This window comes from Vicia villosa, linkage group LG1 (genome assembly GCF_029867415.1).
Source record: "Vicia villosa cultivar HV-30 ecotype Madison, WI linkage group LG1, Vvil1.0, whole genome shotgun sequence".
NCBI lineage: Eukaryota > Viridiplantae > Streptophyta > Magnoliopsida > Fabales > Fabaceae > Vicia > Vicia villosa.
The window spans coordinates 160,210,553-160,354,731 of NC_081180.1; the positions used below are offsets into that span (position 1 = coordinate 160,210,553).

The 144,179-nt window shown below is 36.5% G+C and overlaps 1 protein-coding gene, 2 non-coding genes and 1 pseudogene across 4 annotated transcripts; 3 read left to right on the plus strand and 1 right to left on the minus strand.

Moving 5' to 3' along the window:
- The first annotated feature begins 31,433 nt into the window (after positions 1–31,433).
- On the plus strand, positions 31,434–95,046 carry LOC131658380 (uncharacterized; annotated as a pseudogene).
- On the plus strand, positions 67,280–67,386 carry LOC131645427 (small nucleolar RNA R71). The gene has a single exon (XR_009297049.1). It is a non-coding gene; the product is annotated as a small nucleolar RNA R71 (small nucleolar RNA).
- On the minus strand, positions 91,652–91,758 carry LOC131645331 (small nucleolar RNA R71). The gene has a single exon (XR_009296960.1). It is a non-coding gene; the product is annotated as a small nucleolar RNA R71 (small nucleolar RNA).
- Positions 95,047–115,087: 20,041 nt separating the features above from the next.
- Positions 115,088–120,985, plus strand: LOC131644537 (uncharacterized). Of its 2 annotated transcripts, none has more exons than XM_058915062.1 (5): positions 115,088–115,530; positions 116,223–116,311; positions 116,499–118,427; positions 119,154–119,337; positions 120,043–120,985. In XM_058915062.1, the coding sequence occupies exons 1-5, from the start codon at positions 115,473–115,475 to the stop codon at positions 120,654–120,656; spliced, it is 2,874 nt and encodes a 957-aa protein (XP_058771045.1). In that variant the 5' UTR covers positions 115,088–115,472; the 3' UTR covers positions 120,657–120,985. The 2 variants fall into 2 exon arrangements, with proteins under 2 accessions (XP_058771045.1, XP_058771046.1); XM_058915063.1 differs by lacking the exon at positions 115,088–115,530 and adding an exon at positions 115,593–116,115 and having other exon boundaries at positions 120,043–120,984.
- The last annotated feature ends 23,194 nt before the right edge of the window (positions 120,986–144,179 follow it).

A 144,179-nucleotide genomic window follows, 5' to 3' on the forward strand; every position in this document is an offset into this window, starting at 1 on the left:
AAATTAAAGAATAGAATTAATTTAAGTCAAGGATAATTGTATCGGTATGTAATAGTCGGACTTCGGGGATCTAGTAAACTATCGATGCGGATCGTAATCTAAAAGTACTTTTCTGTAGAAATCATTAGTTTAAAAACCTTCCGCTCACACTCTCGTGTTTATTGATTATGATTTCACTATTAAAACTAAGTGAGCGCTCTCGCTGTATCAATTAAAGCTTAAAGTGATTTTTGAAAACAAATGAAAACTAATTACTGTAACACCCTTCTAAACCCCCGCGGAAAATACAATAATAATCAGAGTAAACATGAAATACAAGGATGTCACAACTTCTTTAACATAAAATACCATAGTCATTTGTCATGCCACACGAGGAACCATTTAACATAAATACAATTCATGTTCAACACAGCGGATTATAATTCATAACATTGCATATTCATCATCATTCATGCAAGTTACTCTAATACAATTATAAAACAACAAAGCCAACAGAGTCATTCGTCTCTAAACTAGCGTTCCCCAGTGTTACAATCAGAGCATGACTCGACACGAACTACGGGCTAGCCTACAAGCTATCTTCACCCAATCAAGACGCCGCTACATCCTTAATCTGAAATCATCAAAGTAAGGGTGAGTTTCATTCGAATTAATAAGCATTATGCAATCATAAGCAATAAAATCTCATAGTAATTATCATCCACTCAATCATACACATAATCGGAATTATTACAACAAGAAAGCATCAATCCAACAATATTGGCCATCGGCCCACAACTCATCAATTTCATCAATGATCAAGTTATATTAACAACATCTTCTCAATACATCAATCATGTAAACACACCAAGGCATAACACTGGATCTCATCCAATCATGTTATAACCAATGCATATGATGCAACTGACACTATGCATGTGGTACCAAAATTCGTGAATCACATTCACAGGACTTCTCTCTTTGATACTGCCCTCTAGTCGCTCACACCCCACATGGGCACACGACTACTGCCTCATCGCTCACACCCCACATGGGCACACGATGACTTCCCGCTAATCTCCGCACAATGGGAATTAGCCTTCCAATGCAAATGATTTATGAATAATGCACACATGACACATACTTACATCTTCATACATCATCATCATTCCGATGCTTAACATCGCTTAACACCTCTTACCAATAAGGTCACAACAAGTATGTACATGTTTAAGCATCATTCAATCATTCACATACATACACCACATCATCACAATAACATACACATCATAGTAATGTTAATTGCCACCATAACCAACATATTAATATTAACAACATATTAATATTCACAATCATCAATCATCACCATCATCATACATCGTTACATCTATCATCATTACACACCATGTAATAAATTGATAAAACAACTCAACAACATAATCACAAAACATGTATTCATTTACGACATGTTATAAACCAACATCACCCAATGAATATCATGATCCCATCACCAATACAAAACATGTATCAATAATCATATATAAATAAGCACATATACATATACTATATTCCAATTCATCAATGATCAAATCGAATTAAAGTAAAGTTGGCCACTGCCCATTTCATCACTTTATCAAATAAAGCATCTCATTAGCTTCGCAACGCCCAAAACGGCACATAAAACAGATACACAGATCAAAAGTTACGGGTTTTTAAAGATAAAACATTTTTAGAAAATATGCTGCAGAACCCGGGTTGTCCCTACGTGGGAACCGGTTCCTGGCAGCTTCAAAGTCTCGTCTCTGGTTTTTACTATGGGGAACCGGGTTGTCCCTACATGGGAACCGGTTCCCAGCTACCCAGAATCCATATTTCTCTGTTTTTACAAGGGGGAACCGGTTCATCCCACATGGGAACCGGTTCCTACGTACCTGCACAGCAAAAATCACCATTTTGACAGCATTTACCATATCCCATTTCCCCAATTTCAGGTACATACGAACATACACACAATTATCATTGATTTTCACACAATTACACATTTCAAACAAGTTATTGACATGTATTAACATCATATATCACAAGTATCAACAGAATCATGTCAATTCATACAAGATTATCAAAACCTAACAAAATTCCCAACCCGACACGTACGATTGAACTAGACCACAATCCTAATCAATCATACTACCTACAATCACATAAGGAATACTAACCCGAAGAATCCCCCCTTACCTCAGAGTCGAATCTTCGAAGATCTTCTTCCCCTTTGGCTCTTCTCACTTCACGTGTTCTCCCTTTCTCAGAGTCTGTCTCCTTTTCTCTCCTCTTTTCCCAATTCCTTTATTTTATGAAAAATAAAATAAAATATTATAATGGGCTTGCTTAGTCAACACCCCCTCTTCTGCTAATCACCACTCTAGGCCCAATGCCAATAACTCATCATTTTCCAAATAATTCCAAATAAAAATACTAAAATTCCAATTATTTAATTTAAATCCAAATTAAATTAATAAACTGAAATTATGGGGTGTTACAACTCTCCCCCACTAAAAGAGTTTTCGTCCTCGAAAACATACTTCAAGTAAAAGTCCCAGATAAGAGTACTTCATTTGACTCTCCCATTCTTCGTTAACACCTTCTTGGTCGAGTCTCAAAATTCATCTGACATAACCAACACAAGCATATCTCATGCATTCAATTCAGTTCTTACGTTGCATTTGACCATTCCCAGGTGTACCACTCGCTATAACTCCAACGGTTAACAACAATGAAACTTCGAGGTGCGTCCCATACAATACGCTCAACAACTGAATAATACAATTACACGATCCATGGTATGATCGCAACTGATCAACACTGTATTAATAGATTCCATTTACCCACGTACCAACCTTAGGTACACTCTTCCAATTGAGCGATAAAGTAATACTTACACTTACTCAGAGCAAATTCCCGAGTTACTTCATCTATTAAAAACATTCCCACTATCGGATCAAGCACACATCAGTAGTTATAATTACATAGCCCATCATCCTCAATATACCATTGCTTACAAGATAGCTCAACTGAGTCCCACTCTCCACTAAGAATCAAATCAACTTCGTCCTTCGTAGAGTATAATCCCTCATTATATTTAGAAATTTACATAACACCTTACAACAGTACAAAATTATTATGGCATTACATAGTATCAACTCGTTGTCTTAACTTCTCCGAACACATACTCATTAACTACATTCAACCATAATAGGATATCCATCATCTCGGCAATTATTCAAAAGGGTTCTAATCCTTTGGCACGACATCCTTATGTCAACGAGATTCCAAATCCAACCTATAGATCAACATATATTCTCCATGTAGAACCCCGACATATTAATTCTCACTGCTCACGAGTAGCACTCATAACACCACTTTACATCATACTTTCTCTGTACGACTACGACTACTCGTCTTAAGTCACCGTCCAATGCTTTGCACCCCTTCATAATCACTTCCTCATAAGTTCCCACAATATGGCGAGTGGTCATTCTCACATCTCAGCATTCATCACATCTTATACCATTAAGGTAACAAGCAATCTTATACTATCTTTATAATTCCGCCTATTATCAACAAGAGATTAAGGGTGATCAAGTCCTCAATTTGTCAATAGATAGCCGACAATCATATTTAAGCATAGACCGTTGTTACTACATAATAGCGTCTTTTCCGAGTTTGCACCCAAACTCATTAACATTTCCATAGTCTAATAATTCTCTATGGTGTCCTTCTTCTAGAATATTCTTTCTCAACTCGGTAACACGCGGAACACAACAGCGACCACCAACCTCATTATACCATCCTCTCCGATTCTGAACCCGTCATCTTTACTTTGGTAATCCAAAGTAGACTTATCGATCAACTCAACATCAGCTTTCTGATTTCCTCTAATCTCGTCAGGAATACCATTAGTCAGTTTCAGTATACCCAATCTAACATTATTAGGAGCACCTTCACATACCAAACTTAATTCTCTGAATTGTTCAATTAAATCCAACTCTTTCACCGTCAGCATCGACATTTATAGAGGCAACCTCGAACCATACAAATAATGACACTGCAACATCAAAACAAAACCATGGCTGCCAATTCTAAATCATGAGTCAGATAATTCCTTTCATGCGCTTTCAATCGTCCCGACGCATAGTTACTACTTACTGATTTTACATCAATACACTACCCATCAACGACGCATCACAATATACCACAAATGGTTCCAAAGTCCATTTCACTTTTTCTACTGATTTACTCATCACTCAAATCCATCGATACTTAAATCATCTTTATCATCTTATTCATCAACGACACATTCTACTCGACTTCGTTCCGAACAATCGCGGTAATAGGCATTCCTATTCAACACTTGTTCGTGCTTATTTAACCGACATCATCATATCTCCTCATAGGACCAGTCTATGGTATTTATAACTCTCCCATAAGGTAGAACATAATTTCGCCTCTTCGTAGTCTCAAACGACACTCTAATCTGATACTTAGAGCTCAAGATATGAATGTTTCTAATTGTTATCCAAAATACAATACCGACACCATGCAGCGACACCTTAAATGATATTACCCAAACTCCGCAAATGGTACACTTAATTCCTAAAATTGCTTCTCAACAAGCCTCCTCATTATTCCTTTATTCTGTTCAACTCTGACACTGACATCCCATGTCGCACCAACGAACAATCTAGTTCTAAGGACAAGTGTAACCGTAACTTCACCTCTTTCTAACATCATCCTGACACAATTAAACATGTTACAGCTGCTGCAACCATTTTTATAACAAAGTTCATCTCGTTAGCTTTCCGACGCTTCAAACGGAACTCAAATCGGATGTCCAGAACTCCAGTTATGAATTTTCGAAATTTCATAACAATTCAGCAATCTTCCTGCGATTTGCTTACGGAAATTCTACTCCAAAACTCATTCTTTTCAAATTAATCTCATTATTAACATCATCTTATCACATCTCTTTGCTTCCAAACTTCTTATAACTTAAACAACACATTTCATCGCTGAAGTTCGATTTCTGCAACATCCTGAAACCAAATTCATGTATGCCATCATCAACCTTCTTATCCTTGAGATCATACTCGTGCCTTTGCATTACTCACACTTCGAAACTTTCTCAACAACATCGATAACCTTTACTATCATCTCCATTACTTACTGGTAATCCTACGACAAGGTCTACGACAATACTTCCTTTAATCACTGCTTCAACAGCGACCTTTCACATAAGGCTACTCACACAACAACATCACAGTCCATCAGTAGCACTTGAAGCATCACAACTTCGAAATTCCATTTTCCAGAAATAACCATCATCTATTTCGAGACACATCCAACTGAAATAACAACCACATTCTTCAGCCCATGTCACCTTTACTTCAGGAAACAATAACTCTACACTCTTGTACTGCTGCTCTGCGCATCACTCTATCATCTTGCATCTGAGACATATCCGAGAAGCATAGCTTCTCCCCCACTAGTTTCAATCCCACTTCTGCAGACAAACAGTTAGAACACACTGAGTACCAACAGTGTTTCACACACATGTCGCGTACCGAAAGGAAATTAACAACAAGACTCTAGTCACAACGACCGACAATGCTCTGATACCACTATTGTAACACCCTTCTAAACCCCCGCGGAAAATACAATAATAATCAGAGTAAACATGAAATACAAGGATGTCACAACTTCTTTAACATAAAATACCATAGTCATTTGTCATGCCACACGAGGAACCATTTAACATAAATACAATTCATGTTCAACACAGCGGATTATAATTCATAACATTGCATATTCATCATCATTCATGCAAGTTACTCTAATACAATTATAAAACAACAAAGCCAACAGAGTCATTCGTCTCTAAACTAGCGTTCCCCAGTGTTACAATCAGAGCATGACTCGACACGAACTACGGGCTAGCCTACAAGCTATCTTCACCCAATCAAGACGCCGCTACATCCTTAATCTGAAATCATCAAAGTAAGGGTGAGTTTCATTCGAATTAATAAGCATTATGCAATCATAAGCAATAAAATCTCATAGTAATTATCATCCACTCAATCATACACATAATCGGAATTATTACAACAAGAAAGCATCAATCCAACAATATTGGCCATCGGCCCACAACTCATCAATTTCATCAATGATCAAGTTATATTAACAACATCTTCTCAATACATCAATCATGTAAACACACCAAGGCATAACACTGGATCTCATCCAATCATGTTATAACCAATGCATATGATGCAACTGACACTATGCATGTGGTACCAAAATTCGTGAATCACATTCACAGGACTTCTCTCTTTGATACTGCCCTCTAGTCGCTCACACCCCACATGGGCACACGACTACTGCCTCATCGCTCACACCCCACATGGGCACACGATGACTTCCCGCTAATCTCCGCACAATGGGAATTAGCCTTCCAATGCAAATGATTTATGAATAATGCACACATGACACATACTTACATCTTCATACATCATCATCATTCCGATGCTTAACATCGCTTAACACCTCTTACCAATAAGGTCACAACAAGTATGTACATGTTTAAGCATCATTCAATCATTCACATACATACACCACATCATCACAATAACATACACATCATAGTAATGTTAATTGCCACCATAACCAACATATTAATATTAACAACATATTAATATTCACAATCATCAATCATCACCATCATCATACATCGTTACATCTATCATCATTACACACCATGTAATAAATTGATAAAACAACTCAACAACATAATCACAAAACATGTATTCATTTACGACATGTTATAAACCAACATCACCCAATGAATATCATGATCCCATCACCAATACAAAACATGTATCAATAATCATATATAAATAAGCACATATACATATACTATATTCCAATTCATCAATGATCAAATCGAATTAAAGTAAAGTTGGCCACTGCCCATTTCATCACTTTATCAAATAAAGCATCTCATTAGCTTCGCAACGCCCAAAACGGCACATAAAACAGATACACGGATCAAAAGTTACGGGTTTTTAAAGATAAAACATTTTTAGAAAATATGCTGCAGAACCCGGGTTGTCCCTACGTGGGAACCGGTTCCTGGCAGCTTCAAAGTCTCGTCTCTGGTTTTTACTATGGGGAACCGGGTTGTCCCTACATGGGAACCGGTTCCCAGCTACCCAGAATCCATATTTCTCTGTTTTTACAAGGGGGAACCGGTTCATCCCACATGGGAACCGGTTCCTACGTACCTGCACAGCAAAAATCACCATTTTGACAGCATTTACCATATCCCATTTCCCCAATTTCAGGTACATACGAACATACACACAATTATCATTGATTTTCACACAATTACACATTTCAAACAAGTTATTGACATGTATTAACATCATATATCACAAGTATCAACAGAATCATGTCAATTCATACAAGATTATCAAAACCTAACAAAATTCCCAACCCGACACGTACGATTGAACTAGACCACAATCCTAATCAATCATACTACCTACAATCACATAAGGAATACTAACCCGAAGAATCCCCCCTTACCTCAGAGTCGAATCTTCGAAGATCTTCTTCCCCTTTGGCTCTTCTCACTTCACGTGTTCTCCCTTTCTCAGAGTCTGTCTCCTTTTCTCTCCTCTTTTCCCAATTCCTTTATTTTATGAAAAATAAAATAAAATATTATAATGGGCTTGCTTAGTCAACACCCCCTCTTCTGCTAATCACCACTCTAGGCCCAATGCCAATAACTCATCATTTTCCAAATAATTCCAAATAAAAATACTAAAATTCCAATTATTTAATTTAAATCCAAATTAAATTAATAAACTGAAATTATGGGGTGTTACAACTCTCCCCCACTAAAAGAGTTTTCGTCCTCGAAAACATACTTCAAGTAAAAGTCCCAGATAAGAGTACTTCATTTGACTCTCCCATTCTTCGTTAACACCTTCTTGGTCGAGTCTCAAAATTCATCTGACATAACCAACACAAGCATATCTCATGCATTCAATTCAGTTCTTACGTTGCATTTGACCATTCCCAGGTGTACCACTCGCTATAACTCCAACGGTTAACAACAATGAAACTTCGAGGTGCGTCCCATACAATACGCTCAACAACTGAATAATACAATTACACGATCCATGGTATGATCGCAACTGATCAACACTGTATTAATAGATTCCATTTACCCACGTACCAACCTTAGGTACACTCTTCCAATTGAGCGATAAAGTAATACTTACACTTACTCAGAGCAAATTCCCGAGTTACTTCATCTATTAAAAACATTCCCACTATCGGATCAAGCACACATCAGTAGTTATAATTACATAGCCCATCATCCTCAATATACCATTGCTTACAAGATAGCTCAACTGAGTCCCACTCTCCACTAAGAATCAAATCAACTTCGTCCTTCGTAGAGTATAATCCCTCATTATATTTAGAAATTTACATAACACCTTACAACAGTACAAAATTATTATGGCATTACATAGTATCAACTCGTTGTCTTAACTTCTCCGAACACATACTCATTAACTACATTCAACCATAATAGGATATCCATCATCTCGGCAATTATTCAAAAGGGTTCTAATCCTTTGGCACGACATCCTTATGTCAACGAGATTCCAAATCCAACCTATAGATCAACATATATTCTCCATGTAGAACCCCGACATATTAATTCTCACTGCTCACGAGTAGCACTCATAACACCACTTTACATCATACTTTCGCTGTACGACTACGACTACTCGTCTTAAGTCACCGTCCAATGCTTTGCACCCCTTCATAATCACTTCCTCATAAGTTCCCACAATATGGCGAGTGGTCATTCTCACATCTCAGCATTCATCACATCTTATACCATTAAGGTAACAAGCAATCTTATACTATCTTTATAATTCCGCCTATTATCAACAAGAGATTAAGGGTGATCAAGTCCTCAATTTGTCAATAGATAGCCGACAATCATATTTAAACATAGACCGTTGTTACTACATAATAGCGTCTTTTCCGAGTTTGCACCCAAACTCATTAACATTTCCATAGTCTAATAATTCTCTATGGTGTCCTTCTTCTAGAATATTCTTTCTCAACTCGGTAACACGCGGAACACAACAGCGACCACCAACCTCATTATACCATCCTCTCCGATTCTGAACCCGTCATCTTTACTTTGGTAATCCAAAGTAGACTTATCGATCAACTCAACATCAGCTTTCTGATTTCCTCTAATCTCGTCAGGAATACCATTAGTCAGTTTCAGTATACCCAATCTAACATTATTAGGAGCACCTTCACATACCAAACTTAATTCTCTGAATTGTTCAATTAAATCCAACTCTTTCACCGTCAGCATCGACATTTTTAGAGGCAACCTCGAACCATACAAATAATGACACTGCAACATCAAAACAAAACCATGGCTGCCAATTCTAAATCATGAGTCAGATAATTCCTTTCATGCGCTTTCAATCGTCCCGACGCATAGTTACTACTTACTGATTTTACATCAATACACTACCCATCAACGACGCATCACAATATACCACAAATGGTTCCAAAGTCCATTTCACTTTTTCTACTGATTTACTCATCACTCAAATCCATCGATACTTAAATCATCTTTATCATCTTATTCATCAACGACACATTCTACTCGACTTCGTTCCGAACAATCGCGGTAATAGGCATTCCTATTCAACACTTGTTCGTGCTTATTTAACCGACATCATCATATCTCCTCATAGGACCAGTCTATGGTATTTATAACTCTCCCATAAGGTAGAACATAATTTCACCTCTTCGTAGTCTCAAACGACACTCTAATCTGATACTTAGAGCTCAAGATATGAATGTTTCTAATTGTTATCCAAAATACAATACCGACACCATGCAGCGACACCTTAAATGATATTTCCAAAACTCCGCAAATGGTACACTTAATTCCTAAAATTGCTTCTCAACAAGCCTCCTCATTATTCCTTTATTCTGTTCAACTCTGACACTGACATCCCATGTCGCACCAACGAACAATCTAGTTCTAAGGACAAGTGTAACCGTAACTTCACCTCTTTCTAACATCATCCTGACACAATTAAACATGTTACAGCTGCTGCAACCATTTTTATAACAAAGTTCATCTCGTTAGCTTTCCGACGCTTCAAACGGAACTCAAATCGGATGTCCAGAACTCCAGTTATGAATTTTCGAAATTTCATAACAATTCAGCAATCTTCCTGCGATTTGCTTACGGAAATTCTACTCCAAAACTCATTCTTTTCAAATTAATCTCATTATTAACATCATCTTATCACATCTCTTCGCTTCCAAACTTCTTATAACTTAAACAACACATTTCATCGCTGAAGTTCGATTTCTGCAACATCCTGAAACCAAATTCATGTATGCCATCATCAACCTTCTTATCCTTGAGATCATACTCGTGCCTTTGCATTACTCACACTTCTATTGTTTTTAACTCTCGTTATAAAACAGTTTAATTAAGCGTTTAGAAATTTCATCCAGATAAATAAATTTAGTTAATAAAATACATCGATAGCGTCACTAGATTCCCTCGATTATATGACTTTACATACTGATAAGAGATATTTAGCCAGACATTATTTTAATAGATAGAACATAACAGATATAACAGGTATAAAATAATCCGGACATAATTAGATAAACTAACATAAACAGTAATTAATAACAAATGCTAATAAATAAACCTGAATTAAATTTGTAGACTGAATATTGAAATAGAGCAGCACTGGTTCTTGAATCCGGTACTGGAATTAAGTTCTGAAAATAAATCTGATGCTAAAAACTAAAACTAAATATGAAGCTAACAATGAAAACTTAATCTCAATAGTATTCCGGTGTGGAAATCTATTGCAGGAAGTGGGTAGGGAAGAAGTAGCAGAACTTGTTGCAGAAGAAAATAATATGACGGCAGTAGGTTAAAGTTCGCCCCCCTTTCAATTAATCTTGACGTGGATTCATAGAGCTGCCAATTCTTGGGTTTGATCTTGTTTCGTAGCAGCAGCAGTTCTTTCGGAGGAGAAAATGACGGAGAAAAAACTAGGAACGCTTCTTCTGGGCTTGAGTGTGTGACTAACGTCACACACTAGTAAATTGAAGGGTGCCGACCGGTAGGACGGGGGTGTCGTTTGTCAGGGCCTCCTGATGACGTGCATCTCCTTCTTCATCCTGGGCTTTTGGTTCATGGGCCTTGGTTCCTCTTATTTCCGCACCTCATCAATTAAGGCACCTCTTTTGGTCTTTTTCTCTTCATTTTGGCTCATGTTTTTATTATTTTCTTTTGCGAGCTCCGATTCAATAAATTCCTGAAACAAAAACAAAATACCGGCATAACACGAAATAAAATAATAAAATCGAAATAAAATAAGATAATAATACATGTAAATTAAGCTAAATATACGATATGTTTTGCTTGCCCTCAAGCAAACAATCAAAGAAAAAGGTTTTACACATGCATGACAATCATCTCGATTCGTACGCGGTTGGGGCGATACTTTGCTAGAGATACAGAAGCTCAATATAAACACTAAAGACACAGTGGCGACACTAGACAACTCCAACTTATGTAGACCAATTCAAATCATGCTATTACAACTCATCTAGACCCTTTTGCTAGATTTTGCTTGTTTTCATTCGAGCGTAACCACATTAAGCCCTTTATCTTCACACGCACGTAGTAGAGTAACCGGTTAGTGACTCTGATCCTTATTAGCACGGGGCTCTGGCACATTTCTGTGGTACCCACTTCTTTAACCAATTGTAAGTTGCGGGGGATCGAACCGTAATCCGCCCTACCAAGTTCAATACCAGATACTTTTGAACCAACTGACAATATGTTTCTTTATTGATCGCGAGATATACATCTTTTGGGTTAAATGACCGGGTGAGGGCCACCTAGCTTAGTCAGTGCAATCTTTTAAATTCTTTACTGAAAAGTTTTAGGATCATTCACTTATATTCATCGGCTCTCTACATGGTTTGTGTTTAAGACGGTACCGACTGCTGAATAAATTACTCGAAGCTACTTTAAAGCTAGAGGTTAAAGACTTTGAAATAATAGGTACTTAAATTGAATCTTGCATAAATCGGGGTTCTAGAGTGTCAAGACTGTAGCGATTTTGTTTAATAGTGCTTCGGTTCTAACATATCTTTTAAATTGTGTATCCTTGTACTTTTCGAGCGTGTCAAGCTATGCGTATGATAAAAAAAATTTATGGTTCAAGTAGATGGAGAATTCGACAACTGAAAGATACTCGCATATATTAAGCTTAGAGTACATGGATTATAATGACGGGAAATTAAAAATTTTTTTAGGGGAATGACAAGAAATACTGGAAATTAAATACTAAGAATTGAAATCTACTAACAATAAATAGAAAAGCAGCAAGCTTCCTCCCCCACACTTAACCGTTGCATTGTCCTCAATGCGACTTTGTGTGGTAGAAACGGTGAAAACTCACTACTCGTTTCCTCTTCCTCGTGCTCTACCTCGGGTTCGTGCTCTTTCTCCTCTTCGACCTTCATCGCCGTCCCTAGGCGGAACTATCCCAGCATGGTACACATACTCATGTAAGCCCTCAATACGATATGTCAAGCAATGCATTTCTTCAGTGAGGTCTGCAATGCTTCGATCATTCCAATATGCATAGTCGTGTTGATCTCTTTGCATTTGACGCATCAGTGTCATCATTTCGTTCTGCCCCGCCTCAATCCTCTGATGACACTGAGTTTCTTCCTCGTGGTTGCGTATCATCTCTCTATACACATCATCCAGTGTGACTGGTTGATTCCTTCTCCGAGGTTGATGTCCAGATGGTCTAGCAACATTTTCAGGATTGGGTTGGGGGTTTTCATCAGGCTGGGGCTCTCCTTGATCCATTTCGTGTTCGACCTCATCCACATTATCTGCATTATTTTGATTATCCTGTATGTTCTCACCAGGAGCAGGTGCGTCGAGATCATAGATCCAGTTGTCTCTGCGGTCTATCCTAGTGATCTCGCTGTTTGGCATTATAACACTGCGGATTTCCCTGTTTCGCACCATGAGGTTGTACCTTCCATCTTGTCTCGCCTTGATGAGGCGACCAGCTCTGCAGTTGTTGATATCCATAAAAACGGGTGGTAGAGAAGGTAGATTTTCAAGCCTATCATTCATATCGAGGGATCGAGCTATACCAATGATAAGCCATCCCACACAGAATGGTGCGTTTCCTTCTCTTGACACAAGAGCTTGAATGTGAGACATAAGGAAAGTGCTGGCATTGATCCGATGATTGGAAAAAGCACAATAAAAGAAGTATAACTCCTTACCATTGACTTTGTTGTTGTTAGTCCTTCCGAAAATAGTATTAGCTAAAATGTGGTGGAAGTAACGCATGACCGGATTATGAATTTGCGAAGAGAAACGCATGTCTGGAGCGATGTTTTTCGTTACCGGATATTCGACGCCAAATATCATTTGAGGTTCTTTGCCAGTCAAGCTCGGGAAGAATTCTATAGTTGAATCCCTCAACACGAGTGACTCCAAAAATCGCGCTTAAGTTGTCTTGGTTCATGGTGTACTCTCGGTTGAATAGTCGGAAGGTAGCGGTTCCGATGAGGTTGTGATAAGCGTTGGTGGGTGTGTTGTAAATATACGATCTTAGGAACTCCAAGGTTAACACCTCGTATGTGGGGAAGTCTAGTGTGCTTACGAATGATAAACCCGTTTTATTAAGCAATATTCGCACACCGTTTTCGAACAACCACAAACTTCGCAAACTTTCGATATGGGCGAATCTAAATGACACCACCCCTCTTTGAGAGAAACTTCGGTATCGGTTACGTAGAATTTCTCCCGCTTCTCCGTTTCGGAAAATGACACCAGGAAACTCGTCTTCGTTTTGGTTGTTGAGGTTGGCCATAGTGATTGTTCTGCAGGAAGTGTGAAAGAAAATTGTAGGAGAAATAGCAGAAAAATGCTTGTGGTTCTGTTTGTAGCAGTGGGATAATATAGTGGTGTAAAGGTTGAAAATATATTGACTGAGTATTGAATGGAAATTAAAGTGAGGTTTGAATTGAAGATGAAAATGGGAATTGAATAAGCACTGAGAAGTTTGAACAGAGGAAAATTTAGTTTCTTCTGGTCTGGGAACGAAGCAAACGTTTCTCTCCATTTAAAGAAGGAGTGACGAACGTTACAAGGGGGTTGGGACGGTCGGCATAGGCTTCACTCTGACGGACGGCAGCATGTTCATGCATGTGCGTCTGTTTTGCGTGTGTGCAGCATGTGTTCAATGTGTTGTTTGTTTGTGTGCAGAGAATCCTTGACTAACGGCATGCTATGCCATTGGACCAACATAATTCACATAAATACTTTTGACTAATAGTCAAAGTATTATTATGAGGTGCATATAGTTTTAGCAGAGTAAATAAATAGCCTATATCAGTGCAAAATTTTCATAACAGTATCACAATAAAGCATAGGTAGCAGACTGATAGTTTGCTGTGTTCAACATATACATTAGCAACAATATTTATTTATTAACTATAGTAGTGGATATTATAATGAACACAGACATTAGCATATAGCAGAAACAAAATTTGTGATGCACACACACAGACTTAGCAGATGAAATAAAGCAGAAAAATAAAAACAGAATAAAGAAACTACTAAATTTTATTAAAATCAAAAACTGAAAATTTAAAATATGTCTTAAAATAGAATACTAGCTAATTAAAATACTGAAATTTGAAAAACTGAAAATTAAAACTACTAAAGCGGTAAATCCTAACTAACATTTCCTTCCCCCACACTTAAACTAGACGATGTCCTCATTGTCTAAATGTAAGAGTTAGAACTCTAAATTAGCGGTCTTCTATTAGCCACTTTTCGGAGCAGGGATGGACTGAAAGTGCTGATAAAAACTGTCGAGATTTGTCGTGACCAAATCCATAAATCCATGAAAATCTCCTCGGAGTCTCCCTAAATCGGTACGAAGTACAGCAACGTCGTTCCGAAGGGTCTCAATAGCAGCAGCGTGGTCAACCATAGGCACATCCTCATCCGGTGTAATATCAATGTCATGGTAGCCAGTCGGTGTCCTTGGATCACTTTCTTTCTCCTCGAAATCGTTTTCATCTTGTCCTTCCAAGTCATACATCCAATTTTCTTTCTTGTGAACACTTGTGAACCTAATGCAGGGTAAGGCAAAATGATTAACAGGCTCGTAGTTCACGAGAAGCTGATAAGGTGGAGACTCGTAATTGCTAATCAGGCTCTTGTTGAAGCAAAACTCCATGTCCATGGATTTGAATCCTCCATAAGGAATCAATCTAGCAAGCGGACCTCTCAAGGATAAGGCACAGGCGATCTTAGTGACAAGACCACCTACAAGGATAGGACCAATGGTATCTTGGGCCAGAATGGCCATCCTAGCAAGCATAAACGACACTGCCATAACTGGTCTGGCTTGGAAAACACACATCATAATGCCTAGCTCGTCCTTAGTCACTGAGGTATCGCACAAGGGTTTTCCAAAAAGAGTGAAAACGAGTATCATGTGGAAATACCTAATGGCGGGATTGTGGATTTCTGAAGAGAGTCGTAGATCATTCTGGTTTCTACCAGATATGGTACTCCAAAAGTGGTCAACTATGTTATCAGGGAAGTACTCATCATCGACTTCCATTAAGGCATCCATGCCTTTAAGAAATCCTAGTAACTCAGCCAACTGACGGGTGTTGAAATGGTAGGTGAATCCAAACAGCCTGAATGAAACTCTTCCTCTGTTGAATCCTAATCCAAGTCTAGGCTCATATCGGAGGGAACTCAGAAACTCTAAAGTCAGGTTGCGAAAAGTGGGTGTACGGGTGGTAAGGAGATCCTCCCATCTAATCTGATGAAGCATAAAGTGCACACTTTCCCGGATACCTAAAACGGTCAGAGTCGCATCATGCGAAAAAGCGGTGAGACCCATCTCACGCTGTGCCAGAATCTCATATCGTCTTTGCTGATCCTCACTCCCAAAAGTAACTACCATATCATCAGTGAAATTCATCTCTAAAGTCAGAAAAGAGGTTAGTACCCTGAAAGTTTTTTAAAATCAGAAAAAGTTTTAAGTTAGTAACATTTAAAACAATTGGAGTTAGTATTTTGAAAATAAAATGTAGAAAGAAAAGAAAATAAATTTTAATAAAACATTAAAATCAAAATAATTTAAAAAGAAAATTAAAGTTAAAAGGTGGGTTGTCTCCCACGAAAGCGCTTTGTTTAACGTCGCAAGCTCGACGAATTGATGGTTAGTTCTTCGACTCGATGATCGACTCTACGAGCTTAAAACTATCAGTGTTGTCTTTGTTTTCAACAATGTGGTAATATTTTAGTCGCTGCCTGTTTACAATGAAGCTATCGCTCGATCTTCCTTTAATTTCGACAGCGCCACTCGGTAATACTTTGGTAACTTCGAATGGACCAGACCATCTTGAACAAAGTTTTCTAGGAAAGAGCTTAAGTCGAGAATTAAACAATAGCACCACATCTCCTTCATTGAATTCCTTTCTTGAGATGCGTTTATCGTGCCACTTCTTTGTTCTTTCTTTGTAAATCCTAGCATTCTCGTAAGCATCCAATCTAATTTCCTCCAACTCGTTAATATCTAATAGCCTCCATTTGCTTGCGCCAGTGTAACTTAACTTTAAGGTTTTTATAGTGCAGTAGGCTTTGTGCTCTAGTTCTACCGGTAAATGACAAGATTTACCGTATACTAATTTGAAGGGTGTGGTTCCTATAGGTGTCTTGTAGGCGGTTCTATACGCCCACAGTGCTTCGTGTAACTTAGTTGACCAATCCTTCCTAGATGTGGCAACGGTCCTTTCAAGAATTTGCTTAATTTGTCTATTCGAGACTTCAACTTGTCCACTCGTTTGTGGGTGGTAAGATGTTGCTACACGGTGTCGAACTCCATTTTTTACTAAGAGTTTTTCGAAAATTCTAGATATGAAGTGGGATCCTCCGTCGCTAATGACTAACCTTGGTACACCGAGTCTTGGAAAGATTATATTTTTGAACAGCTTAATCACTACTTGTGCATCGTTTGTGGGTGAGGCTACAACTTCTATCCATTTAGATATGTAATCTACTGCGACAAGTATGTAATTATTTCCAAAGGAAGATGGGAAAGGTCCCATAAAATCTATTCCCCACACATCAAAAATTTCCACTTCTAAAATGCCCTTTTGTGGCATCTCATCTCGCCTAGATATGTTTCCAGTACGCTGACAGCGGTCGCAATTTCTAACAGCGATGTGGACATCCTTCCACAGATTAGGCCAAAAGAGACCGGCTTGCAGAATCTTAGCGCATGTCTTTGATGTGCTTGCATGCCCACCATAGGGGGCATCATGGAAATGATGTATTATACTCTCTATCTCTTCTTCCGGAACACATCGGTGGAATATCCCATCAGCGCCTCTCTTGAATAGTAAGGGTTCATCCCAATAATATTGTTTAAGGTCATGGAAGAACTTTTTCTTTTGTTGATAGGTCATGTCAGGCGGAAGCACTCTCGCTGCTAGGTAGTTGACAAAATCAACATACCATGGCAGTGTGGTTCCGGTACTTAGTGTCTTAACGGTTTCGGTTTGCGCTTTAGGTTGTTCCAATGTGTCGCTTTCGAATTCTAAATGTGCTATTAAGCGTTCATAAGGGAAATCATCGTTGATTGGTGTTTCTTCTATTTTAATACCTTCCATTCTAGATAAATGGTCAGCTACTGCGTTTTCGGTCCCCTTTTTATCTTTGATTTCCAAATTAAACTCTTGTAGCAGTAGGATCCACCTTAATAGTCTTGGTTTTGCATCTTGCTTAGCTAGTAGATACCTAATGGCTGCATGGTCGGTATAAACTATTATCTTTGCTCCTATCAGATAGGAACGAAACTTATCTAACGCGAAGACCACGACCAAGAGTTCCTTTTCGGTTGTAGCGTAATTCATTTGCGCAGGGTCTAAGGTCCTACTTGCATAGTATACTGCGTGGAGTTTCTTATCTTTCCTTTGGCCTAAAACTGCTCCTACAGCATAGTCGCTTGCATCGCACATAATTTCAAACGGTAAATTCCAGTCGGGTGGTTGCATTATAGGTGCAGATATAAGGGTTGTCTTTAGTGCTTCAAAGGCTTCTATACATTCATCGTTGAAATTAAACTCTACGTCTTTCATTAAGAGGCTGTTCAGAGGTTTAGAGATCTTAGAAAAGTTCTTTGATCAGTGCATTTGGATGCACGTTCTTCCATGTTTGTACTCAAGCATTTCTTCGGTTTGTTTTATTTATTTTTATGTTTTAATATGTTTTTATAATTGATTTTATTTTTGCACTTATTTGTTTTTCGTATTAATTTTTCAGCATTAACAGCCTGCACGAATAAATTCATAACTAGAGCTTGGAGTATCGGATTGAAGCGTTCTACCAGTCGTTAGAAAGCTAAGAGAAAGAGCTACGACTTTTGTTCAAAAGTCGAGAGCTGAATCGGACTGTAGCAGGGCCAGAATATTCTTGCAATTTGCAGCATTAGTTTATTTTAGTGTTTGGGTCATTTGTAATGGGCCTGGTCGACCCGATGAAGTTGTGAAACGGGTTTGGGTGTTTTCACCTAGGTTAGGCAGCCAAAAACACTATTCACCATCGTTTTGACACTATTCACAAATTTGGAGAGTTTGGCTTTGTATGATCATGAGGAACTAATTCACCAAGGATCAATCTGCTGTGACTCGGATTCCACTTTGAGGTTTTTATAATTCCAATTATTTGTTTCCTTTGAATTCTTCCTATAATTCCAATTATTTGCTTAATTTGATTGTTGCTATAGGATAGATCTCTTAAATTCGATTGTTGATTGATGATCCTGAATCAATTTCGTGTTAACATAGCTTTTATATTATCACGAACGATCAAAGTTGAGTTTGCTTAATTCGTAACAGTTTTTAATCCGTTTACTTAATCCGGAATTCAGGAACATCCATCGTATAATTTCTATTACGCTTGTCTGTAGTTGTTATAATCGAATAGGAACGAACGAACCCGTTAGGGAATTGGGATTTTATAAGAATCGATGATAAGTTGGGAGTCGATACAGTAGGTTGATTCGTTTTAGCTTAATTATTAATCACTTATTTTCATAAACAGCTTATTTTCAGAATCACTTATTTTAAGCACTTTTTCTATAAATCGAACCTGAACCAACCCCCCTCCCATCGATTTTGATTGGTTGATAATAAACAAGAATCCTTGCGATACGACTCGAGCCATTGTCACTATACTACCGTTTTCAAAATACTCGTTTTTGATCCGCGCGCGACAGCGAATCAAATTTGTTAGAACAAGAATTTTTCTGATCAATATTCTTAGTTTTGATGATAACATTATATATGAATTTTGTATAAGACAATGTGGTACTCTAATCCTATGCATTTTCCATTTTAGGAAATATATAAAGAGTATGCACAATTCAGCGCAAGAAGCACTGACTCAAAAGGTTCAAGTATGCAACATCAGAACATGCTCTCGCAAGACATCAAAAGATGGTCAAGCAGAATAAGAACATGGTCTATGAAGCATCAGAAGAACTTAAGTTCAGAAGCAGAAGCACTGAAGTTCTTATGGTATCACGCTAGAAGCACTTCAATGTCAGAAGACAAGAAGATGCTCTGCACCAAGCTGAATGACTCTAATATTCAAACGTTGTATCTACAAACATCAGATCAGAAGCAAGTACAAGATGGCAGGCTACGCTGACTGACAAAAGGAATGTTAGAAGCTATTAAAGGCAAAGTCAGTTAAAGCAGGAAAAACAAGGCTCGAGGTAGTTGAAAAAAGAGTGAAACATTAAATGCAATGCTGTACGGATCACGCAACGCATTAAATGCTCCCAACAGTCATCTTCTCATAACGCATATAAATAGAAGTTCTGTTGAGAAGCTGAATACACAACTCATGCGCAAAAATACAGAAACGTTGTGAAATTCAAAAGCTCTCAAACTTCATCTTCAACCTCACTTCATTTGTAATATCTTAGTGAGATTTAAGCTTAGAACTTAAGATAAATATCACAGTCGTGATTATAGCTTATTAAGAAGCATTGTGATACTCTTGTAAGAATTTGTTTACATTCATTTGTAAAAGGTTCCTAGAGTGATCAGGTTGTGATCAGAATACTCTAGAAGACTTAGAGGGTATCTAAGTGGAAAACCATTGTAATCAAGGTTGATTAGTGGATTAAATCCTCAGGTGAGGTAAATCACTCTAAGGGGGTGGACTGGAGTAGTTTCGTTAACAACGAACCAGGATAAAAATCTTTGTGCAAATTGTTTTTATCTTACAAGTTTTAAAGCTACACTTATTCAAACCCCCCTTTCTAAGTGTTTTTCTATCCTTCAAAGTGTTTGTGTATGAAAGTAGAATTTATTCAAATTTAAAAGTTTTTCTATCTTACAATTCTTTTTATCTTAAGAATTTATTCAAATTTAAATGTTTTTCTATCTTACAATTGTTTTTATCTTAAGAGTTTTTAAAGTCACACTTATTCAAACCCCCCCTTTCTAAGTGTTTTTCTATCCTTCAATTGGCATCAGAGCGCTGGTTCTAAGGTGCAAGCATTTAACCGTGTTTAGAAAAGATTCAGGAAGTGAAAAACACATAGCTTAGATGGCTGGTGAAAAAGATACATCTACATCTGGCTCTGCTGAGTAACACAATGGAAATGGAAACAATGGCTACACTAGACCACCAGTATTCGATGGTGAAAACCTTGAATATTGGAAAGATAAACTTGAAAGCTACTTTCTTAGTCTAGATGGTGACCTATGGGACTTGCTTGTGGATGGTTACAAACATCCTCTAACTGATACCGGAGTAAAGCTGTCCAGGAAAGAAATGAGTGATGATTAGAAGAAGTAATTCAAAAGTCATCACAAGTCTAGGACTGTTTTGCTGAATGCTATCTCTCATGCTGAATATGAGAAGATATCTAATAGGCAAACTGCCCATGACATATATGAATCATTGAAAATGACTCATGAAGGAAATGCCGAAGTCAAGGAGACCAAAGCTCTTGCTTTAATCCAGAAATATGAAGCCTTCAAGATGGAGGATTATGAAAACATTGAAACAATGTTCTCAAGATTTCAAACTCTAACTGCTGGATTAAGAGTTCTTGACAAGGGATACACAAAGGCCGATCACGTCAAGAAGATCATCAAAAGCTTGCCAAGAAGATGGGGTCCGATGGTGACTGCATTCAAAATTGCCAAGAATCTGAATAAAGTCTCTCTTGAAGAATTGATCAGTGCTCTGAGGAGTCATGAAATAGAGCTGGATGCTAATGAACCTCAGAAGAAAGGTAAGTCTATTGCATTAAAATCTTTAAATAAAAAATGCACTAACACTTTTCAGGATGAAGAAGAAGATTCTGAAGAATCAGAATTAGAAGAAGAAGATGAATTATCCATGATCTCCAGAAGGGTAAACCAACTCTAGAAAAGCAAGCATAGGAAGTTCAAGAACTTCAGATGTTCTAAGAAGCTTGAAAAAGGAGAATCTTCTGGAAGCATAAGATATGACAAGAAGAAGGGCACGTGCTTTGAATGCAATAAGCCAGGTCACTACAAGAATGAGTGTCCAAAGCTTCAGAAGGAGAAGCCCAAGAAGAAGTTTCATAAGAAGAAAGGTCTTATGGCAACTTGGGATGATTCAGATTCATCAGAATCAGAATCAGACTCTGAAGGCGAGCAGACAAACATTGCGCTAATGGCCACAGTTGATGATGGATACGAATCTACATAAGACTCAGATTCTGAAGAGATATCCTTGGCTGCAAGTAAGACAAAGGAAAGCATGTCATGGTACTTAGACTCTGGGTGCTCTCGACACATGACGGGAAGAAGGTCTATGTTCCAAGACCTAGTGCTTAAATCTACTGGAGAAGTTAAGTTTGGAGGGAATCAGAAGGGCAAAATAATTGGCTCAGGAACCATAAGTACTGGTAACTCTCCTTCTATAACTAATGTTCTTCTGGTAGATGGATTAGCTCGTAACTTGTTGTCCATAAGTCAATTAAGTGACAATGGTTATGACATAATCTTTGATCAAAAGTCTTGTAAGGCTGTAAGTCAGAAGGATGGCTCAATCCTATTTACACGCAAGAGAAAGAACAACATTTACAAGATTGATCTTCAGGATCTTAAGAATCAGAAGGTAACTTGTCTTATGTCTGTCAGCGAAGAGCAATGGGTCTGGCACAGAAGATTAGGCCATGCTAGTTTGAGAAAGATTTCTCAGATTAACAAACTAAATCTGGTCAGAGGACTCCCTAATCTGAAATACAAATCAGATGCTCTTTGCGAAGCATGTCAGAAAGGGAAGTTTTCCAAACCTGCATTCAAGTCTAAGAATGTTGTCTCTTCCTCTAGGCCACTAGAACTTCTGCACATTGATCTGTTTGGCCCAGTCAAAACAGCATCTGTCAGAGGGAAGAAATATGGATTATTCATCGTAGATGGTTATAGTCGATGGACATGGGTAAAGTTCTTGAAACACAAGAATGAGTCTCATTCAGTGTTCTTTGAATTCTGCACTAAGATCCAAGCTGAGAAAGAGTGTAAAATCATAAAGGTCGGAAGTGATCATGGTGGCGAATTTGAGAACAGATTCTTTGAGGTTTACTTCAAAGAAAATGGTATTGCCCATGATTTCTCTTGCCCTATAACTCCACAGCAAAATGGAGTTGTAGAGCGAAAGAATAGGACTCTACAAGAAATGGCCAGAACCATGATCAATGAAACCAATATGGCTAAGCATTTCTGGGCAGAAGCAATAAACACTGCATGTTATATTCAGAATAGAATCTCTATTAGACCTATTCTTAATAAGACTCCTTATGAATTGTGGAAGAACAGAAAGCCCAACATTTCATATTTTCATCCTTTTGGATATGTTTGTTTTATTCTGAATACTAAAGATCATCTGAGTAAGTTTGATTCTAAGGCACAGAAGTGTTTCCTTCTTGGATATTCTGAACGCTCTGAAGGCTACAGAGTATACAATACTGAAGCATTGATTGATGAAGAATCAATCAATATCAGATTTGATGATAAGCTTGGTCTTGAAAAGCCAAAGCAGTTTGAGAATTTTGCAGATATAGATATCTCAATTTCAAAAGCTGAAGAACCTAGAAGAAAAGTATCAGATGATCAAGTTGCTGCTTCTTTAGAGAATCTCAAAATTTCTGAAGAGCCAACTGTTAGAAGATCTTCTAGACTCAATGCAGAATGTCAATTAGGTCTTGTTTCTCTGATCGAGCCAACTTCTGTTGATCAAGCTCTAGAAGATGCAAACTGGATAATTGCCATGCAAGAAGAACTAAATCAGTTTACAAGGAATGATGTCTGGAATCTTGTTCCAAGACCAAAAGGATTTAACATCATTGGTACGAAGTGGGTCTTCATAAACAAGCTAAGCGAAAAAGGAGAAGTTGTAAGAAACAAAGCCAGACTGGTTGCTCAGGGATATAGTCAGCAAGAAGGTATAGACTATACAGAAACCTTTACACCAGTGGCCAGGTTAGAATCTATTCGCTTATTAATTTATTTTGCCACTCAACATAACATCACTCTATATCAGATGGATGTTAAGAGTGTCTTCTTAAATGGTTATATAGATGAGGAAGTCTATGTCCATCAACCTCCTGGTTTTAGAGACTCCAAGTTTCCAGAACATGTTTTTAAGTTAAAGAAATCATTATACGGATTGAAGCAAGCTCCTAGAGCTTGGTATGAAAGATTAAGTTCTTTCCTTCTAGATAATGGTTTCACTAGAGGAAAAGTGGATACTACTCTCTTTTGTAAAACCTTTAAAAAGGATATTTTAATTTGCCAAATTTATGTTGATGATATTATCTTTGGAACATCAAATGCTACACTTGGAAAGGAGTTTACTAAGTCTATGCAGGCTGAGTTTGAAATGAGCATGATGGGAGAACTCAAGTATTTCCTTGGGATCCAGATCAATCAAACATCAGAAGGAACGTATGTTCATCAAACCAAGTATGTGAAAGAACTTCTGAAGAAGTTTAATCTTTCTGAAAGCAAAGAAGCAAAAACTCCTATGCATCCAACGTGTATCTTAGGTAAGGATGAGGTAAGTAAGAAGGTTGATCAGAAGTTGTACAGAGGTATGATTGAATCTCTTCTATATCTTACTGCTTCTAGACCTGATATTTTATTCAGTGTTTGTCTGTGTGTAAGATTCCAATCAGATCCTTGAAAATCTCACTTAACTGCTGTTAAGAGAATTTTGAGGTATCTGAAAGGTACTACTAATGTTGGTTTAGTCTACAGAAGATCTGAAGAATACAACTTAGTAGGATTTTGTGATGCTGATTACGCTGGAGATAGAATTGAATGAAATTGTACTTCTGGAAGTTGTCAATTTCTTGGAAGTCATCTGATCTCCTGGTACAACAAGAAGCAAGCTACAATTGCCCTCTCTACAATAGAAGCAGAATATGTTATTGCTGCTGGATGTAGTACACAGATGCTCTGGATGAAGAGTCAGTTAGAAGATTATCAGATATATGAGAGTAACATTCCTATCTTCTGTGATAATACTTCTGCTATTTGCTTGTCTAAGAATCCAATCTTACATTCCAAAGCTAAACATATTGAGATCAAACATCATTTCATTAGGGACTATGTTAAGAAGGGTGTTCTATCTTTGAACTTTGTTGATACAAACCATCAATGGGCTGATATCTTTACAAAACCCCTTGTTGAAGATAGGTTTAAGTTCATTCTGAAGAATATCAGTATGGATTTATGCCCAGAATGAGAAGATGAGAAGTTCTGACGTATGGATTAGTTCTGAAATGATTTTGTTTTATCTTCTTATAAGAAGTTCTGATGTTGATCAATTAGAAGTTCTGATTATGTTATTACTAACATTTCATTATCTAAGTTGATTCAGAATCTCTTTTAAAGCAAAACAGCTGTCACCAGCTTTCCAGATGATGAACACGTGTTCACTCTATTTGGACAAGTACGCGTGTAGTTGAGGTGACGCCGCCCTAGGTAACTGTGCAAATCATTTCAAATATTACGTTATCTCTCCTAACGTCATTTCTCATTAAATGCATTTGATTCTATGTTTTTCTGTAATCCTGTTCATTCAAACGCATATTGCATTTCATTTCAAATCCGTCTCTATATAAACTCATCTCCATAATAATTCATCTCTTTACATTCTCTATCTTCATTCATTATCTCTTTCGTTCATTTCTCTCTTTCTCGTTTTTGCATAAACCCTAGTTTCTAAACCGAATCTCAGAGTGAATTCATGCTTCCATCCTCAAGTATTCAACACAAAATGTCTTCGGCACATCTTGTTCAACACAAATATGGATATCATCCCTTGAAGACTTGTTCTATTCCATATGATGAACAAGAAGTTCTCTGCGACACAATGGTGGATTTTGAAAATCTTTTGGAACATGATTTCAAAACCAAGGCTGCAATGCTGGTACAAGTTTGGTCAAACTACTTTGAAAGATTGGTTGGACCAGTTTATCCTCTCTTGGTTAAGGATTTCTAGACTCATGCAACAGTTACTCCAACTGCTATCATCTCCTTCGTATTAGGGCATGAAGTTGTTGTGACTGAGAAGATGATAAGGAAGCTGTATGGTCTTGATGACACAGATGGAATCACAGGTGCTCTTCCTGGTAGAGTTGATTGGGAGAAAGTTGATAGAGAATTGTCTTCCTCTGGATCTGCATCTCATCAAACTACTTCTTTGAAGCCTTCCTATAGAGTTTGGACTGAGATTATTCTGGAATCTCTCTATCATAGAAAGCTATCTCTTGCTGCTACGTATGTAAATCATGATCAGAAGTATGTACTTTTCTGCATTGGAAAAGGTATGAAAGTTAATCTCTCAAACATTCTCTTTCAACATTTGAAGACAAATATTGAAGAATCAAGAGATGAAGAACGTAAGAAGAATCCAAATTTCAAGAAGAACACTATCCCTCTTGCCAGAATGATTTTAGATATTCTGATGGAAAGTGACTTGATGGATCTTCTAAGAGCTGTTGGTTCACCCAAGTTCTTAACTGTCATACAAGGACGTATTCTGAAAGCTTTGGATTTACAAAGGATGCAGCTGATTGAAAAGGTAACTTCTATTCCAAGAATATTTCCAGATATTCTGACTAGAAGAACCCCTGTTGAGAGTTTCTCTCACATGTTCAAAGAAGAGCTAGACAAGTCTGTTAAGCGCTATTTGAAGTCATGTGTCAAAGCTCAAACTTCTGTTTATCCTGCGTGGATTCGAGGGAGAACTCTTCCATCTCTGGATGAGTTGAGAAAGAAAGAACAGAAGAAGAAAGAAAAGAAATTGAAGAGAAAGGCCTCAGAAGCAGGACCTAATGCTAAGCCAGCAAAGAAGCAGAAGCAACCCTTCGATCCTCTCAAAGTACAATCTGATGAATACCTTGAGAAGCACATTAAGAAAGCTTTTCTTGCAGATTCTTCTGCTTGTTCCTCTCAGAAAAAGCCTCCTCATTCTAAACTCCAAAATTCTTTCACCATTCCAAACAGTAACCAACCACCTCCTTCCACACATATTCTGAACCCTCAACCACTAAATGCCATTCCCCCAACACCTTCTAAAAATTCATCTTCATCCACCTTCACCACAGATTCTCCACCTTCTTTAACCTTTGCTTTGTTCTCAAGAAAATCCAAACCTTATTGTCTTATGTACCCTAATTATCGTTTCACCTTTAATCCTCCTGAACCCTCTCTTGATATCTGCTTTGACCTATTCAAGCTTAAGTTCAGAACAAGGATGGAAACTTTGAGAGCTGCTTGTGACTCCAAGTTGGATCATGTTGCTATTTGAAGCTTATGGAAAATCTTTAAGAAGGACTTTCAGTTTGATGCTATGAACATCCAAAAGAGATGCTTGGCTGAGGCATCTGGTTCTCCTGGTTATTTCTTAGAAGTTGATGATGGCAGGTACTATCATCCAATCAGAAATTGGAGATCTCTTGAGGATAAGAAGTTTGTAGATGAGCTAGAAGATGAACCATGCCTTGCAATGGTCGTATGGAAGCCTCAGTTTCTTGTTCTGACTGGAGACTTTCAGTCATTATTCAACTAGCTAAGGGAGAATCCCTCAGAGAAAGCACCAGATATGGTATATCCAGCTGTTGAATATCCATCTGAAATTGCTGCTCCTACTCCTCCAAGGAATCTGGTTGAGATCCTTCTGGCTCTTGAAAATCCTGATTCTGATATCCCTGTTCCAGAATATGCTGAAGATGCTTCTATGTCAGAAGCTGATGCTGAGAAGCAAAGTGCTGAGAATCATCCTGCTGAGAAACTTCCTGTTCAGGAAAATCAAGATGATGTTCTCATGATTGATGCTGCTGTTGAGCATGCTACTCCGTTGAATGATAGCTGTGAAGCTTCTTCTGATGAACCTTCTGTTCTGGTGAACACCATGAAGGCTCTTCAAAAGAATCAAGCTGATCTAGCTTCTCGTTTGGATAAGCATGAAGATACTCACAATGAGTTTCGCTCATTTATGAAGACGCAGACTGAAAGCACTTCTGAGATTCAAAACCTTCTAGCCAAAATAGTTTCTAAGCTAGGCTAGTCGTATTGTGTCTTGGTCTTAGATGTTTTCTTATTTCTTGCATCTGTTTCTTGCATCTGCTTCTATCTTTTGTACTTCTGATATTTTATTGAATCAATGAAATATTATCTTCTTCACTCATATTGTTTTTCATCTGAATCTTTTAAATGCTTTTTGATGTTATGACAAAAAGGGGGAGAAACATGATAATTGATTTGGTTTATTATATCAGTTGCTGGGATTAAGTCTCAACATTCCTAACATTATTTGCAAGTTCTATGTCTTTGAGATTTTTTGCAGGATTGAAGATATTCTGAAAAAGCTCAACATGAGAAGCAAATACATGGGGAAATGCAATTCTATAAAGAAGCATGTTCTTGGATTTGAAGCAAGCTTAGTGCTGTGAAGCTTCAAGATCAGAAGCAAGAAGAAAGAATGTTCTGATATTCTCGTGGAAGAATATGCTCTAACATATTCTTATCTCTCATATGTTCTGATACATAGTATTTTTAAGAACTTATCAAAGTTTGCTCTGATATTTTTTAGCATTGCTCTGATACATGTTCTTTCTTAAAAGAATGTTCTGATTCATTCATGCTCTGACTTTTGTCATCTAGTTTGTTCTGAAACATTTCAGGATGTAAAGATGCTCTGATGATGCTCTAATACATTCAAGAATGTTCTGATACAATCAAGCATGCAATGATTCAAGAAGAAATTCAAAGCTCTAAAGCTGTCCTATGGAAGCAAGAAGCAGAAGCTCTAAATGTTCTGAAGTTCTAGGCAAATGTGAACGTCTCGACTGAAATGGAAAATACTCAGGGAAGTCTTTTATTTATAAATTCTTCTAGTATTTATTTCAGGGGGAGATTGCTAATCTCAAGGGGAGACATATTCACACACTATGTTTATGTGCTTATGTTATAACTGTGTAATTTTCTTTAGTCATCTGATATTCTGATTGCAAATTCATATCAATTATATATGTTTTTGTCATCATCAAAAAGGGGGAGATTGTTAGAACAAGAATTGTTCTGATCAATATTCTTAGTTTTGATGATAACATTATATATGAATTTTGTATAAGACAATGTGGTACTCTAATCTTATGCATTTTCCATTTCAAGAAAGATATAAAGAGTATGCACAATTCAGCGCAAGAAGCACTGACTCAGAAGGTTCAAGTATGCAACATCAGAACATGCTCTCGCAAGACATCAGAAGATGGTCAAGAAGAATCAGAACATGGTCTATGAAGCATCAGAAGAACTTGAGTTCAGAAGCAGAAGCACTGAAGTTCTTATGGTATCACGCTAGAAGCACTTCAAAGTCATAAGACAAGAAGATGCTCTGCACCAAGCTGAATGACTCTGATATTCAAACATTGTATCTACAAACATGAGATCAGAAGTAAGTACAAGATGGCAGGCTACGCTGACCGACAAAAGGAATGTTAGAAGCTATTAAAGGCAAAGTCAATTAAAGCAGGAAAAGTAAGGCTCAAGGTAGTTGACAAAAGAGTGAAACATTAAATGCAATGCTGTACGGATCACGCAACGCATTAAATGCTCCCAACGGTCATCTTCTCATAACGCCTATAAATATAAGTTCTGATGAGAAGCTGAATACACAACTCTTACGCAAAAATACAGAAACGCTGTCAAATTCAAAAGCTCTCAAACTTCATCTTCAACCTCACTTCATTTGTAATATCGTAGTGAGATTTAAGCTTAGAACTTAAGAGAAATATCACAATCGTGATTATATCTTATTAAGAAGCATTGTAATACTCTTGTAAGAATTTGTTTACATTCATTTGTAAAAGGTTCCTAGAGTGATCAGGTTGTGATTAGAATACTCTAGAAGACTTAGAGGGTATCTAAGTGGAAAACCATTGTAATCAAGGTTGATTAGTGGATTAAATCCTCAGGTGAGGTAAATCACTCTAAGGGGGTGGACTGGAGTAGTTTCGTTAACAACGAACCAGGATAAAAATCATTGTGTAATTGTTTTTATCTTAAGAGTTTTTAAAGTCACACTTATTCAAACCCCCCTTTCTACGTGTTTTTCTATCCTTCAAAATCATTGTGCAATTGTTTTTATCTTAAGAGTTTTTAGAGTCTTAGGTTTAGTGTTTGTGCGTTTTGGCCATAGGTTCCTCGCGTTTTCGGCCATAACGCTTTTTGAGTCGAAAAATCGGTTTTTGGGAAAATTGCGTCTGATCGATAATCCGTTTTCTATTTTTAATGAATTATTTACTGTTTTCATAGAGTCGAAAAATTCCAAAAAAATTATCAAAATTCTTATTCTGTCTAATTAGATTAAATTTTGTGTTTTTAGAATTTTTCTGAATTTTTTTTAATCGATTTGCTTCATTGTGTTTGTTTTAGGGACATAGTTGGCATTTTCATAATTGTTGCTGCATTGCTGTGATCCTGAGGTAGAGAGAACCTTGCACACACTTCGTAGAGTAGGCCAGGCTAGCAATAGTTCACCTTCACCAACCATAGCTGAGTCTGATTCTGAGTCTGATTATTTGCATAACTTATTTGATTCTGATTCTGAATTTGTTTTTGAAATGGCTGACAATAGAACTTTAAGGCAACTTGCAGCCCCTGATGTGAATAATAATGGCTTGTGTATTGAATATGATGTTGTTGCTGTTCCTTTTGAATTAAAATCGGGTTTAATACACTTGTTGCCAAAGTTGAATGGTCTTGCAGGTGAGGATCCGCACAAACATTTGAAGGAATTCCAGGTGGTGTGTTCTACACCATTGAAGCCTGAAGGGATCACCGAAGATCATATCAAACTTCGTGCTTTTCCTTTTTCTTTGCAGGGTGCAGCGAAGGACTGGATATATGATCTCAAACCGAATTCAATCACAAGCTGGAATGCTCTGAAAAGAGTATTATTAGAGAGATATTTTCCTGCCTCTAGAGCTGCTCCAATTCGAAAAGAGATTTGTGGCATCAGACAAGATAACGAGTCATTGGCTGAGTACTGGGATAGGTTCAAGATGTTATTTTCAAGCTGTCCTCACCATCAGATTACCGAGCAACTTCTCATTTAGTACTTTTATGAGGGGTCGTTACCTATGGATAGAAACATTCTTGATGCTACTAGTGGTGGAGCACTTGTTGACAAAACTCCAGCTGCTGCCAGGGCCCTCATTGAAAATATGTCCTTAAATTCACAGCAATTCACCACTCGAACCAATTCTATCCAGACCAAGGGTGTGCATCAAATTCAGAGTTCTTCCAACAAATCTTTAGAAACCAGAATTGATGAGTTGACCGCATTAGTCAAACAACTTACAGTAGCAAAACCTCAAACAGCAACTATGTGTGGCATTTGTACAGCTAATGATCATCCGACCGATACTTGTCCTATTCTGAAAGATGATACCGTTACCGAGCTGCCTCAAGCTTATGCAGCCAACCTTTACAACCAGAACAAGTATAACAACACCCCTGACCTGTCCACCAACAAATATCATCCCAATTGGAGGAATCATCCCAACCTTTGATATGGAAATCAGCAGCCCTCCCAACATCAACTGACCGTACCATTACCCCAGCCACATCACACCCCTCCAGCTACTTCCGGACCATCCTTGGAGGATCTTGTTAAACAAATGGCCGTGAACAACCTTCAGTTCCAACAAAGGACCGATGCTAGCATTCATACCTTGAACACACAGATGAGACAACTTGCTACTCAAATAAATAACATGCAAGCTCGAGGTTCGAACCAACTTCCAGCCCAGACAATTGTCAATCCGAATGGCCCTAATGCTAATGTGAGTGCTATTACTTTGCAATCTAGGAAAGTTACAGAAACAGCCCCTGAAAAGAATAAAAAAATCATTGAGGTAACTTCTGAACTTTCTTCTTCAGAACCTCCTCCAATTGAACGTTCTTCTCCTTCTTCTGCTATGGTCGAAACTGAAAAAATTAAAGAAAAGGAGTATGTGCCACCAGTCCCCTTCCCGCATAGAGTTTTGAAAAATAAAAGAATTGAGGAGGGAGACAAAGAAAGAGAGATATTGGATGTTTTCCAAAAAGTTGCGGTAAACATTCCGCTACTTGATGTTATTAAGCAGATTCCTAAGTATGTAAAGTTTCTGAAAGATTTGTGTACCAACAAGAGGAGGATTAAGGGAAGTGAAAGAGTGAACTTAGGACGAAATATTTTTTCCTTTATTCAGCCCAAACAATCATCCGAAAAGGTTGTAGGCGAGCAAAATGTTTCAGCCCTCACTACTCAGGTTCTGCCACAAAAGCATAAGGATCCGGGAACATTTGTTATTCCTTGCACCATCGGGGATAGTAAATTTGATAATTGCATGCTTGATTTTGGATCGGGCATTAATGTTATGCCTACTTCTGTTTATAATAACCTTTGTCTTGGTCCTTTGCAGCATACAGGTTTAATCATTCAATTGGCGAACAGGAGCAACGCTCGACCCGCCGGGGTAGTCGAAGATGTTCTTGTTCAAGTTAACAATTTGATTTTTCCTGCAGATATCTATATTCTAGACATGGAAGGAGAAACCAAGACAAGCAGAGCTCCCATCATTTTAGGCAGACCGTTCATGAAAACAGCGAAGACAAAAATTGATGTTGACGATGGAACCATGTCCATGGAATTTGGTGACATCATTGCAAAATTTAACATCTTTGATGCCATGAAACACCCTGTGGAGGAGCATTCGGTTTTTAATATTGAGTTAATATCTGCATTGGTTGATGACACTTGCTCTGAATTGTTTTCACTTGATTTTCCATCCTTATCTGCATTTGATGATGTTTATCATTATTTTGACTGTACTGACACTAACGTGTGTGTTGTATGTCCTGAGATTAATAATGCTTTGCAGGCTGATGTGTTTCCTACAGGTGAAGCTGTTTCTGATGAAGTTGTTTTTGCAGCAGATGCCCTTGACATCCCGGCTGCCCCGAGCATTCCATCCATCGAGAAGCCCCCGTCCTTAGAGCTAAAAGAGCTCCCTGAGAACTTGAAATATGCTTACTTGGAGCGTAATGAAAAACTTCCTGTTATTATCTCTTCTAACCTTGAATTCGGTCAAGAAGACAAACTTTTGCAGGTTTTGAAGAGGCACAAGAAAGCAATCGGGTGGACATTAGCCGACCTTCCAAGTATTAGTCCTTCGATGTGCATGCACATGATTTTACTTGAGGATGGAGCGAAAACAGTGAGGCAGCCCCAAAGGAGGCTTAATCCTTTGATTCTTGATGTTGTAAAGAAATAGGTAACCAAACTCTTGCAAGCAGGTATCATTTATCCTATCTCTGACAGTAAGTGGGTAAGTCTAGTGCAGATTGTACCTAAGAAATATGGACTCACAGTGGTAAAAAATGAAAAGAGTGAACTTGTCCCTACTAGAGTTCAGAATAGCTGGAGAGTTTGTATTGATTACAGGAGATTGAACCAGGCTACTAGAAAGGATCACTTTCCTTTGCCGTTCATTAACCAGATGCTTGAACGACTAGCTGGTAAATCACATTATTGTTTTCTTGATGGTTTTTCAGGTTACTTTCAGATTCATATTGCACCTGAAGATCAAGAAAATACCACTTTCACGTGCCCATTCGGTACATTTACTTACAGGAGGATGCCTTTTGGCCTTTGCAATGCTCCTGGAACTTTCCAACGATGCATGATGAGTATTTTCTCTAATTTTATTGAAAATTGCATGGAAGTGTTTATGGATGACTTTACTGTCTATGGTTCCTCTTTTGATGCATGCTTGAACAGTTTAATCTTGATTTTAGAAAGATGCATCGAGACTAACCTTGTGTTGAATTATAAAAAATGTCATTTTATGGTTGAGCAGGGAATTATTCTTGGTCACATTATTTCTAAAAAAGGAATTTCTGTTGACCTTGCTAAAATTGATGTGATTTCTACACTGCCTTACCCTTCTCGCGTTCGCGAGATTCGTTCTTTTCTTGGTCATGCAGGTTTTTACAGGCGTTTCATCAAGGATTTCAGCAAGATAGCTCTTCCGCTGTCAAACTTGTTGAAGAATGACATCACTTTCAATTTTGATGACAAATGCAAACAAGCGTTTGACTTCTTGAAGAAAGCATTGACCTCCGCTCCCATCATTCAGCCCCCTGACTGGACACTCCCTTTTGAGCTCATGTGTGACGCTTCTAATTATGCTGTTGGGGCTGTCCTTGCACAAAGAGTTGACAAGGCTGCCCATGTTATTTACTATGCTTCTAGGACTTTAGATTCTGCACAGTCAAATTATACTACCACTGAAAAAGAACTGCTAGCTATTATTTTTGCTCTTGACAAATTCAGATCTTATTTGCTAGGTTCCAAGGTTGTTGTTTTTACTGACCATGCAACTTTAAAGTACTTGCTGAAGAAGCCGGATGCAAAACCGAGATTGATTCGGTGGATGTTGTTGCTCCAAGAGTTTAATGTCGAGATTAAAGATAAAAGTGGAGCTGAGAACTTAGTGGCTGACCACTTGAGCAGGATAGAGAGAGATGAAGACCTTTTTCCTATTTAGGATGACTTTCCTGATGAGCAGTTGTTTCTTTTGCATGGGATTACACCTTGGTTTGCTGACATTGTTAATTTTTCTTGTTGGTGGTGTTTTTCCTACAGGTGCATCTAGATCACAGGTTCACAAACTCAAGAGTGATGCCAAATATTATGTTTGGGATGATCCATATCTATGGAAATTTGGTAGTGATCAGGTAATCAGGAGATGTGCCCCCAAAAATGAGATTGAATCTATTTTAAAATTTTCTCATGCATCTCAAGTCGGTGGACACTTCGGTCCTCAAAGGACTGCGAGAAAAGTCCTTGATTCAGGTTTCTATTGGTCAACTATTTTTAAGGATGCTTTTGAGACTTACCGAACTTGTAAAGAGTGTCAGATAGCAGGTACAAACATCAATGGCAAGAGTGAAATGCCTCAACAGCCTATGCTTTTCTGTGAGGTATTTGATGTATGGGGAATCGATTTCATGGGTCCTTTTCCTGTATCATTTGGTTTTCTTTACATTTTACTTGTTGTTGATTATGTTTCAAAGTGGGTGGAAGCTATCCCCACTAGGACTAATGATTCTCGAGTTGTTGCAAATTTTGTCAGGACTAATAATTTTTGCAGGTTCGGAATACCGCGAGCTATCATAAGTGACCAAGGCACTCATTTCTGTAACCGCACCATGGAATCTTTACTCCGGAAGTATGGAGTTTTGCACAAAGTCTCTACCGCGTACCACCCACAGAGTAATGGGCAAGCTGAGATCTCAAACAGGGAGATCAAACAGGTTTTAGAGAAAATGGTGCAACCAAACAGGAAAGACTGGAGCCGTCGTCTAGAAGACTCACTTTGGGCTCAAAGAACAGCTTTCAAAACACCCATTGGGATGTCTCCTTATCAACTTGTTTTTGGTAAGGCATGTCATCTTCCTGTTGAGATAGAACACCGTGCTTTTTGGGCGGTGAAAAGTTGTAATTTGGAGATGCAACAAGCAGGTATTGAAAGAAAGCTCCAATTACAACAGTTGGAAGAGCTTAGATTAGAGGCTTATGAGAGCTCTAGTATTTATAAAGAGAAAACTAAGCACTTCCATGATAAGATGATTTCTAGGAAGGAATTTTCTGTGGGCCAACAGGTTTTACTGTTTAACTCCCGCCTTAAACTTATGGCTGGAAAACTTTGATCCAAATGGATTGGCCCTTTTCTTGTTACTAATGTTTTCCCTCATGGTGCAGTCAAAATTAAAAGTGCAGGAACTGACAAAGTCTTCAAGGTTATTGGGCAGCGTCTGAAGTTATTTCATGAAAGTTCGGTGCCTGAAGATGTCAGCATAGAGGAGCTTTCTTTGGAAGCACCTAACTACATTGCAACTTGATCAGGGAGTCTTTCTTTCCTTCTCTCTACTTTATTAGTAATGTCCTTTCATTGTGGGCAATGCTTAGTTTAAGTGTGGGGGAGGAAATTGTGTGTTTTCTTTGTTTTTGTTAGTATTTTGTTTAATTTCAATCAATAAAAAAAATGCATCTTCTTGAAAGTTTTAGGCTATAGACTGATTTGAGTCAAGTTTGCGGAGACTTGGGAAAAATTCACAAGATCGGTATCGTTCTAACACCGTAAGTCTCCTGCATATGGAAATCGATTTGAATTTTCTATTATGTTTTAGCCTTAAATTCTCATTCTCTGACAGCTCTTAAGTAGTTTATTTCAGCAGTCGGCACCATCTCTCACACACTTTACGCAGGGAAGCCGATGAATATAAATGAATGTTCCGAGAAAAAAAAAAGAAAAAGGTAATGCACCTTCTAAGTTTGGTGACCCTCACCCGGTCACTTAACCCAACGGTTGTGGAACCTTCAAAAAAAAAGATTTCAAGACTCTTTGTTAGTTGGTTCAGCGGTTTCTGGTGCTGAACTTGGTAGGGAGGATTACGGTCTGATCCCCCGCAACTACAACTGAGTAAACAAAGGGTTATGCCACGTAAGTACTAGAACCCCGTGCAGAAAAGGATCAGAGTCACTAACCGGTCGTCTTGCTATAAGTGTGTGGAGATAACGGGCTTAATGTGATTGTGCCTGAATGAAAAAGAGCAAAAAGGATGAGTAAGTTAGGCTATGATATAATAATATGATTTGAATTGGTTTGTGTACTTAGGAGGCTTATGTCTACATAACTGTGGTTAGTGTTCTTATGATGTCCTTAATGTGCAAGATTAGTACCTGTCGATGCAAACTTACCTGAAGAAGATTTGTAGCCTAGGATGAGTAATTATTGATGTATTTGTGCTTTCTTTGTTTTGTTTTTCATTTTGCTCGGAGTCCAAAAGTTTAAGTGTGGGGGAATTTGATCAGTGCATTTTGATGCACGTTCTTCCATGTTTGTACTCAGGCATTTCTTCGGTTTGTTTTATTTATTTTTATGTTTTAATTTGTTTTTATAATTTATTATATTTTTGCACTTATTTGTTTTTCGTATTAATTTTTCAGCATTAACAGCCTGCACGAATAAATTCATAACTAGAGCTTGGAGTATCGGATTGAAGCGTTCTACTAGTCGTTGGAAAGCTAAGAGAAAGAGCTACGACTTTTGTTCACAAGCCGAGAGCTCAATCGGACTGTAGCAGGGCCAGAAAATTCGTGCAATTTGCAGCATTAGTTTATTTTAGTGTTTAGGTCATTTGTAATGGGTCGGGTCGACCCGGTTAAGTTGTCAAACGGGTTGGGTGTTTTCACCTAGGTTAGGCAGCCAAAAACACTATTCACCATCGTTTTGACACTATTCACGAATTTGGAGAGTTTTGCTTTGTATGATCATGAGGAACTAATTCACCAAGGATCAATCTGCTGTGACTCGGATTCCACTTTGAGGTTTTTATAATTCCAATTATTTGTTTCCTTTGAATTCTTCCTATAATTCCAATTATTTGCTTAATTTGATTGTTGCTATAGGATATATTTCTTAAATTCGATTGTTGATTGATGATCCTGAATCAATTTCGTGTTAACATAGCTTTTATATTATCACGAACGATCAAAGTTGCGTTTGCTTAATTCGTAACAGTTTTTAATCTGTTTGCTTAATCCGGAATTCAGGAACATCCGTCGTATAATTTCTATTGCGCTTGTCTGTAGTTGTTATAATCGAATAGGAACGAACGAACCCGTTAGGGAATTGGGATTTTATAGGAATCGATGATAAGTTGGGAGTCAATACAGTAGGTTGATTCATTTTAGCTTAATGATTAATCACTTATTTTCATAAACAACTTATTTTCAGAATCACTTATTCTAAGCACTTTTTTCTATAAATCGAACCTGAACCAACCCCCCCCCCCCGCCATCAATTTTGATTAGTTCATAATAAACAAGAATCCTTGCGATACGACTCGAGCCATTGCCGTTATACTACCGTTTTCAAAATACTCGTTTTTGATCTGCGCGCGACAGCGGATCATTCTTAATAAATCTTCTGTCGAAACCTGCGTGTCCTAAGAAGCTCCGTATTTCTCTAACTGTTTTTGGGGGTTGGAGATTTTCTATTACTTTGATCTTTGCTTTATCGACTTCAATTCCTCTTTCGGAGACTACATGTCCAAGTACAATCTCTTGTTTAACCATAAAGTGACACTTTTCCCAGTTTAGGACGAGGTTAACTTGTACACATTTGTCCAAAACTTTTTCTAGATTTGAGAGGCATCCTTCGAAATCCTCCCCACATACAGAGAAGTCGTCCATAAAGACTTCCATGATGTTGTCTATGTAGTCAGCGAAAATTGACATCATGCATCTCTGAAATGTCGCAGGGGCGTTGCATAATCCGAACAGCATTCGTCTATAAGCGAATGTTCCATAAGGGCATGTGAAGGTTATTTTCTCTTGGTCGTCAGGATGAATTGGGATCTGAAAGAACCCTGAGTAACCATTCAGGTAGTAGTAATAAGAGTGTTTTGCTAAGCGTTCGAGCATTTGGTCAGTAAAGGGAAGAGGGAAATGGTCTTTCCTTGTGTCTTTGTTCAATTTGCAATAGTCAATACACATCCTTGCTCCAATCACCTTTCTTTCGGCAATAGATTTTCCTGACTTATTTACGATAACTATTATGCCTCCTTTCTTTGGTACACAATGGACCGGACTTACCCACTGACTATCAGAGATTGGGTATATAATTCCTGCATTCAGAAGTTTGGTGACTTCATCTTTAACTACTGTGCTCAGGATAGGCTTAATCCTTCTTTGATGTTCCCTAGAGGTTTTGCAATCTTCTTCCAACATGATGCGATGCATACCTATGGAAGGACTTATTCCTTTCAGATCAGCAATGTTATATCCTAATGCAGATGTATACTTCCTTAACACTTGTAATAGCTTCTCAGTCTCTGTAGCTCCTAGCTCTGCGTTTACTATTACTGGTCTTTTGAGCTCATCGTCTAGGTATTCATACCTAAGATTCTTGGGTAATGGTTTAAGGTCCAAGGTTGGTTTCTTAGGGCAAGGCATAAGGTTGGGTGTTAAAGCTATGAATTCGCTTAAACTATCGTCTCAATATTCCGAACGCCAATTGTCATCTTCGAAAATCAGGGGCATCGGAATATTTATAACTTCAGAGTAAGATTCTTCCGATAATCCTATCTCTCTTACACATCCATCAATAACGTCCACCATATAGCATGTATCTTCTATAGTTGGGGCTTGAAGGAATTGTGTTAAAATAAACTCGACCTTCTCCTCACCTACTTCGAATGTCAACTTGCCTTTCTTCACGTCTATAATAGCTCCAGCTGTAGCTAGAAAGGGTCTTCCTAAGATTATAGGGGTATTGACGTCTTCCTTTATGTCCATAATTATGAAATCTGTAGGGATGTAGAATTGTCCGATACGGACGGGTACGTTTTGAAGAACACCTACAGGATACTTAACATATCGGTTTGCAAGTTGTACTGACATCTTGGTTGGTCTTAGGTCTCCCATGTTAAGTTTCTCGCAAATGGACAAAGGTATTAGGCTAATACTAGCTCCTAAGTCGCACAAAGCTTTGTCTATGACAAATTTTCCTATATTGCAAGGTATGGAGAAACTTTCTGGGTCTTTCAGCTTAGGTGGCATTTTATTTTGAATTATTGCACTGCATTCGGCAGTGAGTGTTACGGTCTCGTTGTCTTCTAATTTCTTCTTATTCGATAGGATTTCTTTTAGGAACTTAGCATATGAGGGCATTTGTGTAATGGCTTCTGTAAACGGAATTGTAATGTTCGACTGTTTAAGAAGTTCAATAAATTTCTTAAACTTCCCTATGTTTTTAGATTTCTCGAATCTTTGAGGGTACGAGATAGGTGGTTTATAAGGTGGTGGAGGTATGTATGGCGCTTCTTTTTTCCTCTGTCTCTCCTTCCTTGTCCTCTTTTTCTTTCAGGTTACTTGGTTTATCTTTGGGTCTACTTTCCTCCTCGGTTGTCTTACCAGGGCTTTGTGTTAGGAGTGAATTAATGGTAAATTCATGTGTTAATATAAGTAATTTCTTTTCTAAACTAATGCAAATTGTGATAGATCCATAGGTTTTTAGTAAGAATTGAACTGAATAAGTTTAGTTCATTTGTAAAGCAAATCGAATCACTTGTGGGTACTATTGATGCAGGTTTGGAGCTGAAAAGGAGCTTTTATAAGAACATGAAGAGGAAAGAAAGCTGAAGTATCAAAGGCAAAGCAAAAAGAAGGAGTTTTAGAAAGGGCGCGCCGCGGGAGTCTAAGACAGCGCTGCGCCAAACTCACTGTTTTTGACCGCGCTGCGGTGATCCGTTGTCGCACCGCGGACGCGACGTTTCAGGCCCAAAAATTATAAATAGAAGCCCTAGTCTTCAAGTAAAGGACTGACTTTTTGTGAGCGAAATTAGGAGAGCATTCTGATTCTGAAGCTGAGAACAATAATTGAAGGTGGATTCTTTACCAATTGAAGACATTCCTTTGATGAAGATGAATCCCTCCATTAAATCTTGTGTGTTCTTCATGTCTATGGAGAGCTAAATTCCTCTTGTTGAGTTTAAGGTAGTAGTTAGCCTATGAATATGCAATACCATTGATTAATTCCTATGAACAATTGTTTGAATTTATTATCAATAAGAAACCTTGTTTTTATATTAAATTATTGTGGAATCTTTGATCGAAAGAAAATATTCTAACTTTTGTCCTAGGTTACTATATTGATTCAGTCCCAATTTGCAGAGATGGAATTGTTATTGAGTTTTCATAATTATCGTTCTTTATTACTATTATCGATATTGATATTCTGAGAGATCGAATCTCATAACGGTAAAAATTTATCTAATTTGATTTGCAGACATGGAATCATATTTGAGGATAAGTGAAGATAATAATTCAAATGATTGTTCAATTGTGATTTAATTAACAAATTGTATAGGAATAGGTTGATGAACCCTAAAGCTTAACATATCTCTTTAATCGTTAACTGTAATACGGTGAACTGACTTTATATCGAAATGTGCGGATAGCAAGAGTCGCCACCGACTTTTATTTTATCCAAATTAAATAGAAAGGCTAAAAGAACAGAAGAAAACCTTTTAAATAAAATAGGGTTCGGGGGGTAATTATGCAAAGGGAAGGTGTAAGGCACCCTTTTGCATCCATGGTTTTCCATGGGCTCTTAATTGCTTTGCTCGTTTTGAAACCAAAAGTTTATAAATGTATAGAAGATGAAGAAACAAGGACTTTAGCTCGTAAATGAGCGTAGCCTTGAAAGTGTTTAGAAAAGAAAAAGTTGATAAAAGACATTTTAGCCAGAGCAAGGCAATTAGAGGCAATTACCTTATAATTTGAAAAAAAAAGTTCTTTTAGCCTTTCAGGGTGAAAGGGTCTATCCATGCCATAGAGGGCAGGAAGCCTTTCATTTGGAGGTAAACGGGTCATCAAAATATCCTTCGCCATAAGACTGACCCATACCATAGAGAGGCAGGTAGTCTAAGGGAAAGACCAGAACAACCTTATTCGTAGGCAACCAGAGGATACCTCAGCCTTTTCCGTAGGCAACTTCCGAGGGTCGAGGTCATATAGTGTATCGAAGGCAGCATCATTAGGGTCGTATGACCTTTATTTATCGAGGCAGCATGGCTGAGGTATCCTCGTATTCGAGGGACATGGCTTATTCTGCAAAAACACAAGGCAACAGGCAACAAGGCAACAGGCAACAAGGCAACAGGCAACAAGGCAACAGAGAGGTTACCCCAAAAGTGTGCGTGTGTGCAACAATCACGTGGTTAATTCAATCAAATTATCTTGTAATTAGTTATTCTAATTCAATTAACAAGGCTTGCACTCCCTAGAATTACTAACCACGCAATATAACAAATACGGGGAAGGGAAATTGTAATCAGCGGAGGAGAAGGGAATTGAAACCAGGGGATATAATTAAACAATTAAAACAGAAAATATTAGAGTTAGGGTTTAGGGTTACCAATACGCGTAGCTTTGGCATTCGATAAACCCTGAAAATTGGAAAAGAAAGAATAAACAGAGGGGTGAGTGCATTATCGGTTCGGAGGCAAACGAGGTTAACCCTAAAAATATAAGGATAAAGAATTTAAAAAATAATTAAATAAACAAAGAAAGGCACTTAGCTTTACATTTGATCTGATATGGTTGGCAGTCGGAGGAAGCCTCGGGGTAACCCTGAAAAATGGCAAAGGCAAAAGAGAAGGAAGGCAAGACAAACCCTGATTTTAAAAGGAAACAAAATAGACTTTGAATAAATAGAATACTAGCTTCGTTTTTGAGGTGGCGCGTAGTCGGAAGGCACTTGAATGTAAATCTAAGCTGGATCTAGTGTGGCACGTCTATGGCAGTCCATGGTGCACTTGTATCCTTTGGCGCGTTGGATCAATCTGGAGAGAAATCGGACGGTTGAGATGAGCGTGGTGTATAATAGCATGTGGATGGCACGCACATGCTACTTCGGCGCCAAAATCTTTTTAAACCAGCCAACCACACGATGACACCTCACCGTCTTCTCCAACCAAACCTGCAACAAACCCCTTTTACACCGCTTTTGCGCGTAAGCTGTAATAAGTCCTTGCTTTCTACACCTGCGAAGACGTAAGAACCACAAAACGAACACAAAAAATTTTCGCGAACCCATAGAAATCATCGTCCAGACTCCCTGAATTCAAAAATAACATTGTTTTCTCCTGATTTTACCTCAATCGTAAAACCCCAAATATTATTCAAAAAACCTAATTACGGCATAACGTGATATATGAGTGCATACCATCAATTAATCGCCCAGAAACAATCCAAACATAATCACAAGCAATAATATGAGTTCAAATAATGTTTATGCATCATGATATGGAGAGATCGAAAGGATTTCAAAGAGTGCAAACCGTGAGCGTTTTGAGGTTGGTTCGAGACTCGTTTCTCGCAGGTAAAGATCTGAATCGCATCCAAATTCCTTCAGGGACGTGTTGGGATTGAAGAGATGTCTTGAATTGCCTTACAACACAAATCTGAAGTTTGATTTTTTTGGAGAGTTTTTGTGCTCGGGTATGGAGTTCTTGGTGCCGAATTTTTCAACCCCTGTGCTTTGGCTTTTCTCATATACTTATAGAGAAGGATTAGGGTAAATAAAATTGGAGAAAATCTTGATGAATCTTTGTTTTGCAATTTTGTAAAATTTGATTTGAAAATATGGTTAAAAGCTTCTAATTAAGTTCAATTCCAATATTTTCCAACCAAGCTTTATGGACCACGAAAATTGACTCATTAATGTGATATATTTGATTGGAATTGGAGTAAAATAAGATCTCTAACTTATTTTTATGATTTTATATATTTAATTTATGGTTTAAAATAATAAAAACCATAAAATAAATGAAATAAAAATCCTAAAAATAATAAAACTCTGGTTTTAGGGCGTGCATGGGCTTATGATGAGGATAGAACAAAAAGGATGCAAGCCCATTTATAAATATTTTGAGTTTTAGGCCTTTTTCCTTTTGTACACCCTTGAAAATAGGTGAACTTGTACTCCATGCCATTTCTTCATATCTCAATATTTTTTCAAGCTTATGGACTTTTTGGAAGCCTTAGAGAGTCCCCTAACCAATACTTTTGGTCTCATGTCAAAATTCTTTTTCATTCTCCTTATATGTCCTTTTGAAAAAAGTGTCTCCTTGTTGACTTTTGAAAAGGACCTATAATGTTTTAGTCCATATCAATCAAATGAAGCATTTTTGGACTTGGCATGTGAGAGGCAATTTTGTAGAGAATCAAATTTCCTTCAAAATGAGCTTTGGATGGGGAATTTCTGATGTTCCATGTGAGAGTTATGACTGGTCAAAGTTCAGTTGACTTTTCCTATACAAAACCCTAATTTAGAAACTTTTTGAATTGTTGATTTTTGTTCTTTCCTTGATGAACCATGATCAATTCTTGATCAAATGGTTAATGATACTTCAATGTGAGGATCTTGACAAAAAATCAGGAGTTTTGACTTTACTTTGACCACAGTTGACTTTTAGGTTAACTTAGTCGACTGTTGACTTTCTGAACATTTGAGTGACCGATCCTTTGAGTTGAGACTTGATACTTGTTATGGAGATAATATGAGATATGTTGAGTCATATGAGATGCCTTGGAGCCATTGATTCACTGATTTTCCTTTGAATGAGCCAAACCCTAGTTTTAGAGCCTTGTATAGGAGTGTGTGTCTAGGAGCTTTGTGAATTGATCTGAATTTGTACAAGAAAAATAGTATGGGCAAATTTTGGGATATGACAGGTGCCCCTGTTCAATTTTCTTAAACTTGAAGATGTAGAGTGGTTTGTATGTCAGTCGGTATCTGAAGGTGGAAGATGATTGAACACTAGAATACCAAGAAATTTGCCCTAGCTGAAGTAGGGACCTTTGTCGGAGATGGGCTTGAAGATGCCATCCGGTGTTGGGAGTATGAAGTGTTTTGAGAAGTAGTTATTTGAATGTTGATCGTTACGGAACTGCTTTTAGATTTTGAAAAGTTGATCTGAAGGTAGATCGTTAAGGAACCGTCCAAGGTATCGACTTAACTCTGAAGGTGGATCATTAAGGAACCGTCCAAGGTATCGACTTAACTCCAAAGGTAGATCATTAAGGAACCGTCCAAGGTATCGACTTAGATCTAAAGGTAGAGTGTTAAGGAACCGTCCAAGGTATCGACTTAACTCCAAAGGTAGACCATTAAGGAACCGTCAAAGGTATCGACTTAGATCTAAAGGTAGATTGTTAAGGAACCGTCCAAGGTATCGACTTAACTCTGAAGGTGGATCATTAAGGAACCGTCCAAGGTATCGACTTAACTCCAAAGGTAGATCATTAAGGAACCGTCAAAGGTATCGACTTAGATCTAAAGGTAGATTGTTAAGGAACCGTCCAAGGTATCGACTTAACTCTGAAGGTGGATCATTAAGGAACCGTCCCAGGTATCGAATTAACTCCAAAGGTAGATCATTAAGGAACCGTCCAAGGTATCGACTTAGATCTAAAGGTAAATAATGTTTATTTTGACTGCAGTAGTAACCTGAAAAAGGTAAACCTAGTCTTTTATGCCATGTCATGGTGCATGTAATGCGTTTATGTGATGGGATTCTCAAAATAAATGAGAACCTCGCATGTTATGTACGCACTTGTCGCGCTGCATTATGTATTATGTATGAATATGTATGCACTTGTATGAATATGTTTATGACAGGTGATATGAGAATATGATTTATGTTGTCTTGATTGAGAAAATAAATCTCTGTATCCTTGTGATTTAATTGTCTGATCTTGTCTTGAAGATGCTCAGCTGGGGATTTATGATTTCTGCTTGGGGACGATCAGTAACTTGATGTACCCTGATTGGGGATAAAGACATTAATACGCCATGTTTGGAGAAGAGCAAAGTGTTGGAGAAACGACAGTGTTGAAGATGTAAACTCTGTTGGGGAGTCATGTCTTTGTCGGGACGAGAGCTTTTGAAGATATCTTCCTAATGATTACTCTGTAGGGATATGATCTTATGAACGTGGCTCTGTGGGGAGATGTGGGTGTCTTGAAAGTTGCCCCCAGTATCATAGTAACTTACTACTTGATTCAGGACACGCCACTGAGTATTGATCAAGATGTTGAACTGGACTTGCATGGATTTGCCCTAGTTAGCAGGAACTTTGGAAAGATTCGCCTCACGAGGACTTTATGATGTGTATACTGTAGGCGACATGCCCCTAGTAATCGTAAACTTAGGATGATGCCCCTGACTGTTTGGCTTTTTTGAGAGATTCTTGGAATCTTGACTTGATTGCCCCAGATTGATCGGGATATAGTTTGAAATCCCCTTGTGATGTATGCCTTTGACTTTTTGGCATTCGAGAGATTCTTTGAATCTTGACTTGATTGCCCCAGATTGATTGGGCAAACCATGTCATGCCCCTTGTATACATAAGAGACATTGCTTCTTGGAGTAATATTGTCTGTCGAGATAACTTTCAGTCATTAGTTGTACCCTGCGCAAGTTCTTTCTGATGCTAACATTTGAAATTATGTAGCAGAATATGTTTAATAATGAATTCATGAGATGCAATACATACGTTTGTCTTGAGTTTTTTGAAAAACATTAAAGCAAGAGATGTAAAATCATAGTATTTGTAAAAACATGCTATTTTTGTAGAAGCGAAATATCAACTCAGAATTCGTGATAAACCTTAAGGAGTCAGGATACCTTTTGGTGACAGTATGCTTTCGAACTAACCATGCCTCAATTAGGACTTTCAAGGGTTGTAACGTGGCTTGGTTCACGGTTTAAGAAACAAAGGATAAAGGCTCAAAGTTTATTTATACCCACCCCTCTTCGTGATGATCTTCAGTCCTAAGCTCAGTTAATTCAACTTACGCATTCAGGTTCCAAGAGACTTTTGGATTTGCACCTTTGATAATGACGATGGTTCACAAGCAAAGAGAACCTTTTGAGATGGCAGTCACTTCTTCCTTTTGGTAGTCATAACATTGTGTTGTTCAGGAATTTATTGACTTTTTCGTCTTTTTGATATCCCTAAATTTTGCCTGAATTGTCTATTTTGAGCTTACAGTCAGCGGGATGCCTTGATTTTTGCCTAAGTCTTCTTTTTGATTTTTGACTTAGCAGGCCTTTCCTTGTATATATTTTTTCATCATTTTTTCCTTTTGAAAGATATTGACTGCCTCGCTTAATGATTGATGAACCATCATTGGCTTTTGATTGACACCTCCAATACTTCTTTGATGTGTGCGGTTGAACGTTTGTGATTGAAACCTTTGTTGAAAGGTGTACTGAATGATTCTCTTAAAATAGAATGCACAGCTAAATTAACTGAGAACTACCCTGCCCCAGGTTAAAAATGCGGTCTTTTCGTACAAAAAGAAAACTTCTACTCCTTAGGCTCAAAAGGGGTTGACGAGGGATTTATCATCCTTATATCTCCATTGTTTAGGAATTGAAACAATTCCTGTACATCGTCAGCATAGTCCATTCAAAAGCATACTGTATGAGGTTGCGGTATCGTTTTCGTCATCCTCCCTCAAAAGGCTTACAGCTTAGCAGGAGTTGAATAAACACAAAACATATGCAAAGTAAATACGCAATTTAAAATGAGTGATAACGAAATAATGTATTCAAGACAAACATATGCAATGCACTGATGATAATTATTAAAACGGATAATGTCTATCATGAGTCAAATGTTTAAACAAACAGAATAAAATTTGCGCATGAAAGTAAATCTAATGATTTAAAAGTTCATCCACTTAGACATTAATCAGTCTTGTCGTGACTAGGCATAGGAGCGGTAACCACCACAGGAGTCTTAGGAAGATTGAACTCAACTTCGCCCGCATCGATCATGTCTTAGATCTTATTCTTCAGTGTCCAACAGTTATTAGTGTCATGTCCAGGACTATTAGAGTGATATGCACACCTTGCATTAGGATTATAACGAGAAGAGGAAGTACTAGGATTCCTCGGAGGGTCTTTCAAAGTAATCAATTCTGACTTCAACAAGTGTCGTAATGCATGAGCCGATGACATATTGATCTGGGTGAATTGACGCTTAGGTGCATCTGACTTGCGTCTTTGTTGTGGAACTAGTGTAGAGATCAGAATTGTCCCCACAGATTGGCTGTGTCCATTGCGACCCTTCAGATTATGCACATCATTGTTCGTGATGAGAGAAACGGGTCATACATTTAGACCATATGTGATAGAGGACGTCAGAGCAAATAAACCATATGTATTGAGGGATATCAGAGCTAGTCGTACATTTAGACCTTGTCTGTTGAAGGATGTCAGAACGAGTTATTCGTTAGACCATATCCGCAGAGGAATGTCAGAACGAGTCATACATTGGACCATATCTGAGGAGGAATGTCAGAACGAGCCATACATTAGACCATATCTGAAGAGGAATAGCAGAACGAGTCGTACATTAGACCATATCTGTTGGAATGTCAGAACGAGTCATACATTGGACCATATCTGAGGAACGATATCAGAACGAGTTATTCATTAAACCATATCTGAAGGAGAATACCAGAACGAGTCATACATTAGACCATATTTGACTGAGAATACCGGAACGGGTCATACATTAGACCATGTCTGATTGAGAGTACCGGAACGGGTCATACATTAGACCATATCTGATTGAAAATACCGGAACGGGTCCTACATTAGACCATATCTGATTGAGAATACCGGAACGGGTCATACATTAGACCATATCTGATAGAGAATGCTTGCTCGTTAGAGTCGATGAGTTATTTGACGAAGTTTTGGAATGTAAAAAGGCTTGTCAGAATGAATCTCCAGCTCGATTATATCTGAGAGGAATGATTGTCGAGGTGGAACCTGAAAGCAAAGTTAGAAATATGCAATGTCATGTGTAGCGGGGAAAATCTGATATCGAAGCCATGGGATTGACTCGAATCAATATTCCGTTTGAAATCGCCACCGCGCTTTATTTTTTCAAAAGAAAAGGGAAAAGAACGTAAAACCCAAAGTTTTGTTTTTTAAAACAAGAAAGAGATCTCAGGTACGGGTGTTGATTATATGAGGGGAAGGTTTTAAGCACCCCTCATATCCGTGGTACTCCACGGGAACCTTTTTGAAAATCTGTGTGTGTGTGTGCTAAAAAGGAGTTTGTTTTATTTTTAAAATAAGCTCGGCAAAGCGTTAAGCTTTGGGCCTACATACCTCCTCGGTGCAATGGAGAAGTCAGAGCTAATGTAGTTCCGCTTAAAGGGAAAAAGAAGTTTTAAAACGAATAAACACTTTGTTGTCGTTAGAGAGAAATACTCAGCCATTGATCTTGAGCATGAGAACAAACAAGTTCTTTGCATCGCAAATGAAAGAAGGGCTCCAACTCGGATAAAATCAACGAGTATGCCACTAGCTCTCTCACGCGAAAAAGATCTCGTTATTATCAATCAATTTCAAAATCGTGGGGTATAACCACTCGTTTCGACAATTAACGGTGTCTAAACTTTTGAAGAAAAGCCACTAAGGGCGAAAGATATTTTTAAGAAAAAGGTTTTGAAAAGATTGCAAACATAAGAATATTTTGGAAAAAGGGAGAAGATTTTGAAAATTTAAGAATGGGAGGAGATGAAGAGGCTAACCTAGTACATAAAATAAAAGCTAAGGAAAGAAACGGTCTAACCAAATAAGAAGCCAACACTCGACATTAAGAGCCAAGGTAGTTTTCCCATCCTTTGGATTTATCAATACCAACACATTAACACTTGGGGATCCAGATGAACTTATTGTCTTAGCACCTTTTTTCATTATGCATATTAAGATTCTGACGAAAATCGGGCAGAGTAACGGTTGTTTTCGGGTAAAATCCTTATATCAATGCCTTGGAATTAACCATCAAGGGCTTTCAAGGAAATACCTGCACACATAAACATACAGCAGAACAATGCCAGACAGACAGAACAATCACAGGATAGTAATAGAATGAGTCCAGAGGTACTAGGTCCATAAGTCCGAATCTCCAAAGTGCTAGGGATAGTAACCGATAGTCCAAAGAGAACCTTATGTATTTTTTAGATTTTGATTATTTATTAGTGTTTTAGCAAAAAAAAATAAAGTATGGTCCAAGTGGACAAAAGAAAAATAACGGAAACATAAACATATGTCCAAATGGACAAAGAGAAAATGACGGAAAGTAAATATGATGAAATGATAAAGTAAAGCGATAAAGCGAGAAATATAAAGAGCGGTAATATAAAGAGCGGTATAGTAAAGGTGCGGAAATTAAAGTTAGTTGTTAAGTGTTAAAGATAACCATCTTGAAACTTGTCAAGTATGTTATCAAAGTTAGTAGGAAGATCTATGGTGAGTGAATGATGTACTCGGATTTAAAGTCAATGGGGCTTATCAGAAGCTTGATAAAATCATAGCGACTACACGATAAAAAACCTCCACAAGTCTTAAATCAACCGCATACAATTCTCTTCCATGTTTGATCTTTTTGATTCGGGACACGAAATATTGCGCTATGTTAAGCAGATCGCCAAGTGATTTATGTAGAAATCACCCTACAACGAGGCCGGTCAAAACTTTATGTGCTAATGTATGCGAGAAGAACGATATGTAGATCGCCTTCCGAAAGCAATACCGCACGAAAAGAAAATAGGTAACGATCTAGTCTTTACTAAGAATCCATGAGAATTCTCAAAGTATTAAGACTTTCATCGATCAAAAGAAAAAAAGGAGAAGAAGAAGATAAAATGCATAAAGATAATCAACTCACACTATCATTAATATCATTCATCTAATATTATGGATTTGGTTCTTTCAAACCTATCAACATCCTAGATCCAATGATATTAATGAAATGGAGGAAGAAGAATAAAATTCACAAAAAGATAATCAACTCACACTATCATTAATATCATTCATCTAATATTATGGATTAGGTCATTTCAAACCTATCAACATCCTAGATCCAATGATATTAATGAAGTGGAGGAAGTAGGAAACCAAAACGAGCATAAAAAAGGAAAAAAAACCACATTCTGCCAGCAGGAAATCGATTTCATGCAGAGGGAAATCGATTCCATAGTGCAGTTTTAAAAAAAAACAAGTCACGCTCAGCAGGAAATCGATTTCAGCCTTAAGGAAATCGATTTCCTCAGTGTAAAAATCAGCAAAAACAGCATTTAGAGGCATAAAACTTGACTCGAACAAATGTACAAACACCTTATGATCAAACATCAATTGGAGCACGAATTTTCCATCAAATCACCAACAAATAGCACCAATATAGCATCAAAGATGCATTGAACACAAACAACAAAGAATCACATTGTGATATACAAAAAGGATGAAGAAAATTACCAAATCTTGAACAAAACTTAGATCTACTTCAAGAATCACCAACACAAATCTTGATCTCTCAACAATTGAAGAAAAAAGAGTGAAATAGATGGTGGTTTAGCTCAAAGTTTGTGAGGTTCAAGGTGTGACTCACAAACTTTATGAAAGAACAAAGAGCTTTGGTGAATTTGGTAGGGATGAGGAGAGAAATTGCAAGGGGTTTTTTGGCTCTCAAAGCTTGAGAAATGACAGAGTAGTGGGCTCTATTTATAGGATGAGAGCAAGAGTAGTGGTAGTTTGGTCTTTTTGCATTTGGTAATTAGCTTGTGTTTAATTGGTGATTAAAGTGGCAATTAAATGGTAAAAAGTGGTAAAATGGGGTTTAATGAAGAGAATTATTTTGATGAGGTGGAAAATTGATAAAATGATCAAATAAAAAGGTGCCAAAATGATGTCAAGCTTCCCTCTTATATTTTTTTTGAATTTTGCGCACAGGAAATCGATTTCCCACAGGGGTAAATCGATTTCCACCTTCAAATTTTCAAAAATTGTTTTCTTGCACTGTTTTGATTTTTTTGCCCGATCTTTCACCTGTAAAATATAAACAAAAGAGACAAAACATATATTTTTGATTTTTTTGGTTAGTATAAACAAATAAAAAACTATAAATGCTCGATAATTCCCCTCAGAGATAATCACAGTATCAAAGATCAAGCTTCACAATGGTGCTCTTGATTGATGATTGAATGCAATTGATGTATGATCTTAGGGTCAAAAATTGGGGTATGACATCATGAATGCAAATGAAATGTTTTCAAGGATCTTTAAGGAATTTAGTTAGCAACATTGGAAAATTATTTGGTCGCATATTTGTTTGAAGAATTCTGACTCTTGTCCTTAAACATCCTTCTTTGAGAATCAAGCTCACCATATCGAGTGGGTCATCGCCTCTGATTCGGGATACTTCTGAATTTGAAGATACATGGCCAGAGGAAAGTAAATCCTCTTGCCCCTTGATAGGTATGATTTCTTTAAACTGGAAGGCATACGGCCAGAGGAAAATAAATCCTCTTGCCCCTAGATAGGAATTCCGTCCTTGATAAGAGCACCTGAAATTATGCGCCCTAAATCCCTAAGATCCTTGAAAGGGTTAGTTAAATCATGTTATGCTTATGATGTCATGATGTTATGCAATGCATCAGGCAAAGCGTAAGATAGTAAGGGCGAGTGAGTCCCACAAGAAAAACCTGCAAGAAAACCAAAGGGTTAGTAGCAAGCACAGACAAGTCACACAAGTGTCCTTAAGTTTAGAGGCTTGCTTGAAGTTCGTAGGTAAGTACCCCCCACTGAAGTTTAGTTGGTTCAACCTGTCCTATATAAAGACCGGGTTCTAGGGAGCTCATATCATTGACCTTTCTCGAAGGCGCTTATCTCAGTTCGGCAATCGAATCGCCAACTGAAAAGGTCCTGAAAGTCCAGTCCATATGAGTGTAGCTTCGAGTATCAACCAACTTCGGTCGGAACCAAAGCCAGCCATCTCGCTACTTTCTAATAGGCTAAAGTCAAGTTCGACTAAGGTTCTAAGGGCAAATTAGTGCTTAATGACACCACACGGCAGCCAAGCATTTCCTCAGGTCGGATCCCAAGGAACACCAGGACAAACCAATGTGTCACACTAACGATGGCCATCAGATCAACCACATCAGTATACGCTGTGCAGTCTCCTTGATCTCATGCCATATACCTAAGGTACTCAAATCCGGGTTAGGATCTTTCACACAGCAAAATACTCAAAACAGCCCTGCAAAATTAAAGCAAACAAAGCAAACAATAGAAAACATTTAAGGTGAATCTAAACTTTTAAGGTAACCCCTCTTTTATCGAAATTTATCCCCAGCAGAGTCGCCAGTTCTGTAGTACGGTGAACTGACTTTATATCGAAATGTGTGGATAGCAAGAGTCGCCACCGACTTTTATTTTATCCAAATTAAATAGAAAGGCTAAAAGAACAGAAAAAAACCTTTTAAATAAAATAGGGTTCGGGGGGTAATTATGCAAAGGGAAGGTGTAAGGCACCCTTTGCATCCATGGTTTTCCATGGGCTCTTAATTGCTTTGCTCGTTTTGAAACCAAAAGTTTAGAAATGTATAGAAGATGAAGAAACAAGGACTTTAGCTCGTAAATGAGCGTAGCCTTGAAAGTGTTTAGAAAAGAAAAAGTTGATAAAAGACATTTTAGCCAGAGCAAGGCAATTAGAGGCAATTACCTTATAATTTGAAAAAAAAAGTTCTTTTAGCCTTTCAGGGTGAAAGGGTCTATCCATGCCATAGAGGGCAGGAAGCCTTTCATTTGGAGGTAAACGGGTCATCGAAATATCCTTCGCCATAAGACTGACCCATACCATAGAGAGGCAGGTAGTCTAAGGGAAAGACCAGAACAGCCTTATTCGTAGACAACCAGAGGATACCTCAGCCTTTTCCGTAGGCAACTTCCGAGGGTCGAGGTCATATAGTGTATCGAAGGCAGCATCATTAGGGTCGTATGACCTTTATTTATCGAGGCAGCATGGCTGAGGTATCCTCGTATTCGAGGGACATGGCTTATTCTGCAAAAACACAAAGCAACAGGCAACAAGGCAACAGGCAACAAGGCAACAAGGCAACAAAGAGGTTACCCCAAAAGTGTGTGTGTGTGCAACAATCACGTGGTTAATTCAATCAAATTATCTTGTAATTAGTTATTCTAATTCAATTAACAAGGCTTGCACTCCCTAGAATTACTAACCACGCAATATAACAAATACGGGGAAGGGAAATTGTAATCAGCGGAGGAGAAGGGAATTGAAACCAGGGGATATAATTAAACAATTAAAACAGAAAATATTAGAGTTAGGGTTTAGGGTTACCAATACGCGTAGCTTTGGCATTCGATAAACCCTGAAAATTGGAAAAGAAAGAATAAACAGAGGGGCGAGTGTATTATCGGTTCGGAGGCAAACGAGGTTAACCCTAAAAATATAAGGATAAAGAATTTAAAAAATAAATAAATAAACAAAGAAAGGCACTTAGCTTTGCATTTGATCTGATATGGTTGGCAGTCGGAGGAAGCCTCGGGGTAACCCTGAAAAATGGCAAAGGCAAAAGAGAAGGAAGGCAAGACAAACCCTGATTTTAAAAGGAAACAAAATAGACTTTGAATAAATAGAATACTTAGCTTCGTTTTTGAGGTGGCGCGTAGTCGGAAGGCACTTGAAAGTAAATCTCAGCTGGATCTAGTGTGGCACGTCTATGGCAGTCCATGGTGCACTTGTATCCTTTGGCGCGTTGGATCAATCTAGAGAGAAATCGGACGGTTGAGATGAGCGTGGTGTATAATAGCATGTGGATGGCACGCACATGCTACTTCGGCGCCAAAATCTTTTTAAACCAGCCAACCACACGATGACACCTCACCGTCTTCTCCAACCAAACCTGCAACAAACCCCTTTTACACCGCTTTTGCGCGTAAGCTGTAATAAGTCCTTGCTTTCTACACCTGCGAAGACGTAAGAACCACAAAACGAACACAAAAAATTTTCGCGAACCCATAGAAATCATCGTCCAGACTCCCTGAATTCAAAAATAGCATTGTTTTCTCCTGATTTTACCTCAATCGTAAAACCCCAAATATTATTCAAAAAACCTAATTACGGCATAACGTGATATATGAGTGCATACCATCAATTAATCGCCCAGAAACAATCCAAACATAATCACAAGCAATAATATGAGTTCAAATAATGTTTATGCATCATGATATGGAGAGATCGAAAGGATTTCAAAGAGTGCAAACCGTGAGCGTTTTGAGGTTGGTTCGAGACTCGTTTCTCGCAGGTAAAGATCTGAATCGCCTCCAAATTCCTTCAGGGACGTGTTGGGATTGAAGAGATGTCTTGAATTGCCTTACAACACAAATCTGAAGTTTGATTTTTTTGGAGAGTTTTTGTGCTCGGGTATGGAGTTCTTGGTGCCGAATTTTTCAACCCCTGTGCTTTGGCTTTTCTCATATACTTATAGAGAAGGATTAGGGTAAATAAAATTGGAGAAAATCTTGATGAATCTTTGTTTTGCAATTTTGTAAAATTTGATTTGAAAATATGGTTAAAAGCTTCTAATTTAGTTCAATTCCAATATTTTCCAACCAAGCTTTATGGACCACGAAAATTGACTCATTAATGTGATATATTTGATTGGAATTGGAGTAAAATAAGATCTCTAACTTATTTTTATGATTTTATATATTTAATTTATGGTTTAAAATAATAAAAACCATAAAATAAATGAAATAAAAATCCTAAAAATAATAAAACTCTGGTTTTAGGGCGTGCATGGGCTTATGATGAGGATAGAACAAAAAGGATGCAAGCCCATTTATAAATATTTTGAGTTTTAGGCCTTTTTCCTTTTGTACACCCTTGAAAATAGGTGAACTTGTACTCCATGCCATTTCTTCATATCTCAATATTTTTCAAGCTTATGGACTTTTTGGAAGCCTTAGAGAGTCCCCTAACCAATACTTTTGGTCTCATGTCAAAATTCTTTTTCATTCTCCTTATATGTCCTTTTGAAAAAAGTGTCTCCTTGTTGACTTTTGAAAAGGACCTATAATGTTTTAGTCCATATCAATCAAATGAAGCATTTTTGGACTTGGCATGTGAGAGGCAATTTTGTAGAGAATCAAATTTCCTTCAAAATGAGCTCTGGATGGGGAATTTATGATGTTCCATGTGAGAGTTATGACTGGTCAAAGTTCGGTTGACTTTTCCTATACAAAACCCTAATTTAGAAACTTTTTGAATTGTTGATTTTTGTTCTTTCCTTGATGAACCATGATCAATTCTTGATCAAATGGTGAATGATACTTCAATGTGAGGGTCTTGACAAAAAATCAGGAGTTTTGACTTTACTTTGACCACAGTTGACTTTTAGGTTAACTTAGTCGACTGTTGACTTTCTGAACATTTGAGTGACCGATCCTTTGAGTTGAGACTTGATACTTGTTATGGAGATAATATGAGATATGTTGAGCCATATGAGATGCCTTGGAGCCATTGATTCACTGATTTTCCTTTGAATGAGCCAAACCCTAGTTTTAGAGCCTTGTATAGGAGAGTGTGTCTAGGAGCTTTGTGAATTGATCTGAATTTGTACAAGAAAAATAGTATGGGCAAATTTTGGGGTATGACATTAACAAACTTTCATAATTTGCATTTAAATTATCGTTTAGATTTAATAGCATAGTTATAACCACAAAACAAATTCAACTACTTTTTCTCACTCAAAATAACCAACTATAGAACGGCGGTAATATTAAACCAATCCCCGTGGATACGATATATACCGAAAATATTTACCCACAAATACTTTCAACAAATTGGCGCCGTTGCCGGGGATTGGTGTCAATATTGCACGCATTGCAATAGGTTTATTTTGAGTTTTTGTTACTATTTTATTGATTTGGTTGTTTCACTCGTGTGTTAGTTTGTGCAGAAGTTCGTGTATGCGCAGCAAAGTTCCTAGTGATCAACTTCTTTTTGATCCCGAGATTGAAAGGACCGCTAGGAAGTTAGACAGCAAAACACGAAGAAGAGCAAACATAGCAAGAGCAAGAGACAACGCAGCCGCGACATCGTCACAGCAACTGGAGAAAATTGACGAGTCGTCAGAAGAACTTTTCTTTCACGAACTATTTGCTGAAGAAGAACAGGAAGTTATTATACAACCAACTGTTGTCAACATGGCTGCTCCTGGTCCATGTGTAAATAGTCCAAGACTCAACCCACAGTTCGCTAGAACTGCCGCCAACGGGCGAACTTCAGAATTGAAGACCAGTATCATACAGTTGATTTGTGCAAGTCCTTTCGCCGGATTGGACCACGAAGATCCGTACACGCATCTTACTCGGTTCTATGAGTTAGCGGGTACAACTGGTGTAGCTCAAGCTGATGAGGAAACACTATTCAAGAGGTTGTTCCCACATTCTTTGTTATTTAAGGCAAAAGATTGGTACTTGGATCAACCCGAAACAGTGATGACCGACTGGAATACCTTAGAGGAAAAATTTTTAGAAAGGTTTTACTCTCAAAACCGATTCTTTGAAGCAAAAACAGCAATAACAGTATTCTCTCAAGGCAGTAATGAATCATTGAATGAAGCATGGGAAAGGTATAAAGCTATGTTAAGAAAGTGAAAAGGACACGGTTTTGCAGAAGTTGATCAAATCCACATGTTCCGTAATGGTCTCACACCTACAAACAAGACACTCTTGGATGCCACAGCTGGTGGTTCACTCATGTCTAAGACACCTGCTGAAGCTATTCAGATAATTGAGCGAATGGCTCTGAATGATCGTCAGGGTAATCATGATCGAACTGTCAGAGATAAGAAAGCTGGAATTTTGGAATTGAATAACAGTGATGCTCTGCTGGCCCAAAATAAGTTACTAACATCGCAAGTGGAACTTTTGACACAACAAATGTCTAAATTACCACAACAACTCAAGGAGCTGAATGGTGTATCTAATTCTTATCAAGTTGCAAAGTGTGAGTTATGCAAGGGAGGTCATCAGACAGGATTTTGCCCACCAGTTTTGGAAGAAGAAGTGAATTACATGAACAGCAACCAAGGACAAAGGCAGAATCAATATCAGAATCCTCCGTATCAACAAGGTTATCCACCAAGGAATAACAATCAAGGTTATCAACAAAGACCACATAATCAAGGGTATCAACAACAAACCTTCCAACCTTACACCCAACCACCACCACAACAACAAGGAGGACCGTCAAAGTTAGAAGAAACTATGACACAATTTATGCAAATGTCAATGACAAATCAAAAGAATCAAGAGGCAGCTATAAAGAATTTGGAAACTCAAGTGGGCCAACTTGCGAAGCAGATTGCAGCTAATCAATCAAACGCAACATTCTCTGCCAACACTCAAGAGAATCCAAAGGAGCATTGCAAAGCGGTGGTGACAAGGACTGGGCAAAAAGGAAGTAAGGACGAAGTTGAAAAGAATGATGTTGAAGATGATACAGAAAAGAAAGATGAAAAACATGATGGAGAGGATGATGAATATGAAATTATTAATAAGGAGGCTGGTGAAGAAAATTTGAATAAAGAAATTGAAAAAAAAGAAAAACTAAAAAGAAAGAGTGTTAGAGAAAAGATGGCAAGCAACGTGATACCAAGTCAACATTTGCCATATCCCCATGCTCCATCAAAGAAGGACAATGCTAGGCAATATGCAAGGTTTATGGAAATTTTTAAACAACTACAAATTAATATTCCATTCTCCGAAGCAATTGCTCAAATGCCAAAATATGCAAAATTCATGAAAGATATTTTGACAAAGAAGAAAAGACCAAAAGAAGAAGAAGTTGTTATACTTGATGCACAATGTAGTGCTATAATATCACGCCTCCCTCAAAAGGCGAGAGATCCTGGAAGAGTCACATTGCCGGTTACAATTGGCAATCAAAATATTGGGAATGGACTGATCGATTTAGGATCAAGTATCAATCTAATTCCTTTATCAATAGTGAAGCGGTTGGGAAATATTGAGATGAAGTCAACGAGAATGACTTTACAATTAGCAGATAAATCAACCACTCTCCCTTATGGCGTTGCACAAGACATGTTAGTGAAAGTTGACAAATTTTTGTTTCCGGTAGATTTCGTTGTGATCGACATGGAAGAAGACAAGGAGTCACCTATCCTTCTTGGAAGACCATTCATGAAAACAGCCCGAATGATGATCGATATTGATGATGGTATAATGAAGTTACAAGTTCAAGATGAAGAGGTATGTTTTAATCTTTTCGATGCCATGAAGCAACCCAAAGACAAGAATGATTGTTTTCGCATGGATGTTACTGAAGAGAGTGTAGTAGAAGTGGAAAACCAAATTCATCTATCTAGCCCTTTAGAGAGATCTCTTGTTGAATCTTTTAATGTACTTACTCAAGAAGAAGAAAAAGAAATTGAGTTATTTTTAAAGGAATTAGAGAAAGGTGGCAACACGATCACAAAGGAGGACAAGGTAGAAGATTTGGGGCTAAAAAAAGGAGTTAAAGAGTCAAAGAGAGAATTAAAGCTACTTCCACCTCATTTGAAGTATGTCTTTCTAGATGAAGGGGGAAATAAACCGGTCGTTATCAGTTCTAAGTTGACTACAAAAGAAGAGGCAAGACTCATCCAAATTCTCCAAAAGAATAAAGCTGCAATTGGATGGGTATTGGCAGATCTGAAAGGTATAAGTCCTGCATATTGCATGCACAAGATCATGTTAGAGGAAGAATTCAAACCGGTAGCTCAACCGCAAAGAAGACTAAATCCAACAATGAAAGAGGTAGTAAGGAAAGAGGTGATAAAACTCCTAGAAGCAGGTATGATTTACCCAATTTGTGATAGTGCATGGGTAAGTCCAGTACACGTTGTGCCAAAGAAGGGAGGCATGACGGTCATCCGTAATGATAAGAATGAACTTATACCAATAAGAACTGTAACCGGGTGGAGAATGTGCATTGATTATCGTAGACTCAACAAAGCTACGAGAAAAGATCACTTCCCTCTACCATTCATGGATCAAATGCTTGAGAGGTTATCGGGGCAGAATTACTATTGCTTCTTAGATGGGTATTCCGGGTACAATCAGATTGTGGTAAACCCAGAAGATCATGAGAAGACAGCTTTTACATGTCCATTTGGAATTTTCGCATATAGGAGGATGCCATTTGGATTATGTAATGCTCCAGCTACTTTCCAACGGTGTATGCAAGCCATATTCTCAGACCTCATTGAAAAAGTATTGAAGTATTCATGGATGACTTCTCAGTATTTGGAAAAACCTTTGATACATGCTTGAATAATTTGGATGTGGCACTTGGAAGATGTATTGAGACCAATTTGATTTTAAATTGGGAGAAGTGTCATTTCATGGTAACTGAAGGAATTGTACTCGGACACAAAGTATCTTCAAGAGGACTTGAAGTAGACCAAGCCAAGGTGGAGGTAATTTCAAAGCTCCCACCTCCAATAAATGTCAAAGGAGTAAGAAGCTTTTTAGGCCATGCAGGATTCTATAGAAGATTTGTAAAAGATTGCCAAGCCTTTGAGTAATTTACTCAACCAAGGTACATATTTTAATTTTGATGAATCTTGTGTACAAGCTTTCAATGACCTAAAAGAACGGCTAACCACCGCACTTGTGATCGTAGCACCCGATTGGAAAAACCATTTTGAACTTATGTGTGATTCTAGCGATGATGCCATAGGTGCGGTATTAGGCCAGCGAAAAGGAAAAATATTTCATGTCATACACTATGCAAGCAAGGTGCTAAATGATGCTCAAGTCAATTATGCTACCACAAAAAAAGAATTGTTAGCTATAGTGTATGCCCTTGAAAAATTTAGATCCTATCTCATTGGGTCAAAGGTGGTGATTTACACAGACCATGCGGCCATTAAATATCTGCTTACTAAAATGGATTCAAAGAAAAGACTCATTCGTTGGGTTCTTCTTTTGCAATAATTTGACATAGAAATCCGGGATAAAAAAGGTTCAGAAAATGTGGTAGCAGATCATTTATCCCGTTTGGTCAATGTAAATGTCACCAACCAAGAAGCTGAAATAAATGATGAGTTTTCGGAAGAACAACTTTTTCAACTCCAAATAAGACCTTGGTTCGCCGATCTTGCTAATTATAAAGCAACCGGTATGATACCGGAGGACTTTGACTGGAACAAAAAGAAATAGTTGTTAGCCAATGCAAAATACTATGTATGGGACGACCCATATTTGTTCAAGATAGGTAAGGATGGAATTTTAAGAAGATGTGTTACTGAAGAAGAAGCCCAACAAATCTTGTGGCACTGTCATAATTCACCTAGTGGTGGGCATTTTAACGGATGGAGGACGGAAACAAAAGTTCTCCAATCCGGGTTTTTCTGGCCAACTATTTTCAAAGACGCCCACCATCATGCAAAGAATTGTGACAAATGTCAAAGAGTTGGGGGGATAAGTAAACGAGACGAGATGCCGCTTCAAACCATTATTGAAGAAGAAGTTTTTTATTGTTGGGGCATCGATTTCATGGGGCCATTTCTTCCTTCTTTTGCTAATGAATATATTCTAGTTGCAGTAGATTATGTCTCCAACTAGGTAGAAGCCATCGCCACACCAAAAGCGGATGCCAAAACTGTGCTAAAATTTTTAAATAGAAACATATTCACACGTTTTGGCATGCCTAGAGTGATTATAAGCGATGGTGGATCTCACTTTGTTAACGAGCAGGTAGCGAAAGTGCTGGACAAGTATCATATCAACCACAAGATAGGATCACCTTATCATCCCCAAACCAATGGGCAAGCAGAGATCTCAAACAGAGCAATCAAGAATATTCTAGAGAAGACTGTGTCAGAATCCTGAAAAGACTGGTCGGTAAGGATTGATGATGCCTTGTGGGCATATAGGACAGCATACAAAGCACCGACTGGTGCATCTCCTTTTCAAACGGTTTATGGTAAGGCATGTCACCTCCCGGTGGAGGTGGAACACAAAGCATTATGGGCCTTACGATTCTTCAATAGAGATGATAGTTTGGCTTATAAGAAAAGGAAGAATCAAATCCATGAGCTTGAGGAATTCAGGTACCTAGCATATGAGTCTAATAAAATGTACAAGGAAAATATGAAAAGGTACCATGATAAGAGAATCAAGAAGAAAGAGTTCAAAGTGGGAGACCTTGTTCTACTATTCAATTCTAGACTCAAGCTCTTCCCAGGAAAACTAAAGTCTAAGTGGTCAGGACCGTTCGTAATTAAGGAAGTCAAACCATATGGTTCCATTACTATCGAGGATAGTAAGAATAAAGAAAGTTGGACCGTTAATGGAGAACGGTTAAAGAACTACCTTGGGGGAGAGTTTGATAGAGAAGTGTGCACAATCTCACTTTTGAGCACATAATAGAAGAATTTCGACCGTCGAGCCATGCGACGCTAAACGAAGCGCTTGTTGGGAGGCAACCCAACGGAGTAAGTTCTTTTATTTTTCCTTTATTATTTATTTATATCATCAAATCAGTGCTCTGAGGAGTAGAAAGGAGTAGGAATCAAACAGTAAGTAAGGAAGATGTAAAAATTTGCAAGTAGGCTTGAATTCGCAAAGCCGCGCCACGACTATAAGGGGCGCGCCGCGGTTGTAAATGTGCGCGCCGCGGTAATGCGAAATTCAGCTTTTATTTGGAAACTGTACATCTTCCCCCTCATTCTGTATTTCAAAACTTTAACACCCCTCAGAGCAAAAATCTTAGAATTGCTGTTGGCATCCAAAAATCGTGTTCACTCTCACTCAACTCAGAAGCAAGGTATGTATTCCTCTCTTTATTCTTGTGTACTTACTAGGAATGTCAAATTGCAACCATAGTCTTTAGATAGTATGAATTTATGAAGGATTCATGGAAAATGTTGGAAACCCTAGGGTAGATGACAATGATCTGGTATTTAATTGAGACTGTATGTGCGATTGAGAGTGTTAGGAGCTTCAGAGATGGCCATTGCAGTCAAACCCTAGCAGTTGCGCCGCAGCCGCGCCGCAGGTAACTGCAGTCGCGCCGCGACTAGGTAAAGAAGTTCCACATTGTTTTTCTTTTCTTTTCTGATCCTAACACATTATCTGTTGTGTGTTGCTGTTTGTTCTGTTAATTGCAGATGAACCCTTCCAAACGAGGACACACCAAGACAACAAGTTCTGGTCCTAAGGGAGCACGTGCTTCGACCGATCAGGCTGAGCGATTTTTGGGTCGGGCTCAAGCAGAGAGATTCAAGGATTTGGGGTCCCGAACCATCTTAACTGAGAAGTTGGTTACCACTTTAGGACAAGGAGGAGGTCCTTACTCTACTATGTGGGATTACCTTGAGCATAGAAACTGGCAGCGTGTGTTTCAACCACACACAGTCATTGATTATGACATAGTGAAGGAATTCTATGCAAATGCTATCAAAACCACGGATGAAACGGTGGCCTATACATATCAATCATTTGTGAGAGTAAAAACCGTGGCATTTGATAGAGATTCCATTAATGAATTCTTGGGTGAACCACTCCAACTAGCAGAGGATGAGAAATGTTTCTATAGGCAACATGTGCTTAACTGTGCTGACCTTATGGACCAGATGTCTGAAAGAATATGCATTCCAGGAAGAGGACCAGAACTTAGTAGGCAAGGAAATCTGACCAACTACAACAGGAAGGATCTGAACATCCATGCGAGGGGAATTCTGTCTGTGATTTTGTACAATATCAGGCCAAGGACGCATGTGACCACAATTCCTTTAGACGTGGCATTCCTGATGACCGTCATCATGTCTGAGCATACCGTTGATGTCGCATTCATTCTTTCGAATGAATTGCGCCGAGCAGCATTGAGTGACACACAACATGGCATTAATGCCAAATGTGTGCTCCCCCTTCCCGGTCTAATTATGGGATTATGCAAGAAGGCATGGGTGGAGTGTTTAGGACAAGGGCATCATGTGATTAACACTTTTATTGATGATTTTTTTATTAACAGGTTTTGTGCAAAGCCATTCTACAGGGACCAAAAGGCTGCAGCTACCGCTTCTCAGGCTGAACCATCTGTATCTACTGCACCACCTCCTAGCAGTGCACCTACATTTGATCCTCTGGTGGCTCTTCACTATTATTCAGCCATGTTTAAGGCTAACAGGAGGTCTCATATCTTCTTGCACGATGCTATGCAACAGCAGTACAAGAACCTTTCTGCTGCCCCTGAGGAGAGAACTTTCCCGACCCGGGAAAGCTATTTCACATATTGTGGTTGGCTGGAGTCCAACCCTTTTCCTGTGGGGGGGTGCAGGTGTTGAAACTAATTACCAGGAACAAGAGTATGCGGAGGAGGATGCGGATATTGATACCGAGATTGATTCAATGTTTGATAACTGATGTGATGATATTTTCTGTTTATTGTTGATCTTGTTTTTAGTTATTTTATGAATGGTTGACCTGTACTCTGGTGAACCATAGGGTCACTATGACTTGTTTTTCTTCTTGGTATTAAAGTTTATGTTAAGTATTGCAAATTGTTTTGTTTTTGTGTTTGTCTCAATTTAGAGTGAGTAGTCCTGAAAACACAAAGAAAAGCTCAAGTGAAGAGTAATGAAAGTACCAACAATGGAGCAACATGTATAAAAGTGGTAGTGAGTGAATTTTTAAACAAAATTTAGTTTTCACTTTCTTTTTCAATAAGTGACAAGTCAGGTATGAATTTTCAAACTCAAACTCCTAATGTGTGCATGAAACATAGGTTGTTAGTAAATACTTGGCAGAAGTTCTTTATGGTACTCAATTTTTGATTGGATCGGCTTAGCCTTAACCATTGTGAGGAAAGCTTTCCATTGTTTACTATATGCAGGAGACCATCAATTATTTTGACTTCTTTGTATCATGCTAAACCGTTTGTCGCATCGCTTGTGGAAATCTGTGAAAGTGATTTAGGCACTTGTTTGAATCTGAGAGTTTCTTTAAGCCAATTCCATCTTAAAACTTATTCTCTTCTGTGAGAGTGTGATCCTTTGCTAACCATTCTTTGAGCCTGAGGTCAAGATAAATTCCATCATATGCACCAAGGAAACACCTGGTGAGTTTTGATCTCAATAAAAAGTTTTGTTTTGGACCATCAACCACAAAATTTGGTGATGTGTTTTCTCTTTCACCTTCATAGAAAGTAGGGGAGCATTAATAAGAATCTGAATACAGGTTGATCTCCAAGTTGGGGAGAGTCATACAAAAAGAAGAGTAAGTCTGTAGGTGGTGATTTGCAAAGAACGAAAGAAATTCGTAGCTTGAAAAAAATGGAAAAAGAACAACGTTTGAATCTAAACAGTTGTTGAAGAAAAAAAAGAGGAGAAAAAGAAAACACCGAGCTACGAATGGAAAAAGATGAACGGGTGAGAAAGCTAAAGTATAGAGAAAAAGGAATGAGTTATGATTTGGATGCTTCCCTAGATTAGGAACAACCCTTGAGTATCTTCTTTTCTTTGAATCTAAAAACCACATTACAATCCTGGAAAGACCTTCTAATTCTCAGATTCCACAGGACTTGATGCTAACAATATGGTGAACGTATAATATGGATTTTTGTTGATTTAATTGTTTGGATGAGTGTTTAACCCCTTTATTATTCATCATACTTTTTTATGAGAGTGATTAATGCTGATTCAATTGCAATTGTGTAGTGTTTTGAACTTCTGGAATTAATTTTCTTTCAAAGTCTGTTTCATGTATGTGTTCTGAGTTTGCAGGGATATGAGGAGTATCTGATTTGCTGAATTGAGCCACTTGAAAAACCTTTTCGAAAAACTTGTGGCATGATTGTTGGTATGTTTTGTTGTTTTCGGTGAGGTGAGTACTTTTGTTTAGGGACAAACAAAGCTCTAAGTTGGGGAGAGTTTGTTAGGAGTGAATTAATGGTAAATTCATGTGTTAATATAAGTAATTTCTTTTCTAAACTAATGCAAATTGTGATAGATCCATAGGTTTTTAGTAAGAATTGAACTGAATAAGTTTAGTTCATTTATAAAGCAAATCGAATCACTTGTGGGTACTATTGGTGCAGGTTTGGAGCTGAAAAGGGAGCTTTATAAGAACATGAAGAGGAAAGAAAGCTGAAGTATCAAAGGCAAAGCAAAAAGAAGGAGTTTTAGCAAGGGCGCGCCGCGGGAGTCTAAGACAGCGCCGCGCCAAACTCACTGTTTTTGACCGCGCCGCGGTGATCCGTTGCCGCGCCGCGGACGCGGCGTTTCAGGCCAAAAAATTATAAATAGAAGCCCTAGTCTTCAAGTAAAGGACTGACTTTTTGTGAGCGAAACTAGGAGAGCATTCTGATTCTGAAGCTGAGAACAATAATTGAAGGTGGATTCTTTACCAATTGAAGACATTCCTTTGATGAAGATGAATCCCTCCATTAAATCTTGTGTGTTCTTCATGTCTATGGAGAGCTAAATTCCTCTTGTTGAGTTTAAGGTAGTAGTTAGCCTATGAATATGCAATACCATTGATTAATTCCTATGAACAATTGTTTGAATTTATTATCAATAAGAAACCTTGTTTTTATATTAAATTATTGTGGAATCTTTGATCGAAAGAAAAGATTCTAACTTTTGCCCTAGGTTACTATATTGATTCAGTCCCAATTTGCAGAGATGGAATTGTGATTGAGTTTTCATAATTATCGTTCTTTATTACTATTATCGATATTGATATTCTGAGAGATCGAATCTCATAACGGTAAAAGTTTATCTAATTTGATTTGTAGACATGGAATCATATTTGAGGATAAGTGAAGATAATAATTCAAATGATTGTTCAATTGTGATTTAATTAACAAATTGTATAGGAATAGGTTGATGAACCCTAAAGCTCAACATATCTCTTTAATCGTTAACAAACTTTCAGAATTTGCATTTAAATTATTGTTTAGATTTAATAGCATAGTTATAACCACAAAACAAATTCAACTACTTTTTCTCACTCAAAATAACCAACTATAGAACGACAGTAATATTAAACCAATCCCTGTGGATACGATATATATCGAAAATATTTACCCACAAATACTTTCAACACTTTGGAACATAGTAGGGTTTTTAAGCCTAGGGTCAGTCGGTTCGCCCATCTCTCTACCACTTCGCAGAATAATAGCATGAGCATGTCCTTTAGGGTTTGGTTGTGGTTGTCCAGGAAATGTCCCAGCAGGTGCGGCAGTAGGTGCTTGTTATTGTGCCACTTGAGAGATTTGTTTTTCAAGCATCTTGTTGTGAGTGGCCAACGCATCTACTTTAGTCGCTAACTGTTTGATTTGCTCATTGGTGTGCACGTTTTGGTTTAGGAAATCCTTATTGATCGGAGTTTGAGTGGCTATTAAATTTTCCATCATTAATTCTAGGTTAGACTTCCTAGGAATATTAGGAGCAGCGAAGGGTGCCTTTTGATATCCAGGTGGTACACTGGGTGCTTGACCAGGTGCGTACAAGGCATTATTGTTCTTATACGAGAAGTTAGGGTGATTTTTCCATCCTGGGTTATATGTGTTTGAGTAAGGGTTTCCTTGAACATAGTTTACTGGTTCGGGGGAAACTCATGCCAAAAGATGGCACTCGGGGGCAGCATGTCCAGACATCCCGCATATTTCGCAATTTGGGGAAACAGCAGCCACGGCGGCTACAGGTGCTACAGTGAGGTTTTCGATCTTCTGAGTTAGAGCATCAACCTTGGCATTAACGCGGTCGAGGCTACTTATCTCGTACATACCACTCTCCGTTGAAGATTTCTCTCCAGAAGTTTTCTCCGACTGAGCTCTCTCGCTTCCCCATTGATAATGGATTTGAGCCATACTTTCGATAAGTGCGTAGGCATCAGCATACTCTTTGTCCATCAGTGCGCCACCTGCGGCGGCGTCAATTGTAAGTCTCGTGTTGTAGAGGAGACCATTGTACAAGGTATGGATAATTAACCATTGTTCTAATCCGTGATGTGGACAGAGTCTCAGCATGTCCTTGTATCTCTCCCACGCTTCGAATAAGGACTCATTGTCTTTTTGTCTAAACGCATTGATCTGGGCTCTTACCATGGCGGTCTTACTTGGTAGAAAATATCGTGCCAAGAAGACTTTCTTAAGTTCATTCCAGGTAGTGACAGAATTTGCGGGTAAAGACTGGAGCCAAGCTCTAGCTCTATCCCTCAGTGAAAAAGGAAACAGGCGTTGTCGGATAGCTTCCGAACTGACACCATTTACTTTTACAGTGTCTGCGTATTGCAGGAACACCGACAAATGAAGATTAAGGTCTTCCATCGAATTTCGAGAAAATTGATTTTGTTGTACAGCTGACAACAAAGAAGGTTTTAGCTCAAAATTGTTCGCCTCAATAGCAGGGGCGACAATGCTATTGTGTGGTTCAGCTTGCGAAGGAATGGTATACGACTTGAGAGGACGCGGCTGTTCTCCCATGGTTGATTCTTCAACTGGTTCAGAGATAGGATTAGGAACAAGAGTGCGAGTTCGTCGTAACCAACGTGATACAGTGATAGAACGCTCCGGTTCGGGAATTGGCAGCACTAATTCTTCACTTCGAGAGTGATTACATGGCATGCACAAAGGGAATTAGAGTAATTAATTTGCCTTAGTCTCTACAACGTAACAGTTAATTACGATGTCGACTAAATTAGTCCCAGGCAACGGCGCCAAAAACTTGATCGCGACAAAGTGGGTATGTCTGTGATTATGACTGCAAGTGCACAGTCTATCGCGTAGTTTTAAAAAGATATCAAATCCACAGGGACTAAGAATCGACCTTAATGTAGTTAATCGTTACTACGTAAATCTAAGGCTATCATTTGATTGATTGAGATCAGACGGGATAAATTAAAGAATAGAATTAATTTAAATCAAGGATAATTGTATCGGTATGTAATAGTCGAACTTCGGGGATCTAGTAAACTATCGATGCGGATCATAATTTAAAAGTAATTTTCTGTAGAAATCATTAGTTTAAAAACCTTCCTCTCACACTCTCGTGTTTATTGATTATGATTTCACTATTAAACCTAAGTGAGCGCTCTCGCTGTATCAATGAAAGCTTAAAGTGATTTTTGAAAACAAATGAAAACTAATTACCCTTAAAGCATTCTCGCTGTATTTAAGGTTAATGCCTAATTTCTAAGGTCCAGTTAAAATCTCAAACTTCTGTTTTTATTGATCCTAACTTCTATTGTTTTTAACTCTCGTTATAAAACAGTTTAATTAAGCGTTTAGAAATTTCATCCAGATAAATAAATTTAGTTAATAAAATACATCGATAGCGTCACTAGATTCCCTCGGTTATATGACTTTACATACCAATAAGAGATATTTAGCCAGACATTATTTTAATAGATAGAACAGAACAGATATAGCAGGTATAAAATAATCCGGACATAATTAGATAAACTAACATAAACAGTAATTAATAATAAATGCTAATAAATAAACCTGAATTAAATTTGCAGACTGAATATTGAAATAGAGCAGCACTGGTTCTTGAATCCGGTATTGGAATTAAGTTCTAAAAATAAATCTGATGCTAAAAACTAAAACTAAATCTAAAGCTAACAATGAAAACTTAATCGCAATAGTATTTCCGGTGTGGAAATTTATTGCAGGAAGTGGGTAGGGAAGAAGTAGCAGAACATGAAAATTGCAGAAGAAAATAATATGACGGCAGTAGGTTAAAGTACGTCCCCCTTTCAATTAATCTTTACGGGTACTTATAGAGCTGCCAATTCATGGGTGTGATCTTGTTTCGTAGCAGCAGTTGTTCTTTCGGAGGAGAAAATGGCGGAGAAAAAACTAGGAACGTCTCTTCTAGGCTTGAGTGTGTGACTAACGTCACACACTAGTAAATTGAAGGGTGCCGACCGGCGGGAGGGGAGTGCCATTCGTCAGGGCCTCCTGATGACGTGCATCTCCTTCTTCATCCTGGGCTTTTGGTTCATGGGCCTCGGTTCCTCTTATTTGCGCCCCTCATCAATTAAGGCACCTCTTTTGGTCTTTTTCTCTTCATTTTGGCTCATGTTTTTATTATTTTCTTTTGCGAGCTCCGATTCAATAAATTCCTGAAACAAAAACAAAATACCAGCATAACACGAAATAAAATAATAAAATTGAAATAAAATAAGATAATAATACATGTAAATTAAGCTAAATATACGATATGTTTTCGTGTTATCACACCTTAATTCAAGTGCTTCAAGTCTTCCATGTCCATGTTCATCTTCAACCTTTTGAACACATCATTTATGACTCCCTTTGTCAACAAATCAACCACTTAGTCATCACTTTTGAAATATCTCGATCTCAACTTTCCTTCATTCACAAGTTCCCTCAAGTAGTGACTTCATCTTAATATATTTGTTCCTTCCATGTGCAATTGAGTTCTTAGCAAGATTAATTGCGGAAACATTGTCAACTAGGAGTGTAACAGCCTCATCCTCATTGTTGCCCAGCTCCATCAATAGATTCATTAGCCACACGTCTTGGCACTCACATAACAAAGCGACTATGTACTCAATCTCATAAGACGAGAGTGCTACCACTGGTTCCTTCTTCGAACACCATGAGATTGGTGTTCCATCAAACATAAAGATGTATCCAACTGTAGACTTACGATCATATTTATCTCCGCATCAATTAGAATCGGGGAAACTGAGCAAAGTGCATTTTCTGCCCGCATTCGTTGCGAGAAAGAGAATTTCGCAGTTAATTGACCCTTTTGACGTATCTTAGGACTCTTTTGACTGCTGTCAAGTGAGACACCTTCAGTCTCTTCATGAATCTACTTGCAATGTCGACACTAAACGCAAGTCCAGTCGCGTACTGCACAATAGCGCATGGATCCAATCAACCTTCTATATTGGGTTGGATCAATGTTTTGCTCCTCTTCATTCTTTGACAGTTCTAACATTGGTTCTGCTGGTGAGTGACAGCATTATAATGCTCCATTTCACACTTGTTCAATATCTCAAGAGCATATCTCCTTCTATGCATAAGCAGTCCCCTTTTGGACCTTTGAAACTCAATGCTAAGGAAATAAGTCAATAGACCAAGGTCCGTCATCTCAAATTATTTCATAAGTTCACACTTGAACTTAGAAATACATTTCTTGTCACTACCGGTAATCAACAATTCTTTTATGTATATACATAGAATGATCACTCCTTCACTTGTATTCGTCTTCACATAAACACCGTGTTAGGATACACGTTTCATGAAGCCAATCTTCTTTAGGAAACCATCTATCCTTTTGTTCTAAGCTCTTGGAGCTTGCTTCAAACCATATTACGTTTTTCTTAACTTGTAGAACATTCTTTCTTGGTTTTTTACAGCAAAATCAAGGGGTTGCTCTAAATAAACATCCTCTTCAAGAGGGCCGTTCAAAAACGTATATTTCACTTCCATTTGATAGATGGGCCAATTATTGTTATACGCAATACCAACAACTAGAATTATGGTTCCAATTCTAGCAATTGGTGCAAATACCTCTTCAAAGTCTATGCATTCTCTTTGCAAAAATCCCTTTGCACCTAATCGAGCCTTTTGCTTGATTATTTCACCTTTGGAATTTTCCTTCACCTTATAGACCCATATAACACCAATCGACTCTTTCCTTCTGGTAGATCATATAACTCCCAATTATTATTTTTCTCAATCAATTCCAGCTCCTCTTTCATAAAACAAATCCATTTTGGATCACTCAAGGCCTTTTCCGTCTTAACAGGTTCGAATTTAGCCATAAGCATAAAATGGACAAAATCACCATCATCATTGACTTCGTTGTCTCAGAACATCCCATAGTCTCGAGTCTTTGAGGAAAACCTCTTTTCTTTGTTGTCCTTCTGACATTCTCTTCATTTAGGGTTCGACATGTTGTGTTTTTACACTTCTCGGTTCTGCAGAATCTAGAACTTCGAAGGTGTAAGTGATTACAACTTTCTGGTAACTAGTTAACCACGTAACCAGTTAACGACTATCTGTAATTAGTTATAGGCTACTTCAATGGCTACAACTCATCGAGAACCATGTCTCGGTTGATCAAAATTTTCTTCTTGCAGCATCATACAGTTTCTAACCACCAGTAGAGCGGGACCTAACAACTATCATCAATTCACCCTTATCGTGCAGCTTCTTTCTAAGTTGTCCCAGAAGATGTCGATACGCTACGAAACCGAAAACTCTAAAATGGTTCAGATTCAAATTGATTCCACATCATGCCTCTTTCACTGTTATCTTCTCAAGCTTCTTTGTTGGACACATATTCAACAAAAGGCAGTTATGGATACCATTTCTCTCCATAACTCTTTCGGAAATTTCTTCCCCTTCAACACGTTTCTCACTATGTTCATAATTGATCGATTTTTCTTTTGGCAACATTGTTTTATTGCAGTGTATAAGATGGTACTACCTCATGTACTATGCCTTCTTGATCACAAAACTACACAAAGTCATTTGAGACATATTTGTCTCCTCCGCCTGTTTTGAGAACTTTGAGCTTGTGACCGCTTTGCTGCTCAACCATGGACTTGAACATCTTAAACACTTCGAATACCTCATATTTTCTCTTGACTATGCATGTCTATATATTTTTACTATAATCGTCGATAAATGTGAAAAAAAATATCTATTGCCACCAACCGAATCAACTTGTATCGGCCCACACACACATTGAAACACACCACCTTAAGGTGATGCTTGGTTCTACAACTCGCCTCCTTGCTAAATTTACATTTGTATTGCTTCTCTTGTACACACTCTTCACAAGTTCAAGTCGGTATGTTGATGGATGGCAACCCAGTTACCATTTCGTTCTTTTTCAATGCATTGAGATCTCAAAAATTGATATGCCCTAGACGTTACTGCCATATTCACTCTTCTCGACTAGCCATTGTAGCAAGATATATACATGTGCTCCATAACTTTCCGCTCAACTTTGAAAGTTCTATTGGCAGTCATATGAGCTTTAAGGATCAAAATTTCATTTGCATCCATAACACATAACACCTTCTTTTCCATGTGAATCTTGTAACCCTTCTCAAGGAATTGGCCAATGCTTAAAAGGTTACAATTGATTTCCGGAATGTACAATACATATTTGATCAAGGAATGCACATCATCCCTCTTCATGGTCAAAACATCACCGATTTCATTGGCTGCTAAAGTGATGTCATCCGCGAATTTCACTTTATACTTCATGGCTTGATTGATTTTGAAAAACCAATCCTTCCTCCCTGCCATATGAGTTGTGCAGCTGGAGTCCAAATACCATTTATCACTTTTTTGAACTCCCTTTTTCGCATTCATCATAACATTTTTCGTTCGTTGTAATTGATTGCTGCATTTACATAACCGGTTACAACACGTTTCTGTAGAGTTCCTGGAACAGTTGTTGCTACTGTCCTGAAGCCTAATACCGCTGCATTCTCTTTATGTGATCATGACCAATAGTGTGTTATCATAATCAAACTATTGTATTGCAACCTTGGCTTCATCTGATTGAGGTTTTTTCTTGTTTGCATTGCATTATCATGCACAATGACCAAGCTTTTGACAATTGTAACATTGCATATTGCTCTTGTCAAACTATCCATTTTCATATCTAAAGTTCTCTTGACCACCATTCTTGTTGCAGTTTCTCTCACCCTTTTTAAAATTCGAGCTCTTTGAATTTTGAGACTCTCTTGCACCAAAATGTGAAAAATCCCTTTACTATTAATAGGCCATTTTCCTTTTGACTTCTTGTTCTTCTCATTGAACTGAGCTTGCAAAGTGATCTTTTCCTTTGCCTTGTCGTTATTTCTCTCCTCCATCCTTTGCTCATGAGCCTCAAGAGAGATTTGAAGCACCCATTTGCTCAACGTCATAAGATCCTTCGATTCCTTTATTGCAACCACAATATTGTCAAATCTTGCAGTCAAAGAACATAAGATTTTCGATACAACATTCTTCTCAATAACATTTTCTATGCATGCCTTGATTTGGTTCATTAATCGAGTAATTCTCAGCACGTAATTGTTTATCGTCTCATTTTTCCTCATTTAAATCAATTCAAGCTGAAGTTTGTGAGTTTGTAACCTCACCACCTTCGCTTTGTCATCTCTAAAATATGCCTATTCCAGAATTTCCAATGCTTGCTTCGACGATTCGCAATCACCAACCTTTTAAAAGTTGTCACCATCCACGCATTGATGTATCAAGAATAGCGCCTTGAATTCTTTCTTCTTCTGTTACTTATGTGTTGCTCGTTGTGCATGTTGCACCTTCTACAAGGGGATCCACCCCATTCTTGAACACTTCAATAACATCTTGGTAGCCAAATAACATATTCATTTTCTTATACCATTTTTCATAGTTCTTTGCATCAAGGATGGGTAGGTTTGTAATGATTTATGCCTCCAAGACATTTATACAAATGATTGGGATATAAAACAACAAGTCACATAAGCATACATATAAAAGGTCGGGCCTGTAATCGGTTACACAAAACTTGTAACCGGTTAGAGTTGCTGTTATACCCCAAAATTTGCCCACCATATTTTCATATTTAAACTCAGCTGAATGTCAGAAGCACAAGATTTGATTGAATGCACACTCTCCTAATCAACTACCCTCCAACTAGGGTTTTGTTCTTCTCAAGGAGAAATCAACTTCCGACGCCACAAATGGACCCCACGACCCCTCATATGATTCAATGGATTCTCCCCTCAAGTTTTAAGTTCTGATTCCTAAGATTGCTTAATCAACTGCTCAAATGATTAATGGGCGACTGGTTTGACCTAAAAGTCAACTGTGGTCAAAGTACAGTCAAAATTCCTGATTTTTGGTCAACATCCTCATTTTGAAGTATCATTCATCATTTGATCAAGGATTGATCATGATTCATCAAGAAAAGCTCCAAAATCATCAAAAACCTAAGTTTCTAAATTAAGGTTTTTAAGGAAAAAGTCAATTGAACTTTGACCAGCCATAACTTTCACATGGAATATCAGAAATTTTCCATCCAAAGCTCATCTTTAAGGAAATTGAATTCTCTACAACTTTGTCTCTCACATGCCAAGGCTAAAAATGCTTCATTTAAGAGATATGGTCCAAAACATTACAGGTCCTCCTAGAAGATCGCAAAAAGCAGTGTTTTCTCAGAAGCCATATCATCAAGATAAAATCTCCAAATGGAAAATATGTTCCAAAGGGGATTGTAGAGAACATCATGAGCTTTTCAAAAAGTCCTAGAACATTTTCATATCATCAAAAATGAGAAAGTTATGAATAGTGCAAGTTGGCTAAAATTTGAGGAATGCATAAGGGTTAACTTGAGTAATCTTGAGGTTTTTTTCACTAATGGGCCCATCATTTGGATTCTAAACATACCCATGAAGCCTTTAATCCATTATTCTATTTTTATGAGCTTTGTTTATGTTTATTTGAATTTTATTCATGTAAACATTAAATAAACTATTAAAAATATGAAATAAAAGGATTAAATCATAAATGTTATTTCAAATGTTTCTAGAAGCTAAAGATTTGGCCTTGGACAGCAATGAATCGTGTGAAATTGGGTGAAAATTTGACTTAACATAATTGAGACAAAAATAGCAAAATTTCATATGAATCTCAAATCAAATCTCAATCATAAGAATTATATAGATTTGGTTTGGTTTTGTTAACCTAAATGAATCTCTTATAAATACATGACTCTCAAAAGCCACAGAAAGGAAGAGGATTCGGGTTCCAAGCTCCTCACAAAAGTTTCAAAACGTCAAGAATAATTAAGATCCGAGTTCCAAGATTAAAGCCAATGCAAGGTGTTGTGGAGGCTCAGCCGTATTCCTGGACGTTTTCTAGAGCTTTCTGGATCATCCCTGAGGTTTCACACATTCAGATTCGACTCCCATACGCTACGGTTTGCCAAGTTTCGTTTGAATCTGATTTTATGAATTCATGCAGTATTAATCAATTTTGTTTGCATATTAATGCTTAACATGATGTTCTTAACATATTTGCATAGTTCGATTGAATTTTAGAGGCTGGAATTTACTTATGCCATTGTTAGGATTCTAAATCCTCTAAACAGGGGTTTTTGCATAAGGACAATTTTAGGCAAAATTGATGAAACTATTGAATTCGTGGCGTTGTTTATGCTTGGTCTAGATTGTTCGTGGGCATCGTTTGATGTTGATTTGCAGGTTTTCAGGGAAAGGGCTATGGCCACGCGTGGAAACCGTGGCCAAAAGCTTGTATGTTCTTTAAAGCTCAACGAAGAAGACGAGTCTGGGTGCCTTTTTGTTTTTAATTTTCTTAAGTTATTTTTTTGTATTATATTATTATTGGTGACTGGTAATATCAATTAACGAAGTTGGCTCAGTGGAAAGGGTGACGTGATAAGACTCCTATGCACACGAACGCGGGTTCGATTCCGCCCCCAGACATTATTGTTATTTTTCTTCTTAACTTTGCGTTGCAGATCCCCTCCGTCCACACCTTTTTTCTTCAGTGCTATCACCATGGTGTTTCCCTTTTATTCATTGGAGACAAAGTTTCCATCAGCGAATGGATACGTAACGAATGGCCAGCGCTTCCACTTGTTACCCTCAAGACCCCAGTTCAAACCTGGCTGGGACCAGGTTCTTTTTTACAAAATAGTCTTCCTTTCCTTTTTATGAAATAATTGATTACTCAATGTTTTATTTACTTTTAGTTAGAAATTAGAATTAGTTTAGAATGTTTTTTTATTATTAGATAATTGATGCTTAATTTTAGACTAATTAGGATTTAGCTAATTTAGTTTAAATAATTTAATTAGTAGATTTCAAATCAAGTTAAATATTTAATAATTTAGGATTAATTTTATTAATTAGGGTTAACTAATTTTAGGTTAACTTTAGGTTAATCAAATTAGGGTTTCCAGGTCACTTTAGGCCGATGTTATTGGGGTCTGACAACTTTAGGTTTCTATTATTAACATTATTTTTTATATTAACCTTTTGCCTTCTAACCTTGATTTATTTTGCCTATTATAAATTGCCTTCTATCACTATCACTTGATTTGTTTTGCAGGTTTATCATCTACTTTATTATTTCTTGTGGTTTGCCCACGAGTTGTTTTTGCCTTATTATGTAACTGCTCACAGGATGTAATAGTTTAATTAGGTTTATTTTCCTGCCTTTATTTTCCCGCATTAACAGGTGTTTATTGTAATAGCGTAGGAACTTTTAATTTTTGCAATTTTAAACTGCGTGGTTAGTAATCTTAGGGAGTGCAAGCCTTAAACTGAATTAGATCACTAATTACAAGATAACAATATCTGAATTAACCACCTGATTGTTGCACCCACACACCTTTAGGGTAGTCCCTCTCGTTGCCTTGTTGTCTTATTTATCTGTTGCCTGTTGCCTCTAATTGTACTAAATAGTCACATCCCTCAATTCCGAGGATACCTAAAAGCAAGGTTGCCTAAAGAGATTGAAAATCATCTAGTCCCTCGAAGTTGCCTCGGTAAAAGATGATTGTCCCAGTTGCTAAGGTATCCTCGCATGATGCCTAAAAATATTAAATGACTATTATATCCTCCCCTTAGACTACCTGCCCTCTTTTTGGAAAGGGACAGTCTTGTGGTGAACGATAATTTCTCGATGACCCTTCACATCCAATTGAAAGACTTCCTGCCCTCTCATGGTATGGATAGACCCTTTCACCCCGAAAGACTAAAAGAACAATTTTTCTAACTTAGGGTAGTTGCTACTAATTGCTTGCTCTAAATTCAAAACTCTTTTCCCACTCTTTTTCAAATCAAATTCAAAAAGACTACGCTTATTTACAAGCTAAAGTTCTTCTTCAAAGTTTTTACTATTCACACACGACACTTCAAACATTTTCAAACATTTCAAAGTGAGCTAAGCAATTAAGAGCCCATGGATAACCAGGGTGCTTTAAACCTTCCCTTTGTATAACCTACCCCCCGAACTCAAATCTTTCAAAAGGTCTTTCCTGTTCTTTTTCCCTTTCCTAAATTGGATAAAATAAAAGTAGGTGGCGACTCTTGCTATCTGCACATTTCTTTAAAGTCAGTTCACCGTATTACAGCTGCTAAAACTAAAACAATAACAAACAGTGGTAATCGGTTACTGCAAATGCGTAACCGGTTACGCCAACTTCAAAATAACTTTTCTGCATCTTATTTGACTTATTTTGATACGTGTAACTGGTTACACCTCCGAGTTAACCAATTACAGTACTTGAAATATTGTTTTTCACATAATAACCTTATGCCCCACTAAGTTATATCTAGTTCTTAAAAACAACAACAACCAAACCTTATATCTCACTAAGTTGTATCTAGTTCATAAAATAAATTAAATTGATTTAATATTTGGTTCCATTACTAATATTTGTTTCCATTTGGTATTAGAATAGAGAGTGATAGATTATATTTAATGATTACAATTTTGTAATTCGTTTCTTTATTATTTCAAAATCAATTACAGAAATGCAATTATAGTGTTTGATAAAATAGAATTGTTTTATCAGTTATTATGATAAAAGAGATTTGTTTTATCACTTATGGTGCACTTATAGTTACAATTCTAAACACATGTATGTTTTCGGAACATATACAACATAGTTGTTTTGCATGAACTTTATTTCTCGCAAAAAAACAAGTCAATCTCCATGTGCTTGATCCTGATATGTAAGATAGGACTTTGGCCAATGATAGATTGTCACTGAGTACTAAAGAGGCTCCATTGGAACATATAACACTTGAAGGAGAGTTTGAATCCATTAAATCTCGGCTAATAGATGTGCCAGACTCCTATATTCAGCCTCAGTGTTAGGCCCAAAATAAAATGCAGTTTCTAATGTGCTTCCTCTAACGGCAACATAAAAGAGATTCACACCATATTCTTAAATGCTAGCTTCTACATTGTTAGCATAGGCATTCCCCTTTTTGAATCCCCAACTTGGTTGGATAAACATGTTTTTCATATCACACGTCAACTATATAATCATTTTTCCACAATGTGTACATACCTATTCTCTGAAAGAGTTGCATCGACCCCTTCCTCCTTGATAACCACCATATTCTCTACATGTACTAAAGACACAGTTGGTTCCATTGTTCTCAACAATATTGACTAATGCTTCTGTCTCTTCATTTTTCACCTTTGCGTGTGCATTAACATCATAGTTCAGTTGCCTCTATTCTTGTAAGACCATTGATATGACCTTATTGATGGTTGGAAGAGTCTCTATCAACAAGACTTGAGACATAACATTTTGATATTGCTCATTAAATTCCATAAGTAAATGAATAATTTTATCTTTTTTCTTGAACATTCTTGCATTACGCATAGCAGTACATACACAGGCATTCGGACATGTACATTGAGACATATGTCTGAATTGGTTCTCTCTCTCTCTCTCTCTCTCTCTCTCTCTCTCTCTCTCTCTCTCTCTCTCTCTCTCTCTCTCTCTCTCTCTCTCTCTCTCTCTCTCTCTCTCTCTCTCTCTCTCTCACACACACACACACATAACACACATTTCAATGAAGTATTCAAAACTTTTAAGTCTCATTGTCTGAAATTCTAGATATCTTGATACAGAGTAGCAACATGAACCCCGTCTCCTTGCAAGTATCTTTCCTTGAGATTGTTCCATACATCTACAATATTTTTTATGTAAACCACACTTTCAACAACTTGTGGCTTCACCGAATTGATTAACCATGAACCAACATAGTTATTGCATCTCTCCCATGCAACAAAGTTAAGATCATATTCTTTTGATGTCAAGAACACATTGCGCCCTTTTCACTCATCAATTATAATCGATATGTCCTTTCAATTGTGGTGTGACACCTACAATTATTGGATTCTCCGATAGATGAATGTAGTACAAAACCAAGTGTAGCGTCTGAATTTGAGGAAGCATTTTTACTATTATTGTTATTGCTATTTATTGCCATTGAAATCACACGAAGAAGAGCCGGATGAAACCAGACTCTATGATACCATCAAAGAGTTTCTAACTTTGTGATCAAGTTTATAAAAGACGTGATTGAATGAACAAAAGCATTGATACATTAACTTTGCAATGAAAGCAAAAACAAGCTTATATAAAAGCTTGGTACAAGAGCTAGTTAGTTAGAGAACATGACAGATTGCATAACAAATTATCTAACTAACTCTAAAAAAACGGATAGCTTACTAAGCAAGTTATTTACATAGCTTTCATTTATACATTGCCTTCACATACTAACTTGGTAAACAAGTTACTCACTTTCATCTCCATCTATTATTGTTTTTAACAACTCCAACATTTTATGAAGCTTCCAAAGATATCCGTGTAAAAACCATTAGTTTGTCTCTTGAAGAAAAAAAATAATACATCAACTTTCAAATCACGGCATAAGCAACTATATTTAAATATTACCAAAATATATAAAACACTTATGAGTTTGTCATGGTGTGTAGAATAAGACAACTTACTTTCAAAATTTAAAAGATTCTTTCGTCTGCATGCAATTTGTAAACTAGCCACCTTCCTTGTCTTGTTTCTTTATTTTCTTTTCTAAATTTGAATAAACATGGAAGATCGATGCATCCTGGATTCTTATAGTATAGTATTAAAATAATAGATTTTGTCTTTGTCGACTAAAAATAACATAACTTGCCCAATGTTTCTCACTTGAAAACCGCAAGAACGCATTGTGTGCCACGACAATGTAACAATAATGGAAACGCAAGTTTATATAGTCTATCCATATTTATAGAAGAGAAAATGGGTGATGCACTGACGGTGTAAATAGTTTTATACTGTCAATCAATCACAACCATGTATCCAATTAAAACACTCTTTTATTTTTAAAAAAATTTAATGACATGACAAATTGGTGGTTGTTTATTGGATGACAGTATAAAACTATTTTACACTGTCAGTGCATATCCATTAAACTCTTTATAGATATAATTTTTTTGAGAAACATATTATTAAATCTAATTTACTAAAAATTAAGCAAATCAAAATATTATTCTGGAAATTAAGCAAAATTTCAGTGGAGTTGGATAACAGACATTTGTCTTGTTAAAGAATTTATAAAAAAAATTAAAAGAATAAAAAATTCCGCATTTAAAAGAATAAAAAAATTAAACTCTATTGAAATCGGAAATTTGGAAATCACATTTATTTCGATTAAAAACTTAATGCTAACACGTAAAAAATTCCACCAAAAATTTTTATTAATAAAATTTGCATTAGCAAGACCATCAAGACAAGCATTCTCCTCTCTAAAGATACAAGACATTTTGAAACAAAACTTCTAATTAAATCGAGGCAACTTGTCCAAGAATTTTGAAGCATCCAAGACACAAGTTTAGAATTAGAGAAAATTTGGAAAACCGGCATAGAATCACATTTCGAGCATAAGTTGTGTCAATCTTTAACACGAGTTATCTCCAAAACTAGATCGATTCGGCATTTAAATGATTTATAATACCAAGAGACTTATAAAAAACACCTAAAAATTCTTAGACTTTGTTTGGATTGTTAGAGGAAATTCAAATTTAATTTTGTAGTTGTATTTGCAATTCAATTGGTGTTGCATTTAGCTTTAATTTGAGATGCGTTTGAATTTGAGTTATAGTATATAAACTTAATCACATTCAATTTGGTGATAACTGTAATTGTTTTTCATTTTAAGAAATTGTGTTACACTCTTTATTCTCTCTCTTCTTTCATCTCTATCTTTTTCATCTTATGCTTCAATGGAGGTGTGAACTTTAACACAGTAGTATCAGAGCCTAGTTGACTCAGTAAAGGAGCGTAAGAGGGCTTAGTATGGATCAAGGCTAGTCTTGTGGATGACAAATGTTGGGTTTATAAGAGAGGTGACACATACCCCCATTGCCTTAAGGTTTTGGGTTGATATGTGGTATGAACGTTTAACCCATTAACACTTTCGAGTCTCGCTCCCCGGACTCCCTAACAAGTGATATTAGAACCACGTTCATGGTTTGAATTCCCCCGTCTAACACTAGAGTAATTGTTGGATTATTTAATCCAGCATCACCCTGAGGGATTCGATGGGCTTAACATCCCGTTAAAGTGTTTGCTCCTATAGCTAGACATGAAACAATAGACTGGTGATGGCTATAATTGAAAATAAGAAATGGCATCTGATGCATTTAGATGTGAAATCAACTTTTTTGATTGGTCCTTTACAAGATAAAGTCTATGTGTCACAACCGCTTGGAATAAGAATCACGAAGAGATGATGCACAGGCTGCATAAAGCCTTGTATGGGTGTAAACATGCTCTAAGAGCTTGGAATCTGAAAGGTGATTCATCTTTTAAGCTTCAAGGTTTAAAAAAAGTGAAATGGAGTATGGTTAGTATGTGCATCATGCTTCTGATGGTAATGTGATTCTGATGTGTCTTTATGTTAATGACATATTGCTAACTGGAAGTTGTGTTGTTGAGATGAACAAGTTCAAGAAGATGCTAATGAATATTTTTTATATGATTGACCTTGGAAATATGGTATATTTTTTAGGAATTGAGATTCTAGGCTCTGAAAAGGGAACCATTTTGCATCAGCTGAAGTATGAACTTGAGTTGCTGAAGAGGTTTGATCTGATAAATTACAAAACTTCATTTACATTTGCAGAAACAAACCATAAACTAGACTCTAATTCTAAAGGAGAGGGTGTAGATGCTACAACCTTCAAATAATTGGTTGGCTCCTTGAGATATTTGTGTAATACCAGACCTGACATATGTTAAGTAATTGGAATTGTGAGTAGGTTTATGAGTAAACCAAAGTGGTCACATTATCAAGTTGCAGTCAAGATACTCAAGTATATAAAGGGAACTCTGAAGGATGGAATTTTGTTTCCATTTGGAGGGTCAGATAATACTAAGATGATTTGATAGTCAGACTCTGCATAGTATGGAGATAAAGTTGACAAAAGAAGCACTATAGATTACAGGTTTATGTATCTAGGTGCTTGATCCGCTGTCGCGTAAAGATAAAAAACGAGTGTTTTATAAAAATGGTAGTTTAGCGGTAACGACAACTCGAATATTGTTCTCACAGGGATTTTTTATTATTACTAATCAACAATAAATCGATTTAGGGGGTTGGTTTTAGGATCGATTTAATAAACAGAGCAATTAAGTGATTATGAAACAAGTGATTATAAAATAATTCAATCTACCAATTTTATTTCTACCAATCATCGATTATTATAATTTCACTATCCTAAGCGGATTCCACTCCTGTTCGATTATAATATCAATCGACAAGCGCAACAATATTATAAGAATTATATTTCCCATTTTTTGAATTAAGCATTCAGTTAAGCATAAAGCGGATTAACGATTAAGCATGCGACAAAACACATATAAATTGGGAAATGTAAATCAATCGAACCAAAAAATCTAATCTATGAATAATCAGATTAATCAAATGGTAAACACAAAGTGGAATTGAAGGAATAGGGCGTTAGAACAAGAATTGTTCTGATCAATAATCTTAGTTTTGATGATAACAATGTGTATGAATTTTGCTCAAGATAATGTGGTACTCTAATCCTATGCAATTTCCTTTTCAGGAAATATATAAAGAGTATGCACAAATCAGCGCCAAGAAGCTTTGACTCAGAAGGTTCAGTATGCAACTTCAGCACATGGTCTGGCAAGACATCAGAAGATGGTCAAGCAGAATCAGAACATGGTCTATTAGAAGCATCAGAAGAACTTGAGTTTAGAAGCAGAAGCACTGAAGTCATGGAATCACGCTCAGAAGCATATCAAGATCAGAAGTTCAGAAGATGCTCTGCACCAAGCTGTTTGTACTCTGATGATATTCAATGTAGTATTTACAAAGAACAAATCAGAATCAAGTACTAGATGGCAGGCTACGCTGACTGACAAAAGGAACGTTAGAAGCTATTAAAGGCAATGTCAGTAGTCACAGCAAAAGCAAGGCTCGAGGTAGTTGACAAAACAGTGAAACATTAAATGCAATGCTGTATGGAATACGCAAAGCATTAAATGCTCCCAACGGTCATCTTCTCAAACGCCTATATAAATGAAGTTCTGATGAGAAGCAAGGTTACCAATTCTTAACAATTTCTGTGAATATTAACTTGCTGAAACGCTGTTCAACTAAAAGCTCAGAAACTTCATCTTCAACCTCACTACATTACTGTTGTAATACTTTAGTGAGTCTAAGCTTAAATCTGTAAGAGAAATATCACAGTTTGTGATTATCGCTTTTAAGAAGCAATTGTAATACTCTTAGAATTTGTTTACATTAATTTGTAAAGGACTAGAGTGATCGGGTTGTGATCAGTATACTCTAGAGAAGTCTTAGAAGGTCTCTAAGCAGTTGTTCCTTGAGTGATCAAGTTGTGATCAGAAGACTCTAGAAGACTTAGAAGTTGTCTAAGTGGAAAACCATTGTAATCTCGTGTGATTAGTGGATTAAATCCTCAGTTGAGGTAAATCACCTTGTATAGGGTGGACTGGAGTAGTTTAGTTAACAACGAACCAGGATAAGAATACTTGTGCAAATTATTTTTATCTTACGAGTTTTGAAACTACACTTATTCAACCCCCCCCCCCTTTCTAAGTGTTTTTCTATCCTTCAATTGGCATCAGAGCGCCGGTTCTAAGGTGCAAGCACTTAACCGTGTTTAGAAAAGATTCAGGAAGAGAAAAACGCTTCAGTAAAAGATGGCTGGTGAAATTTCAACAAATACATCTACATCTACATCTGGCTCTGCTGAGCAATACAATGGTAATGGTAACAATGGTTACACGAGACCACCAATATTCGATGGTGAAAACTTTGAATATTGGAAAGATAAATTGGAAAGTTACTTTCTTGGTCTGGATGCTGATCTATGGGATCTTCTGTTGGATGGTTACAAACATCCTGTTAAAACTACTGGTGTACGGCTCACGAGAAGCGAAATGACTGATGATCAAAAGAAAGAATTCAAAAATCATCACAAATGCAGGACTGTTTTGCTGAATGCTATCTCTCATGCTGAGTATGAGAAGATATCTAACAGGGAAACGGCTCATGACATATATGAGTCCTTGAAAATGACTCATGAAGGAAATGCTCAAGTCAAGGAGACCAAAGCTCTTGCACTAATCCAGAAGTACGAAGCCTTCAAGATGGAGGATGATGAAGACATTGAGAAGATGTTTTCAAGATTTCAAACTCTGACTGCTGGATTAAGAGTTCTGGACAAAGGCTACACCAAGGCTGATCATGTAAAGAAGATCATCAGAAGCTTTCCCAGAAGATGGGGCCCAATGGTAACTGCATTCAAGATTGCGAAGAATCTGAATGAAGTTTCTTTGGAAGAGCTGATCAATGCCCTGAGGAGTCATGAGATTGAGCTGGATGCAAACGAACCTCAGAAGAAAGGTAAGTCTGTTGCATTAAAATCTAATTTTAAAAAATTCACTAACGCTTTTCAGGCTGAAGAAGAAGATTCTGAAGAATCAGAATCAGAAGAAGAAGAAGATGAACTGTCCATGATTTCCAGAAGAGTCAATCAACTCTGGAAAAGCAAGCAAAGGAAATTCAGGAGCTTCAAAAGCTCAAAGAAGCCTGAAAGAGGAGAATCTTCTGGAGGCAGAAGATATGACAAGAAAAAGGTCGTGTGCTATGAATGCAATGAGCCAGGACACTTCAAAAGTGAGTGCCCAAAACTTCAGAAGGAAAATCCCAAGAAGAAATTTCATAAGAAGAAAGGTCTTATGGCAACATGGGATGATTCAGAATCAGAATCAGACTCTGAAGATGAGCAGGCAAATCTGGCACTAATGGCCACAATGGATGATGGATCAGAATCTACATCAGAATCAGATTCTGAAGAGATATCCTTGGCTGCAAAGAAGGAAAAGCACAACATGTCATGGTACCTGGACTCTGGGTGCTCGCGACACATGACAGGAAGAAGGTCTATGTTCCAAGACCTGGTGCTTAAATCTGCTGGAGAAGTGAAGTTTGGAGGAGATCAGAAGGGCAAAATTATTAGCTCAGGAACTATAAAGTCTGGTAACTCTCCTTCTATTTCTAATGTTCTTCTAGTAGATGGATTAGCTCATAACTTATTGTCCATAAGTCAATTAAGTGACAATGGTTATGACATAATCTTTAATCAAAAGTCTTGCAAGGCTGTAAGTCAGAAGGATGGCTCAATCCTATTTACAGGCAAGAGAAAGAACAACATTTATAAGACAGATCTTCAGGATCTTAAGAATCAGAAGGTGACTTGTCTTATGTCTGTTTCTGAAGAGCAATGGGTCTGACACAGAAGATTAGGACATGTTAGTTTGAGAAAGATTTCTCAGATTAACAAACTAAATCTTGTCAGAGGACTCCCTAATCTGAAATACAAATCAGATGCTCTTTGTGAAGCATGTCAGAAGGGCAAGTTCTCCAAACCTGCATTCAAGTCTAAGAATGTTGTCTCTTCCTCAAGGCCGTTAGAACTTTTGCACATTGATCTGTTTGGCCCTGTCAAAACAGCATCTGTCAAAGGGAAGATATATGGATTAGTCATCGTTGATGATTATAGCCGCTGGACATGGGTAAAGTTCTTGAAACACAAGGATGAGTCTCATTCAGTGTTCTTTGATTTCTGCACTCAGACCCAAACTGAGAAGGAGTGTAAAATCATAAAGGTCAGAAGTGATCATGGTGGTGAATTTGAGAACAAATTCTTTGAGGAGTTCTTCAAAGAAAATGGTATTGCCCATGATTTCTCTTGTCCTAGAACTCCACAATAAAATGGAGTTGTAGAACGAAAGAATAGGACTCTACAAGAAATGGCCAGAACCATGATCAACGAAACCAATATGGCTAAACACTTCTGGGCAGAAGCAATAAACACTGCATGTTATATTCAGAATAGAATCTCTATAAGACCTATTCTAAATAAGACTCCTTATGAATTGTGGAAGAACAGAAAGCCCAACATTTCATATTTTCATCCTTTTGGATGTGTTTGTTTTATTCTGAACACTAAAGATCATCTTGGTAAGTTTGATTCTAAGGCACAAAAGTGTTTCCTTCTTGGATATTCTGAACGCTCTAAAGGCTACAGAGTATACAATATTGAAACATTGGTTGTAGAAGAATCAATCAATATCAGGTTTGATGATAAGCTTGGTCTTGAAAAGCCAAAGCAGTTTGAGAATTTTGCAGATATTGATATTGATATATCAGAAGTTGAAGAACCAAGAAGAAAAGTTTCAGAAGCTGAAAACCAAAGCAGCAAAGAATCAGAAGATCAGGTTGCTGCATCCTTGGAAAATCTGAGAATTTCTGAAGAACCATGTATCAGAAGATCATCTAGACTCACATCTGCTCACTCAGAAGATGTCATTATTGGAAAGAAAGATGATCCTATCAGAACAAGAGCATTCCTCAAGAACAATGCTGAATGTCAATTAGGTCTGGTTTCTCTGATCGAGCCAACTTCTATTGATCAAGCTCTAGAAGATACAGACTGGATAATTGCCATGCAAGAAGAGTTAAATCAGTTTACAAGGAATGATGTATGGGACTTGGTCCCTAGACCAAAAGGATTTAACATCATCGGCACTAAGTGGGTGTTCAGAAACAAGCTAAGCGAGAAGGGAGAAGTGGTAAGAAACAAAGCCAAACTGGTTGCTCAAGGTTATAGTCGGCAAGAAGGGATTGGCTATACAGAAACCTTTGCACCATTGGCCAGGTTAGAATCTATTCGTCTATTAATTTCTTTTGCCACTCAACACAACATCACTCTTTATCAGATGGATGTTAAGAGTGCCTTCTTAAATGGTTACATAGATGAAGAAGTTTATGTCCATCAACCTCCTGGTTTTGAAGACTCCATGTCTCCAAATCATGTTTTTAAATTAAAGAAATCATTATACGGATTGAAACAAGCTCCTAGAGCTTGGTATGAACGTTTGAGTTCTTTCCTTCTGGAAAATGGTTTCACTAGAGGAAAAGTGGACACTACTCTCTTCTGTAAAACATTTAAAAAAGGATATTTTAATTTGTCAAATATATGTTGATGATATTATCTTTGGAACATCTAATGCTACACTTGGAAAGGAGTTTGCTGAGTCTATGCAGGCTGAGTTTGAGATGAGCATGATGGGTGAACTCAAGTATTTCCTTGGGATTCAAATCAATCAAACATCATAAGGAACCTATGTTCATCAAACAAAGTATGTGAAAGAACTTCTGAAGAAGTTTAATCTTTCTGAAAGCAAAGAAGCCAAAACTCCTATGCATCCAACATGTGTCCTAGGTAAGGATGAGGTAAGTAAGAAGGTAGATCAGAAGTTGTACAGAGGTATGATTGGATCTCTTTTATATTTAACTGCTTCTAGACCTGACATTCTGTTCAGTGTTTGTTTGTGTGCTAGATTCCAATCAGATCCGAGAGAATCTCATTTAACTGCGGTTAAGAGAATTCTGAGGTATCTGAAAGGTACTACTAATGTTGGTTTAGTTTACAGAAGATCCAAAGATTACAACTTAGTATGATTCTGTGATGCTGACTATGCTGGAGACAGAATTGAAAGGAATAGCACTTCTGGAAGTTGTCAATTTCTTGGAAGTCATTTGATCTCATGGTACAGCAAGAAGCAAGCTACTATTGCTCTCTCAACAACTAAAGCAGAATATGTTGCTGCTGCTGGTTGTAGCACACAAATGCTCTGGATGAAAAGTCAGTTAGAAGATTATCAAATATTTGAGAGTAACATTCCTATCTTCTGTGATAATACTTCTGCTATATGTTTATCTAAGAATCCTATCTTACATTCAAAAGCTAAACATATTGAGATTAAACATCATTTCATAAGGGACTATGTTCAGAAGGGTGTTATATCTTTAAACTTTGTGGATACAGGCCATCAATGGGCTGATATCTTTACAAAACCCCTTGCTGAAGATAGGTTTAAGTTCATTCTGAAGAATATCAGTATGGATTTATGCCCAGAATGAGAAGATGAGAAAATCTTATGTATGGCTATCTTCTGAAATGAGATTGGATTAATGTTTTATAAGAAGTTCTGATCTTAAATCAATTAGAAGTAGTGACTCGTTTATTACTAACGATTCATTGTCTAAGTTGATTCAGAATATCTTTTAAAGTAAATACAGCTGTATCTAGCTTTCCAGATGGTAACACGTGTCTATCCTATTTGGACAAGCATGCGTGCAGTTGAGGAGGCGCCTTTCATAGGTAACTGTTCTATCACTTCATTTGTCATAATTTCTCTCCTCTTGTCACGTAACATTAAATGCCATTCATCATTTCTTTTATATCCTTCAAACGTTTCCCTTCCCTAGAACGTTTCCTTCCCCACATTTTCTCTATTTATTTCTCCATTTCTTTGCATTCTTCAATCAATCTTTGCGCTCTCTCTCTCTTTCTCTCACTTTTCTATGAATATCAATCCTTTGCCCATCTGAGAATACGCTCTCTCCTGGTGAACTGTTCTCAGTTCCTCCTTTGTATTCATTTACTTCTTTCTCTGGGAGCTGCTCAGGCATGCAGAGTTTCAAGATTTGATGACCAAGCAAGAGCAAGAACAACGCTGGGATTCATGATATACTGGCTTAGATTAGGACTAGGCTAGGGTTGTAGTCTTTGTGTCCTTGTAATTTTCTTTGCTTGTTGCACTTGTGTATCAGCATACATCTTCTGTAACTCTGTTTGGTTAATCAATGAAAAGCTTATTCTGCATAACTCTTGTACTTCTGCTTGATTTATCAATGATTATTTGTTTTTCTTTCCTTTGTCGAATGCTTACATCTGAATCTTTTACATTCTTTTTGATGTTATGACAAAAAGGGGGAGAAATAGTGATAAATGATTTGATTTATATTAGCAGTTGCCGGGAAGAAAGCCCCCACATTACTAACAGAAGCTGCAAGCTTCATATGTTTCTAAGTTGTGTTGTTGCAGCAATTGAAGATTCAAGATCAATAAGCAACAAGATGAATCAAGTTCTTGGATTCTTGAAGCAAGCTGAGTGCTATGAAGCTTCAGAATCAAAAGCAAGAAGGAATATTGTTAAATTAATTTCAGGGGGAGATTATTCATCTCAGGGGGAGATTGTTAATCTCAGGGGGAGACACATTCACATTATGTTTATATGCTTATGCTATAACTGTGTAATTGTCTTTTGCCGTCTGTTATTCTGATTGCAAATTCATATCATTTATATATGTTTTTGTCATCATCAAAAAGGGGGAGATTGTTAGAACAAGAATTGTTCTGATCAATAATCTTAGTTTTGATGATAACAATGTGTATGAATTTTGCTCAAGATAATGTGGTACTCTAATCCTATGCAATTTCCTTTTCAGGAAATATATAAAGAGTATGCACAAATCAGCGCCAAGAAGCTTTGACTCAGAAGGTTCAGTATGCAACTTCAGCATATGGTCTGGCAAGACATCAGAAGATGGTGAGGCAGAATCAGAACATGGTCTATTAGAAGCATCAGAAGAACTTGAGTTCAGAAGCAGAAACACTGAAGTCATGGAATCACGCTCAGAAGCATATCAAGATCAGAAGATCAGAAGATGCTCTGCACCAAGCTGTTTGTACTCTGATGATATTCAACGTAGTATTTACAAAGAACAAATCAGAATCAAGTACTAGATGGCGGGCTACGCTGACTGACAAAAGGAACGTTAGAAGCTATTAAAGGCAATGTCAGTAGTCACAGCAAAAGCAAGGCTCGAGGTAGTTGACAAAACAGTGAAACATTAAATGCAATGCTGTACGGAATACGCAAAGCATTAAATGCTCCCAACGGTAATCTTCTCCAACGCCTATATAAATGAAGTTCTGATGAGAAGCAAGGTTACCAATTCTTAACAATTTCTGTGAATATTAACTTGCTGAAACGCTGTTCAACTAAAAGCTCAGAAACTTCATCTTCAACCTCACTACATTTCTGTTGTAATACTTTAGTGAGTCTAAGCTTAAATCTGTAAGAGAAATATCACAGTTTGTGATTATCGCTTTTAAGAAGCAATTGTAATACTCTTAGAATTTGTTTACATTAATTTGTAAAGGACTAGAGTGATCGGGTTGTGATCAGTATACTCTAGAGAAGTCTTAGAAGGTCTCTAAGCAGTTGTTCCTAGAGTGATCAAGTTGTGTTCAGAAGACTCTAGAAGACTTAGAAGTTGTCTAAGTGGAAAACCATTGTAATCTCGTGTGATTAGTGGATTAAATCCTCAGTTGAGGTAAATAACCTTGTATAGGGTGGACTGGAGTAGTTTAGTTAACAAAGAACCAGGATAAAAATACTTGTGCAAATTATTTTTATCTTACGAGTTTTGAAACTACACTTATTCAACCCCCCCCCCCTTTCTAAGTGTTTTTCTATCCTTCATAGGGATTATATTGCAAAATTATATTAATCTCATAGAACGTGTCGATTTGATTCTCGTAGCTCCAGTTATGATCATTTTAGTACAGACTAAGGTAATCAAAGTGCGAAATTAATCTGGTTTATAAAAACACAATAAAGTAGAAAAAATAACTAAGGTAAAGTATGGAAATGCATAAGTATAAACATAGAGGAATGTACATCAAAATGCACTAATCAATGCTCCCGTTTCTTGGTGTTCCAAGAAGAAACCAATGGTTGCCTTGTCAATCTGTGAAGCTAATCACATAGCTAGTGTCGTGTCAGCATGTCAAGTTGTTTAACTGATGAATTTTCTGCATGAAATAAAGTTTAAAGTGAGTAAACTTGTCCAACTAGTGTTTTATAACAAGTCAACAATAAATCTTGCAAAGAACCCAATGCAATATAGGAAAAACAAGCATATAGATACTAAGTATCATTTTCTGGGAAATCAAGTTCAGAATGGAGCGCTTGAAGATGTTCATTGCTCCACTCAGAAGCAACCTGCAGATGTTTTGTCCAAGGCTAACAAGACTAAACACTTCATCAATTTGAGAGATGGAAATGATGTTGTTGGTTTTTAATTGGTTGAATATGAATTAAGGATGGTGTTAGTTATAATTCTGTGAGATATTGGATCGAACTCTAGTATGGCCGAAGGGTAGCTTATTGGTTCGACAGGGTTAAGCATGAAGTCGAAGCTATTCCGAAGCTATTCGATTACGCCTTTTCCCTTTCTCTTTGAGAGATAGAGCTAGAGCGTGGCTTCAATCCCTGCCTTCGAACTCCATAACCACATGGGACGAATTGAAAAGAGTATTCTTAGCTAGATACTTTCCGCCTAGCAAAATTGCTATGCTTAGAGGTCAAATCAACGGATTTACCCAGAAAGATAACGAATCACTCTTCGAAGCTTGGGAACGTTACAAGGACATGCTTAGAATATGCCCTCATCATGGACTCGAACCATGGCTGATCATCCATACTTTCTATGGTGGTCTCTTATATAACACTAAAATGACTATAGATGCCGCTGCTGGCGGAGCATTAATGGACAAACCCCATGATGAAGCATACAAACTCATAGAGAACATGGCACAAAACCATTACCAATGGGGTGGAGAACGAGCCGCTCTAGAGAAAGCCTAAACCAAAGGAGGAATGTACGAAATAAGTGGTATAGACCGTGTTAACGCTAAAGTAGACGCTTTAACTCAAAAGATCGAGAACTTAACCATCACTCCTTCAGCCACCGCTGCTGCTGTAACACCTAACTGCGAGATTTGTGGATTGACTGGACATGTAGTTGCTGAATGCCAACTCTTGACTGGAGTCCCATCTGATCAAGTAAACTATGCTCAAGGAAACCCTTATTCTAACACATACAACCCTGGATGGAAGAACCATCCGAACTTTTCTTATAAGAACAACAATGCGTTGTACGCGCCTGGACAAGCACCTGCTGTACCACTGGCTACCAAAAAGCGCCTGTAGCTGCTCAAAACACCCCTAGGAAGTCAAATCTAGAAATCATGATGGAGAACTTCATAGCTTCCCAACAACAAACCAATAAGGACTTCCTGAATCAAAACATCCACAATAGCGAGCAACTAAAACAACTATCAAACAAAGTAGATGCTTTAGCTACGCATAACAAAATGTTAGAAACTCAAATCTCACAAGTAGCTCAACAACAAGCACCTACTGCTGCCCCTGCTGGCACGTTTCCTGCTCAACCTCAACCCAATCCTAAAGGACATGCGAACGCGATAACACTACGAAGTGGAACAAATTACGATGGACCCATAGATCCTAGAACTCAAAACGTACCCATGTCACAACAAGAGCCAAAGGAAACCCAAAAGAAAATAACTGACGAACAAACTGCTAAGACTGATGAGAACAATAACGAAGTGGAACCCGAAAAGGAGAAACCTTATGTTCCACCACCACCTTATAAGCCACCAATTCCTTACCCTCAGAGATTAGCTAAATCAAAAACCGAAGCGCAATTTAAAAGATTTGTAGAACTTCTGAAGCAATTAAACATAACCATACCGTTCACAGAAGCCATAACTGAGATGCCTTCGTACGCTAAGTTCTTAAAAGAAATCTTATCAAACAAAAAGAAACTCGAGGATAACGAAACTATAACGCTTACCGCTGAATGTAGCGCTATCATCCAAAATAACATGCCTCCAAAACTGAAAGACCCTGGTAGTTTCTCTATACCCTGCGTAATTGGAAAAACCATCATAGAGAAAGCCTTGTGCGACTTAGGAGCTAGTGTTAGTTTGATGCCTCTTTCGACCTGTAAGAAACTCAATCTAGGTGAGCTTAAAGCAACGAGAATGTCTCTTCAACTAGCTGACCGTTCAGTTAAATACCCTGTAGGAATGTTAGAGAATATCCTTGTTCGTGTAGGTCAATTCTACATCCCAACTGACTTCATCATTATGGATATCCAAGAAGATTCCAACATCCCGATCATATTAGGAAGACCATTCTTAGCAACTGCTGGTGCAATTATAGATGTAAAGCGAGGAAAGCTTACTTTCGAAGTAGGAGAAGAGAAAATAGAATTTATACTTTCCCAATTCCTAAAAGCACCTTCTATAATTGACACATGTTGTTCTGCTGACATAATCGACGAGTGTGTCAAGGAAATAAAATCCGAACCAAATAAGGAAACCGAAATCCTAAGAATTCCTATGCCGCCAATTCTTGAAGATGACAACTGGCGTGAGGAATATCAAGATAACCACCTGAGTGAATGCTTAGCCTTAACTCCCGATCCTATACCTGGACCTAAGAAACTTGCTATAGAGCTGAAGATACTTCCTACCGATCTTAGATACGAATTTCTAGACGAAGAACTAAACCGACCAGTTATAGTGAACGCCAACTTAGGACGAACCGAGACTGAAAAATTACTTAATGTCCTAAGAAAATACCCTACCGCTTTAGGATATAACATATCAGATCTGAAAGGTATAAGCCCTTCTCTGTGTATGCACCGCATTATGCTCGAAGACGATAGTAAAACCTCTAGGGAACATCAAAGGCGAATAAATCCTATTATGAGCGATGTGGTTAAAAAGGAAATCCAAAAACTGCTAGAAGCTGGAATAATATATCCTATATCCGATAGTAAATGGGTTAGCCCTATTCACGTCGTACCAAAGAAAGGAGGAGTCACTGTAATCACTAATGCAAAAGGAGAATCTGTAGCACAACGTACCCAAACTGGATGGAGAATGTGCATTGACTATAGGAAGCTAAACAAAGCTACCCGAAAAGACCATTTCCCTTTACCTTTCATAGATCAAATGCTCGAACGCCTAGCTAAACACTCGCATTTTTGTTATCTAGATGGATACTCCGGATTTTTCCAAATTCCTATTCACCCTGACGACCAAGAGAAGACCACGTTTACCTGTCCTTATGGTACATTCGCTTATAGACGAATGCCTTTTGGACTCTGCAATGCACCCGCGACCTTCCAAAGATGCATGATGGCAATATTTGCCGACTTCCTAGATGGAATAATGGAGGTCTTTATGGACGACTTCTCTGTTTGTGGAGGAAGCTTTGAAACATGTTTAGAAAACCTTGAAATGGTGCTTAAACGATGCGTAAGCGTAAACCTAGTCCTTAATTGGGAAAAATGTCATTTCATGGTTCGACAAGGAATTGTACTTGGACACATCGTATCCGATAGAGGAATCGAAGTTGATAAAGCAAAAATCGAAATTATCGAAAACCTTCAACCTCCCAAAACCGTTAGAGAAATAAGAAGTTTTCTGGGACACGCTGGTTTTTACCGACGCTTCATTAAGGATTTCTCTAAAATAACCAAACCCTTAACTGAACTACTTATGAAGGACGCCGAATTTATTTTCACCGATAAATGCACTGAAGCATTTCAAACGCTTAAACGAGCATTAATCTCTGCGCCAATTATGCAACCTCCCGACTGGAATGAGCCTTTCGAAATAATGTGTGACGCAAGTGATTATGCTGTAGGAGCCGTTCTAGGACAAAGAAAGGATAAGAAACTACATGTCATATATTATGCGAGTAGAACCCTAGACGAAGCTCAGATGAATTATGCCACGACAGAAAAAGAATTATTAGCTGTCGTATTTGCATTAGACAAATTCCGTTCTTACCTGGTAGGAGCCAAAATAATCATATACACTGACCACGCCGCCATTAGGTACCTCCTAACCAAAAAGGACGCCAAACCAAGACTTTTGAGATGGATCTTGTTACTACAAGAGTTCGACCTGGAAATTAAAGATAAAAAAGGCACTGAAAATGTGGTAGCAGATCACCTCTCTCGTTTGGAAAATCTAAAACCCGAAGAAGTACCAATTGACGACGATTTCCCTTACGAAAGACTCATCGCTCAATTAGAAGCAAATGAATTCGAACCATACCATCCAAACGCTGAAACCGACATATTAGCTGAAATAGCTTTAGCCCAATCTAACACACCTTGGTATGCAGATTTCGTAAACTACCTAGCTGCTGGTGTGCTTCCTCCTGATCTAAGTTACCATCAGAAGAAGAAATTCTTCCATGACCTAAAACATTACTATTGGGACGACCCACTCTTGTTCAAAAGAGACCCCGATGGAATCTTTAGACGTTGTGTACCCGAAGAAGAAATAAGAAGCATAATTACACACTGCCATTCTGCACCATGTGGAGGACATCATAGCACATCTAGAACCTGCGCCAAAATCCTTCAATCTGGACTTTTCTGGCCTAACCTGTGGAAAGACGTTTACTTTGCTGTAATAAACTGTGATAGATGCCAACGAACCGGAAACATTTCGAGACACGATGAAATGCCTCAAAAAGGCATTCTTGAAGTAGAAATATTTGACGTCTGGGGGATAGACTTTATGGGTCCGTTTCCGTCGTCGTTTGGAAATCAATATATACTCGTAGCCGTCGATTACGTTTCAAAATGGATAGAAGCTATTGCTTCTCCTACAAACGATACACGAGTAGTTATCAAACTTTTCAAAAACGTCATCTTTCCTAGGTTCGGTGTGCCAAGATTGGTAATTAGCGATGGTGGTTCCCATTTCATTTCAAGAATACTTGAGAAACTCCTTCGAAAATATGGAGTGAAACATCGAATAGCCACACCATACCATCCACAAACAAGCGGACAAGTAGAAGTATCTGACCGCGAAATAAAACAAATATTGGAGAAAACTGTTGCTATATCTAGGAAAGATTGGTCAACCAAGCTAAATGAAGCTTTATGGGCTTATAGAACAGCTTTCAAAACTCCAATAGGAACTACCCCATTCAAACTCGTTTATGGAAAATCATGCCACCTACCGGTAGAGTTAGAACATAAAGCCTATTGGGCCATTAAGAACTTAAACTTAAACTACACTGCCGCTGGTGAGAAACGACTTCTAGACATAAACGAATTAGAAGAACTTAGACAAGACGCTTACGAAAACGCCAAAATCTATAAAGAGCGAACGAAAAAATGGCACGACAAGCGTATATCTAGGAAATATTTTAGCATAGGCGATAAAGTACTTTTATTTAATTCTAGACTAAAATTATTTCCTGGTAAGTTACGATCTAGATGGTCTGGCCCTTTCGAAATAACTAACATATTTCCAAGTGGAGCGATAGAAATCAAAGGAGAAACCGTCAAACCTTTTGTCGTAAATGGGCAACGTCTTAAGTACTACCATCATCTCGAATACGATGAAAACATCGAAGTTTTTAAACTTGACGAACTGCCCGCTCTTTCGATAAAATAGCTTTCTATTTTAAAATCGTCGAGCTTACGACATTAAACAAAGCGCTTGGTGGGAGACAACCCACATTTATTTATTCTTTTTATTTTTATTTTATTTTATTTTTAAAATTTTAACCTTTAATTTTCATTTAATTATTCTATTTTTAATTATTCTAAATTTTAATTTTCTTATTCTTTCATACATCTTATAATAATTATTATAATTATAGCTGCTATCTTAATTCGAGAAAATACTTCCTTTTTATAATTATAATTATTATTATAACTTGTTTTATTTAATTTTATTTTTTTTAAAAATGAACACTAGCCTAGTTCTAACTTAATCTTAATATTTTCAACTTCTAGGTTTTTCATTTAACTACTAACTACGATGCAAGAAGTTGATAATATGGAAGTTGTGTTCCGTGGTAGAGGACAAGAAGCAAGATTTAACAAGCTGGCTGAAAGACACATGGAGTTGACTTGCTATCCTCACCAACCAACTATGGTGAAACTTGGTATCGAAGAAAGCATCCTACACCTGCTTAACCAAATTGGTTGGACTGGTTCTCACTTGTTCCGCAAGTTTAGCACTTACCGGAAGCTCACTCTGGAATTCTTGAGCTCCCTGACCTATCTTCCAAACTGTGGACAAGGGCTGAGAAAAGGAGTTATTCTCTTTAGACTCTTTGGTATGGAGTTTAATTTCTGCATCCGAGATTTTGCTGAAATGTTAGAACTACCTCATGGACCTGATGCATACGCCAAAGTAGCTGAAGAAAATCTTCCATACTGGGAGTTGGAAAAATACTGGGGCAAGATCACTGGAAACGACAACCCTGAAGAGAATGAATTTCAATCTGAGAACATCCACAATCCTGCTTTCCGCTACTTTCACAAGATCCTTGCTCACTATATTTTTGGAAAGCCTGATAATGTCACTGAAGTTACTAGAGAAGAGTTATTCATCATGTTCTGCTCCTCTCAGAATCGCCCGGTCAATGCCATCGCATTCATGCTAAATAACTTTGAGCGCATCACGCAAGACGAAGTTTCACCCATTAGGATCGGCGGATTTGTCACTATGATTGCTAATGCCATAGGAATGAGAGTGCCTTTGCTTAGATTGACACCTTATGGTACCCATACCTCTATGGACATCAATTTCTGCTTTAATCGAGGTATCATCGGTAACCTTGGACCTAATCGGTTTGAATTTCTCATTGATAACAAAGTTTGGTATCAGTTCACCTTACCGAATCCTAGGACGAGTGTGCACAACCCTGCCAACTGGCTTTACTATGGTCAGATTCCTAAGAGAGAGCCATCACCTGAAACTCCTCAAGCTTATGAACATTTTGATGAGGAAATGCCTGCATCTGAATCTGAACCTGAAACACCTCCTGGTTACTATGAACCTAATCCTGAAGATGAACCCATTCCTGATTATGAACCTCTTCCTGTTGATGAACCTATATCTGAGTATGAGCCTGAAACTCGTTCTGCAGATTCCGTTGATGATTACACTGTTGATATGACTGATGTCGAGCTCGAGCAACAACAACCCGCTACATCTACCGCATCGGTGAATCAAAGAATGCCTAATCTGAATACGCACGAGCAAGCCATCACTGCGCTACAACAAGATGTACAACATGTGCGCAACGAGCTACACACTTTGCAAATGCAGTTCTTCGATTTTATCGACACCGTAAATGCTCAGTTCGACGAAGTTTTCAAACACATTCAGTCTAATGAGCATAACAATAGACGTGGCTAGATGTTACCGTATTAGACTATTAGATTTTATTTCTAGTTTTAGTAATTTCTATTCCTAGTTTAGATTTTCATTTTTCTGCACTTTTACTTTCTGCTTCTGTTAACACTCAGTACTGGTTTAATATTAAATGCAAAATTCTTTTGATTACTGCTACTGTGTTATATTACACTGCTATTGACTGCTATATATACTTGCCTGGTTATCATTTTTTGCTGTTAATAGTATTAAAATTCGACACTGTTCTGAACTGATGGACAATTTATGGTATCTGTCAGCACTGTCTGGTCACTTGCATGCGTGTACCACTTGCCTGCAACAGGAGACGCCCGTCTCCATCTGTGTGGGACCAGCTGACAAGAATCAGGGGACAGGAGACGCACGTCTCCATGCTCTGCCCCAGCAGACTGACTGCCTGAGACGCACGTCTCCCAAGGCCAGCAGTCTGCATTTGACCACGCAGACCATTTTTCTTTCCCTCTTGAATTTTGAATTTGAATTTCAAAATTCACTCTTCCTCATTCTTCCCCTATTTATTCCATTTAAACTCCATAAACCTCATTCATCCTCCATCATTCACCTCTTAAACTCCATTCATTTCCCACTTCTCTATTCTATTCAAACTTCAAACACCACCATTAATCCATTTTAATTCTCCATTAACCACACCATTTTCAAACCTCACTATAAAACCACACCACCACCACTCTTCTTCTTCACAACTTTCATACCATTCTCTATTTTTCTACACTACATTTCTATTTTTCATTTCCATACTCACCATGCCTCCACGTTCATTCATCCGTAGTGAGCGTCCCGAGCGACCACCTCCCGACCTTTCAAACATTATCTTCCGAGATGATGACAATGATGCTCAACGAACAAAATATGTTGCCTTCTACGAACATTCGGTTGTTCCCACAAAATTTGTGAACACCGAGTGTCTAGAAACTCTGGGTCTCATTGATGGTGTTACCCGTTTGCTCACTAAATCTAGCCTCCACCATCTTTGTACCGAACCCGTACCTACTTATGAGCCGCTCGTCTTAGAATTTTTGAGTTCTTTCAACTACGACACTCCCTCTAATCAACCACTCTCAACCGGTAGCATCCAATTTCGGATGTTCAACCGTGAATATGCTCTAGATCAAGATGTCGTAGCTTCATATTTGCATTTTAATCATGCACCAATTGCTCACCGCTCAATCTTTCAAGAACTCAATGGTCGATCTTGGGAGGAACTCGCTTTTGAATTTTGGTTCCATCTCACTGGAGAAAATCCTACCGGTTGGAGAGCTCTCCATGCTTCTCACATTCAAAACCCCGCTATACGTTATTTTCAACGTGTCTTGGGGCATACTATTTTTGCGAGATCTAACAACCACAAGGTAAACCAAAATGAATTATTTTTCCTTTACTGTGCGCTTAACAATATCCGTTTCAATGCCGCACCGTTTATGTTCCAACACATCCAAGGTTTAGTCAACGCCCCCGCTACAAATCCATTCTTGCTTGGCGGCATTATTACTTCCTTGGCCTGTGCTTTAGGTCTTGGTGACGAGCTCCTCTCACTCTCACATCTCATGAAGCCTGCTCAGTCACTCGATCTCACCTACTGCCGTGACTCCCACTTGGTTTCACCCCGCCATGATGGCCGATACACTTTGGTCGTCAACAAAGTTCTTATTCCTTATGTCATCCTTCTGTGCCCTGAAAGAATCAACATCCGTTATGTTCAGCGTTGGAGGCTTATTGAAGACAACCCTCAAGATAACCAACAAGAACATCCTAATGAACCTATGGATGCAAATGAAGAAGAACTCAACCAAGGGCAAGCTGATGTCAACCAACCTCCTCCAAACAACCCTCCGCCTATCACTCTTGAAGCCATGTATGCTGCTATTCAACGCCAAGATCAACTCGTTCAAGCTATGCAGACAAACCAAACTGAAACAATTAGGCTCATCCGAGAGATGCAACAGGAGCACCGTGACTATGCTATTAGAAATGAAAGTCAATACACTGAAATTGCTACATATTTGCATGATCTTGACATTCGTGTGAATGACTCTCCTCCTGATAGACGTCGCCGTGTTCGTACAAGAGGCGCGAGCAGTTCTCGAAACCGCAACAATGAGGAGTAGTTCTTATGCACTGAGGACATTGCATCATCTAAGTCTGGGGGAGTCGTATTATTTCTATTTCCTTTAGTTTTATTTTTCCCTTCAGTTATTTCCCTTCCTTGTAATGTTTTTCTAATTCAATAAAGAATATTTATGGAATTTAAGTCTTATATGTATAATTCCGTAGTTATTTCAATTTCTTCCATTTTCTTGAGCCATAACAAAAATTTTGCTCCTAAACGATAAACGCAAACCCCACACGTTTGAGAAATACGAAGCTACTCAAACACTCAACGCATTGAAACTGAATATAGTCAATATCCTTATTGTCCCAACACTCTAAAACCCCCAAGTATGCGTAACCGATTTGAATACCCGTTATACCAAAACCATCGACTTTAAGTTTTGAAATAACCCTTAGTAGTTTATTCTAGCAGTCGGCACCGTCTTAGATACAAACTACGCAGAGAGTCGATGAATATAAGTGTATGATCCTCATAATAATAATTATGTGCTTAACCATAAGAAGAAATGTGCCTACTAAGTAAGGTGATCCTCACAAGATCATTTAACCTAACGGTCGCAAATCTCAAATACAAAGAATTTAAAAATTCATTGTCGATTGGTTCAGAAGTCGTCTGGTACTGAACTTGGTAGGAAGGACTATTGTCCGATTCCCCACAATCTACAAGTGAGTGCTAAGGAGTATACCACATATTGTGCCAGAACTCCATGAGAAGGATCATAGTCACTAACCGACTACTCTGCTATGTGCGTGTCAAGATAATGGGCTTAATGTGATTGCGCGCGAATGAAAAGGGTAAAACTTGATGACGAGTCAAAAAGGTCGAGCTATAATGGCATGATTCGGATTGGTATGCATACTGGGAGTTGTTTAGTGTTGTTACTATAAGTTTATTGCTAGGATCATTATCATTATTTTCAAATAAGAATACTATGTAGCTGAGTATGACCGAACGACGTGGTGGAAGTGTGTTTCATTTATCTTTATCTTATTATTTTGCTTGAGGACAAGCAAAGGTTCAAGTCTGGGGGAATTTGATAACACGATTTTATATCGTATATTTAGCTTAAAATCCATAGATATTTATAGCATTTTCCGTTTATTATGTTAATTTATTATGATATTACGCGAGTATTTGCTTTGTTTCAGGTTTTACACTTCAATTACGACTATTTGCGAAAAGGAAAGAAAATAGAGCTTAAATGACCGATATTTATGCCTAAAAGACGAAAAAGGAGTGCTGAAGCGAAAGAGGGGTGCAATTAGGACCCAAAAGAGATATTCAGCCCACCATGGAACCAAAGGCGCGTGGCCCAAACCTGCCCAGCAAGTGGAGACGCACGTCTCCACGTCCTCTATGCCACGTCAGCAAAGGGAGACACACGTCTCCGTGTTCCTACATCTTCTCCACTTGAGACGCACGTCTCAAGTCAGTCAAGCTGCCTCCTGAAGAAACGGAGACGCACGTCTCCACGTCCAGTCTGCAAAAAGTTCCTCTTTTCACGCAACGTCACAGCAAAACCTCTCCTATAAATAGGACCTGCTATCTCACTTCCAAAAGGTCCGATTTCCTGCCAACGAAGTGCTGCCGAAATTGTACCGCGAACCGCTTTTCTTTATTCTGCTTTCATTCAACCATTTATTTTCTCACAACGATTTCTACACTGGAAATTGTTGTGAACTTTTTATAGATCTAGCCTTACGTTAGATTTATCTCTTTTATTTCCTTGTTTTTATTTTCTGCCATTTAAATTCCGAAGAACGATCCAGCCAACCTGTGGTGGAAGTTCAGTACTTGAAGATCCAGTTACCATTTATTTAATTCAGGTTTTTATTTACCGCCTTATTTATATTTGTTTGCATGATATATTATATGCCATTTAATATGCTTATTATTATGAACCGAACCGATTTATGCATGTTTAATCGTATTAATATGTCCGGCTAAATTACTAAAGGTGTCGGTATGTAAAGTAAGTTAACCGTAGGGATCCGAAATAAATTGGCTTAATTATGTTTTATTAATTATCACTTGTTTTTGGTTTATATGTCTAATTTAATTAGTAAGTCTTAAAACCAATAGAGCGAAAGTTTGAGGGGTTAGGACGGTCAAGGGTTAAAATCAATAGAACGAAAGTTTGAGGTCTTTAACCAGATAGTAGACATAGGACATTAGTTTTAAGGATGGCGAAAGCGTATTAAAACTAATTGGAACTTATTTATTTTCAAAAATTGTTTTTACACTCGAGCGGGATGGCGAAAGCGTACGTTAGGGTTATTAGCTTGCTCCGAGTCAACAGAGCGAAAGTTTGAGATTAGGAGATTTAAATAGATAACAACCTCGTAAAATAGGCATTTTATTAATTACATTGTTTCCAAAAAGCTCTTCTAAAATCTAATGGGATGGCGAAAGCGTACATTAGGATTAGGATAGTAGTCTGAATCAACAGAGCGAAAGTTTGAGACGAGGATTTTTAATCAATGGAATTAGTAAAGATTTTTAATTTAATTATGCAAAAGCCAATGGACCTTCGGATTACCTTTAGTTAAACGAAATACATACTGATACCTGTCTTTTATTATTATTCTTTATTTTCTCACAATCACTTTCCCTTAGGAACAATCGAAATTTTAGTACTCCTAGCTTTACATAGTAACCTTAGATAACGGTAGATCGATTCATAGTCCCTGTGGATTCGATATCTTTTAAAACTACACGACACGACTGTGCACTTGCAATTATCAGATTTATAGACACGTAAAGTCGCGATCATTTCACTTGCAGATACAACTCTTGAAGTAATTGCTATAATTATTCATGAATACATACCCCAAGTTTTCTCTTGAGATGAGTATTATTAAGGCCTTTTGGAGGACTAATAGCAAGCTCCCTTTTAGTATTACCGTGCGCCAGAGTCACGATCCTGATCTCCCCAGTTTCTCAACTGAGATGATGCCTTATATTGATGTTCTTGATTTTCATAGATTGACTAGGATCCTTGGTAGTATTGAGGACACTCGATTTGTCGCATGACAATTTCATGACATTTAGAGGAACATTATCCTTAGACACCATTTGCTGAGCACTAACAGTTTCATCCATAGGAAAAGTGACACAATTTTTCTTATCACTTAGCTAGGAGACATTATTTTCCAAGCAACAAACTTCTTCAGAGGTATTGTTTCTATCAGCAGCACTGTCAACCTGATCTTCGTCATAAAATTTTGTTAGAACAAGATTGGTTCTGATCAATATTCTATGTTTTGATGATAACATTATATATGAATTTTGTATAAGACAATGTGGTACTCTAATCCTTTGCATTTTCCATTTCAGGAGATATGTAAAGAGTATGCACAAAGCAGCACTCAGAAGCACTGACTCAGAAGGTTCTGGATGGCTACATCAGAACATGCTCTGGCAATACATAAGAAGATGGTCAAGCAGAATCAGAACATGAACTATGAAGCATCAGAAGAACATGAAGTCAGAAGCAAAAGTACTGAAGTTCTGAATGGTATCACGCTCAAGCTCTTCATAGTCAGAAGACAAGAAGATGCTCTGCACCAAGCTGTTGACTCTGAAATTCAAACGTTGTTATCTACAAATCTGATTCCAGAAGCAAGTACAAGATGACAGGCTATTAAGTCTAATCTCTGACTGACAAAAGGAACGTTAGAAGCTACAAAAGGCAAAGTCAGTAAAAGCAGCAAAAGCATGGCTCGAGGTAATTTACAAAAGTGTGAAACATTAAATGCAAAGCTGTACTATTCACGCAAAACATTAAATGCAACCCAACGGCCATCTTCTCTCGACGCCTATATATAGAAGTTCTGATCAGAAGTAGCAAGAGAACACTTGTGCAAAATACTGAAACACTGTCAAATTCAAAACTCACGAACTTCATCTTCAACCTCACAAACTCTTGTAATATTTAGTGAGTGTTAAGCTTAGAACTTAAGAGAAATATCACAGTTGTGATTACAGCTTTATTTGAAGCAAAACATACTCTTGTAAACGTTATTTTTACATTGATTGTAAAAGGATTCCTAGAGTGATCAAGTTGTGATCAGTAGACTCTAGAAGACTTAGAAGTTATCTAAGTGGAAAACCATTGTAATTAGTTGGATTAGTGGATTAAATCCTCAGTTGAGGTAAATCACTCTAAGGGGGTGGACTGGAGTAGTTTAGTTAACAACGAACCGGGATGAAAATAATTGTGTTCATTGTTTTTATCTTACAGGTTTTTGAAGTCACACTTATTCAACCCCCCCCCCCTTCTAAGTGTTTTTCTATCCTTCAAATTTTACTAGAATAAAGTCCGAATCATAGGAATATAATACTTCGCTTGTACTCAATACTTATTCCATATTTGATTTTTGAGTTTTCCGAGATCGAGGCAAATACCATACTCTTCTTGTTAAGATGTTGATACATTTGATTTAACATATTTGATCCATTCTTGGGATGACTAGAATCTAGGGCTAAATTCTTTTTATCATTGAGCCCTAGGCCATTCATGCCTCCTGTCATTCTTCCCACTTGAAGAGTTTCATCAAGCGAGTCAGACCCATTATTAAACATTCTAACATACTTTTGAACTTTGTTAAGTTCAAACATTAGAGAGGCCGCCTCTTCTTCCAGCCCAGAGATAATTCTCAAATGTTGTTTCTTTTCTGCATTCAGTTGGCCTAATAAACCTTTTTGTTTCTCCCTTTCTTGATACAATTCAGCACTTCGGAGATACAGTTCTCTGTATGATGCAGCTAGTTCATCATATGATGAATCACCATCACCAGAGTTTCCATCGGATGTCCATATGCTTGTTAAAGCATTTACATGTTTGGAAGATTCGTGTTCAAGGTCACTTTTAGAGTCTTCTTTAGACCAAGTTACTGATAGGCCCTTCTTCTGTCTCTTAAGGTATGTAGGACACTAAGATCTGATGTGTCCAAAACATTCACATTCATAACATTGTACACCTTTTTCTTGAGAGGACTTTTCTTTAGCTTTCCTTATTTCAGCATCATTTGAATCATGAATGTCAGATGAGTTGTTCTGGACATTTGATTTTGGGTTCTTGCCCATATGCTTTATCATCCTGTTAAATTGTCTCCCAAAAAGTACTATAGCATTGGAAATTCCTTCATTTGAACCCATATCACATTCCTCCTTTCTATCTTTAGTGTTGGCTACAAAGGTTATGCTTTTGTTCTTCTTTTCAGCTCTATCATTGATGCTCAACTCAAACGTCTAAAGAGATCCTACTAGGTCATCCAACCTCATCCGGTTAATATCTTAAGCTTCTTCAATGGCAGTTACCTTCATGTCAAATCTCTTGGGAAGGGACCTGAGCATCTTTTTCATCAGTTTCTCACCTGGTATCTTTTCTCCTAACGCACTAGAATCATTAACTATCTCAAGAACATTCATAGGAAAGTCGTGAATACTTTCATCATCCTTCATCCTCAGATTCTCAAATTGAGTGATTAGTAGCTGGAGTCTTGACATCTTCACTTTGAAAGTGCCTTCATGATCTGTTTTAAGAATTTCCCATGCATCCTTGGCTACTTCACATGTGTTCACCAATCTGAAGATGTTCTTGTCAATTCCATTGAATATGGCATTCAAGGCTTCGGAATTTCCAAGAGCTAGTTCATCCTCTTCTTTACTCCAGTCTTCTTTAGGCTTTAGCTCAGTAGTGAGTTGTTTATCTGCTCCCACAATGATAGGATGTTTCCAACCTTTCAAAACTGCCTTTCAAGCCCTGTTGTCTATGGATTTCAATAAGGCCAGCATACAGGGTTTCAAGTAGTCATAATTGCTTTCATCCATAACAGGTGGTCTGTTCAAAAATCCCCCTTCCTTGTCCATTGTACCAGAAAGTAATTTCCCTCGATCTCACCCAGATACAGAGCAGGATGCCTGCTCTTATACCAATTGGAGTTCTAGTATTAGATAGGTGATGTCGAATGAGATGTCACGACACAAATATTTGTTGATTAAATACTATGGAACAAGATGGTAGAAGTAACAAGGAATAGTATAGAAAGGTAAAAGACACAAGAAATTGTTTACCCAGTTCGGAACAACCTTTGCACTCTAGGGGATACCAAGCTAAGGATGAAATCAATGCACGGTAGTATCAATTCGAAGTTAAACTCCCTGTTTACAACTTCTCACTTAATCACTACCCTTCATATGACTTCTACTTAAGACTCACCTAGGTATGAGGCCCTCCTCAAATCCCCACAGTCACAACCCGTGACAAACACCAGAAATAATTAACATTAGAAGATACTCTTCCACGATATATAATTCTCAATGCTTAAAAGCTTATGAGAACTGACACTACACTCCTTGCTTAATAGCTTCAAAGATTAAAATGTTCAATACCTACAGGTTTGTGAATGAACAAAACATGGAACTTACAACACAACCAAAATAAGGATTCCTAGAACCCAAAAAATAAAAATATCAGTTCCACTTAAAAATAGGTTTAGGCTAGTCTATTTATAGAATTAGTATTGACTGAGTTGGGCCTAAAACTGTAGCAAAGAGGCTGCACAAAATCTGTTACTTGATCTCCAAGAAATTAGGTTTTCAATCCAACCTTTCCTAAATTGTCTTCAATTATAGAAAGCGTGAAAACTAACGAATATCTCCGATTGAATCGATCATGTTCTGACATCTTGTTTGACATGTTGAAATCTATATGATATGGTATTTTATTCAACATGTTCCTGCTAGGTTGGTTTTACCAAAATGCATGTCAATCTTAGAGAAACTACATCTACATTTTAATTGTCAAAAGTATTGCTTATGTATTGTTATTATATGCAGGAAATCTACTTTTTAAAAGACTTATTCACACATCATCTAGCCTGCAAATGGACCTAAACTACAATCTTTAGACGGTCAATTAGAAATCAGTCCCCCATTGATGAGAAAGACAATCAGACGTCACAAGAATTTTAGTAACATGACCAATGAGGCATGGGTCCATGGGGCGTAATTATGGAGACATGTGGCATAACATGAGGATCTGTAAGTACAAGAGGCCAGCGGAAATCGCCATACAAAAAAGTCAAAAAATACAAAGGGAAAGAAGAAGAGTAACAAGACAAAAGTTGGGGCTGCAATAGAAATTGGGAATTCTTCTCAAGCATCATGGCCTATGCAAGAATAGCTTTTGTTATCATGAAAAAATTTATATACTGAAAAAGTTTATGTTATGTCTATGTAATTTCAATATTTTGCTTTTGTGAACAAGGTTGCAACCTTTAAAAAAATCTGCCTAATAGAAATACGACACTGAAAGGTCGAGTCAGAAAACACCTCCTTAGACATAAAGGTCAAATACATTGGAATAGAACCTACGCGACACATCTTCTATAAAGACATGAGAATATGAAACAATACTTGCTTGTATTTAAATTTCATTCAAATCATGGACCCACCACCACTATTTCTTAAATGGAGGTTACCATACTTAGTCACTCCCATAATAGTAAAACCCAATACAACGATTCATATCACGCATAACTACACCTAAAAATGAAATAACACATTTTGAATACTCACCCAAAGGACGTCTGTTTTGAGCACCTTACTCTTACACGACTCATGAATGAGGGTGGTGGATTAAATCAATATTTTTAAACTATTTTCCCTTACAAGCCTTATGTTTGGAAGACTAGTTGAACACCATTACATTTTAAATATTTTCACCCTTACATGTCCTCATGCTTAAGAAGCTATGGACTGACCATGAACACAGGCTACAAACCCGATTCTGAATAGGCATGTGCTTATGGCCATATTTTGGATCATACATCTCAGTACTCGAGCCCAAACACACAAATATCTACAAACTCTAACGTGGTAGTGTTAACTAGAAATTTCACGGTTAAGATGAGATGAAAGTTACTGAAGAGGAAAGTCAGTTCAAAGGAAGATGCAAAATCAAGCTTATGAAGGTCATTCGAAGTACCAAGATTATTTTCTCTCAAATTAATTTATTAAAGGACAAAACTTAGGTACAATTCTTTAGGTGTGGTTCTTACTATTTTCCAATGAAAATGTGACAAGTGTATAATTTCCTCTTACACGTATGCAAATTTCTCCTATTTTCACTCACTAAATCATATTTATGTATATTTGTCATATTTTCTTTGGAAAATAGTAAAAACCACACCTAAAGAATTGTACCTAAGTTTTGTCCTTTATTAAATAACTCCCAATAATAACAAAACTTAATTACAAATTTAGTCTCTCTATTTTATCTGATTCACAAAATTAGTCCTCTATTTTAAATTTTAAACAATTTTGATTCCTTTTATATTTAAACAGTTTTGGTCATTCTCTCATGCTTTTGCACTTAAGATTAACGAAGTTTATATTTTTTAAATGATAATTTATTTAAGAAACAAGATAAATCGTCGTATATAAACATATTGTTGAACTTTATAAATAAAAATATAAGTTAAAAACAAAAATTTCATCGATTTTCTAAGAAAAATGTGAAATAATAACTGAAACTGTTTGAATTTAAAATAAAAAAAGAAAATTTATTTGAATTAAAAATATGAGAACTAATTTCGCGAATCAAGCAAAATTAGGAAACCTAAACTATAATTTAACCTAATAATAATAAGAATAATACATATGCATTATATAATAATAATAATAATAATAATAATAATAATAATAAAATAATGCATAATAATTTAATAAGTATATTTTATTTGTTTTGGAGTTTATTTGCTATTGGATTATAGTTGTTTTAATTCAATTTCAATTGAATAATTAAATAGTTTTGCTCATGTCTTTCATTTGGGGTAAAATTTCAAATAATAATCTCTTTGATAAACAAGTATCTCATGTGTTTTTTTCAATTTACTTAACTTTTTTTAAAGTTATTTTTCAGACATTGTAACTAATAAAGTAAAAAATATCTTATGTAATGTAATTTTTTTTGGATAAATGTTTATTACTTTATTTGTATATTTATATTAAATGGATTTGTTTTTAAGGCTTTTCTAACAAAATTTAAGGGGAAAAGAATGGCAAGACCATTTGATGAAAATAATAATATCAATAATAAAAAATATGTGTGAAAACTAGCCATTCATAAAGAAACTATTTAGATTCACGTATTTTGTTTTTCAAACTAAGACCATATATATTTTTATTGCTTATGCTTTGAATTTTATTTAGAGATGATATTATTTGATGAAAAGGTATTAAATTCATTTAACAAATCTTATTTTCACAGTAATATATATATATATATATATATATATATATATATATATATATATATATATATATATATATATATATATATATATATATATATATATATATATATATATTAAACATTAATATTTAACTTTTTTAATTAAAAAAAAGAAACAATTTAAAAAAAGTATTTTTGTAACTTTTATACAATGTAGTGTTATGCTCCTATCAACTTATAACAAATTTATTCTCATTCTCATTCATAAGACCCTTGATTAATTTCATTTTAATTTAAAATTTGAATTAATATTTTTTAAAGCTAGTCAATTTTGTTTATACATTTATTTTAAATTTATTGATAATAGTTTAATAAAATCTACCTATGTATCACACCGGTAAACGTTTAATTGAACCTGAAATTTATTTAGTCATAATATTTAATCAAATATATTTAATTTTTAAAACCTTTTTATTCATATTTTATTTCATAAAAGGTATTACTTTGTGAATTATCGTTTATTTTGCAATTATAAGTTACTAATTAAACCCTAAAATCTAAAAAATACAGCTTAAAAATTTAATTAGTTAAACTTCAATTTCACAATTGATAATTACTTTTATGGAAAATGATCCTTTGGTCAAAATGATCTTAATTTTAAAAAAAATTTAGGGCTCATTTGTGCGCAGGATATGATAAGGATATGATAAATACATAAGAAGATATAAAACTTGAAAAAGTTATGATATAAAGTAGAAAAAATATAGGATATGATATAGATAAGATAAGACTTATTATGTATTTATAAGGTTCACGAGGATAGTCCTGCCGAGCATGGTGAAGACGGGCATCCTAGACCCAGATGTGGGTTACAGATGAACTTGGGCCTCTGAGGTTTACTGGGCCGAAACTATGTTGGGCCTAACCTTGGCCCAGTCCAGAACAATATATATATATATATATATATATATATATATATATATATATATATATATATATATATATATATATATATATATATATATATATATATATATATATATATATATATATATATATATACCCTTGTAAAATAATGATATTTTTTTTCAAATTATTTACTAAAATATTTTAAAATTTATAAATTGTTAAAAAAATTTATAATTAAAAAAAAACTCATTTACACTACTACTGAGTAATTAATTTCATTTTTTCTTAAAAAATCATGCATTATATTATATTATATATATATATATATATATATATATATATATATATATATATATATATATATATATTAGGAGGATTATATTGACTCCAAGAGTAAGTTATAATAACTTACTCCACATGTTGACCATTAATTATTTTCAATCTAATGGTTAAAAATAATAAGTCATTAAATGTGGAAAGAGAAAACTATTCCTTATTATTTTTAACCATTAGATTGAAAATAATTAATGCTCAAGATGTGGAGTAAGTTATTATAACTTACTCTTGGAGTCAATATAACCCTCCTATATATATATATATATATATATATATATATATATATATATATATATATATATATATATATATATATATATATATATATATATATATATATATATATAGATATTCTTACTCCAAGAGTAAGTTAATAAGATTTACTTCACATCATGACCATTAATTTTTTTCAATCTAATAGTTACAAAGCGGGCGACCTACCCCATTTAAGTCCGTCCAAAAGCGGGGCGAACCAAGTTAAGTGTCCGAGCTCAAAAGTCAAATCCGCCCTGTTGACTTACGAGTTGGCCGGTTGGCAGGCCGACCCGCCATTTTATTTATTTATTTATTATTTAACAATTTAATTTACTACATGATTTACAAAATTTTAATTATTACCAAAGAGGTCGGCAAAAGATTTTTTTTAACAACGCAAAATAGAAATTCAACATGTCTTAAAGATCAATCGCAACAAAAAATGAAATAAACTCAAGCACAATAAAAAAATGTATAAAAAAAATCATCCTAATGCTATTTAAAAACTAACAACTAAAAGAATCGGAATAAGAATTTACACAATACAAATAATGATAACAACTACATTGCATAATACATCACAATGAATAAAATAGTAGTGCATAAAACATCAACACCTGACTTTCTACCGATTCCTTAGTTGTTAAATCCTAAATTTGTCACACGTTTACACTAATCAAATCCTTCATTTTCTTAAAATCAACATTTATTTCTAATGAAAACATATGAGCTAATGTATTGAGAACTTTATAATTATGCATGTCATACAATTTTTTTTTTATTTCAAGCTTTTTCAATTAACATATGTATTAGAAAGTTAGAGAAAGAACCTTACAATTATAATTCAATTTGTATGGATAATAATTTAGAATACAATTCATTTAACATAATTTCAAGTTTTTTTTTTGTCAAAAAAAGAAGGGAAGGGTGTTGTTTTTAACGTTAAATTTATCTTATTTCTAAGTTAAAAATAAAAAGTTTTAACAAAAAGCCCGCGGGCAAAATCCTTCCCGTTTCGACACGTTTATTTAAGCGTGTTAGACGATCTGATCAACTTAAGGTACCGAGCCGAAATCAGTCCAACCCACCTAAAATGATGAATCAAATGGCGCGACCCTGCGGGCCTGACCTGTTTTGCCACCCATATATATATATATATATATATATATATATATATATATATATATATATATAAACCACCCTTATAAAAAATATATTTAATTTGATAAAAAATAAAACTAATATTCATATTTTAAAATTTTAATAATTATTTTATTTTTAAATATTCTAATTTATTAGATATTAATTTTTTATGTTATATAAAGTTAAAAAATTATCTTTTATGACAATTATAAATGTTATATAAAAATTATTTATTAATATTTTAATTTAATATCAAATTAATTTTTATTTATATTTTGTCATATATAATTTTAATTTTAAATTATATTTTATAAAGGTAAATTAATAAATTATTTTTTATCTTATCCAACTAAATTTTAACCGATTGAATATGATACAATAAAGAAAAATATAATTTATAGGTTATATGTTAAGAAAAATATATGTTTGGTCGGTAGTCAATAATTATCTCATGAGTTATAAATGAGATGATTTGTTAATTTATTAATTACTCAACTCTTTGTGTATAAGATGACTCATCCTGTATTAGCCATTTGTTTTTAGCGGAATCAAGCCTAACATCACAAGTTGTATTTCTCCTTATATACTCTAGTTTTTTTTTTTTTTTAATTGTTTGAGTAGAAAAATTTTGTTCCTATTTTTTTCACTTTTATAATTTAATAATGTAATATTAGTTATTGACTTTTCATAATACATTTGATTATTTCATGGTGTAGATAAAATAACATTATAAATAATAAATATTTAAATATGTTATACAAGAAAAAAAATATTAGTATCACTAAATAAAACTTATTCATGTTCTTAATATGTGTAAAAAGTAAATTTATTGAAAGTCTCCAATAATTTTTAGTCTCTCCAATATAAAATATAAACAAAGCAAAGGTAAAAGTCAAATGTTTTAAGTTTAAACTTGAATCATATATCTTTAATTTTTAAAATATATTTAATTTCATAAAAATATGTCTATATGGTTAAGAAATGTAATTGAATGGTGACACTGCCTCCACTGATAAAGACATGTCTAAATCATATATTGTTTGATGTGAGACTCTTAACACATCCCCTTACGTCTAGAATTTGACATCTAGAGCATAAAAATAAATAGTAGGTGATTCGATAGTAGAAATCTGATAGTATGTGGCCCACCGAATTTTAAACATGATTCTCGATACCTTATTAAAAAATATCGTTGAACCTAACTCAACTCAAAGATTATTCTTACCTATAAAAACATGTTCAAGTCACATGCGTTATAAAACTCTTAATCTATATTGTAAATCACTAATGCAATTATAAATTATAAATTATTAATAGTCAGTATATTGTTCAAATTTAATAAATAGTCAATTGATGTGTTAAACTAGGTCAATTAATAATTTAATAGATATACAAGAATATATGATGAAAAGGATAAAAGTCAAATTATGATTATTAAATTACTTGAAAAAAAATCTAATTATAAGGAAGGTTTTATGGAAACTAATAGTTTTTTTTATAATCTGATACTTTTATTTTATTTAAACAATAAATACTTTAGTTTTCAATTATTAATTGCATTGTTTGAAAATTTTGAACTACCTCAGTTTATTTGACATTTTTTTCCAAATAAATTATATTTAATGTAATATTTAAAGAATATACCATAAATAAAATAGATAAAAATGGATTGTTTTTTTTTGACAGAAAGAAATTTAACTGCTTTCATTAATCAAATAAAGAGTAATACAAGGAGGAATTACATCAAACATACAGCGTCGAGACCAAGAATTGGCCGCCTTAACTAAGGTATGGGCAACCATATTCGCTTCACGCTTGATAAACATAACCTCAAAATAGGGGAAATCTAATAGCAACAGCTTAATAGAATTAATAATAGAGAAAAACTCAGAGCTACCCGGCTTATTAGATGTAAGGGCTTGGACCACCTGTTGAGAATCACTTTCAAAAATTGTCGGAGCATTATGAAACATAATAACAGAATTAATTGCTTCCTTAAGAGCTAAGGCCTCAGCTTCCAACACCGAAAAGTTACTATTATCCCAAGCCGTACCCGCGGCAACAAAGTTACCGTGATCGTTACGCATACACCATCCTCGATTCGTAATCCCTACACGCTTATTAAATGCATTGTTAATACAATGAATAGATACACAATTATTTAGATTGGATACTATTATTAAAATTACTCTGAATTATGTGTATGATTTTTTATGCTTATTATTCATCTACATTAAAAAATACTGTTGTAATTTAAATAAAGATGGGAGATGAATATATCCGTCCCGTTTAGATCCATCCTATAAAAACATAAAAAAAGTGAAATAGAACAAACATAATTAAAAATATAGGTTAGACATGGAAGCACTACACTTTTTTAAGATAAAAATTTAAAATTTATGTTAATTCTTTTTCCACACAAATTAAAACAGGACAAATACAGATACAAACTTAAATTCTTATCACATAGATATGTCTAACTTACCACGCTCTAAATTTGACTAAAATTTGACTATTAGAGAAAAATACAACTCTCACTATTTGTTTGTGTGATAAAAGTAAGAAAAAGGAAGAAAAACAGTAGAAAATAGCATCCAAGGCAGAGTGACACGTGTGAAGATAGTGGTAACCATACTTCACACGCACCACACCACTCACTCTCTAGCAGCCCGCCCAGAGTCCAGAAAACCTTATGTCATCACTTCTTCAGTATTTTGAAAGTTCAAATACATAAACCCCACTCTCTCACTTTCTTTCTCTCTCTTCTCTCTCACACCCACTCTCCCCTCTCCTCTCCAGTAACGGGTCTCCATTAATGCTTCTCTCTCCACATTATTTTCACCCCTACACTCCCACTACTACATTTTCTACTCTATCCGTAGCTAAAAAAACCATCCACATTCCCCTCCCTCCAACCTCTTCTCTTTTTCAATCTGTCTCCTCGCGTCCATCACGCTTCAACTTTTTTTCTCCCTTTTCACTATAATTTCAATTTCGAAATTCACCTCACCATTCTCCTAGGGTTTTCTACTTTTCTTCTCTCTTCATCTTCCTCGATCTACATTTCTTCATCTTTCATGATTCGCCATGGACAAAATCAAAATCAAATCTCATCGCACCAACTCCAAACTTCATCTTCCTCAAGGTCACTCTCTCTCTTCCTCTCTCTAACCATTTCAAACTTCAGTCTCAGTTTCACCTTCATCTTAGTTTCAGTTTCAGCTTTACTTGCATAATTTAGTTATTTTATTTTATTTCATTCTCAGTATTTTATTGATTTTTTGTTTTTTTGTTTTATACTCGAATTGCAGTGTCTTTGTTGCTTGCTTAAATATTTAGTTTGATTTTCAATTTTCGTCATGGATCAGGTTTTTTGTACGATCGTTTTTAACTGAAGTATATACTAGAGTTCGAATTTTGTTACTGTGTGAAAAAGCTAATCGGAAGTTGAATTTTACTTTTGGTGCTAAATAATCGGAAGTCAAATTAATAATGATTTTGAGGACCGAATTGTTTCTGCTTTTTAACTTTTACGCCGTTCATGTCGGCATGGTTTTGTTAATTTTCATCATGATTTTTCTTTGGATATGATGTACTTTGATTACACTTTACTTCATGTTTCAATTGAAGCACAGTGGAAAATTTTGTTGTTGTTATACTGTAATCGTTTCTTTTCAGGTTTGATGAAAATCTATAACAAGATGCTGATTGTTTACTTGCATTGATTCTTGTAATTTAGAACAAAATTTACTCATCAGTCGTTATTTAATTGTTTTAAGTATCTGTTTGAGATTATTTATTAGAGGCTAATATTGTATAATTTTAATTTGTTTTCAGGGAAAGATCAGATTCATAAACAGCGACATCATCAAGATTTGTCACCTGATTCTAGCTCTTCCAGTGGCGGGGTTGGAGACAAAGATTCGGTGAGCTGGTTTTTCCTTTTTTGGCCTAGTACTTTCCCTGTTGGTTATGAATTTATGTTATAGCATTCATGAATATGGAAAGTTCATTTGTTAAATCATCAGGCTGTTTCATTTATGTCACAGTGTCAGTTTTATACAAGGAAAAAAGAAGTACTAACAATTATGGCAAATGTGCTGAATTTTGCAGTTCTCATTTAAATTTGGGTGGAAATCTTCTAAACAATCGGTTGGAACTCCGATTAAGAAGTTATTAGCTGAAGAGATGTCACCAATGACTGAAACCAAGAGAAGACCTCCAGGTGTTATAGCCAGATTGATGGGTCTTGACGGGCTTCCGTCCCAGCATCTGCATAAGCCGGTGCCTTTAGAGAAGACTCAAAGCAGAGGATTGTCAAATGAAGGTCGGTCCTCTAGGAGAAGCTCAAGGGATCAGGAAGAATTTAAGGATGTATTTGAGGTCTCAGAGATCCCGAAGGTAGAGAGTGGTAGGCATTCGTCTTCAGACTTCAAGGCTCATGAAGATGAAATGTCATTCATTGAACAGAAGTTCATGAATGCCAAACGCCTTGCAACTTATCAGGATTATCAGTCTTCTAAGGAATTCCATGAGACACTTGAGGTTTTGGACTCGAACAAGGATCTTCTGCTAAAATATCTTAAGCAGCCAGATTCTTTGTTTAAAAAGCATTTGAATGATCTACAAGGTTCCCCTTTTCAATCACATTCCGGTCATGTAGCACCACCCAATATGGAGAACTTTGACCATGGTTTAAATTGGAGATCAGATAAGGAGGCACAACATGTGAATTACAATAGGTTTCATCAGAAGCACTCTGATGATTATCACAACCAATTTGACAAAAGGCGTGTGATGCAGAATCCACCAAGATCATCAAAGCACCGGTTTAAGGGTAGCCGTGAACAATCTGCAGTCGCGACAAAGATTGTTGTCCTAAAGCCGAATCTTGGAAAATTACAGAATGGTACCAAAATTCAATCATCACCTTGTTCTCCGCATAACTTTCTGTCAGAACATGGAAATCAGGTTGAATTTTCAGATGTCAGATTTAGAGATGCTGAACTGTATAAAAAAATTAATTTGCCTGACAGTGCCAGGTCTTTTAGGCACAATTCTTTAGAATCTACAGAAATTGCAAAAGAAGTAACTAGGCAAATGAAAAACAGTCTGAGCAGAGGTTGTATGATGTCTTCCTCTTCTAGATTTAAAGGATGTACTAGAAGCGATAGTTCAAGCAGTGCTTCTGGGAACGAATCTCCAGAGGAAATAACAGCGCCTATCGGTGACCCATTTGACTTAAGTAAACGTAGCAGGCGCTCACCGCGTTCTACTGAATCATCTGTGAGTAGAGAGGCAAAGAAGAGATTATCAGAGAGGTGGAAGATGGCACACAAATCCCAAGAGGTGCAAGGCTCGAGCAGGAGCAGCACACTGGCTGATATGCTAGCATTCCCTGGTAAAAAGGGTACACGATTTGACAGCATGGCAAATGGGGGAGGTTTCTATGATAAGTTTGCTCGTAATGGTGAACCTTCTGGGTGGGTTGAACCACTGGGTATCAGCAGCAAGGATGGTTGGAGGGATGCATCTATTGGAAGTTTGTCGAGGTCAAAATCTCTTCCTGCATCATCTACTGTTTTTGGAAATGCTAGAACATTTATGTGTGCTGAAGCCCTTCGTAATGATCGATATATGGGGCCAAAGGACCTTAAACGGGAGAGGAGAAGAGCTACAATGAGTCTTGATCATAGACATGGTTTGAATTCTAGAAGCACTATATCTGGTCACAAGAAGTCTTGGTCTTTGCTTTCATCGAAGCAGGAAGTTAATGAGTTCTCTCCAGACTTAAATGCAGTTGAAAATAACATAATGATCAATCTTGAAGAAGATTCACCCAATCTAGAGGTTCATTCTCCTGAAACCTTTGGCCAACGCCTTAGAAATACAAGTGTTGTTAGCGATGATGTCGTGGATGTAGCAAATGGAAACACAGATGGGTCTTTTGAACCTTCTTCGGATAAAGTGCTTCCTGGAACATCATCCTGTGTCTTAATAAAAGGAGACAGTAGTGGTGTTGAAGACAATTCAATGCAAGAGGTTTGGTTTCTAGCAATGTTTTTTTTTATGATAAATTTATTGATACTTTACAAAAGCCATGGTCATCTTTTTTTAAAACAATTCAATTCACCTTTTGTGTGTGTAATTTGACTCTGACTATATATACACCTCATATCTCTTAAGCCAATTAACCAATTAATTTCTCATAAAGATTGTGAAATTCAACAAGTATAATTAGCCCAAAACCTCTTGCTTTAATTTACATACAAAATTGCAAAGTCAATATCTAACGGCTTTGTGCTTGCTATTTGTATATGTAATATATGAACCCTTATGCATTTCTTAAGTTCTTAATATCCTTCACCACCTGTTTGGTGCGACATTCCTTTCTTATCTTTTTCTGCTTCTGTCTTACTATTTTCCTGTTCTTAGTTCTTTTATGTTATGATCATACAGGTCTTTCCCTGAGATTTTGATTATTTTTTGAACTTAGTGTCACTCAAATAACTCATCATGTAAAGTTTTAAAAACATTCTAATGTTTCAGATGTTATTAATACAGAACTGCCCCTTCTTGTTGCTATTAAGATTTTGCACACCTGTTTCGATGCTACCTGCATCCATACATTTTGTGGAGTAATGAGAGGATGGTTCTATTTTCTCAATGATTGTGTATTCTTGCCAGAAATTATTTACTAGTTTAAATATATTAAAGTTCTATTAAGTGTCTTGTTTGTTTTTACTTGATATTGTTGTAATATTTCAGGAAGTATCAGCTGGTTCTACAGGTGGAATTTCAGTCCTCTCTGAAGCACCTGCACCTGGACTTGAATCGCCATGCTGTAAAGATGCTGATCAGCCCAGTCCAATCTCAGTTCTAGATCCTTCTTTTACAGATGATGTGTCATCTTGTTCTGAATGTTTTGGGAGTGTCAGTGCTGACCTACAAGGTAAGGAAACTGGTATATATTTTGGTAATTCTTCAATGTTACTGCTGTGTTAGACCTCACCTTATTTTTGGATCCACACTGTTTGCTTTAGTCGGTCAATCCTCTCTGCCATGGTTTTCTCCTATTAAGTAATCCTAAACCTTATTTATTAATATTCTATACAATTTCATGATCATATTGAGATTTAACAATAGGTTGAAAAGCAATTTTTTTATGTTTTTCTATTTTAGCTTGCTCACATTCTTGATAATAATAAATTAAAGTAGCGTGTAATGTCAAAAGTGGAAACAATTGATATTCAATCTTAGATTTCATCTTTGGAAAATTTATTATTTAACCATAACAAGGTAACTAGCTCATCAACCATTGCGTAATCTTGTCAATGCCTTTGAGGTCTTGGTATATCTTAACAATCTAATGCTAATCATGTTATATACAATGGTTGTGATTTGAGTAGCTGTTATATTTGTTAGACCTGATAAATCACCGGCACAAATGAATTTGTTGCCCATACTTAACCCATCTGCTTCAAAACTTTCATTAATTTCTTATTGAGCTTTATAACCTAAGAGATCTTTCTTTGAAGGATTGATTAGATTTCTTCTATGTATAATTCTGTATCTAATGCTTGTGCTTCTTTTTTTTTTTTTTTTTTTTTTCCGTTACCTTGTTGTATTGAACCTTTCCTGTTGATATTATTGATAGGGCTTAGAATGCAACTCCAGTTGCTGAAGTTAGAATCTGAAGAACATGTGGAGGGACCTATGCAAATTTCAAGTGATGAAGATGGTGTGGAAGCATATGCTGAAATGTTAGAAGAAAATGCATTACGGAGAACTGAAGATAGCTGGGAGTCTTCTTACATTATTGATGTCTTGTCTGAATCTGCCATCGATAAGGGTCAAACTCATAATATTTTGGAAGTTTGGCATTCTCTAGAATGCCCTGTTAGTCTGTCTGTATTTGAAAAACTTGAAGAAGAGAGGTACAGTGATTGGACTATTTGTTCAAAGTCTGAAAGGAGAATGCTTTTCGACCGCATCAATTCAGGAATTGTCAAAATTCACGAGCAATCTGCTGACCCACAACCATGGGTGGGTAATGCAGGCAAAACTTTTGGATCAAAAAGGTTTACTGGGCTCCAAGATGGTATTTTCCAGATGCTAGGGAGCCAAGGAAAGGTAGAGGATGATGCCCTGGGTAAGTTGCTGGTTGTGGAGTCTCAATGGTTGGGTTTGAGAGATGACATTGATGTAATAGGAAGAGAAGTTGAGATATTGATATTAGATGATTTAGTGGCAGAAATAGTTGGTATCTAAAAATTTTGTACCCCGAGAGAATAGTTGTCCTTAGAATGCTTCTAGTGATGTAAATCAAATAGGGCAATAGTAATTTCATCTAAAGATGAATAAATGGTTAATAATCTTAATATTTGGACAAAATGCATGCGAATAACTTTGACTGAAATTGGAAGAGAGCTAGCCATGGTAGATCAGCTTAGTTTTCAACCTGAAATAATTGGTCAAAATCATAAAATTGGATCCATCTATTTTTGGGTTTCACTGGCCTCCCTCAAGTGTTTTATCTCCCAAAACCATGTAACAATCATGCTTGATAATAATATCTAGTCAACGTTTGGAATTTGGATCACCGAGTGTTACCTCAAAAGTGTTTTTTTCAAGTTTGGATACCGAATGTTACCTCAAAAGTGTTTTTTCTAGACTGCAGAGATACATGTAGATGCATCTCCATATGCACAAAATATAATTTGGAGATGCATTTTCGTAGTCCCATTTAATTTTAGTTAGTGAGATTTTTAGAGATACATTTTTAGAAAATGCTCCCTTAGAAAATAGTGTAAATGAGTGTAAATGTTATTTCGGATATGCATATTTGGATACGTTCAAACAATATACGGAAATGCATCTCCAATTTTTAAAAAAAAAAAACTATGGAGAAACTTAGAAAATAGAATTTTGATTTGGTTTTTCGTGCGTTTGAAGATAAGTCTCCGATGCATGCATGAATGATATTTTCAAATTTTCAGGTTGTACTATACTCATAAAAGGGTGGAAATAACATTTCCTAGTATCTAGCCATTGATCCAAATATAAAAGGGTTGAAATAACATTTCCCTAATATCTAGCCATTGATCTAGAGCTGTCAATATGGGCTACCCGGCCCATATGGGCTTCGGGCTTTTTAGGGCCGGGCCCAAAAAACTCATTTTTAAATGGGCTCTAATTTTACTATCCAGGCCCGGCCCTGTCTGGACTGCGGGCTACCCGGCCCTAAATGGGCTTCGGCCCTAAACGGGCCCATTTCTATAAAAAATTAAAATTTTCTCCTTATTTTTGTAAATAACCATATAATTGCATGCAAGAATACATTTTATATATATATATATATATATATATATATATATATATATATATATATATATATATATATATATATATATATATATATATATATATATATATATTTTATATCCAAAATTATAATTTCTAAATAATCCATATAAGTTAATAATTAAAATGTAAAACAACACATTAACTTAATTTAAAACTATCCAAAATACATCACAAATTATATAATGTAGCACAAATAATTAAATAACTTGTTCCAACAAATTTTAAGTTATAAATATTCATGACAATTATAATTTTATGATAATTATAACAAGAAAATGTTATAAATTTTTATAATAATTATAATTAGGAAAGGATAAATTTTAATTATATTTAAAATACTTAATTTTTTCGGGTCGGTGGGCTACCCATGGCCCATACGGGCCGGCCCATATTTTTTAGGGCTTTTTAGGGCCGGACTAAAAAAGGCCCGGATGTAAATGGGCTCGAAAAATGAGGCCCAGGCCCTAAAAAATTTCGGGCCAAATGGGCCGGCCCATGGGCTTCGGCCCGTTTTGACAGCTCTACATTGATACAAACATCTTGGATCGTTAAGTTCATTTTAGCTTTGTCTGTTGATCACTGATTCGATTAATTTGTGTAATCTTTTTTTTCTTTCGGATTAGCATGTTATATGTGCAAGTTTTTTAACATCGGTTCTCTCTTTTCAATCAATTTTTTTCATACGCAAAACTCATTGAATTTTTGTTCATGGTGCTCAAAACTATTAAGGACATTTTTGTTCATGGTGCTCAAAACTATTAAGGACATTTTTGTTCATGGTGCTCAAAACTATTAAGGATCTTGTTTGAATGAGTTTACTTACAGTTATAAATTTTAGGAGTGTTTTTCTACTAGCTGTAACTGGTTACACTCCCATGTTACCAGGTTTTTACTGCACACCACATTAATTCAAGTGCTCCAAAACATATCATTTGTGACTCTCTTAGTTAACAAATAAACAACTTGGTCCTCACTTCTACAATATTCCAATCTTAATTTGCCTTCATTAACAAACTCTCTTAAGTAGTGGAACCTCATCTAAATGTGCTTGCTCCTTCTATGTGCAATTGGGTTCTTAGCAAGATTAAAAGCTGAAACATTATCAACCAAGAGTTTGACAACCTCACCCTCATTGCTGCCAAACTCTTTCAATAGATTCATTAGCCACACGACTTGACACACACAGGGGCGGTTCTATAGCCCAGCGAGCCTGGGCATGCGCCCGGGCTCAACCCCTAATTTCTTTGTACTTCTCTCAATTTAATAGCCGATTTTTAAACGAAACCAAGAGCAAAATTAGTAAAAATAAGGGTGTAAAAAATTAAAATAGATGAATACCCAACGGTCTAGATAGGTCCAATCCAATTAATTATTTATGACTTTGAAGAAAAATTAAAAAAAAAACAAATTATGTACTGCCGCCCGTCTTATCTCTCAGTTACCCTCTCTCATCACGTCACTTTCAAGCAGCAGGCACACAGGCAGGTACTTCTCTTAAAATTTCTTCATAGATTCAATTTGAAATATATATATATATATATATATATATATATATATATATATATATATTCAATTTCATATGGTTAGGTCATTGCATATTACTTGACATAGAATAGAACCGCCCCTGGTATACTGGTAATATAAATTATTTGACAATTGACATATTATATATTATAATAAAATAGTTTAATATTTTTTTTTAGAATCTAAACTAGTTTAATTTCTTTTCTTATTATATTTATGTTATTTATTTTTTTTAGAATTCTCTTTTAACCTTGTTGTTACAATTTATTTATTTTATTTAATTATTCGGTCTCGTCAATTTGTGTGTTACAAATTATTTATTTAAAAAAAAATTATTTAATCATTAAATTTTAGAGATGAGGAGGTTTTTGGTTCTTAGAACAAGTATTGAGAAAGTGAATGTTAAACAACCAGAAGTCGAAGTAGAAGAAACATCCCCTAATGTGGCCAATAAATTTTTATTTATATTTCTAGGTTCTTTAACGACAAAGGGAAAGTTGTGGAACGATTTGTTTCTCTACATCATGTCAAATATACTACATCAGAGGCACTAAAGGATGCTCTTTATGGTATTCTCGATCGTCACACGTTATCTATTTCAAGGATATGATGGTGCTTCAAATATGAGAGATGAGTTTAATGGTTTACAAAGAAAGATTCTAGATGAAAACTCTTATGCTTTCTATGTCCATTATTATGCTCACCGTTTGTAATTGGTGGTTGTGTCTGTTGCTAGTAGTTGCTCGTCTATTCATGATTTCTTTGAGTACATCTCCTTGATTGTAACCACAACAAGTGCATCTTGCAAGAGAAAGGATGCTTTGAAGGAGGCACAACACCAAGATATTTTGAATAGACTTGCGAGTGGTGAGATATCTCAAGGAAATGGCTTGCACCAATCATCTAGTCTCGCTAGACCCAGGGATACTAGATGGGGTTCACATTATACTACCTTGATTCGTTTGGATCAGATGTGGTCCTCCGTGTTAGAGGTTCTTAGTATTGTTGATGAAGATGGGCGTGGACCATCTCAAGCGGTGGGTTTGATAGAAAAAATGGAGAGCTTTAAATTTGCTTTCATTTTGAAGCTTATGTTAAAGTTGTTTGGTATCACAAATGAACTTTCAAAAATCTTGCAAACAAATAAACGTTGTGCTGAATTGCTTCTCATGTCTTGACCCTAAGAACTCTTTTTCCAAGTTTGATGTTGATAAGCTTGCCCGTCTTGCTAATATTTATCATTTAGACTTTTCTGATGATGACCGTGGAACAATAAGGGAGCAACTTGAGACTTATGTACATCAAATGAAAAGGCATGCTTCATTTACTTCTTGTGAAGATGTTTAAAGTTTGGTTATGAATATGGTTCAAATTGAGAAACATTTTGTATTTCCATTGGTCTACAAGCTCATTGAGTTGGCTTTGATATAGCCGGTGTCGACAACATCTGTTGAAAGAGCATTTTCAGCAATGAAGATTATCAAGTCTAATTTGCGCAACAAGATCAACGATGTGTGGTTCAATGACTTGATGATATGTTACACCGAGCGGGATATATTCAAGTCACTTAAAGATGTTGATATTATTCGAACATTCACCGCAAAGAAGTCTCGGAGAGGGCATTTACCTCTTAATTTTATTTAGCACATTATTAGCAAATTAGGTTTCATCTCTCTTATGTAGCACACTTTATGACTATTTATATATTGTCACATGTAACGTGCAGTTAACCCAGCCTGCATCAAATTTCTGGCTCCGCCACTGCACACACATAATGAAGCGACAATATACTCGACCTCACAAGACAAGAGTGAAACTTCCGATTCCTTCTTCGAACACTATGAGATTAGTGTTCCACCGAACATAAAGATGTATCTAGCTGTAGACTTTCAATCATCTTTATATTCACACCAATTGGAATCGGTAAAACCAAACAAATTGCATTCCAGCCCGTATCCGCTGTGGGAAAGAGAATTCCGCAACCAATAGACCCTTTGATGTATCTTAGGATTCTTTTGACTATTCCAAGTGAGACACCTTCAGTCTCTCCATGAATCTACTCGCAATACCAACACTTAACGCCAAATATAGTCGCTTATTGCATAAGTAACGTAATGATCCAATCAACCTTCTACATTGAGTTAGGTCTATGTTCTACTCCTCTTCATTCTTGGACAGTTGTAACCTTGGTCCAGCTGGTGTAATAACAACATTATAATGCTCTATATCACACTTCTTCAATATCTCAAGATCATATCTCCTTTGGTGTATAAGCAGACCTCTTTTGGACTTGTGAAACTCTATGCCAAGGAAGTATGTCATAATACCGAGGCCGCTCATCGCAAATTCTCTCATAAGCTCACTCTCGGACTTAAAAATACTATTCTCGTTGCTGCCTGTGATCAATAAATCGTCTATGGTTAGACAAAGAATGATCACACATTCACTTGTATCCGTCCTCACATAAACTCCATGCTCGAACACACATTTCTTGAAGTGGACCTCAACTAGGAAACCATCTATCCTTTTGTTCCAAGCTCTCAGAACTTGCTTCAATCCGTATAACGCTTTTCTCAACTTATAGAATCTTCCCTCTTGATTTTTCACAACAAAACTAGGAAACTGTTCTACATACACTTTGTAACACCCTAATTTCCCCGACGTTTATTAATATCAAATTAAAGTATTTTAAAAAAATCATAAACATACAATTAGGATATCACACTTTTAGATATATTAAACCTGCTCAATTTTTTTTAGATACATAACACAGTTTCGGATGATTCAAAACAAACTTTATAATCCTCAATGTTACTTTTATTATGCATCGGAAAAATCATAATCCATATTAAAACCATTAGCATCCAACAAACAAATAACTTTTATTCAACTAATAGGAAGTTCATAAGACTCCAAACAAATCATCAAAGACAACGTCAAAATAAATTAAGCGTTCATCCCCCAAGTGTTACGTATGAGAGCATGACACCAACTCGACATACGCAAAAGGAATAGAAACATCTTCCAAGCTACTGCAATAGCGGTCTATTCCTGATTACCTGCAATATAAAGAATGTATAGTCATATATATGTACCTCACACATCCACACAATAGATAATGGAATGTATAATAATAAGCGAACAATAACTTATTACAAGCACAACAATACATACCATCTCATGTTGCACCCATACAATCCAACAACAATACACCAAGGCAATGCAATGCATTGCAATGAGACTCGACAACAATAACTCAATGCATGTGGTACCAACAGGGCATAAGCCCTCTCCTTAATACCAAATTGGGCAGCAACACAACATAAGCCCTCAACCATTTTCCAATCAAGGCCAACAACAAGGCATAAGCCCTCAATAATGTATGCATGGTGTCATACCCCAAAATTTTCCCACCATATTTTCATGCAAGCATCAAAAGCTCAAGACTCAATTGAGTACACACTCTCCTAAGCAATTAACCTACATCTAGGGTTTTTGCTTCTCTGAAGATCAAATCAAGTTCTAAGACCTCAAATGGATCCCATGACCTCTCATATGCTTAAAAGGGTCCTCATGCCAAGATTCAAGCTCTGATTCACAAGATTGCCCAGACAAAAGCTCAGATAGTCAACAATCGACTAGTTTGACCTAAAAGTCAACTGTGGTCAAAGTACAGTCAAAATTCCTGATTTTTGGTCAACATCCTCATTTTGAAGCATCATTAATCAATTTACCAAGGATTGATCATGATTCATCAAGGAAAGTTCAGAAATCAATAAAACTCAAAGTTTCTAAATTAGGGTTTTTAAGGAGAAAGTCAACCCAACTTTGACTGACCATATATCTCTCATGCTTTCTCAGAAATTCCCCAACCCAAAGTTCATTATCAAGTAAATTTGATTCTCTACAACTTTGATGTTGGGCTCAAGGTCAAGAAATGCTTCCGCATAAGAGATATAAGCCAAAACATTACAGGTCCTTCTAGAAGCTCGCAAAAAGCTGTTTTTTCCCAAAAGCCATATCATCAAGATAAAATCTCCAAATGGAAAATATGTTCCAAAGTGGCTTTTAGAGGACATCTTGAGCTTTCCAAAAAGTCCTAGAACATCTTTATGTGACAAATACTGAAGGAGTTATGATCGATAGAAGTGGGGGGAAATTGAGAAAATGCAGGAAACCCTAATTGATCAAAACTTGGATTTTGGATTAATGGGCCTAAGTCTTGGACTTGAAACACTTCCATAACATGAATAAAGACTTATAAACTCATCCATATATTTCTATAATCTTTATTTAATTTATTTTGGATTTTTAATCATTTAAAAGCCAAAATATAAAATATGAAAACATTGGAATTAAATTATGGGGGTTTATTCTTAAACATTTGGAAGCCCAAATAACACCATAACCAAGTCCAAATTCATGGATGCAAGACATGAAGAGATTTGGACCAAAATTAGAAAGTTTTATATAATTTCCAATCAAAAATCAAACTTTCTAATAACATATTATCCAAGCCCATATTTTGCCCTAATCTCAAGGCATATATATACTTAACATGATTCAGAATAGAGGACGAAAAATAGGGGAGAAGGAGCAGCCACTAAAGCTAGGGTTTCTACTTCAAAATATTCATTCAAACTTGCACCATAAAACCTCGACTTGCAGCCATTCTCAAAGGGTTACATTCATGCATTCGTGCTTCTAAGATGATGTAAGGTAGGTTGGAATCAAGGTATGAGTTCTACAACCCTCAAAAGTTCCATGTCCAACGTTCCATATTAATGCATGTTTTGAACTTCTTGTATCTCTTGATTAAAGGCGTTTCAATCGAATATGATTGTGTGTATGAGTTCCTGGCATTGTACATATGAGGTCTAAACCTTTGGTGTGGAGTCTTGAAGCCCCTAGAGCAAAACTCCATTGCTAGGGCAAGAAGGACCTTCTCTTTCGTTTTCATGGTTCCGGGCAATTTTAGAACGAACCAATCGAACCAGCGTGTTCGCAAGGTTGTGTTTATTTGATCTGGGCACAATTTGATCTTATCCCATGCGTTTTCTTGAGTTTTAATTTTCCAGGGAAGATTCACAGGAAATCCGCAGCAGAAATCGCAGGTAAAAACGTAAGAAAATCCGCAGGTGAATTCAACGAAGAAGATGAACAATGGCGTTTATCAAGGATCACACGCGTGGAAGGCTATCAACGGCCAGTTAATGAGTTTGATTTTCTCCTCTCTCTCTCTGATCGCGCGTGGAGCATTATGAGTGGCCAGTCAACACTTTTTACTTCTCTCTCTCGCCATGATTGGCTGGCGTCAGAATCCCAGGGGGTCCACTTTGACTTTGTTCCCAATTATTATTCAGCGCGTTTTTTTTTATATTTATTAATCGATTGCTATTATATTAACGAATAACAAGTGTGGCACGGCTGGCTAGGCAATACATGAATGAGCGTAGAGACCTGGGCTCGAGACCCAGGAGCGACACCCTATTTTTATGAATTAACCATGTATTTTACATATTGCTTCTTTGCAGATTCAACACTTCAAGACTACGTAAGACCACGATGCACCTTCTCTTACCACCATCAGATCTCCATCAACATAGATCCAAGGGCTCATATAGAGTTCCACACGATGGACACTCAGCATCTGACCATACTTGATCACACGCCCAGGTTTTGTCTTTATCCTATTATTTTTATTTGTTCTTTTTCTTTCTTCTTTAATTACTCATTTGTTTTAATTAGATAATAACTTTAGGTTTTAACAAATTAAACTTAATTAGTAATTAGAATTATCTTGATTTAATTAGGTTAATTTAATAACTAATTTTTGGATTAGATTAATTGTAGGTTATCTTAATAATTAATTTTAGGTTAGTAATTCAATTAATTTTTGTTTTAGGTTAGTTAAATGATTTTAGGCTAATTAATTTCAGAGTAATTTTAGTTAAATAACTTAGGATTAATTTTAGGTTTTTTTTTTGTTTGGCCTTTAATCAAAACCATGTGACTATCAGTAATGTAAAGGTTGTCTATTCACTGTAGGTCAAAGTTCTTTTTAGCCATAAGGCTTTTCCCTTAGTCTTTTTTTTCCTTAGTTTTTTTCCCCTTAGGCTTTTTAAACCCTGTTTCTATTTTAATTTATTTTATCAATACCTTTTCGTTTGCCTTTTGCCCTGTTATTTTATAATTCCTGATTTATAATGTATTTGCCCCAAAGCCATGTACACAAAAAGTTTTCTACCTTTCTGTCTGCCTTTAATTTCTGTTACCCTTCAAGGGTTTTATTGTAATAGTAATTAGGTTTATTTTTCTGCCTTTATTTTCTACATCAACGGGTTTTTGGCCATGTAATCCCCCACCCGAGGCCTTGTAATAGTTAGGTTTTGTATTATTTGTTTTTAACTGCGTGGTTAGTAATGTGACATCCTATAATTTCAGTTTATTAATTTAATTTGGATTTAAATTGAATAATTGGAATTTTAGTATTTTAATTGGATTTAATTGGAAAAGGATGGAGTAAGAGCTATTGGGCTTATGGTGTGATGCTAGTAAAAGAGAGGTGCTAATTAGTTAGGCCTTTTACTAAGTTGTGGTTAATTTATTTTATTTTATTTTTCATAAAATAAGAAAAGGGAACCATTTGGGGAAAAAGGAAGAACACGTGAAAAGAACAAGAGAAGAGAAAGAGGCAAGAACGTGGAACCGGAAGGAGAGCATTCAAGAGATTCATCGAGGTAAGGGGGGACTCTTCCTTTTAGTATCTCTTATGTGATCTTAGGTAATAGGTAGATTGATGTATGGTTTGATTCAATTAGATATTGGGATTGTTAGGTTAGGGTGTTCTAATTTGGATTGAATTGATGATGATTTGTGTGAACTATTTGGTTAATAATGCGTCTAAATGATGTTTTGTGGTGTATAATTGAATATATTATGATTGTATGCCTGTATGTGATGCCTGGAATCGTTTTTGGGTGAAAAGGGTGTGAAATCGCAGGGTCTGTCGCAGACTTGGGGTTTGCTGAAATCGCAGGTCCGCTGGGCGGAGGTCCCAACGTAGTTCGCTTCTGTTGGACATCGCTAGTGGTCCGCTGAGCGGAGGTCTGAAGGGTTCGCTTCTGTCTTGCTTCGCTGAGCGAACCTTGCTGAGCGAGAATTTTCTAAAACTTTAAAATAACGTATCTTTTGATCCGTGAATCATTTCTTAGTGCCGTTTTGAGCGTTGTGTAAGTAATTAAATGTTTTATATGATGAATGATGAATATGGACAGTAGCCGACTTTATTTATTTAAAACTCGATTTAATTACTTGATGAGTACTGAACATTGTGTGCATATGAGATAGGTGTGACAATGTATTTGGTGTGAAGATGAATTAGTTGTGATTATTACTATGATTGAGATGAATGCCTGATTATTTGAATGATGTTGAAAACATGTACATACTATTTCGGTGATGTGGTGTTGAAATGAATTGTTCATCGTGACTCGGTGATGTTTTAAGTATGTTATGTGTGTTTCATTCATTCATATGCATTTGATGTTGGATCCCGGTGATGTTTTGGATCGTTGGTGGACATATTTCCCATTGTGCGGAAATTGTGTCGGTGGGCCGTATCTCGATGAGGCGTAGATCGTTTAGGTGGATTGATTCCACGGTTTATTGGTACCACATGCATAGTGTCAGTTGTGTCATATGCATTTTCTCGTAACATGATCGTATGGATTTCTGTGTTATGTGTTGTAATCTATTATTGCGTGAATTAATGAATAATAGATGTGAATCTGAATATGTATAATTGGGTGAACGGTATATTATGATGCTTGTTACTTATGAATTGTATAATATTTACTAATTGAGAATGAGACTCACCCTTACATGTTGTCATTTTCAGATTGAGGAGTAGCGACATTAGTGCTTGGTGAGGATGACTCATAGAGTTTATCCGTTGTTTTGGGTCGTGTCGGTCATGCTCTGATCTTGTAACACTGGGGGACGATAGTTATAGAGATTTATGAGAATTCTCTATTTTATTTGGTGTTGGACTATGTTTCCATTTGGTTGTGTTGATGTTGTTTCTTATTCCGCTGTGATAAACATAATTGTGTTTTTGGTAAATCGTTTCCTAATAAAGCATGACTTGACCATGATTGGTTTATTTATTTTAAATAATTGTGACATCCTTGTGCGTATGTTTTACTCTGATATAATTATTTGTTTAAATTGCCGCGGGGTTAGAAGGGTGTTACAAGTAATCCTAGGGAGTGCAAGCCTGTTAATTGAATTAGCATCACTAATTTACAAGATAAAATAACTGAATTTAACCACGTGATTGTGCCACACACACACCTTCAGGGTAACCTCTCTTGCTGCCTGTTGCCTTATTATTTGTTGCCTTGTTGCCTTTAAAATAGTCAAGTCCCTCGATTCCGAGGATACCTAAAGCAAATGTTGCCCTCAGTTCATTCATCATCAATTTTGTCCCTCGATGTTGCCTCGGTAAATGATGATTTGTCCCATTGCTAAGGTATCCTCGCCTGTTGCCTAAAGATTAAATGACTATTATATCCTTCACTTAGACTACATGCCCTCTTTATGGCAAGGGACAGTCTTATGGCGAACGATAACCCCGATGACCCTTTACATCCAATAAAAGGACCACCTACTCTCCTATGGTATGGATAGCCCTGAAAAGCTAAAAGAACATTTTTTTCAAAACTTAGGGTAGTTGCTATTAATTGCTTGCTCTGGTTTAAATTCAACTTTCCTCTTTCAAAAAACATTCGAAAAGGCTACACTTATTTTACAAGCTAAAGTCCTTACTCAAATTCTTTTTCTATTTACTTCAATATTTTGAAAACAAAAAGTGAGCTAAGCAATTAAGAGCCCATGGATAACCATGGATACAAAGGATGCTTTAAACCTTCCCTTTGTATAACTTACCCCCCGAACTCAAAATCTCTTTAAAAGGTATTTTTCTGTTCTTTTAGCCTTTCTATAAATTGGATAAAATAACAGTCGGTGGCGACTCTTGCTCACCGCAACATTGCTTGCTTAAATATAAAAAGTCAGTTCTCCCACCATATTACACATGCAACACCAACATGCAACGTCATAATTATGCAATTACAGAGCATAAGATCTCAACGTTTCGCCATTCCATGCCAACAATAACAACATCATTATGAAATTTATTCACACTTCATTCAAATAATATCATTACGTCAATCACAACAACATTCTTCACCTTCCGTACCACACTAACAAACAAGACATAAGCCTCCAACAGGAAATAATCATGTAGTGCTATTAAAATTATTATCATATTAAACAAGAATATTTTTGGCTTTCTACATGTTCAAACGGCGCATCAAACGGACACCCGAGTAAAAAATTATGGATTTTTAAAGTTTAGAAAAATCTGCCCAACACAATGATGTAACCAGTTACATCAAACGTGTAACTGGTTACATGTCCCAAAAATGGAATTTTCCCCCTTTTCACACACGTAACCAGTTACATCAATCATGTAACTGGTTACATCACTGACAGTTTCAAAAATATACTATTTTTCAGAATACGATGTCATTTTCTCTCAACCCCAAAACCTCCCAATTGCACTTAAAATTATACTTTGAAATCCCAACCTTTTCATACATATGTTATACAACAATTCCACACAATTTACACAACCAATTCATCAATTCAAACGCAAATTTATCAACAATTCAATATTTAGGGTCTCACATTTACAAAGCAAATTCCAAAACAAAATCATACAACAATGACAATCAACCCCCACATACCTAAACATTATACAAACCCTTAGAGAGTTGGAACCCCACCCTTACCTTAGATTGACAGTTCCTAAGCTTGAGCTTTTATTTGCCTCTAACAATGGCGCTTTTCCCTTTGAGGCCTAACCTTGGTTCTCCTCTCTTCTTTTTCTGTTTCTCCTTTTTTTTTTGTAATAATAATTCTGGGTGCAGTTACCGTGCATAGATAAAAATCTATGCACCATGCATCGATTATTATGGACCCTTGGATCAAATTCTAGACATCAATTGTTATTACTCAATACTCAATACTCACCACTCAATACTCAATACTCAATACTGGATTTCCAATGACTTATGTAGGCTTATGCATGGTGCATAAGGAAATCCTTATGCGTATTAGCCAAAGCCACCAATTCTTATTTTTCTTCTGCCTTTTCCCCTAATTATATTATATTATTATTAATCCAACTAAATAAAATAATATCCCAATTTAAATAAGTAACTAATATCAACTAAATATTTATTTGATTATAATATCACTAATAATATTAAATATAATTAAAACTTCTAATTTAAATATACTAAGTACCATAGTTTCCCGGCACCTCTATGTTTCTACACAATTGATCACACACCCTCAAACACTTATATTTCTAATTTCTAAAGACATCGTATGTAACATCCCTAATTGTCTAAGCATAATTAGGTATATATGTGGATTTATTAAGAAAAGTTAGTGGATTAGTTAGAATCCAACTAAGTGGCCTCTTGGTAATTACCACTTAGTTGGAGGGCATTATGGACCTTGATCTCTATTGCATGATCATAAGGGCATGTTTGGTTGGTTAGTTGGGATAAGTCAGAATTTTTGAGAGAGGAGAACTTAGAAGCAAGTGGGAGAAAGAAGAAGTCATGTCCATCTTCTTCATTTTCGCAACTCTTGGTACAGCTCCACTAAAACGGTAATATCTCTCTGCTCGTAACTCCGATCGTAACGATTCTGGTCTCGTTGGAAAGCTAACGAAATTCTCTACGATTTGCATATATGGTTCGCATTTTTGGTGCTGTATTGATGGAGATAAATAGGTTTGAAGTTGGATGGTCTATGCTGAATGTGTGTTAAAGAGTGGTTACGGGTTTGATCATGTTAGAGGTGAAGTGTTGATCAAGGAGGAAGTCCAATGGAAGCAAGAGCATCATATTAATCTCTCTAAATCCAAGGTGAGTTCCATTAGATAGAACTTGGGTAGGTTTTGGGGATAATGTATGTTAAGGGTTTAGTTTGTGATACAATTTTTGCATGCTTGATTGAATGATAGGAATGTGTTTCCATGATGATAATGTATGCCTTAGATCATTGTTATATGTTGGGATTTTATTTGAGATGCTATAGAATTTTTGGTGTTGCTTAGAAATGAATTGGAATGGATTTAGAAGCTTTAAAATGCAGAATTTTTGGGACTATCAGTCATGTAACCGGTTACATGGTTGATGTAACCGGTTACATGTGTGAAAAGGATGAAAAATGCAATTTTTGGGTCATGTAACCGGTTACATGATTCATGTAACCCGTTACATCACTGTTTGGGCAGATTTTCCAAAACTTCGAAAATTCATAACTTTTGCGTCGTAAGTCCGTTTCGCGCAAACTTTATATCGTTGGAAAGCTAGTAACATGTAATATCTAATGAAATAGGTCCCCAAACCAGAATGTTTGATTTAATAATATTGGAACCCCACTTAGTGAATCACTGAATTAGTATAAGAACTTATGTCTTTACCAATTGATTAACAATTCTTATGTTATGCATGGCATAGATTATCTATTGGTTACTATGAATGTTACATCCATATTTGAGAATGTTATGCCATTATGTTTTATACATGAAAATCTATGGACACCTTCGTTTTGGTTAAACGATCGGAATTGATTGTATTGTATGTGATTTTGACATTATGTCATATTTCCGTATGCTTGAATCGAAGTGGCCAGAGGGCTAGATTGGGATGCTACTCAGACTATGTGGTCAATGAGTCTTCCCGGACCATGCGGTCCAATGGAATAGCCCGATCATGTGTATTGTTTGATAAGGTGTGCATCTGAGCTACCGTTGCAATGTGCTCGTGAGTGTCGTACGGGGCTTTTTTACTCACTTGGCGTTAACACACTTGCGTGCTCGATATGGTGGGGTTATGTGGCCATGTAGGCTAATACATAATGATGTAACTCACCTCTAGTGAAGTCATGTAGACTAATACTAGGCTTTCGCCCGATGGGCTCATGCATCAAGGTGGCGGTTTGTACTCGGCGTAACTCACTTGCGTGAAGAAGGTTAATGGGACAATGACGCCAACTGGACTAAGGTCATCTCGCAGCCATTTAGGCTTGTGCAAACCCGTTTAACCATCTTGCAGTGTGCTTGTACAAGTCCCTTGACAATAGGCATGGGGTTACTCATCGAGGGTGCATTTATTCCATAATCTACCCCGAGGTATTATCATTACACTTCTTGATTCCCCGTACATGGGTATGGGTTTGGATACTTGTTTGCATTGATTGAGGAAAGCTTCCAAGAGCAGAAAGGCAGGTAAACCCGGAAGACCTGACCTCGAGGGTCGCGCCCGACAAGAGGCAGGCAGGTAAACCCGGAAGACCTTTTCTGGAGGAAACTGGTACTCATGATTGTTTGTTGATCCCATTGGTTAGTTAAGGGACTTCCAATGTGGATTGTATCCTTGTTGTGTGTTTGCACCTGGCCGTAAGGATAAACCCCGAATCAATGGTGGATTCGGTTTGTTAATGCATGTACCCTGTAGAACCGAGTGAACCCGTAAGATAGGGAAACTCACTGAGATTTAGTAATCTCACCCCAATCAACTTATATTTTTCAGGTGCAGTTTAGTAGCGTTTTGTCAGTAGCAGGTTTGGAATGAAGACTTGGAAGTGGTGATGGCTCGGAGACCTCCTCAGATCTCATTTTCCGCTGTGTAGATCCATTGAAGACACATGTTTTGTTATTCCTAGTAGAATTTCATGTTGTACTCAATATGGATCTTTCTATAACTATAGCTTTTATATGTACTCAATATCAATTCTTAACGTTTCATGCATAATATACTAGTCAGTTATGTATGGGGTGTTACATCATCCTACACCGAAAGGTCATCCAAAATGAATCAACTCAACAAGTAGCATACATCAACATATATAATAATTAAAAATAAGTAACACTTAAATCCGAAGGTAGAAAAATATACAAGAAAGGGGGGTTTAACTTGGTTTTCAAAACTTTGCCCTTTTAGAAAAATATTTGTTTAAGATAAATATTAGCGAATGAAATAAAGAGAAAGATGACACATTCAGTTATCCAGGTTCCTCTTAGAAAAGGTTAGTCATGTCCACCCGCCAAGGTGATTTTGCCTTAGAAAAGGACTTAATCCACTGATCATAGAAATAATTACAATTGCACGGGCAAACTGCCGGTGACTAACGACCAAACATTGATGAATTCTGTTAGTGATCCCTTAAGAATTCTGACCCAAATGTTCCCCTAAGAGATATAACAATCAACGGTTCCTTTAAGAATTTTTACCCAACTAGTCCCCTAAAGAAGATTTCCCACGATGACAAACTGTCACCGTTTTCTTAAGTATACAGACTAAGACTAGTCACTCAAGGAACAATCAAGAAAAATTGATCATCAGTTGCATTTACACGATTACTTCTTTAAAGCAAATTACACAAAAGATTTAAGTGCAAATACAATACAAAAGTGTTGAGCAAGATATGAGCAACAACTTCTTGCTTTTACAAGATTCTACAAAGTTGTATATGATAAAAGTTGAGTTGCATCTTGTAGTAATCTTCTTTCTATTCTTTCTCTGTTCTCTTCACCTTCAACTACATTATGTTGCAATACCTTTCGCTTTGCTTTGATTGAGCTTTGGCTTCTTCGGATTTTGTAGTAGCATTGCAACTTTAGCATTTGCGACGAACAACATCTTTGGCTTTGGCATTTGCAAATAGCAGCATCTTTGGATTTTTCTATTGTAGTGGCAACCAACGGATTTGGCTGTTGGCATTCAGTAGCTTTGGTTGTTCATCTTCTAGCAGCTTTTCTTATGAAGTCATGATCTTCATTTTTTCTCTTCAGAGAAAGAGACGTTGTGAGGATAAAAGAGTATTTTCTAAAAGTTAACGGTTAGTTTCCAACAGATACAAATGTAGATGTTGGATAGTAGAACGCGTTACTTCCTTAGTCTATAGCTTGCAGCTTTGACATGAGGGCGTGGAAGACTGCTTTTGAATAGTACGAATGCCTTGATAAATGTGAGTTATTAAGCAGACTGTTGTATTGAATCTTCTTGAGAAAGCTTCTTAATTTTATCTTCAAATGATGTACTTCTAATTTTGAAGTAGTAAGCTTGAAAGAGATCATTTTCTCTTCTTTGTTCTTCTGATGATTTATCTGATGAGTAGTTCAGAAACTACTTTGTTATGATAACATGAGAACATCAGAAAAAATTTCTTTCAGAAATAACGACAGTAGCCTTTCTTAAGTACGACGCATAACTTCTTAGATCAAATATGTATATGAAGAGATAACTAATTTGAGGTGAGAACACACGAACAATACGGGCAATAGTATTAGAGTCTTTCAGAATAAAACAATGTCTTCAAATAATAGTGCAACAGCGTATCTAAAGAGCATGTCTTGATATCTAAACAAGAGTCCTAACAACTAACCCGTATTTTTGATCTATATCAGCTGATCTTGACTATGTCTTCAGAGTAACGAGCAACAACTCTTCTGACGAACATATCTTGACATCTGATCTTTGAAGCAACAACTTGTCTCTGATGACGACTTTGTTTTCTGATCTGTAGAATTAACTTCTTATTGACATATTTCTTCTTGAGACACTTGAGATTTCTAAAGCACCAGCTTGTTTAGAAGTTCACAGGAGATCCCATTCTGATTAACATTTAGTATTCCATAGAACTACTGATGTTCCTTTAGACGTTGAAGCGAATAGTATTTCTGACAACAACATATCTGATAATTCTTTAGACAACAATCCTGAATCACTCTGAGCTTTTGATCTGCACACTCAAGAAAATATTAGAAACAAAATTATTTACATATAAAATATATGTGTTGTTATCATAAAAAATTAGAGATAAATTGCCCAACCAAATATTAATCTAACAAAATTGGGGCATTACAACTCTCCCGCACTTAGAATATTTTCGTCCTCGAAAAATTACCTGATGTAAACAACTTTAGATACGACTCTCTCATCCTACTCCCCGACCCCTAAGTCATGTTTGTTAACACTTCGATTACCACTAATTCGGACATAATGATAACAAAACAACAATTCAACCAAATACATATGACAATCAATCAACATCTTCGCCATATAGCAGCTAACAAACATAGCAACCATATAACAACATTTCAACACTGCAACAACATAATCATAATCAACATAGCACGTTTATAATTGGACATGCAACACCATCAATACATCATTACAATATCATCATAACAACGTCATCAACAACAAAAACACATACACAATGGTACTCCCATATCTATGTGTCATACCCCAAATTTGCCCTCATATAATTACAAATGTCATTTTATTTCGAATAAGTGACATGACACAATTGGTACAAGAGCGAGAGGTCTCGGGTTCGAGTCTCACTTCTAACATTTTTTATTTAATTTGTTTCTAGCTTTATTTTCATTCATATTCAAAAATCATAAAAAAAGTGTTTTTTTTCATCTTATTTATTAATTTTCTTACTAATTAAATATGCATTTTTTTAAAAAGTCAAATTTTCATTTTTATGCACTTTTTAGCCAAAAAATCATCAAACAAGTGTTTTTTTAATCATTTAATTATTATTTTCGTATTTATTTATTATGCATTTTTAAAATATTATTTTTTTATTAAAAACTTTATTTTAGGTAAAAAATAGTCAAAAATCCAAAAAAATAAATGAAATCTTTTCGAATCAATTTCTTTTCCAATCAAATTTTGCACAAACTCACAAAAATGTCTAGGTTCGTAATCTTGTTCACCAAGTTATGAATCAGATTTCAATCAATCTCAATTTTCAAAAATCATTCCAAATTAGGTGAATCACCTTTATTGTCAAACCCTTATTTTCACATATAAATAGACTCTCAAATTCCTACACTTAAAACTAACAATCCTGCAGAATTGCTCACAATTCATTCTCTCACACTTCCTTCCTGATTTTTTCTCCCAATTTTCTACACTTACAATTCTTTTGTTTTTTTCAACCTTTCCTTCATACTTTTTTTTAGGGGTGATCAAAACCAAACCAACCCAATAGAAAACCGCAAACCAAACCAAACCAAACCGAAACCGCAAAAAACCGCATTTGGTTCGGATTAGTTTGGGTCATCTTTTAACAAAACCGCATGGTTCGGTTTGGTTTGCGGTTTGTATTTTATAAACCGAACCAAACCGAATCAAACCGCATTATGTTACAACCTAACTTTTACTTAACTCACATCCAACCCAAACTTAAATCTATAATACCTTAACCTTATGATTACGAACAATTTTCTCATCCTTACAATGATTTTAGTCCCGATCTTCTCAAATCTCTAATAGCATTATCGCTTCTTCTTTGCCACATACATCTTCCCTCTTTTTCTATAATCTTTACTCTCTTATATTCGTTCTTTTTCACCTTCTCATTTTTATGCAAATGTTCCCTATTTTAGTTTCGTTTTTATCGCACATTTTCTTCTCTAATCTCTCAACTCTTTTGTTTTTTCTTTTTCACATTCACTAATCTCTCGTATCTTCTATTTTTTGTTTCATTCTAATAATTTTTATATTATTTTATACTATTATTTTATGTTTATTATTCCACTTTTGTCTAATTTAATTTTTACATATTAAATAGAAAGTTATTGTCAAAACATGACGGATTTTGTTGTTATTTGATAGTGTATGAATGTCTAAATACAAAGTTATGTTATCATCTATATGTATATGAATGGTTCAATAAAATATTTCTAAAAAACCGAACCAACCGCACCGAACCAAACCGCATTAGGTTGGTTTGGTTTGGTTCGGATTTTTTTTAAAAGCCAACCGAACCAAACCAAACCGCACGATTTTTTCTCTTGCGGTTCGGATGATTTTTTTCGTCAAAACCGCCCAAACCGCACCGCGATCACCCCTACTTTTTTTCAACCTTTTTTTAAAATAACTTTTCAAGACTACTTTTTGGCAAATGATTTCATATGAGGCCCCCTCTTTTTAAAAACTTCTTTTTAAAATCCTGTAACAAGAATTAGAATATTTTTGGCCAGTGATTTACTATGAGGCCTCCTCTATTTTTTAAGAGAAAAAACATTTTCTAAATCTTTTTATCAAAACTAAAAACAAACCTTTTCTTTTCAAAAACTTTTTGGCCAATGATGATACATGAGACCTGTTTTTTTAAAATCATTGCTTTGGCCATTGTTGCTACATTTTAGTTTAAATTTATGTTTTACAATCATAATCTTTTTTTAAACCCTTGGGGATTTTTGCCCTTTTAGCCATGATCTAACTTTCTGAACATTTCTTTATTTTTTTTGGGAAAATTGTAGATTATATGAGGCCAAACTCTTTTTATAATATTTTTTATTTTATTATTGTAACTATTTTCACTACTAACATTTTTTTTATAATAATTATTATTATTACTAATCATGTTTGTTAATTACTTCTATTATTATTATTATTATTATTATTATTATTATTATTATTATTATTATTATTATATTATTGTTATTATTACTATTATACTATTATTATTTTTATTATATTATTATCATTATAATTATTATTATCCTATTTTTGCAAGTACATCTTTGGCCAAAGAGGAGCGGGTGTAAATCCTATCTCTCATTTCTGACACTAGTTTTTCACTCCATTTTTTAATTAACCATTAACCCTGTGTTTTTTCTTTTCTCCTCAATAAACCTTTCAGTGCCTTTGAAAATCTCATTGGTACACCATGGACTTTCCAGCTTGCGCCACACCAGATTGCTCGCTAAGTTTTTTCTATTGTATTTTATTTTAATTATAACTACTTCTTTTTCTTCTTTTTTTTTAACTAAAACTTTTTTTAGTATTCTTAATTAATTCTTTTTTTTCTTTTTTTACACTTAACTCTTTTTTTACACTTAGTTTTTAGATTAAATAATTTAATTAAATTTATTTAGGTTAAATAGTTTAGTTTTTTTGAATAATAATCTAATAAATTGGGATTTAAATTAGGATAAATAATTAAATAATTAATTTAATTTTTAGTTTAATTTTAGGTTAAATAAATTAAATTAGGGTTTAATTTTAGGTTAAGTAATTAGTAATTAATTAAATAATTTAAATTTTTTATGTTTAGCCTTTAACTTCAAAAAACCGTGGAAACCTTAAGGCCTACATTAGGTAGGTGTTGCCCATTAAGTGTAACCATTAGGTTTTTCCCACTAGGTTTTCTCCCTTAGGTAAATGTTGTCCGTTATCATTTTTAGGCTAATAATATATTTTTAGGCTAATAATTTATTTTTAGGCTAATTAATTTAAATTTAGGTTTATTAATTGTTAACCTCAATTTTTATTTTTATTTTTAGGTTTTAATTTATTTATCCTTAATTTGATTTTAATAATCATGATTTATTGACTATGTAACCGTCCATTAATCACTTGTAACACTTGTAACCACCCATAATGGCTTGTAACCGCCCATAATGACTTATAACATCCCGACTTCCGATTAAGTACCCGATTTCTGCCTAAATGTCGTTCTCGGGCGACTTAGATGTTTACCGGGTAGGGCATAATACTTGGTCGTATGCGCATTCCACGCTATAGGTCGCGTCTTTATATATATCCCGAGTGCGAAACAAGCCCCCCGAGTATGAATCCTCGTTGATGAGAAGATATGCTCGATCATGAAGGTCTCAGATATTTACACCCATTACATGTGTTAGGAACAAATGAAGAGCCTCTGTGATTTTAACTTTAATTGGCTAACGAGCCCTTTTATCCATAACTCTAGGCTAATGAACCTCACGCGAGATTTTAGGTTACAACGAATTTTATTTGTCCGACTTAGGGTAATTTTGTCACTTTTATACGTTTGACCCGTTGTTATCTTTGTTAAGATTTCAACACATGATGTGCTCTTTGGACGTGCAAGACATAGTCTTGTTTATCCGAGTTGGGAGGTTCCCGGGGAGAATCATGCTTTAAGTTTCTTGATAGTTCTTGTTATTTATTAATTTCAACAAGATAAGAAGTAATAAAGATGTTTTTTTATGAGCCCCAAGTCTTGGCGGCCGGGTTAGCATAATTCGTTTATGGTAAGTCTCAAACCATTGAGATCGGGTTCATATGCCCTAGTGACAAGAATAACTATTTCCTATGATTGTAATTTCTAGTAGCCAAATAGGCTTTGGTCAATTGTGATAGTTATTTAGCCTCTTGGCTCTATATTGACCTACCTTGCCCTTTGGTAACTTTTATAATTATGTTTTTATAATTTTGCTACCGTTTTTGTTCACATATTTATTTGAGTAGTCAACAGCTTGAAACTTGGATTTTCCGTGCACCATGCTTGGTGAAACTTAGGCGCTTAAATATCCTAGCTCGGAAAATATTTGCATTTGATTTATCGTCAACCATCAACAAAGAACTTTCGTTCCTTTTGTTGTTTTGTTATGAAGTCTTTTATGTAACTTTCCCGATTTATTTTACCGGAGAAGTACTCATATTATGTAAGCCCCAAGCGTTTGTTATTTGCTTTAACAACTGATATTAAACACTTTTAGGTTACGCAATTTGTACTTACCCGTGTTGCGTTCTCGAACATTATGTTGGGCAGCTTACTCGACATCCGTGTAGGTTCCTATAGCGCATATGCCTAAGCATGTTTTGACCGTTTGGGAAACACTTTAGCCCGTATACATGGCTCATCAAGCGTGGTATTTAGAGCATTGTGACTCCTCAGCGAGAAGTTTTTCTGTTGATGCCCATAGCCTTTTAAGTACTCGAACTTCGTTATTTTCGGGACTGTAAGAATGTTAGAAATTTTACTTTTTCCAGGAGCTGAAGTTTACTTAGCTTTGCTGGAGCTGATTATGCCAGAGGCTTAAGAGTGTGCTTGGGCTTTATTTTTCAACCACTTCTCTAACAAACGAAAAAAGGGCTTTTTTTGTCTGAGTTCATGCAAATGCTGGAAACTTTAGTCCTTTTTAGAGGTTTCCAATGTACTTGAATTTAGTTTAGGCCAGAGGTTTAAGTTTACGTAGCCCTCCACAAAACCGATTATGCCAGAGGCTTAAGAGTGCACTTGGTCTTTTGACTTTGGGTGCAGAGCCCCTTGTAAGGTCTTTTTTAAGAGCCTTAACAAGGTTGACTGAGTCGTGTTTATGGTACAGAGCCCCTTGCAAGGATTCACCGAGAATGGTTTGAGAGCCTTGGCGAGGTTGACCGAGTTGTGGACAAAGGTCTGGAGACTTACCCGACTTGAGGTACAGAGCCCCTTGCAAGGATTCACCGAAGGCGATTTGAGAGCCTTGGCGAGGCTGACCGAGTTTGCGGACAGAGGTTCGAAGACTTAACTGGCTTGAGATACAGAGCCCCTTGCAAGGAGTCACCGAAAACAGTTTGAGAGCATTGGCGAGGTTGACCGAGTTGCAGATAGAGGTCCGGAGACATAACCGGCTTGAGGTACAGAGCCCCTTGCAAGGATTCACCCAAAACAGTTTGAGATCCTTGGCGAGGTTGATCGAGTATTAGATAGAGTTCCGGAGACTTAACCGACTTGAGGTACAGAGCCCCTTGCAAGGATTTATTGAGAACGATTTGAGAGCCTTGGCGAGGTTGACTATGTCGCGGACAGAAGTCCGAAGACTTAACCGGCTTGAGGTACAGAGCCTCTTGCAAGGATTCACCGAGAATGGTTTGAGAGCCTTGGCGAGGTTGACCGAGTTGCGGATAAAGGTTCGGAGACTTAACCAGCTTGAGGTACAGAGCCCCTTGCAAGGATTCACCCAAAACGGTTTGAGAGCCTTGG

Coding starts and splice junctions, on each gene's coding strand:
- LOC131644537 (XM_058915062.1), top strand. CDS start 115,473: ATGGACAAAATCAAAATCAAATCTCATCGCACCAACTCCAAACTTCAT. Junction 115,531..116,222: donor CAAACTTCATCTTCCTCAAG/GTCACTCTCTCT, acceptor ATTTGTTTTCAG/GGAAAGATCAGATTCATAAA. Junction 118,428..119,153: donor AAGACAATTCAATGCAAGAG/GTTTGGTTTCTA, acceptor GTAATATTTCAG/GAAGTATCAGCTGGTTCTAC.